This window comes from Saimiri boliviensis, chromosome 2 (assembly GCF_048565385.1).
Source record: "Saimiri boliviensis isolate mSaiBol1 chromosome 2, mSaiBol1.pri, whole genome shotgun sequence".
Taxonomy (NCBI): domain Eukaryota; kingdom Metazoa; phylum Chordata; class Mammalia; order Primates; family Cebidae; genus Saimiri; species Saimiri boliviensis.
In genome coordinates, this window is record NC_133450.1 from 80,668,790 (window position 1) to 80,812,968 (window position 144,179).

General features: G+C 41.5%; 2 protein-coding genes and 2 non-coding genes across 9 annotated transcripts; 3 read left to right on the forward strand and 1 right to left on the reverse strand.

Moving 5' to 3' along the window:
• Nucleotides 1–2,813: 2,813 nt before the first annotated feature.
• Nucleotides 2,814–80,176, reverse strand: BLOC1S6 (biogenesis of lysosomal organelles complex 1 subunit 6). 3 transcript variants are annotated; one of them, XM_010339505.3, is made up of 6 exons: nucleotides 79,572–80,176; nucleotides 71,396–71,455; nucleotides 17,716–17,857; nucleotides 9,213–9,300; nucleotides 6,913–6,999; nucleotides 2,814–6,041 (listed from the first exon to the last, which is right to left on the reverse strand). In XM_010339505.3, the coding sequence occupies exons 2-6, from the start codon at nucleotides 71,433–71,435 to the stop codon at nucleotides 5,922–5,924; spliced, it is 477 nt and encodes a 158-aa protein (XP_010337807.1). In that variant the 5' UTR covers nucleotides 71,436–71,455; nucleotides 79,572–80,176; the 3' UTR covers nucleotides 2,814–5,921. The 3 variants fall into 3 exon arrangements, with proteins under 3 accessions (XP_010337807.1, XP_074249766.1, XP_003928948.1); XM_074393665.1 differs by lacking the exon at nucleotides 79,572–80,176 and having other exon boundaries at nucleotides 71,396–71,473; XM_003928899.4 differs by lacking the exons at nucleotides 71,396–71,455; nucleotides 79,572–80,176 and adding an exon at nucleotides 22,272–22,946.
• A 73-nt stretch (nucleotides 80,177–80,249) lies between these two features.
• On the forward strand, nucleotides 80,250–117,823 carry SLC30A4 (solute carrier family 30 member 4). 4 transcript variants are annotated; one of them, XM_003928900.4, is made up of 8 exons: nucleotides 80,253–80,429; nucleotides 80,569–81,073; nucleotides 90,582–90,728; nucleotides 108,014–108,167; nucleotides 109,703–109,904; nucleotides 111,204–111,309; nucleotides 112,065–112,199; nucleotides 113,432–117,823. In XM_003928900.4, the coding sequence occupies exons 2-8, from the start codon at nucleotides 80,683–80,685 to the stop codon at nucleotides 113,584–113,586; spliced, it is 1,290 nt and encodes a 429-aa protein (XP_003928949.1). In that variant the 5' UTR covers nucleotides 80,253–80,429; nucleotides 80,569–80,682; the 3' UTR covers nucleotides 113,587–117,823. The 4 variants fall into 4 exon arrangements, with proteins under 4 accessions (XP_010337809.1, XP_039325389.1, XP_003928949.1 ...); XM_010339507.3 differs by lacking the exon at nucleotides 90,582–90,728 and having other exon boundaries at nucleotides 80,250–80,429; XM_039469454.2 differs by lacking the exon at nucleotides 80,253–80,429 and having other exon boundaries at nucleotides 80,474–81,073.
• On the forward strand, nucleotides 106,888–106,991 carry LOC120364192 (small nucleolar RNA U13). Its single transcript, XR_005579533.1, has one exon. It is a non-coding gene; the product is annotated as a small nucleolar RNA U13 (small nucleolar RNA).
• Nucleotides 117,824–128,135: 10,312 nt separating the features above from the next.
• On the forward strand, nucleotides 128,136–128,276 carry LOC120364237 (U4 spliceosomal RNA). The gene has a single exon (XR_005579557.1). It is a non-coding gene; the product is annotated as a U4 spliceosomal RNA (small nuclear RNA).
• The last annotated feature ends 15,903 nt before the right edge of the window (nucleotides 128,277–144,179 follow it).

The following is a 144,179-nucleotide window of genomic DNA, read 5'->3' on the forward strand; positions in this document are numbered from 1 at the left end:
ATTAAATACATAATTAGGCATGGAAGCAGTGGCTTGTATTATCCAAGGATTACAGGTTCCTTAGTCCTCTCTGAATTGCATAAATTCAATTTTTTAATTATAATATTCCTTATTTGGCATTTATAATTAAGAAATGTCTTTACTCTTGTGTTAGGAAAACTCCCTAATGGAACAATAATTGCCTCCATAAGCGGAGGGCAAGCTCAGACCAAAGAAAGAGACAGACCACTCCAGGTTGACAGGTAGCCAAAAACGTATTCAGGGGAAACTTACATGGTAGACAGTGTTGGGCAGTAGCAAGACAAGGTACATCTCAGGGTTTGCAAGATACACCTAACCTTTTATACCATAAAAAGGGAAAGCGGGCGCAAAGTCCCTGATGACATGTTAAGCCATCTGGTTGCTTTCTTAAGCTACTCTAGTTACCTTCTATTTACCTCCTACTTACAGGGGTTGTTTGGGTTACCTACAGTCAACATTCCTAAGCATGCTGGGCAGAGGGTGGGACTGCAGGGAATGGGGCAGGGGGAGATTCCAGGGAGCAGCAGTTCACTGCTTCCTACAACTCCCTTCAGTCACAAACCCAGAACACATTTGAAAAACACATGAACACACAGCTAATACTGTAAGTGCTGAGGCAATGTATTATGAAAGCACTGTGGGAACACAGAAAAATTAATTCTTTGGGTGGCAGTGAAAAAAACCATAAAGTGCCATTTGACTTGCAAAGAATGAACACCTATCCAACAGGTAAACATTAAAGGCAGTGGAAACCAGATGAGCAAAAATAGATGTGCAGAAGGTGGCAAAATAAGTAGTCCCCCAATGTACATATGTGACTTCAAGGTACTAAGATGTAATATTCAACATTTGAGCTCTATTTTGTTAATAAGGGCTTTTATATAGCTATCATGAAACTTTACATTCTTATGAAGCTACAAGCTCTCAGTATCCTAACTTCACGGTTTTAGAAGCTTAGGGATACAGAATTTAAGTAATTCTTCTAAGGCCCCAAATCAAGCAGGAACATGAACTAAAGCAGTCTGACTTTATTGACTTATTTAGAGACAGGATCATGCTCTACCACCCAGGCTGGAGTGCAGTGATGGGATCATGGTGCACTCCCTTGACCTCCTGGATTCAAGCGATCCTCCCACCTCAGCCTCCCAAGTAGCTGGGACTACAGGCATGTGCCACCGCACCTGTCTAATTCCTTTTCTTTTTTTGGTAGAAATGGGGTTTTACTATGTTGCCCAGGCTGGTCTCAAAACTCCTGAGCTCAAGTGCTCCTCCTGCTTCAGCTTCCCAAAGTGATGGTTTTACAGGTGTGAGTCATCACACCTGGCTCCAATCTGACTTGAGTCCATAATCCTAGCCACTATATTACTAAGGCCCTACATGCTTTAAAATTTTAAATTTCATAATCAAAGTGGAGGCTAGGAATCTTCAGGTTTATGAACATGTTATTCTTAGTTATTCCCTTGTACTTTTTAACTGTCTCTTCTAATGGACTAATAGAAGCCAGGCCTAAAAATAAGAGTGGCAATCATTCTGAGTGATTTTCAGCCCATCCTTAACAGGATTTGACCATCACACGCTTCCTAGAGCTCACTAGGAATATATTTATGGTCTAATCCAGAATGAACAGCTACAAACTTGTCCTCCGTTTACAATGAAGTGACAGTAGGGGGCAACTTTTTGTTACTAAAAATAGGTGGATTTTATTTATTGTTCTTTACATGCCTGTAAGCCTCCCTTATTCAGGGTATGTATATGAAGGCCTGAATGGACTAATTCTGTTCCCAGAGCCCACATTTTTTTTTTTTTAAGTAAAAGAGCCTTTTTAAAAAATGTTAAAAATCTGACCTAATATATTCTATTAGTTGGAAATTTTCATTTTTTATAAGTTATACACGCGGGGATCTTTTTGAAGCACTCTCTACCAAACTACTACAGTAGTAGCTATTATTTTTGTTCTCAAAGACTAGTGAAAAACATCTCAAAGATAGTGAAAAACTTTTTTTTTTTTAGATGGAGTCTTGCTCTGTCGTCCAGGCTGGAGTGCAGTGGCACAATCTCAGCTCACTGCAACCTCCACCTCCTGGGTTCAAGTGATTCTCCTGCCTCAGCCTCCCAAGTAGCTATGATTACAAGCACACCACCATGCCCAGCTAATTTTTGTATTTTCAGTAGAGACACGGTTCCACCATGTTGGCCAGGCTGGTCTCTAGCTCCTGACCTCAAGTGATCCACCCGCCTCAGCCGCCCAAAGTGTTGGAATTATAGGTGTGAGCCACTGTGCCCAGCCTCTATCACTTGTTTTTTTTTTTTTTTAAACAGGGTCTCACTCTGTCACCCAGGCTGGAGTGTAGTGGCGCAAACTCTGACTCCTGGTTCAAGCGATTCTCATGCCTCAGCCTTCTGAGTAGTGGCTGGGATACTGTAATCCCAGAATTACAGAATCTGTAATTCTGTGCACCACCACACTCGGCTAATTTTTGTATTTTTTGTAGAGAAAGGGTTTTGCCATGTTGGCCGAACTGGTCTCGAACTCCCGGCCTCAAGTGATCCGCTCACCTTGGCCTCCCAAAGTGCTGGGATTACAGGCATGAGCCACCATGCCTGGACTTTATATTATCTTTCTAAAAGAGATTTCATGAATGGACCCCTAATTTTGTAACACAACAGATGGAGAACATTAAGAGAAATGACAGGTGAGAAAAGCAAAAGAGTAGAATGTTTGAAACAGTGTACATGAAGACGAGTATACAGTGCTATGCACAGAAGGATGCTTGATAAATGACATCAGGTAATTCAGAGACCTTTTTTTATTAAATGTGTAAAAAGTAGTTATTTTACAAGCTCAAAATCAGACAAATGTATGAAGGTATAATTGGCATAATTATAAACTGTATCACCCAAAAACTCAATGAGGACACAATCTATATTACATTCAATATTTGCATATTTACATGATACTGCAAAGTAAATACAAAATGAGCTCTCATCATTTTAGTTCAGAACACAGGTGATATAATTTCAAAACAAAGGCAGTTTTTTCAACAAAAAACAGAAGTCTCCTAAGTACCAATTCACTGTGTTGTGGAAAAATACAGCAAGACTAATTATAAGAGTTCCATTCCAGTTTAGTCAGTAAGATATGTTGTTTGTTTTGTGTTTAGAAACAGGGTCTCATTCTGTCATCTGGGCTGGAGTGCAGTGGTGCAATCAGAGCTCACTGCAGCCTTGAACTCCTGGCCTCAAAGAATCCTCCCACCTCAGCCTCCCAAAGCACTGGGATTACAGGTTTGCGCCATCACAGTCTAGTAAGATACGTTTTTGTTACTGAAATACAGCTAAAGTTTTGGATTTTAATCACCAAAATAACAGTAATTCTGGTTTAGTAATATATATTCATTTTGTCATTTCTTTAACTCTCCAAAACTTAAATAATTCTGAAAGTATTTGTGCCTTGTCATTTGTTCAGTAAGTATGATTTCTTTTTGTACAAGTCACAAAAGTTCAAGTAACTAACCAGAATTCTTTATGAATTGCCTGTCTGCTGGGGTTCAATCTTAAGTCTGACTACCAAAAGCAGCAGCTCAGAATTTATTTCACAAAATTAATCCCCAGAGTTACTGGGTAGCTTTCTAAGTATTTCATTGCTTATACTGTAATACAACTCACTAGAGAGTCTATACTAGTGACTCCTGACATCAAAATTATCTGAGGAGCTTTTTAAAAAATACATGGGGTCCACAATCATAACTACACTAAGAATAAAGAACATCTGTATTTTTTTTTAACGTTCCCAGGTGATAATGCTATGCAGCCTAGTGTGGGATACCCCAACCTACCATGAAGCCTATAGTTCTCAACTTTTCAGGTGCAGTGGAATCACTTTTTGTATTGTCTAAAAACAAAAAGCAAAGCAAAACAAAGAAAACAGATGTGCTTCAGTAGATTGAGAGTAGTGTGCAGGAACCAGCATTTTAAATAACCACTGCAGCTGGTCCAAAACAACCCAGAAATACTGTAACACCTTTGTCAGATATCGTATCGTAACGAGTACATTCAGCAATTTAGGTGACATTGTCTGCAAGCCCTAATGAATCCTGCCCTAGGCAGTTTTAGCAAGTGTTTGAGGGCAACACTCAGCCTTTTCAAATAAAACATATTTATATTCCCAAATATTAAGTCAAAGTCAACTGAATTGTGAGACCATCATTCATTAAAGAAGGCAAACACTCTTTCCAACAATTTATACCTTTAAACAAACCAGATCTTAGCCCTCAACTTAAACCTAATGCTTTCTCTATCATTAGCCTGATATGTGATCAGAGGTAGTGATTCCAGCTTACCAAAACTGTATTGTGGATTATAAAACACGAACATTCATACATCTTTACAGGCTCTCTACAGTCCCTATGTAGTAGAGATTAGAGACCAGGTGGATATTAAATAATACTGTAAAACAGTAAATCATACACTCTTGATTTTAAACAATGAAACCTCCTAAGATTTCCCTCACATAATAGGTTTCTACATATAATATACGGAAAAACTTCTAGAAAACACTAAAGGTATCATGCTGCCTCTTTTGTGAAGCTATTTTCTAAGTTTTCATCATCCCTGTAATATCTATAAAGTGGGTGGTTGGTGTACAACATTCCACTTCAAAAAATTTTTTTTTTGAGACAGAGTCTCACTCTGTTGTCAGGCTGGAGCGCAGTGGCTTGATCTTGGCTCACTGCAACCTCCACCTCCCAGGTTCAAGTGATTCTCTGGCTTCAGCCTCCCAAGTAGCTGGGATTACAGGCGTGCACCACAACGCCCAGCTAATTTTTGTATTTTTAGTAGAGACGGGGTTCCCCGTGTTGGCCAGGATGGTCTCAATCTCCTGACCTCGTGATCTGCCTGCCTCGGCCTCCCAAAGTGCTAGGATTACAGCCATGAGTCATAGCGCCTACCCTCACTTCAAGAATTTTTTACAAGCACAGAAACTATCCAGTGTATGGTAACTGTTACTATAATACTACACTATTATAAATATACAAGCTCTTTTGAGTGCTACAGCTCCACCACCTCCACCAAACTTTAGGAATAGATGCAATCTACTTTGAACCCAAAAGCTACAGAAGCAGTGAAAACAATGCTAAGAAGCAGAGAGAGTACATGGTTAGTAGAATCTATCTGACATCTTGCTCACCTGAACTATACTTAAAGTGCTGTCATTTCCTGTGCATGTACTTTGCCATTATGTTCTTCACAAAGGCTTACTTACCTCTTTCCCATAAGCCACCATGCCCGGTCCACAAACCAAACTATTTTAATGTTCAACAGAAAGAAAGGTAGCAACAAGTTCCTTATTTTTGTTAATTCCTTGTTTTTTATAATAAAGAGTATCACTTCCTCTCACCAAAAAGCTATCGAGCTTCTGATGACATTCCAACTGTTCAAAAGGCTCACCTCTTTTCCAGAGGTAGGTGTGATTAAACAGTTGGCATTTCTTCTTAACTAAGCAATGAAAAGGCAATTACTAAAAATCAGCATTGTATTGCCATAAAGACAAGTCACTTCATAAAGTAAGAACCGGAGAGTTTTAAATCTATATTCATTAAGAAGCTAAAAAACTCATACTAATTTTTAATCACTTAAGAATTTGACTCAAAATAATCAAACTATTTTGCAGTTTATAAGTGATTCTAGATAGAAATAATACATTTTAAATTAAACACAATTTGAAAAACTTAAATAAAAATATCGAAAACCAAAAGGCATGGAGACACAGTAATGCTGGAAGAAGAATTTCAACATATGGCATAATAGCATAAGGCACTACCTCAGCTTCAGTCTACACTTAAGTCATCTTAACCCAAATATGGGATAGGAGAATTACACACACACACACACACAACTTTTCACGTCCTTTTGGCTGGTCTGGCAGTTAACTGCTTTTCTCTTTCAAACTCCTTTTCTCGTTGCTGCTCCCTTTCCAACTCTTCTTTTTGCCTCTTCTGCTGCAGTTTAAGTGCTCTTTTCTGTGTTAAAAAAATTTTTTTAAACCAAGAGAGCAATCAGCGGTTACAGGTATGGCCTAATTTGAAAATAATAGTGCTCTGCTTTGAGGTAATTCATTCACACTAATAAATTTCATCTTGGACACTTAAATTTGGGATAATTTAAGGTCCCTTTGATTGAAAAATATTTTTTGCTCTAAGCTCCTATTAAATGAAAACTGCAGTACACATCCAGAGAATCTAAGCCTATCAGCCCAGCTATTAGCAATGAAGCTGAAAGAGCAGTTCAAAAAAAATGACATATTTTAGGCTGCACGCAGTGGCTCATGTTTATAATCCCAGCACTTAGGGAGGGTGAGGCCAGAGGGCTGCTTGAGCTCGGGAGTTTAAGACCAAGCTCAGCAACATAGTAAGATCCTGTCTCTAACATTTCTTCAAAAACGACATTTTTAAAAAGAAAATAATGTACCATGAATTAATTATGCTATTGCATGTGAGGGTATGAAAGTCAAAAAATGAATACTAGCCGGGCATGGTGGCTCACACCTGAGATCCCAGCACTTTGAGAGGCCGAGGCGGGCGGATCACAAGATCAGGAGTTTGAGACCAACCTGGCCAACATGGTGAAACTCTGTTTCTACTAAAAATACTAAAATTAGCTGGGAGTGATGGCGAGCACCTGTAATCCCAGCTATTTGGGAGGCTGAGGTAGGAGAATCACTTCAACCCAAGAAGCAGAGGTTGCGGTGAGTCGAGATTGCCTAACTACACTCACTCCAGCCGAGGCAGCAAGAGCAAAACTCGGTCTCAAAAAAAAAAAAAAAAAGAATGCTGAAAAAAAAACAATTAAACCTCTACTTTTGTAAAGAATGTGAAAGAATTTTCAACTCACTTTTAACTTTGATGTTTTTTCATGAAGCATCAGCATCTCTTTTCTTATATTCACCAACTTGGCATGATAGTGTTTAGCCTCAGCAAACTGAACATGGAAAAATAAATGAAAAGTCAAGTTAAAATAGACTAAAATATCAAAATGAATAAATAAGACAATATATAAATGACAGTTCATCCTTTCTAAATTGGTCAGAATTTTTAGACCCTTATCTCCACATTTTAATTCCAAAATAAAGATTTTCTTATATCATTAGCAGGATTTTAAAGATATTTGATTTAGTTCAGATTGACAAAGTGTTACTAACCATAAAATAGATATTTATATTAAGATGGGTATAGACAATATTTTGCTTTAAAAACATATAATTCTAAAATTTCAGGTAAGACTATCTAATAATGCTATCAGTTTCATTTAAGAAAAGTAAAACATTCTCTCTGCCTTTACAAGGGAGAGACTGAGCCAGAGTCTCATGAAACATGAAACAGTTTAAGAGTCTGCTCATAAGGAAAATTCAAGCAGTAGCCACAGAGCCCTGGACAGAGAGGACGGTGGCCAAGTTTAATCCTATGCCCTGGGACCTTTAGTCAGTAAGCAGAATAATCTCTGTGAGGACACTTTCCTTCTTGAGGAGTCATAAGTACAGATTTTACAACTCAGCCAACCAGCATAATCTACAATTAAGTCTTATGTCAGAAGATGGGAAGATGATGCAAGCCTAGAGATGTCAGAGAGAAGGAGAAAAGCACACTATTTTCAGACAAGGTTACAGAAGGAGAAGAAAAGAATGAAAAGTCATTAGAGAGATTCACAGCCTTAATGTAGCTGCTAGTCATTGTCTTATTAGCTCAGAAGTTACAGTCCCTTTTTATATACCCTGGGCCTTCCAGTTTTCAGTTCCTGGGACTTCCAGTTTTCAGTTCATAGATGATAATCAAAACTACTCTTGACTCGGAAAAAAAAAAGGAAGACTCCATCTTGCCCCTTCAGACTAAAGCAACAATATTACATCTGCTTGGCTAATTCATTCAACATTCATTCAATCAACAAATATTCCTTCTGTTGCAACAGGATCTCAGTAGGGAACATAAAATAGGTGAGTGTAGCTAGCCTTGTCCACCTCCCTCACAAGAAACCAGAACTACCGGGCAAACAACTCCGTATTTATTTCCATGGGCCTCTGTCTAATGCCAGAGAATATGAACTTTGTTTTTGACTATTATAAATGGAAAACATTAGTAAGCCACCTTTGTCAAAGCAAAGTCCACTTTTTTTAGGTATGCACAAATGGCTACAGTCATGCAAACCCAGTTTTGTTTTTTTTTTTAATACAGATGGGGTCTTGCTGTGTTGGCCAGGTTCATCTTAAACTCCTGGCCTCCCAAAGTGCTGGGATTACAGGCCTAAGTCACCATGCCCAGCCCACAAACCAAACTATTTTTAATGTTCAATAGAAAAGAAAGGTAGCAACAAGTTCCTTATTTTTGTTAATTCCTTGTTTCCTACAATAAAGAATATCACTTCCTCTCATCAAAAAGCTATAGAGCTTCTGATGAAATTCAACTGTTTAGCTATTTATATTGAAAGATATAACTGATCATTCTCAAAGTATCTACCTCAGCCTATGGCATAAATTTATTATAGCATTATGAATATGGCATAATTAAATAAAATGGTAATTTAAGAAACCATGTAATTGGTCAAGAGAAATACACTTTCCTTAAACAAAACAAAACAAAAAAAGGTACCTCAAAGGTTCTTTACTTTCGGTTCCTTTTTTTTGTTTGTTTTTCTTGAGACAGGGTTCTCCCTCTATCACCCAGGCTGGAATACAGTGGCACAATCACAGCTCAATGTGGCCTCAACTTCCTCGGCTCAAGTGATCCTTCCACCTAAGATCCCAGAATAGCTGCGACTACAGGCATGTGCCACCACGCCCAGCTATTTTTTTAAATTATTTTTTGTAGAGATGGGGGTCTCACTATGTTGCCCAGGCTGGTCTTGAACTACTGGGCTCAAGCAATCGTCCTGCCTCAGCTTCCCAAAGCACTGGGATTACAGGCATGAGCCACTGTGCTGGATCTCAGTTCTCTCATTCTAAGTCTTCAATTCTGAGCAGATCTATTCCCAATGCACAAGTAAGTTCAATTTCCTACTACAAATTCAACATTTGAAAGATAACAATTCAACAAAATAGACATTCAATCAAGGTTTCTTGTTAAAAAGACAAATTCTAAACTTAAAATCTAGCTATTGCTAAGACAAAGGTCATCAAATTACATCAACTAAATCATACTTACCAGAGCATTAATATCCAACATAGAATGACATTCTTTAAATTTGGAAATCTCTTGTTCCAGTGTGTCTAACAACACAACTTGGTTCTGTCTGAAATAAAAACACACAGCCAAGATAAACTCTACATATTTAAAACTGGTCCATTAAAAGGAATCACATTCATCTTGGTTAATGTAACACAAATTAAGTAGGAAATCTATTAACTCTCCAAGGTTTATTTAATTTAGAATAATATTTTTCAAAATAATATTCTAAAGCCACATTCTGATAACTAAATGTGTCTTTTATTCTTCCTTCAATTTCTAATAACTCAAAATAATCCAATCATTTAAAAGTATTTTAATAGTTATTAATAACTCTCTATATTATTTCAAAAAAGAATTTTTTAATAGTATTTTGCCCAAGAAATCCAATGTTTTACATATCTTAAAATTGCAACATTCCCCTAAAGGAAATGAGGAACAATGGCTTCTCAGATTACAGTAGAGAAAAATGCAGTAACAAAGGATAGTAAGTCAAAATGGAAAATTAAGAAGCAAGATGAAAAAAGCATAGGACTAGAAATCATAGCTTTCCCTGGCCAGCAGCCAGTTATATGATCTTAGAAATTCAGTTTATTTCTCTGGCCTACATCTCCTCATTTACAAAGTGAGAAGGTTAGACCGGATAATTTCTCATGTTTCTCATTATAATTCTGATTCAAAACCCACTAAGGAATAGAAGTCAACTTCCTTGGATATTTCTTTCCACACCAATCAGTGTTAGGATCATATGTATAAGTGACATTAAAAGGGTCACTGAATATTTTAAAGAATATTACAAAGAAAAATATATTATTCTCTAGATAGCACAGTTTTATAAGCAAATCACATTTGCAGGCAAATGTGATTTGCTTATAAAACTGTGATTTGTTTATAAAATTGTGGTATCTAGAGAATAATGATAAGAAAAGAAATAGCAATGAAGAGATTGAGGGCAATTACAACAAGTCTACCATCTAGCACTGAGTCTGGCATACCCTACAGCTCATAAATTTGTCTCCTGGTCAGGCATGGTGGTTCATGCCTATAATCTCAGCACTTTGGGAGACCAAGGAAGGAAGATTGCTTGAAGCCAGGAATTCCAAGACTAGCATGGACAACAAAGCGAGACCCCATCTCTACGAAAAAAAAAAAAAAAATTAGCTGGGTATGGTGGCACACACCAGTGGTCCAAATTACTTGGGAGCCTGAGGCAGAAGGATTGCTTGAGTTAGAGGTTGCAATGAATTATAATGACACCACCACACTACAGCCTATGTGACAGAGTGAGACCCCATCTCTACAAATAAAAATCAACAAATAAATTTGTCCCTTTAGCTTGGACTAGAAATCACAGAAAGTGAAATACAGAATGGTTGAGAGGAAAACCCACCAAGTCAACCATCCGAGATAAGCAGGACAGCAAAAATAGGCGTTAGAACTAGAAAACAATAGAAAGGGGGGGGGGGGGAAATCAATGAAACAAAAAGGTCTCAGTATATTGCCCAGGCTATTCTTGAACTGCTGGGGTCAAGCAATCCTCCTGCCTCAGCTTCCCAAAGTACTGGGATTACAGGCATGAGCCTCTATGCGAGGTCTCAGTTCCCTTTTCTAAGTCTTCAATTATGAGCAGATCTATTCCAAATGCTCAAATAAGTTCAAATTCCTCCTACAAATTCAACATTTGAAAGATAACAATTCAACACAACTGAAGTTCAATCAAGGCTTCTCGTTAAAAAGACACATTCAAAAGATCAATAAAGTTGATAAACCTCTAGTCAGACCAACCAAGAAAAAAGTACCCCAAGTACCAATATTATTCATGAAAGAGCAATAATCACCACTGATCCCATGAAATTAAAAGGGTAATAAATGAATACTTTCAACAACTCGGTGCTCACAAATTTGATAACATAGATGGAATGGACTAATTCTTTGAAAGATACAAACTACCAAAACTTATACAAGGAGAAACACAAAGTCTATGTGGGCCTATATTAATTAGACAAATTGGATCAGTAAGTAATAACCTTCCAAAAAAGACAGTACCAAGACCAAATGGCCTCAATGGTATTTTTTTTTTTTTTTTTTTTTTTTGAGACAGAGTCTCACTTAGTCACCAGGCACCAGGCTGGAGTACAGTGGCGCGACCTCGGCTCACTGCAACCTCCACCTCCCGGGCTCAAGTAATTCTCCTGCCTCAGCCTCCCGAGCAGCTAGGACTACAGGTGAATGCCACCACGCCCAGCTAATTTTTGTATTTTTAGTAGAGACGGGGCTTCACCCCGTTGGCCAGGATGGTCTCAATCTCTTGACCTTGTGATCTGCCCACCTCGGCCTCCCAAAGTGCTGGGATTACAGGCGTGAGTCACCATGCCCAGCCTTCAATGTTAATTTTTACCAAACATTTAAGGAAAAAACAATACCGACTCCCCAAAGTCTCTTCCAGAAAATACATCAGTCCCACTTTATCTGCAGTTTTGCTTTCTTCAGTTTGAGGTATCTCCAGTCAACTGCAGCTGTACTGTAACATCTCACATCATCACAAGAAGAAGGGTGAGTACAGCACAGTAAGATATTTTGAGAGACCACATTCGCTTAACTTTCATTACAGTACTTTGTAACTGTTCTATTTTATTAGTAGTTATTGTTGTTAATCTCTTACTATGTCTAACTTATAAATTAAACTTTACCATAGTATGCAAGTATAGGAAGAAACAGCATATACAGGTTAACATCCATAATCTGAAAATCCAAAATGTTTCAAAACCCGACACATTTGGACAATGAATTAATCACTTGACCTTATGTGATGAGTCACAGTCAAAACTTTGTTTCATGTATAAAATTATTTAAAATACTGTATTTAAAAATTACCTTCAGGTTGCATGTATAAGATATATACGAAACAAATAAATTTCATGTTTAAATTTGGGTCCCAGACTCAAGATACTTAATTATGTATATGCAAATATTCCAAAATCTGAAAAAATCCAAAATCAGAAACACTCTGGCACCAAGCATTTTGAATAAGGGATATTCAACCGGTATAGGCTTCGGTACTATTTGCTGTCTCAGGTATCTACTAGGGGTCTTGGAACTTATATTCCTTTAGATAAACAGCAACTACTGCAGAAGCAAAAGGTGCACTTCCCAACTCATTCTATGAGGCTGGCATTACCCTAAAACCAAACCAGATAGAGACATTACAATAAAGAAAATCTACAGACCAGTATCTCTCATGAACATCAATAAAAAATTCCTCAACAAAGTATTAACAAATTGAATCCAACAATGCGCAATAAGAGTTACACACTGCAACCAAGTGGGATTTCTTCCAAATATGCAAAGCTGGTTCAATATTCAAAAATTCAATCAATGCAATCTATCATCAACAGGCTAAAGAATAAAAATTATATGGTAGGCCGGGCGCGGCGGCTCACGCCTGTAATCCAAGCACTTTGGAGGCCAAGGCAGACGGATTACCTGAGGTCGGGAGTTCAAGACCAGCCTGACCAACTTAGTGAAACCCCATCTTTAAAAAAAAAAAATTATATGGTCATATAAATTGATGCAGAAAAAGTATCTGACAAAATTCAGCATCTATTCATGACTAAAAACCATCAACAAACTAAGAAAAGAGAGAATCTTCCTCAACTTAATAAGGATTACCTTAAAAAACCTATAGCTAACATTTAGGGTGAGAAATGACATAATTTTCTCCTAAGATTAGGACAAGGCATGTCCCCTCACACAACTCCTATTCAACATCATACTTTAAGTTCCAGCTAATACAGTAAGACAAGAAAAAGCAATAAAAGGTATACAAATTGAGAAGAAAAAAATAATACTGCCTTTGTTCCCAGGTGATTTTCTATGTGGAAATTCCCAAAGATTCAATAAGAAACCTCCTAAAACTAATATGCAAGTACAGTAAGATTTCATAAACAAGGTTAATATACAGATTTCAGTTGCTTTCCTATGCACCAGCAATAAATTTGAAATTTAAAAAACAATGCCATTTATAGTAGCTCACCACGAAATACTATGGTACAAATATAACAAAGTATGTACAGGATCTATATACAAAAATTATAGAACTCTAATGAAAAATATCAAAGAAAATCTAAATAATAGGGAGACATTCCAAGTACACAGATTAAAAGACTCAACTGTTGTTGCTGTTGTTCAGTTAGGGTCTCAGTCTGTCACCCAGGCTGGACTGCAGTGGTGTGATCACAGTTCACTGCAGCCTTGAACTCCTGGTTCAAGGGATCCTCTGCCTCAGCCTCCCAAGTAGCTATGACCAGGTGTACACCATGCCAGGCTGATATTTTTAATTTTTTTGTAGAGACAGGGTCTCATTACATTCCCCAGGCTGGTCTCCAACTCCTGGCCTCAAAGATCCTTCTGCCCCAGGCTCCCAAAGTGCTTGGATTACCAGTGTCAACCACCGTGCCCAGCCCTTGAATATTTTTTAAGATGTAAATTCTTCCCAACTCAATCTAAAGACTGAATGAAATCCCAATCAAAATTCCAGCAAGTTATTGTATAGATAACAACAAACTGTTTTAAAGTTTATACAAAAAGGCAAAGACATAGAAGAGCCAACACAATACTGACGAACAAAATTGGAAGACTCACAGTACCCAATTTCAAGACTTATGATAAAGCTACAGAAATCTGGCCAGGCACAGTGCCTCAATCCTATAATCCCAGCACTTTGGAAGCCTGAGACAGGTGATCACCTGAGGCAGGTGTTCAAGATCAGCCTGGCCAACAGGATGAAACCCCATCTCTACTAAAAACACAAAAATTAGCTGGGCATGGTGGCACGCACCTGTAATCCCAGCTACTTGGGAGGCTGGGGTGCAAGAATCACTTGAACCCAGGAGGTGGAGGCTGCAGTGAGCTGAGGTCATGCCACTGCATTCCAGCCTGGGCAACAGAGTGAGACCTTGTCTCAGAACAACAACCACCAAAATAAGCTACAGAAATCAAGACAGCATGGTACTGGCAAAAGAACAGATATACAGATCAATGGAACAGAACAGAAAACCCTTAAATAAACCTACACAAAAACAATCAACTTCTGTTTGACAAAGGTACAAAGGCAATGCAGTGGAGAAAGGACAGTCTTTTCAACAAATGATGGCTGGGTACAGTGGCTCATACCTATAATCCCAGCACTTTAGGAAGGCAGGAGGATCACTAGAGCCCAGGAATTCAAGACAAGCCAGGGCAACATGGTGAAACTCCATTCCTACGAAAAATATAAAAATTGACCAGTCATGGTTCCAGCTACTTGGGAGGCTGAGGTGGGAGCATCACTTGAGCCCAAGAAATCAAGGCTGCAGTGAGCTCAGACTGCCACTGCACTCCAGCCTAGGCAACAGAGTGAGACCCTGTCTCAAATTAACAGCAACAAATGGCACTGACGCAACTGGATATCCATGTGCAAAGAAATGAATCTATTAATAGACACAGACCTTACAGCCTCCATAAAAATTAATTCAAAATAGGCCGGGCCAGTGGCTCAATTCTATAATCCCAGCACTTTGGGAGGCCAAGGTGGGTGGATCACGAGGTCAAGAGATCGAGACCATCCTGGTCAACATGGTGAAACCCCGCCTCTATTAAAAAATATATATATATTAACTCAAAATAAACCATAGGTCTAAATGTAAAATGCAAAACTAGAACTTCTAGAAGAAAACACAGGAGAAAATCTAAGTGACCTTGGTTTGGTGATGAGTTTTTAGATACAATATCAAAAGCAGAATTCATGAAAGAAAAAACTTATTTATTTATTAAAACCAAAAACTCCTGCTCTGCAAAAGACACTGTAAAGAGAGTAGTAAGACAACCCACAGTCCTGGAGAAAATATTTGCAAAGAATATAAAGGACTCATATCAAAAATATACAAAGAACTCTTAAAACTCAACAACAAGAAAAACAATCCAATTTTAAAATGAGCAAAAGATCTGAACAGACACCTGTTATCTAACAAAGAATTTGTCTGATCTTTGTCCCAGGTTTCTGGCACAAAGCTTCTAAAATCCTTGGAATTTTCCAAGTGACAGAACTGTCTTTGTTATCCGTGAGCTCCTTGGACCACACCTGAGTCTACACTAATAAAGTGACTCATGGTGGGCCCCTAGAGCTTCAAGATGGGAGGCTAGTAGAGACATTCCAAGCACACAGATTAAAAGACTGAATTTTTGTTGTTGAGATAGGGTCTCACTCTGTCACCTAGGCTAGCGCACAGCAGCATGACCACAGTTCACTGCGGCTACGAACGCCACACTGCTGAACACACTGATGTGCTGGCAGCAGGGGTTGGAGGTGGAAGGTGACACATCCTAATCTTACTGGGAGAAGAAACAGAACTTTTGTGTTCAGGAACCTCCCAGGCATTACCCTGTGTGACTCTTCATTTGGCTAGTCCTGATGTGTACTCTTTATAATAAAACCGTAATTTTAATTACAGTTTTTCCTGACCCATAAGTCTGGCCACTCTCAAAGATGGTTCCAGAGAATGTGGCCAGGCGCAGTGGTGCATGCCTGTAATCCCAGCACTTTGGGAGCCCAAGGTGGGTGGATCACCTGAGGTCAGGATGGCCAACGTGGTGAAATCCCGTCTCTATTAAAAATGCAAAAATGAGCTGGGCGTAGTGGTGGGCAACTGTAATCCCAGCTACTTGGGAGGCTGAGGCAAGAGAATTACTTAAACTCAGGAGACGGAGGTTGCAGTGTGCTGAGACCACGCCATTGTACTCCAGCCTGGATGACAAGAGTGAAACTCCATCTCAAAAACAAAAAAGCATAATAACTACTAATTTATCATATTCAGTTGTTAATTCTACTACTACCTGTGTAATCGTTTTCAAACTACTTAACCTCTCTGAGTCTCAGTGTACTCAACTGTAAATGAGGATAATACTAGATACTTCATAAAGCTGGTGTCAGGAGTAACTGAAATATGTTTAAGGGTTGAGCATATAGTACATATAATAACAAACAGTAGCTGATTTTACTATCATCATCAGAATAATCGTTGTTGTCTGAGTGCCTAGGAAGATAATCAGGGGCAACACTAAATTTTAGATGATATCATCAATTAAACTCTGCAATTAAACCTTGGTTCCCAGCCTCCTGAAAGTAAAGGTATTTTTCAGATATGTTTGCTTGCAGTTTCTAACCTTCCATCAATCTATCATACCTCAAACAACAACAAGGATTGATTGGCATCAAAATATAAACTTTATCAAACACTAAGGCTAAAAAAAAAATCTTGGTTGGGATTAGCACAAAACTGAGAAGGCTGCCAATTCCGAAACTATAGTATACATGTAGTCTCAGAATAACGCAGTTATCTTTTTTTTTTTTTTTTTTTTTTTGAGACAGTCTCACTCTGTCACCTAGGCTGGAGTGCAGTGGGGTAGATCTCAGCTCACTGCAAATGGCCTCCTGAGTTCAAGCGATTCTCCTGCCTCAGCCTCCCAAGTAGCTGGGGCTACAGGTACACACCACCACCCCCAGCTAATTCTTCATATTTTTAGTAGAGACAGGGTTTCGCCAGGGTGGTCTCGAACTCCCGACCTCGAATGATCTGCCCCCTCAGCCTCCTAAAGTGCTGGGATTACACCACACCCTGCCTCAGTACCACTTTATATGCATTTAACACCTTAACACCAAGGATTATAACATTACTTATAATTATAAAATAAGCATAGTTGTTATTCTTCTCCTTTTGCTCTAACAAAGGTCTCTTAAGTAAGTTTTGAAAGGGTAGATCTCAGAGCAGTACCAGTTCATTGCCAGTGTAAAGCTGACCACTACAGAAAGAAATGACAGACAGGCCAACCTGGGCTATCCAGAGAGGGCCTGACCCAGGAGGAGGCAGAAGCCCAGTCTGTTGTCTGTGGATGGAAGCTGATAAAGCCAGAGTATATGTTTTGTGTACTGATCCCGTTCTATGAGTTCTGTTCTATCTCATCCTGTTTTCTTAACATATCCTCCAATCTTTACTTAACTAGGAAGGTTATCTACTAGAAATGAAACAGATCATCTCAAAAAAGATACTTACAGATCTCTGGCAACTCATCTGAAGCAGCAACTGAAAACAAGTGTCACTTATGGAGGCAATTTTTCAGTTCTACTCAGAAACAGGTGTATACCCATCTGAACAATCCCCAAAAGGCAATACTTTCATAAAATAATAAAACACCAAACCTAATCAGAAAGTCTAGGTAAAATTTAGGAGTATTGCTTAGAAGAAACCAAACAACTAGAAGTATTCATTTCACTTTTTACACTTAGAATATTATGAACTTCTCTATTCCAACCTGCTGTCAATAAAGATATAGACATACTCAACTATAACTGAATGTTTAAAAATATCATGTCTTAACACAATATACAAATAAATTATGACTATGCCACAGCAGAAATGCGTGTATATCTGGTTTTTTATTAGCTTACGTGAGTTCCTGGAGGGCTTGTTTTGATCTCTGCAGATCTGGCAAATAATGAGAAAGCAATCCTTCTGCCAGTTGCTCCACAGCTTTGTCTTCCACAGTCAAGTCCTCTATTAACCCTTCATCTGGAGAAGTGTCACTTAAACCTGTCCCCAACAAAAATCAAATTTAGGAACCTTTTATTTATTTTTTTTTTAGGCTAGTCAAGATTTATTTTATTTTATTTTATTTTATTTTTAGGCTAGTCAAGTGAAGCAGTGGGAGTAGAGAAAGAACCAAGAAATTTGTAACTGGTTGTGATGAACTGGTTGTAAACACCACTGCACTGCGACCAGCCAGAACCATTTAAATTGACATAGCTAATAAACGAAGGTTTGGGAGTAGGAAGTAGAAAGGAAGCCCACAAAGGGGGTCGAGATCACATACACACTCCACCAACCACAGGTATCCTTCTTTTCTTTTTAAACTTTTACTTCTGAGCTTCCTCTAAAAAATCAGTTATAAATGCTCAAAAACGGTTTTTAAGTTACTATTACAAGGTAAAGTCTATAATAAATTGAACATTAACATACACAAAATTCTGTGTCTTTATATATTTTTCAGGGCAGAGGATTTATAGTTTTCACTGGATTCTCAAAGGAATCTGAGGGGCAGGGGCAGTGGCTTCACACCTGTAATCCTAGTACTTTAGGAGGTCAAGGCAGGAGAATCACTTGAGCCCAGAATGGCTGGGCATGGTGGCACACACCTGTAGCCCCAGCTATTCAGGAGGCTGAGGTGGGAGGATCGCTTGAGCCCGGAAGTTCCTGGCTGCAGCAAACTATGATCACACCACTGCACTCCAGCTTGGGCAGCAGAGCGAGACACTGTCTCAAAATAATACATAAATATAAAAATAAAATAAAGGAGCCTGAGGCCAAAACGTAATCGTCACTGAACTAAGGCATTCTTGCTTTCAAAAGTATGAAGAAATCATATAAAAAAAATGCAATGCCTAGAAAAATGTATGTTTTTGATTTTATAGAAACAAAAATACAGGTCAACATTCATTTTACATATAGTCTGACATGTTACTTACATGTAAAAGTGGGATTATTGGGTTATTTATTAGGAAGGAGAAGAGGGATTTTCTAAGAATCTCTCCTCTCTTAAGATTCAGCACCTTAATTTACCACAGAAAGTAGGGTATCATCACTGTCTTGTGTATAAACCTAGATCTGATGCTGGGATCAAAGTCATCACTTTCCTTTGAATAGTAACAGTGTAAACATTGTGCTAGGTATTCGAAACATCTAAGATGAGTAACTATCAATCACCATTCCTACCAAGAAAAATACAATTTCTAAATAGGGTTTAATGGTTTGTAAGATGGAATCACTGATTTATAGTCAGAGAAAAAAGGCTGGGCTCAGTGGCTCATGCTGGTAAACCCAACACTTTGGTAGGCCAAGGCGGGTGGATCACAAGGTCAAGAGATCAAGACCATCCTGGCCAATGGTGAAAATACAAAATTTAAAAATACTGAAAATACAAAAATTAGCTGGGCATGGTGACACGCACCTGTAGTCCCAGCTACTCGAAAGACTGAGGCAGGAGAACGGCTTGAACCCTGAGCCGAGATCGTACCACTGCACTCCAGCCTGGTGACAAAGCGAGACGCTGTCTCCAAAAAAAAAAAAAAAAAAAAAAGATTGAGGAAAACAACATGCTATTATATTATATTCGAAATAAGCTTTTTTGAGACTCAAATAAAATTACATAATTTTTATTTTAACCCTAAGAAATATATGAACAAACTTTGGACTTTTCAGAGTTGCAAGACAACATTTGAACAGGCAAGAGCTAACTAGAAACTGAAGCACTCGACATATAAAATAAAATACAAAATGAAAAATATATATGTAGAGAGAGAGAGAAAAGTGAAGCACTTAGGGATATTAATGTACCAACTGAACAGGAAGTGAACAAATTACATCCATCAATTACGCCATTGCTTAAGGCTTAATTACAATAACAATGCAATTGGCAACTTTAAGTATTAATAAATATGGAAAACAATTTTCTCTATGTTTTATGACAGGAACACCCCAAAAAAAGGGCATTTCAACTTTAAGACATAACAACTAATTCACTTCACTTACAATACATACATACATTTTAACTCACAAACCCTCCTCCTGCCCCAGTGGTCTGGTTAATTACTGGATAAGTCTCAGTTACTCATGTTTTTGTTTTCGTTTTTTTTTTTTTTTTTCCCTCTCTCTCTCTTTTAGCCTCTGCTTCCAATAGTTAAGAAGTTACTCATGTTTTTATAAATATGTAATTACTAAGTTCAAGGAGCTTTATTGTGGGCGAGTAAAGAAGAAAGGGAGGGTCCTCTATTCATACAAGAAAGGTTTGCTGAACATCTGTATTATGTACCAGGTTCTGAGGTTACAACAAAAAATAAGGCAAGTCCCCTTCCCTGGAAGGACACAACAAGAGGAATCACAGAATATAATATGAATGTTATTTCCACAACATTTTCTGTTTCTGCCATGAGAGAAACAGAAAATGTTATTGAAATTCAGGGGAGAAATACTTTCACTAGGGAAGTCTAGGAAAAATTCCTCAAGAAGTGTGGACATTGAGCTAAAGCTCAAAGAATGGATGGAGTTTTCATTTCTTTTTGTCTATTTGAGTGTTACTCACTGTAAAAGCTTAAAACACTACAGAAGGAGACACAAATTGTAAAGTAAAAATACTCCTTCTCACGCCCTAACTCCAGTAGGAGTTACTCTGGAGTTTTTCACAGAGCCTTCCAGAAATTGTCTTTGCATACCTATGCATATACTGTTTTTATCACAAATGAACTATTACTCATATTATTCTGCAACTTTTAAAATACGTATCTTAGGTATTTTTTCATACCAACATATAGGAATCTACTACATTCTTTTTAACAAAGTAGAATTCTACCATAGTTTGTTTAACCAGTCCCCCACGGATGGGTTATTTAGGTTTTTTTCACTTTTTGCTATTTCAAACAATGCTGCAGTGAGCTTCCTTGCTTATCGGTTTATTTGTGTCACTTTCTGTAGAAAAATTTCTTAGAAGTAGATTGTTGGGACAAACAGTTTACACATTTTTTTAAACAGACACTGCCAAACTGCCCTCCTAAGAAATTGGCACCAATTTGTACTCCCACCAACAATCTGTGAGGACTATTTCCAAATGGGGAAGAAATCTACAGCAGGAGCAGAATGGATGCAATATGGATAACGAAAGCAGCATGAGGAAAGGCTGAAAGACAGTGTAGGACTCTTCTGGAGAGGCATGGGGCATATGCAGCATAGCAACAGTGAGCTGTAAGACCATGTGGAAGGCTAGTAAGGGCCTCTGAATGCCAAGTGAATGGTTTGGACGTTTGCTAATAAGTAGTGAGGAGCTATTTAAGGTTTGTGAGCACAGGAATGACATGACTGAAGCTTTAACTTGGGACAATGATGTGACAGCAGTGAGGCAAATGCCTTGAAAGAGTAAGAGTATGGAGGTGGAGTAGCCTTTCAACGGCTGAATGAAATTACAAGAAGATGGAAATTTTATAGGAGAATCCCATAGAGGTGGAAGGAAAGAGAAAGGAAAAAGTCCAGAGAAATTTCAGTTTTAAGTCAGAGTGACCTACCACCATTAACAGGATGAGACATGTTTTCATTTATGTACATGCCTTATGTGAGATTAGTGCAAAACAATCATGTCAAAGTATCCAGCTAGCAGATGGATAAGCAAACAAGAATTAAGAGAGGGGCCCAAGTTGGAAATACATACAAGAAAGTCATATTTATAGAAGCAACTTATGAAAGTGTGAAGAGATCGTTGAGGAAAAGCAAGAACAGGAAAGTGCTGAGAACACTACTTGGCGGTAACTCCTGTACTTCTGAAACAGGAAGTAAAACAAAAAGCACATCCAAAGCCCTGCAGCCTTTCTCATCTAGTGCCTCATCTGAACCACAGAACACAGAAAATGCTCTAAGTGACCATTTTCTCAGTTCTCTCAAGGATGGTACATCAATAGTACCATTTTGGGTGCAGAACAAGTTAATTCCATTCAGCTGATGCCTTAGGGCATTAGAGCTTAAATCTTTCCAGGAACTCTATTGAAAAAGACTGTTGCAGGAATAGGGATGAGGTAATACCACCAAGCTGATTAGAATTTCATGAGTGAGTGATCAGTATTATAGGATATGTCACCTCTCTGAATTCTAAACTGATCATCTTTCCGGTAAATCCATCCCCCACCACTACCGTATTGGAGTCAACACACAAACTCAGAATGGCTTCACCATCAACTGCCTCCAATCGCACCCCAATACACCGCTTCCCCGAGGGACTTCAGTTCCGCCCATTCCGCTGGGCAGAGGGGCCAGCGCGGTTCCCCACTTCTGCACTAGGAGCAGAGCCCGGGGACCGCAGCTGCCAAAAGGCGCTTACTTCCCCCGGTGTTTCTCCGGAGTCCTACCCACTCAGGTCCCGGCCCCTCACACCCAGCCCAGGCCGCGAGTCCCGCCCTACAGTACGTACCCGGCGTCGGCTCCCCCGCCTCCAGGCTGTCGGGTGGCCGTGTCAGGGCCCCGACCGGGGACGCCGGCCCAGGGACACTCATGTCCCTCCAGCTGGGAACAGAGGGAAAGGGAAGAAGATGTGCGGCCCGTCAGAAGCAAGGAGGAGGCACATAAGGACGCCAGCGTCTCAGCGGACGGAAGCTGCTGTCGCGCCGGAAGTGACGGAGGCTACGGTCACGTGCTCGAGAGTTGCCGCTACTCCAAGGCGTTGTGAGGACCCCACGCTGACATCGTCGTCTGGTCCCGGACGCAGTGTCAGCGGACTCAGCAGTGCGGGGCTCCCTGCGACCCGATTGGTGGGAGCTGGGAGAGGATGGTGGCGGGTTTGGGCTGCTCCCCAGGGTCACGAAGACCGGAAGAGCGTTGTCCTTGTTGGACGCGGCGAGCTGTCAGGCTTTGTTCACTGGGGCTAGGGAGAAAACAGGACTTCCAGCCCTAACGCGGCACAGCTTTTTGGTATTGTCTCCGTGTTTAAGGAAAACCTTAAGAATAGGGTATGCGCGCTTTCCCTGCGATTTGCCGCCAGGCGCAGTGGCTCAGTTCTGTAATCCCAGCACTCTGGGAGCCCGAGGCGGGCGGATTTCGAGTTCAAAAGTTCGAAACCAACCTGACCAACATGGTGAAACCCCTGTCTTTACTAAAAATGCCAAAAATTAGCTGGGCGTGGTGGCACACATCTGTAATCCCAGCTACTTAGGAGGCTGAGACAGGAGAATCGCTCAAATCCGGGAGGTAGAGGTTGTGGTGAGCCAAGCTCTCACCACTGCACTCCAACTTGGGAGACAGAGGGAGACTGTCTCAAAAAAAAAAAAAAAAAAGCACACAAACATTCGGTGCCTAGGTCTCTGCAAGCCTCAGCCTTGTTAACTGGGGTTTTGCCACTATTCTGGTCTTCCCCTGTTACGTTTGGGTGAGTGATTTAAGCCCTTCGTTGCAGCACCTACTAAACAAATTCGGCCAAATTAACAGAAACTGCGCTTGCTGAGATCCTGTGGAATAGTCTCATGAATTTTGTTGGAAAACACTTACAAAAGAGCATAGGCAGCTTTGGACCAAAACTATTTAGGTCTGCCCTCTCTAGCTTAGACCTACTTATCTCAACTCTTAATTGTGGCCTCCTAATGTTGCTCCCCAATTATGCCTGTTCAGTTTTCTCAGCTGTAACCAAAGCTTACTTAAAAAAAAAAAAATAAGAATTTGCAAGCCTCTGAAACCTGCCCTGGCTCCCCATGGCCCTTATCACTGCATTCACAGCCTTTCCTCTTTGAGCCTCTTTTCCTCTTAATATTAGTTCTTCCTTATTATTACCTATTGCAGGCAGAATAATGGCCCCTCAAAGATGTCCACAGCCTAAACACCAGAAGCTGTGAATATGTTAGCTTGCATAGCAAAGGGGAATTAAGGTTGTTAATTACCTGGTGTTGAAATAGATTATCCTGGAATCACTTTAACCAGGAAGGCTTAGGTTGTAGTGAGCTGGGTATCTCCACTGCACTCTACCCTGGGTGACAGGGCAAGACTCCGTCTCAAAAAAAAAAAAAAATTATTATCCTGGATTGTTCCAGTAGGCCGACTGTAATCACAATGGCCTTCAAAACTGCAAAAGAGAGTCAAGAATGACAAGTGAATATGAAGAATGATTAGAGAGATACAACATTGTTGGCTTTGCATATAGAGGAAGGGAGCCTGCAGCATTGTGGGTGACCTCCAGAAGCTGGAACCTAAGGAAACATACCCCCGAAGCCTTTCTAATGGAACTCAGCTCTGATGACACCTTGATTTTATCCTCATGCTATCAGTGTTGGACTTCAACAGAACTGTAAAATAATCTATCTTAAGTTTGTGATAACTTGTTACAACACCAATAATAATGTGCTACCCTTCAAGACATCCTTTACTCCATCTGAGCATTCTCCTAAAACTAAGCCCTTTCATGTCTGCCTGAGCATTCTCCTAAAACTAAGCCCTTTCATATCTGCAGTGCTCTTTCTTATGCTTCAGACTGAAATATTCTGTTCTTTTTGTAAACCAAAAATAAAATTCTAAACCCCACAATTGACTGATGGACACCCCCTCCCCACCTTGGCCAAGGGCATTCCAAAGTAAACCTGAAAATCTAGTTTTCCAATCATCTAGATGGAAGTGGGGGTGGGGGGCTAGTTAGGGGGTGGGACAGACATGCCTCATTATACCCTCCTCCCTTTGGAATTCAGGCTCGGCTGAACAGCTTTCACATGAAAACAAGAGATCTTAAGACTGCCAGAACAGACTTTTTCTAGCTTTTGTAGACTTTTATTTTTGACATCAAATGCCAGCCTGACTCTAGTATAGCGTCACATGACAGATAGCAGGCCCTAAAAGAAATTGAATTATTTAATCCCAAAATACATTTCTTTGACATATTTTTAAATGGCCCTGCAAAGCTGTATCTTGTGTAGGAAAACCTACAGTCTGTAGAAAAGCCCTGTTCCTTTCCAGGTGTTTTCCCTGCCCCACAAGGGAATTAACCAAGTCTGGCACCTTTTTAGGTCTGATAAGAGCTCTGAAGCCTGCTATCTAGAGGCTGCATCTACATGATAAAACCTTGGTTTCTGGATGGGTGTGATAGCTCACACCTGTAATCCCAGCACTTTGGGAGTCCAAGGCGGTTGGATCAGCTGAGGTCAGGAGTTTGAGACCAGCCTGGCCAACATGGTGAAACCCCATCTCTACTGAAAATACAAAAAAAAAAAAAAGTATATAAAACCACACTGCAGCCTTGTCAGAGGCATATGAACCAGAGCAACTCCATTTTGAATAGGGGCTGGGTAAAATGAGGCTGAGACCTACTGGCTGCATCTCCAGGAGGTTAGGCATTCTTAGTCACAGAATGAGAGAGGAGATCGACACAAGACAACAGGTCACAAAGACCTTGCTGATAAAACTGGTAGCAGTAAAAAAGCCAGCCAAATCCCACCAAAACCAAGATGGTGCTGAAGGTGACCTCTGGTCATCCTCACTGCTCATTATTTGCTAATTATTTTGTATTAGCATGCTAAAAGACAAACCCACCAGCACCACTGACAGTTTACAAATGCCATGGCAATATCAGGAAGTGACCCTATATGGTCTAAAAAGGGGAGGAACCCTCAGTTCCAGGAATTGCCCGCTCCTTTCCCAGAAAACTCATAAATAATCCACCCCTTATTTAGCATATAATCAGGAAATAAGTATAAGTATAGTCAGTGAGCAGCCTACGCTCCTGCTCTGCCTATGAGTAGCCATTATTTATTATTTTACTTTCTTAATAAACTTGCTTTCACTTTACTCTGTGGACTCACCCAAATTCTTTCTTGTGGGAGATCCAAGAACCCTCTCCTGGCGTGTGGATCGGGACCCTTTTCTGGTAACAGCCTGACCACCTGAGACATATGTTCTCAGGATCTGGCGCTGTGTCACAGGCCATTGGTCGTTCACATTTGGCTCAAAATAAATCTCTTCAAATATTTTACAGAGTTTGACTTAATCAACATTTTCAAAGTCCTACTTTCAGGGCACAGTGGCTCATGCCTGTTATCCTGCCACTTTGGGAAGCCGAGGTGGGCTGCTCAGCTGAGGTCAGGAGTTTGAGATCAGCTGGGCCAACATGGTGAAACCCCATCTCTACTAAAAGCACAAAAATTAGCTGGGTGTGGTGGCACTTGCTTGTAATCCCAGATATTCGGGAGGCTGAGGCAGAGAATCACTTGAACCTGGGAGTTGGAGGTTGCAGTAAGCCAAGATCACACACACTCCGGCCTGGGTGATAGAGCAAGACTCTGTGGTTTTTTTTTAATTTTTTTTTTTTTCTTTTTGAGACTCTGTCTCAAAAAAAAAAAAGAGTCCTACTTCTCTTTCAAGGTTCAGCCTAAATAATACCTTTACTTTAAAATCATTCACAATCCCACTTCTCCTTTCATTCAGAAGTTACAATAATAACCTTTTATCAACTACAAATCATCCTAGTTTAGCACTTAATCCATTCTTCCCTACCCTCCCTTTGGTAGAGACGGGTTTTGCTATGTTGCCCAGACTGGTCTCAAACTCCTAAGCTCAAGCAATCTGCCAGCCTCAACCTCCCAAAGTGCTGGGATTACTGGCATGAGCCACTGTGCCCATCTGTTTAATCCATTCTTGTATTAATTTCCCTTGTCTCCCTTTATTAGATTGTAAACTCCAAACATACACTCTTATTCACAGAGAATCATAATAGGTTCTCAATAAATATTCGGTGAATGAAGTATTGATTCTCTAGCCCCATTTCCAGATATCTATAACCTGTATAAGTCTGAGTCACACAACACAGTACATGATAAACTGCCTGGTAACCTTAGTTGTTGTTAGCATTATCTCCTAACAAGATAGTAAGGCCATTTAGAATAAAGCCATGTCCTATGGGTTATCTGTACCTCTTTATCTCTTAGCACAATATTAAGCATAATACATGGATTTTAAAATATGGGTTATTTTTTATTATTATTTAAAATAAAAACAAGTTCTCACTATGTTGCCCAGGCTCATCTTGAACTCCTGAGCATGAGTGATCCTCCTGCCTCAGCCTTCCAAAGTGTTGGGATTACAGGTGGAACCACCATACCTGGACAAAATACTGGTTATTTAAATTCAGTGATAAAATTAAACTGTTTATATCCTGCCTGTTTTTAATTATCTTTCATTTTGCTTTAAGGAAAAATTCATGTTGGAAATTTGATGACCTTTTTCAGCATTTTAACTTAATGTGACAAAAACTAATCAGTTAAATAGACAAGGAGGACTTTGTACCAAACCCATCTTGCTTTTTTCTCCTTTTCCCTCTACCCCCACAGATTTCAGCTCAATGCTTCTGTTAAAGGCATTCCAACCAGAGTGACTTCATCATGAACAGGGGCTGCGTAAAATAAGGCTGAGACCTGCTGGGCTGCATTCCCAGGAGGATAGGCATTCTTCCTAACAGGATGAGACACAAGGTTGGCCCAAGATACTGGTCACAAAGACCCCACTGATAAAACAGGATGCAGTAAAGAAGCTGGCCAAAACCAAGAATTTGACAAAAGTGACCTCTAGTCATTCTCACTGCTCATTATACATTAATTACAATGCATTAACACACTAAAAGACCCTCCCACCAGCGCTATCGTGGTTTACAAATGCCATAGCAACATCCTCCAGAAGTTACTCTATATGGTCCAATAAAGGGAGGAACCCTGAGTTCCAGGAACTCCTTTTCCCCGGAGAACTCACTGAATATCCACCCTTTGTTTAGCATAGGATCAGGAAACAACCCTAAGTAATACTCAGCCAATCGGCCCACACCACTCCTCTGCCTACGGAATGGCTATTCTTTTGTTTGTTTACTTCTCTAATAAACTTGTTTTCACTGTACTTTGTGGACTCACTCCAAATTCTTTCTTGCATGAGATCCAGAACCCTCTCTTGGGGTTACCAACACATGAGGTGTTGAATACCCTCTGTGTTCCAGTCTCCCTGAAATGGCTGCTATATGCTTAACATAACACTGCATGTGGCACAGAGCTCAAAAGCAAAATATCAGAATCTGATTGCAAGGAAGTAAATACAGTTTGTTGATTTATATGTCTTTTTAAATGCCTTTTATTTCTCCCATTCCCTTTCATGCACCAAAGCTATAATTCACTCCAAACACCTTAATACCTAGAACTGGACTAGGCATTGTAGAGGGTAAAAGTAAAAATCCTGGTTCCTGTGCACCAGGAATTTATATTCTACCATTTAAACATAGCAGAATTAATGAGCATGACAATAGGTGTTAAATTATGTGGAATAGACCTAGAGGAATGTAAAGGACATGATATCATCTTAGCTTCCTATGGCTAGTGTAATAATTACAAACTTGGTAGCCTAAAACAACACAGTTTTATTTTCTTACAGGTCTGGAGCTTCTAAGTCTGAAATCAGACTCAGTGGGCTAAACTGAAGGTATCAACACAGCTACTTACTTCTGGAGGCTCTATGGAAGAATCTGCTCCCTAGAATTGTGCCTTTTCTAGTTTATAGAGGCTACAACTTTTTTGGCTCATGGCCCCATGTCACATGGCCTTTCCCCCCCTGCTTTCATTGTCACACACTGTCCCCTTGATTCCCTTGTCACATCACCTTCTCTGCCACTCCAATTCTCCTGCCTCTTTTATATAAGGACTGGGGCCATTATTCATCCTATCACAGACTTGCAGTTGTATAGTGCACAAGTGGAAAGTAACTAGGGAAAGTTTTAAAATGTAATAGAGGAAATGGGATTTAAGCCATACCTTGAAGGACAGGTAAAATGTACTGTGCAGAGAAAAATCAATGAAGTCTTTCAGGCAAGAGAAAACATCACGAGTCGCAAAACTATGCTTCAGAGTCAAGGGCCTCAAGGCAGTAACTGTCCTCTGGGGAACACAAGATTGACACAGATTAAATAGTTAGTAGGAGGACCTAATAGAGAAAGGTACTGCACAGTCCATTAGGCCAAAATAATTTAAGAAGACAAGAGAAAACATAAAATGTAGCTCTGAATAAGTTAGTTCAAAGAAACTATATCTAGAAAGTGTTAAACACTGTGTTTGTGTGTGTGTGTGTGTGTGTGTGTGTGTGTGTGTGTGTTTATTCATAGCAAAAATAAGGCCATCGGATTTCAAGGACTATGAAATGCAAAACAGGAAGAAAAATATAATACAATAAATACATCAAAACTTTATTCACCTTTCAGTTTGGCTATTTCAAATTTTTCTATATCCTTTATTTTTTGCTGACCTAAAGGGAGAAGGTAGGTAAGAAGTTCAAGTAAAGAGAGAAACATTAGTCCATGAATATTTTCTATTCCTTTTATGGATCAGATGTCCTATATTTAGCATGTACTAAGATTTGATAAAATCTATTCTGTTTGACCTACTTCTCTCACAGGCATTTATTTCTACCCTCCTCTTTATCTCTCTCTTGATCTTTTTCCAAAAACAGAAGAAAGTTCTGGGGGAAGACAAAGCAGGGGGTGGCGCAAAAGATTTCAGTGAAAAAGATGTCAGGACTGGCCAGGTACAGTGGCTCACGCCTGTAACCCCAGTACTTTGGGAGGTAGAGGTGGACTGATCACTTGAAGCCAGGAGTTTAAGACCACCCTGGCCAACATAGGGAAAGCCCATCTCTACTAAAAATACAAAAAATTACCAGGCATGGTGGCTCACGTCTGTAATCCCAGCTACTTGGGAGGCTGAGGCATGAGAATCGCTTGAACCCAGGAGGTGGAGGTTGCAGTAAGCAGAGATTGAACCACTGCACTCCAGCCTGGGTGACACAGCAAGACTCTGTCTCAAAAAAAAAAAAAAAAAAAGGATCAGGACTGCAGAGAAAAAGGGAGGGGAAAGGGGAAGATACGCAAGAGAAAGATATTACAGCCCATGACCTTATGCTTCTATTGGATAGATGTTTAAAATATGATCACATTCATACAGTCTGATGCTCTTGCAAAATAACTGAAAGGAAGGAGAGGAATTATAAGTAGAAAATCAAAGAAATTAGGTACTAAAGAAAAGCAGTTTACCATTTTGCCTATAGTTAGCCACTTTTTTAAAACTACTTTTCGCTTGTATTTACATAAGAAATATTCTTTCACATTAACGAAGTGCTGAAATACTTCCACCCACTATAACTCTGCTATACTTTCCACATTCATTCCTTGCATTATATAAGAAACATATTTTTACATGGATTATTTCACCAACACCTCTTCCTAACTCTGGCACCAAAAAGTTTTGCAAAATATATGCAGAAGTCAAAAGCAATGGCTTTGAAATTTTTAGAAAATGAACACAATTACTAGAAACATTTTATTTTTGTGATCATGGCTCACTGAACCCTCAACTTTCCGGGCTTAAGCAACCCTCCCACCTCAGCCTCTCAAGTAGCTGGGACCACAGGCGAGCACCACCATGCTCCAGTAATTTTTATTTTTTGTAGAGAGGGGGTCTCCCTGTGTTGCCCAGGCCAGTCTTGAACTCCTGGCTTAAGCAATCTTCCCATTTCAGCCTCCAAAAGTGTTAGAATTATGGAAGTGAGCCACCATGCCCAGCTGCAATACTTTACATAACCAAATACAAGCCAAGCTTTGTTCAGACTTACAATTTCTTTCCTTTTTTTTTTTCTTTTGAGATAGGATCTCACTCTGTTGCCCAGGCTGGAGTGCAAGTGCACAATCACAGCTCACTGTAGCCTCAACCTCCTGGGTTCAAGCGATCCTCCCACCTCAGCTCACCAAGTAGCTGGGACTACAGGAGCACACCACCACACCTGGCTAATTTTTGTATTTTTTGAAGAGACGAGGTCTCCCTATATTACCCAGGCTGGTATTGAACCCCTGGCCTCAAGTGATCCACCTGCCTCAACTTCCCAAAGTGCTAGCATTACAAGTGTGAGCCACTGCACCCAGCCCAAACTTCTATTTTCATATAAACATTATTATTATTATTTTTTTTTTTTTGAGACAGTCTTGCTCTGTCATTCAGGCTGGAGTGCAGTGGCTCAATCTCGGCTCACTGCTGCCTCTGCCTCCCAGGTTCAAGCAATTCTCCTGCTTCGGCCTCCTGAGTAGGTGGGATTACAGGCACATGCCACCACACCCAGCTCTTTTTTTTTTTTTTTAATCTATTTTAGTAGAGACGAGGTTTCACCATGTTGGCCAGACTGGTCTCGAACTCCCAACCTCAGTTGATCCACCAGCCTCAGCCTCCCAAAGTGCTAGGATTACCATCATCGCACCCAGCCTAAAGTAATGTATTAAAATAAGAGATTGAAATTCAACTTCCCTTATCTCTTTTATGTCCTTTGAGTGTCACTAGAGGTACCATCTCAGGTACTGTACAGTCAGGGCAGGCTAGGCTATGCTCCTGTAACAACCTTTACATCTCAGGGCTTAACACACACACATCTGTTTTATGAAGGGCTCTGCTTCACAAAGTCTTCACTCAGAGACCCCGGCTGACAGCCTCCATCATAACAAGGAACACCCCTAGTCATCACCATAGGAAGAAGAAACATGGCAAACTGCATACTAACTCTTGAAGACTTTCACCCTCAAGGTGACAGGGGTTCCATTTCATTGCCCACAGCCAGCCACATGGCTATACCCAACATTAAAGGGGTAGGGAAGCATTTTCCTAGCAGGTGCTTGGGAAAGGAAAAAAACAGAATGTGAATAATATCCGTGATTATCACAGGTGCCAGCAACTAGAGTCTTTCTTCTATTAGAGTCTTTCTTCTTGAGGCAATCTGGGAAAAGGCAGGTTTTTTCAGAAAAGGATTTTTTCTTTTTCTTTTTTTTTTTAAGAGACAGGGTCTCACTATGTTGCCCAGGCTGGAGTGCAGTGGCTATTCACAGGCACGATCCCACTACTGATCACCACGGGAGTTTTGACCTGCTCTGTTTCCGACCTGGGCCGGTTCACCCCCCCTTAGGCAACCTGGTGGTCCCCCACTCCCAGGTGGTCCCCCACTCCCAGGTGGTCCCCCACTCCCAGAACTTAGTGCAGACACCCGATCAGCAGAGCGCACTACAGCCCAGAACTCCTGTGCTCAAGCGATCCTCCCACCTCAGCCTCCCGAGTAGCTGGGACTACAGGCATGCGCCACCGTGCCCAGCCAGAATAGGATTTTTTTAAATAGACTTTATTTTTTGTAACAGTTTTGGGTTTACAACAAAGTTGAGCAAAAAGTACAAAGGTCCCCTATGTCCTCTGCCCAAACACACTCACACTCATCACTACCAACATCTCCCACCAAAATGATTCATGTATTACAATCAATGAACCTACATTAATACATCGTTATCACCCCAAGTCCCTAGTTTGCATTAGGATTCACTCTTGATATTCCCCATTCTGTGGGTTTTGACAAATGTATAATGGCATATATTCACCATTGGAATGTCATACAAAGTGGTTCCAATGCCCCCAAAATCATCTGTTCACCCACTCTCCCTGCAACTCTTGGCAACCACTGATCTTCTGACTGCATAGTTTTGCCCTTCCCAGACTGTCACATAATTGGAATCCTACAGTATGTAGTCTTTTCAGACTGGCTTCTTTCACTTAGTAATATGCATTCAAGTTTCCTCCATATCTTTTCATGGCTTAAGAGCTCATTTCTTTTTAGCACTGAATAATATTCCACTGTATGGATATACCACAGCTTATACATTCACCTACTGAAAGACATCTTGGTTGTTCCCAAGTTTCGGCAATTATGAATAAAACTGCTATAAACCCATGTGCAGATTTTTGTGTAGACATAAGTTTTCAGATCACTTGGGTAAATACCAAGCAGTGAGATTTCTGGATCATAGGGAAAGAGTACGTTTAGTTTTGTAAGAAACTCCCAAACACTCTTCCAAAGTGGCTGTACCATTCTGCATACCAATGAGCAACGAATGAGGGTTCCTGTTGTTCTACATCCACACCAGCATTTGGTGATGTCAGTATTTTGAATTTCACCCATTGTAACGGGTGTGTAGTGGTATTTGATTGTTTTAATTTGCAATTTCCTAAAGGCATATGAAGTTAAGCATATTTTCATATGCTTCTTTGCTATCTATATATTTTCTTCAGTGAAATGTTGAGATATTTTGCCCATTTTTGAAGCAGGTTGTTTGTTTTCTTATCACTGAGTTTTAAGGGTTCTTTGCATATTTTGCATAACAGTCCTTTATCAGACTTTTTTTTTTTTTAGATGGAGTCTCACTCTGCTGCTCAGGTTGGAGAGCAGTTGAACCTCCACCTCCCGGGTTCAAGGGATTCTCATGCCTCAACCTCCCAAGCAGCTGGGATTACAGGCACGTGCCACCACACCTGGCTAATTTTTATATTTTTATCAGAGATGGGGTTTCACCAAGTTGACGAGGATGGTCTCGAACTCATGACCTCACGTGATCTGCCTGCCTCAGCTTCCCATAGTGCTGGGATACAGGTGTGAGCCAACACACCTGGACTGTCAGACATGTCTTTTGAAAATGTTTTTCTCCCAGTTTGTGGCTGGTTTTCCATTCTCTTAATTTTTTTTATTTTATAAAGATGGAGTTTCACCATGTTGCTTAGGCTGGTCTTGAACCCTCGACCTCTGGTGATCCACCCACCTTGGCCTCCAAAGTGTTTGGATTACAGGCGTGAGCCACCTTGCCCGGCCGATTTAATTTTTAAAATTGAAAATTAGAAAGGAACTTAGGACAGTAAGTGTCTATAGAAAGAGGGAAGATTTTCAAATTACCCACAAAAGCATGACCAGTTTTGACATTTATAATCGGGGACATCTTTCTGAAGTATACTTCAGTAGAAATGATGGCAGCAGTGGCTCATCTAAAGTAGCCATTGCCAAGACACTGGCTACAGCAGAGGGTGCTGGGTAGTTCCTTAAAGGAAAAAACACTTCATGGAGCAGGCAGGATCCCTGCCCTTCCCAGGAGCCACTGCAGCTGTCCTGCAGTGCTGCAGACCCAGGTGTCTCTGTGCTCTTGGGAGCCTGGGAGGGTCCCCCTTCTCCCCACCAGAACCTGCTTCCTGCCTGGCTTCTCCCCACTGTCAGTGCCTGCTCCAATTGTGGAGCAAGGTTGGAGCTGAGCCCCAGTACTACCGCAGCCCAGCCAGGTGGGCACATGCTCAGGGCAGGGCCAACACACTAGCCCCTTTCCACATCAGTTCCCTGCAGACTTTGGGTGCTAAGGATTGTGGCAGGGAAGCAGAGCGGGGCTGCAGGCAGCTCAGCACTGGACTGCAGACATCCCTTAGCATGAACAGCCTGGGTGCCCATGAATGACAGTGAGAGGCAGACAGGCTCCTGGGAGGAAGAGGGTGGATCCCCAATGAAGCTCCACCTTCAGGCCAGGGAATGTCCTACCAGTTCTGCCCACCAGAGGGGAAATTCATGGTGCTCTTTCCTAGGCCGACCCATCACTGCCCATGGACCAATCAGCATACACTTACCCCCTCTGAAGACCATAAAAACCCGCAGACTCAGCCAGAGCAGAGCAGACATCCAGATGGCCAGCTGCAGAGAGGAGTACCATCTCCAGGGCCTCCTCTCTGCTGAGAGCTGCAGACGTTAGGAGAGCCAGCTGCATAGAGGAACTACCTTCTCTGCTGAGAGCTGAACACTTGTGGGAGGACCTGCCTGAGAGAAGCCACCCACTTCAGGCTTCCTATCCTCTCTGCTGAGAGCTGCACAGATGATGGAAGGACCAGCCTGCAGAGAGGAGCCACCCACTCCAAGACCTTCTCTCTGCTGAAAGCTGAACACTCGATGGGACAACCTACTTACAGAGAGGAGCTACTCACTGCGAGTCTCCTCTGAGCTGTTCTAACACTCAATAAAGTTCTTCATCTCAAGTCACCCTCCACTTGTCTGCATACATCATTCTTCCTGGACACAAGACAAGAACTCAGGCAAAGGCACCACCAGCCACAGAGGTTTCTGGCCAGAAAAGCAATGCCTCAAAGATACCAAAAAACAAATAGCAAAGGATTAAAGTCAAAAGATATGTTTCGCCGGGCACGGTGGCTCAAGCCTGTAATCCCAGCACTTTGGGAGGCCGAGGCAGGTGGATCACGAGGTCAAGAGATCGAGACCATCCTGGTCAACATGGTGAAACCCCGTCTCTACTAAAAAAATACAAAAAAATTAGCTGGGCATGGTGGCACGTGCCTGTAATCCTAGCTAGTCAGGAGGCTGAGGCAGGAGAATTGCCTGAACCCAGGAGGCGGAGGTTGCGGTGAGCCGAAATCGCGCCATTGCACTCCAGCCTGGGTAACAAGAGCGAAAACTCCGCCTCAAAAAAAAAAAAAAAAAAAAAAAAAGATATGTTTCAAGCCCAGCTAAGATAATCATTAGCTGTGTTAGATTTTTTTCTAACTAACTAGCAAGTAGAGAAGTCCAGACCTTCCTAAGCAAACCAAGGAAGTTTTGATCCACTGAACTCAAAAGTCCAGGGGTTGCTCTGGCTTCAAGGATTTCTATGTCTTCTCCTCAGCTGAAATAGGAATCTCTCCCTCTCTCTCCCTTCTATTCTCCACTCCACTTTCTCCCACATAGCATTCACTCTAGCAGCTCTCTCAATATGATAGGAAAATAGCTCCATAATTTCATGATCCTTACATCTCCCAGGTGAAGCCAGCTCACTTCTAGCATTCACTGATTTCAATCCCTTAAAAAAAAACAAAAACAACAACAAAAACTCAAAGCCAGGCACAGTGGCTCATACCTGTAATCCCAGCACTTTGGGAGGCTGAGGCAGGTGGATCACTTGAGGTCAGGAGTCCAAGACCAGCCTGGCCAACATGGTGAAACCGTGTCTCTATTAAAAATACAAAAATTAGCTGGCTGTGGTGGCACATGCCTGTAATCCTAGCTACTCAGGAGGCTGAGGCAGGAGAGTCACTTGAACTCAGGAGATGGAGGTTGTAGTGAGCCAAGATTGCACCACTGCACTCCAGTGTGGGCAACAGAGCAAGACTCCATCTCAAAAAGAAATAAAAAGCAACACTTAAATGACTTGGATTACATACCCATCCATACACCCCTCTGCATCCACACGAATATAGTGGACCCTGATGGGTCAGTGTGGGTCACACATAACAGAGAAAGGCAGAGCCCCTTGACTGACAGACCTGACAGGGATTATAGAAAGGCAATGGGTAGTACCTTAAAGGAAAATCAGAGTCCTATTACCAAAAAGAGGAAGGAAATTGGCCCAACCAAAACAACAGATGTCAACTATATCAGTTATGATATTTTAGTCAAGTCACTTAATCTCTAAACCTCTGTTTTTTTCATCAGTAAAGGAGGTCTGGTAATGATAATACCAGACCCATTACTTGATATAGTTTTGTAAGAATCAAGCACACATTATATGAACAAGATCTATAAACTGTTGCAAGACACTATTGTAAATAATAGTACTTATTATGTACTATAAGAAATAGTATTATTTCTGTTATTAGTGCCTTGGATACATATATTCACTAACCTTCATGTGATCTTTTTTTTTGAGACAGAGTCTTGTTCTGTCGACGGGTGCCAGGCTGGAGTGCAGTGGCACAGTCTTGGCTCACTGCAACCTCTGTCTCCCGGATTCAGAGGATTCCCCTGCCTCAGCCTCCTGAGTAGCTTGAACTACAGGCGCACACCACCACGCCCGGCTAATTTTTTTTTTTTTTGTATTTGAGTAGAGATGGGGTTCCACCATGGCCAGGATGGTCTCGATCTCCTGACCTCATGATCAGGGAGGCCTGCCTCGGCTTCCCAAAATGCTGGGATTACAGGCGTGAGCCACCGCGCCTGGCCCCATGTGATCTCTTTAATAGACTTTAGGTTTCCTAAATAACCATTCAACCTTAATTTGTCTTCTTATGTAGACTTCTCTGTTGAGACAAGAGGGACTAAATGACTTAAATTAATATCGGAGGGCTTGAGAATTCTATGTTTTATTACAAATTCACTTTTTTTATACAAATCAATTTCCTATAATAAGGAGTTTTTTAGAGGTTAATGTCAACTGGCTAAGCTGGAAACTGAAGTTCCCAACCTGGAAAGTTAGAAGATCAAGTTGTGGGCTGGGTGTGGTGGCTCACACCTGTAATCCCAGCACTTTGGGAGGCCGAGGCAGGTGAATCAACTGAGGTCAGGAGTTGGAGACCAGCCTGATCAACATGGAGAAACCCTGTCTCTAGTAAAAATACAAAAATTAGCCAGGCATGGTGGTGGGCACCTGTAATCCCAGCTACTCAGGAGGCTGAGACAGGAGAATCGCTTGAACCCAGGAGGCATAGGTTGGCGCCACTGCTCTCCAGCCTGGGTGACAAGAGCAAGACTCCATCAAACTGTGAGGGATAGAGAACATCACCAATACCAGTGTTCTGCTTCTATTGGCAGTTGGGGTACGTTTTTAATTTTTTATTTAGTATTATCATATCCAACAGTAAATGAATATTCATAATACTGAATGTTAATCATTTCAAATAGTATCAGTGTTTTTGAACTATTAGTAAAACTAGTTACAAATGGTAATTCATTCAAAGAAATTTAAATATTATTCAAAACACAGTGATCCCTCTTCCACTTTGGGGTTTTCACAAAACTCATTTGTTAATCTGATATGTAGATATCAAAGTAGCCATCAGTCATTATTACTTTATTTTGATTCTATGTTATGCGAAAAGTGTGATTTTAATAACCATAGGCATCATATATTATTCCAGGACTCAGCTTTCCTTTTAGAATAGATTTATTTAAATTAGCTAGGAGATAGATCATGCGTCATTTAAAATTGCTAAAGTAAGTACTTGCATTACCTTCGCAAAATAGTCCCTTTTTTACTTAAAATGTTCTCTTCAAAGTGTTTCAGTTGCTAAATGTGAATTATTTCCAAAGATTCTTTAGACCAAAAGGTGAGATGACATTTTAAAAATTCAATTTCCTTATAATGTGATGAGGTCAATAATACAAAGAATTCAGAGTCTCCAATTCCTTTTTCAATTTAAAAATGTCAGTGGATCAAGTAATTTCTAAATTATTGCCCTAGTCTTTGGCCTTCCTGTAAATTTTTTGTCAACATGTTTTGAATTTATTTGCTGTCTTTAAAATTAATTATTCACTTACCTTCATTTTAAAGTATTTTTCTCTAAACTGCTTATTTGATGTGGTAGATAAAAGAGTATATTTAAAGGCATTAATTTTTGTTAACAGCTGACAATTTCAAGATGTCATTTTTCCAAGTTCTCAGAAAATATGCTATTAGGTGTTCCCAGAGGAGAAAAAATAGACTTTAATTTACTTAATAAAGAGATAAACATAGTCTATCTGTATCTCACCATAAGCGTAACAGGACTAATCCCTGAATGCTAATGACTACTGCAGTATTTTATCACTCCTGGTTTCCCTCAGGCCCATCCTCACCTTTCCTACTCTGCCCCATACCACAGGGGCTGGTCTTTCCTGGTCCCTGTGCCAGCTTGCTTCCAGCTGAGTTTGGCCAAAGGGAGGTTACAGGCTGGGAGTGTAGTGCAGGTGTCTGCACTAACCTCTACTAAGTAGAGGTTACAGGCTGGGAGATTGGAAGCGGGGAAAGAAGAAATCAAGGTATTTCTCCTCCTTCCTTTTTGCCTCAGAAGGCAACTGGAACGATGACTGACTCTCCCATCTGGCCCCAGCTCCTAACTAGAGAGTCCTACTATGAGTCGACCTTTGTCAGATATATTAGTCAGGGTCCAATCAGGAAAAAGAATGCACATAGTAATTTAACAGGGAAATTTTAATGGAGAAATTTAGGCCAGGCACAGTGGCTCACGCCTGTAATCCCAGCACTTTGGGAGACTAAGGAGGGAGGATTGCTTGAACCCAGGAGTTCGAGATGAGCCTGGGCAACATAGCAAGGTCCCAACTCAAAAAATAAAATTTAATTAATTTAAATTAAATTTTAAAATATATAAAATTATTCACTATTAGAGATATATTAGAGTAATGCAGTAAGAAAGAGAATTCTAAAGAATACAAGAATAGCAGATTTAAGAAGCAGTCACAACCCTGAGACTGAGATAAAGCACCTAAGTAAGATCTCTACAACCTCACTAAAATGAAAATCCCGATCTTGTTGGAGAAAGAATAGCCTTGGTTCACTGGATAGTGAAGCTGAGGTACCATGCCAGAAGCACTTGCTGAGGTACTAAGAGAAGCTATTTACAGAAAGATGACAAACCTTGCCACCTTAGGGGCACCAAAGCTACCTTAGGGGATGCTGGGGAAACTCCCCATGGGGAGGTACTGTGTGCTGCCAGCTAGGAAATACTGCAGATGCTGCATGCATTGCAGGAGCTGGGCACTACAGAAGCTGTGTGTGTTACAGGAGCCAAGTATTGCAGATGCTGTACATACTGCAGGATCACTGGTGAGAGGAGCACATGGGAGTCAGGAAGAGAGAAAAAAGCCTTCCTCCTGCAGTGTCTCTCCAACAGCGTCTACCAACAAAGCTTAATATCATGCCAAAAGAGAACTACTTACAGGGCCTATATTAGTTTGCTATTGGTGCATCACATGTTACCACAAACTTAGTGGCTTAAACAACACAGAGTTATTATTGCACAGCTCCTGTGGCTTAGGAGTCTGGCACATTTTGTCTAGGTCCTCTGCTCAAGGTCTCACACGGCTGAAATCAAGGTGTTAGCTGGCTACACTTTCACATGGAGGATCAACTAGGAAGTGATTCACTTCTAAGCTCATTTAGGCCACTGGCAGAATTTAGTTCCTTGCAGTTGTAGAACTGAAGACCTTGTTTTCTTGCTGGCTGTCAACCAGGAACCACTCTCAACAACTGAGGCTACCCTGGCCGTGTTGCCCCCTCCATGGGCCCTCTTAACTTTGAATCTCCTCTCCCAAGGAATGTCCCCTTTCCCTTTCAAGAAAGCTCCTGAGTAGGTCAGACCCACTAAGGAAAATAACCCTTTGATTAACTCAAAGTCAACTGATTTGAGATCTCAATTACATATTCACCTTTGTCGTCTGATGTAACCTAACCATAGGATTAAAATCCATTATGTTCACAGTCCCATCTATACTCAAGGAAAAGGGATTATACAGGACCTGTACACCAGGAAGGTGAGAATCTTGGGGGCCGTCTTAGAATTACGACTATAGGCAATGAAGAATGGATTTGGAGTGAAGAGACAATAAATTGGCCATTGGCATACCAGGTAACCCCAACCCCTGGGTTGCAGGAACACCACCTCTTCTCCAACCAAGGAGACAGTGGCTGCCTATCATTGCTAATCTCTGGATTGCTTCACCATCCCCTGTTGATAACAATTCTCTATCAATAGTAACAATTCTCCATCATAAACTCTATTTCTTTTTTTTTTTTTCTTTTTTTTTTTTGAGATGGAGTTTCACCCTTGTTGTCTAGGCTGGAGTGTAATGGCTTGATCTCAGCTCACCGCAACCTCTGCCTTCCAGGTTCAAGTGATTCTCTTGCCTCAACCTCCCAAGTAGCTGGGATTACAGGCATGCACCACCATGCTCAGCTAATTTTGTATTTTTAGTGGAGATGGGGTTTCTCCATGTTGGTCAGGTGATCTGCCTGCCTCAGTCTGCCAAAGTGCTGGAATTACAGACATAAGTCACCATGCCCGGCCATAAACTCTTGTTTTCAAATACTCAGAATAATTTCTGTCTTCCTAGTTAGAACCTTACTAAGACAAAGTTTTGCGAATATCTTTTCACCCAGATAATGTTAGCTAAAACCACAAATGTGGCAATGTCTGTAAATGTAACTGGGGTTTGTATTATCTATGTGATAGCTGTACCCTCTGTCTTACCCTGCTTGTACACAGTCCAGATGTACCACTTCCCAATTACAATGGGTTGCTCTTAGTTAACGCTATTTCCCAAGGTGTTAAATCCTGTGTTATGAAAGAGTGGTCCCTTATCCATAAATTCTTCTTTATCTCCACTGATCCAGACTCCTTAGAATCCAGTTCCGTATATTCACTCCCAGCTCCTGCCAATACATATTAGCTATCTCCTGCAGCTCTTTCAGCATGTGATTCATGTTTCCCTCAGCCGCTAAGTGAGGTGCTAGGGTACAGTGTTCTCTGATCCTAGCATTAGTCTGGTGGCTGGTGGGTGATAAAAGTTGATTACGCGGATGGATGGATGTGATCTTATGCATTATGGGGATGATGCAAGGCAAAGGCCTCTATGTCATTTTCTAAAACTATTTAAAATGTATTTAAAACTATTTAAAACTTTATTCTTGAATTAGCAATGTTCAAAAAAGATATTCACAACTAGAGTAAGAGCAAGGGACCAATCGGGGCAATTTCAAACTCTTTCAGGACTTGCACTGTCAAGTCATTTCACTCATCTTTAGATGTTTATTGCCTAGTCTAGTCTCTTGCCCTTGGTAGGATTTCTATTAGAGTATACACTCAGCTGCTGTAACAAAGATCAAGGTAAAAGCAGCTCAAACAAGGCAGAAGTCTACCTGTTCACACAGGGACTTGGGGTCCTGGTAGCTTGTAGCTCTGTCACCCTTTGGATGCTGGCCTCATCTGTATGGTCCCAGAGGGCCCCAGCACATCCCCATGTCAGGAAGCAGGATAGAGGAGAAGGGTTAGAAAGAGAAGGCACATTTTCTTCATGCCATGACCTGGAACTGCGTGTATCACCCCCACTCAAATCCCAAAGACCAGAACTTAGTCACAGGCTAGTCTTTGCTGCAAGAAAGGCTAGGAGATGCAGTCTTTCACTGAACAGTCATGAACACAGGTAAAACACTGGAAAGATGGGGAGCATGGATGGCTGGAAAGCAACTAGCAGTCTTGCTACAGAATCAGTGGGTATTTGCTTTTAAAAGTTGTTACATTAAAAAACATGAACATTAATTTCACTGACAGAAGTATGCTGGAAGATTGGGAAAGGAAAAAGGTAGGACAGAAAAAAGACACAGTTGGAACAAGACAGCAAGAAAGCTGCTGAGTGGCAAAGAGAAGAGAGAGATGAGATGAGAGAAGCAAGAAACAGAATCAGCATGCCCTGTCCCATTGGCATTAGCACAAGAGGCCTCTGGCTGGTTGGAGCCCAGTTCTCTCCCAACAAGATGGCTTTATCTGCCTCAGCTAGGACTACTTCAAAGTCACTTGGCCTACAATAGGATTCACATTTCTGATGTGTCAGAAATAAGAAACAACTCAGGACTGTCACCACCAACAGTTATTTCAAATAACTAGGTATCTCAGCTGTTTCGAGTTTTCTTTCTTTCTTTAAAAAAAAAAAAGGTAGAAAAAAAAAAAAAAAAAACAGGGGTCTCACCTTGTTGCCTAGGCTGGTCTTGGACTCCTGGCTTCAAGTGATCCTTCCATCTTAGCCTCCCAAAGTGCTAGGATTACAGGCGTGAGCCCCTGCACCCAACTGAGTTTTCTCTCTTTCAAGTACTATTTGCCCAAAACCTAGAGTTTTGGGAGTTGTGGGTCCATCTTCCATTTCCTTGCTCTTTCCCTTCCTCCCTTCCATTTAAGGGGAGGAAGATGGCAAGGAATGGGAAGATGAACCCACAGGAAAAAATTTAAGGAGAAATTGCTATTCCTCCCTGCTTATACCATATTCTCTATATTAACCAAATTTTAAGTCTAGATTTGTTAGTGGGACTATGAGTTCTCCAATGTCCCTTTCATAATGTAGTCCTTCTCTCTCTATCCCTCCCTCCACCTTTCCTGTGCTATAAATAAATTAATATTCCTAGTCATTATATTGGGTTTTTGTTTTGTTTTGTTTTGTTTGAGATGGAGTTTTACTCTTGATGCCCAGGCTGGAGTGCAACAGCATGATCTAGGCTCAGTGCAATCTCCACCTCCCGGGTTCAAGTGATTCTCCTGCCTCAGCCTCCTGAGTAGCTGGGATTACAGGTGCCCGCCAACCACTCCCAGCTAATTTTTTGTATTTTTTAGTACAGATGGGGTTTCACCATGTTGGCCAGGATGGTCTTGAACTCCTGACCTCAGGTGATCCACCCGCCTCGGCCTCCCAAAGTGCTGGGATTATAGTCATTATATTGTTATAAAAGTTGAACTAATTTCTTTCTTTCCCATCCTTCCTTCTTTCCTTCCTTCCTTCCTTCCTTCCTCTCCCTCTCTCTCTTCCTTTCATTTGTTTTTTCTGTTTTCTGGGTCTCACTCTGTCATCCAGGTTGGAGTGACTCATGGCTCATTGCCCTGCTGACCTCCCAGGCTTAAGTGATCCTCCCACCTTAGCCTCCTGGAGTTGGGAATACAGGTACATGCCACCTGCCTGATGAATTTTTTGTGTGTGTAAAGGCTGGGTCTCACTATGTCACCTAGGCTGGTCTCGAACTCCTGGGCTCACATGATCCTCCCACCTTGGCATCTTAAAGTGCTGGGATTACAGGCATGAGCCACCATACCAAGTCCTTTTGTGACTGTCTTGTTTCACTTGACATAATATCTTCAAGTTTCATCCACGCTGGAATATGTGTTAGAATCTTCTTCCTTTTTAAGGCTGAATGATACTCCACTGTGTGTATACACATTTTGTTTATTCATTCATCCATCTATGGGCACTTGGGTTGTTTCCTTCTTTTGATTATTGTGAATAATGCTGCTATGAATATGGATGTACAAGTATCTGTTAGAGTTTCTGCTTGGATGTACAAGTATCTGTTCAAGTTTCTGCTTTCATTTTTTGGGATCTATAATCAGAAGCAGAAGGGCTGGATCATATGGTAATTTTATGTTTAATATTTGGAGGAAATACCACACCATTTTCCACAGCAGTTGCATGGCTTTTGTTGTTGTTGCTATTGTTTTGGTTTTGGTTTTTTTGAGATGGAGTCTTGACCTGTTGCCCAGGCTGGAGTGTAGTGGTGCAGTCTTGGCTCACTGCAACCTTCACCTCCAGTTTCAAGTGATTCTCCTGCTCCAGCCTCCCAAGTAACTGGGACTACAGGCTTGCGCTACCACACTGAGCTAATTTTTGTATTTTTAGTACAGACAAGGTTTTACCATGTTGGCCAAGCTGGTCATGAACTCCTAACCTCAAATGATCAGCCCACCTCCTAATCCCAAAGTGCTGGGATTATAGGCATGAGCCACCATGCCCAGCCTAGTTGCATGTCTATATATTCCCACCAATACACAAAGGTTCCGATTTTTCCACATCTTGCCATCACCTATGGGTGTGTGTGTATAATAGCCATTCTAATCAATGGAAAGTGGAAAGTGGTAACTCCTTGTATGCAGATTTTTTAAATAGATGGGATCTTGCTATGTTGTCCAGGCTGGAATATAGCGGCTATTCATATGTGCAATTATCACATACTACTGCCTCAAACTCCTGAGCTCAAGGGATCCTCCTGCCTCAGCCTCCCTAGCAGCCCGGACTCTACAGGCACAAGCCACCCGGCCTGGCATCCTTGTGGTTTTGATTTGCATTTCCGTAATAAGTTATGTTAAACATCTGTTCATATGCTTATTGGCCATTTGTATATCTTCTTGGAAGAAATGCCTATTCAAGTCCTTTGCCCAACTTTAAAAATTGGGTTTTTTTTTGTTGTTGTTGAACTATATTTCTTCTTTATATATTCTATATATCAATGACTTATCAGAGCTATGATTAGCTAACACATATTTTTTCCCATTCCCTGGGTTGCCTTTATAATCTGTTAATAATGTCCTTTGATATACAGGTTTTTAATTTTCATAGAACCTAATTTACCTTTTTTCTTTTTTGCCTATCCTTTTGGAGTTATAGCTAATACATCATTGCTAAAATAATGCCACAAATCTTTTCCCCTATGTTTTCATTTGAGTTTTTTAGTTTTAATTCTTACGTGTACGTCTGTAATCCATTTTTATTTGATTTTTGTATATGGTGTAAGGTAAGGGTCCAACTTCTTTTTTTTCTTTTTTGCAGGTGAATATCCAGTTTCCCCAATGCCATTTGTTGAAAAAGACTATCCTTTCATTACTGAAAGGTCTTGACACTCCTGTCAAAAATCATTTGACCATATATGCAAGGGTTTATTTCTGAATCCACTGATCTATATGTTCTTCTTTCTGCCAGAACCACACTATTTTGATTACTATAGCCTTGTAGTAAGTTTTGAAACTGAAAAGTGTAAGAAGTCCAACTTCGTTCTTCTTTTTCAAGATTGTTTTAGCAATTTGGGGTCCCTGAAGATTCCTTACGAATCTTAGGATGTATTTTCTTAGTTCTGCAAGAAATGTTGTTGGATTTTTTTTTTTTTTTTTTTTTTTTTTGGTAAAGCTTGGGGGCGTCTCACTCTGTAGCCCAGGCTGGTCTTGAACTCCTGGCTTCAAGCAATCTTCCCTCCTCGGCCTCCCAAAGTGTTGGGATCATAGGTGTGAGCCACCACATCCAGCTATTGTTAGGATTTTGATAGGAATCACACTGAATCTGTATTTCACTGTGGGTAGTATTAACATCTTAAATAAGAAAACTTTTTGGCCAGGCATGGTGGCTCATGCTTGTAATCCCAGAACTTTGGGAGACTAAGGCAGGTGGATCATTTGAGGTCAGGAGATCCAGACCAGCCTGGCCAACATGGTGAGACTCTGTTTCTAATAAAAAATACCAAAAATTAGCTGGGCATGATAGCATTTGCCTGTAACACCAGCTACTCAAGAGGCTGAAGCAGCAGAATCACTTGAATCCAGGAGGCAGAAGTTGCAGTGAGCCAAGATTGCACCATTGTACTCCAGCCTGGGGGACAGAGTGAGACTCTGTCTCAAAAAAAGAAAACTTTTGATGATGAAAAAGTTCTATATCTTATGATGATAGTTACATAATTGCATGTATTTATCAAAGTTCAAGGCTGGCCATGCTAGCTCACACCTATAATCCCAGAGGGGAGGCCTAGGAAGAAGGATCACTTGCAACCAGGAATTCAAGAGCAGCCTGAGCAATGCAGTGAGACCCTGATACTTACCAAAAAAAAAAAAATAGCTGAGCATAGTGGCACATGCCTGTAGTCCTAAATACTCAGGTGGCTAAAGTGGGAGGATCACTTGAGCTCAGGAGTTCAAGGCTTCAGTGAATTATGATCATGCCCTCTCAATCCAGCCTGAATGACAGAGTGAGACTCTGACTCTTAAAAAAAAATTAATAGGAGTGTACACTTGAAACGAGTACGTTTTATTGCAGGTAAAGGATACCTCAAAAAAACTGATTGAAAACTTTAAAGACCAGGTACAGTGGTTCACACCTGTAATTTGAGCACTTTGGGAGGCAGAAGGCAGGAGGATCTACTTGAGCCCAGGAGTTCAAAACCAGCCTGGGCAACATAGCAAATCTTTGTCTCTTATTTAAGAAAAAAAAAAAAACAAAAGGGAGCTGGGCATGGTGGCACGCACCTGTAGTCCCTGCTACTCAGGAGGCTGAGGTGGGAAGATCACTTGAGCTCAGGAGGCCAAGGCTGCAGTGAGCTGTGGTCCCACCACTGCATTACAACCTGGGTGACAGAGTTACCATGCTCATAACAAGACTCATATCTTTACCAAAAGTTTAAAAATTGGCCAAGCATAGTGGCATACACCTATGCCAGCTGCTTGGGAGGCTGAGGCAGGAGAATAGCTTGAATCCAGGAGTTCATGGCTGCAGTGAGCTATGATTGTAACACTGCATTCTAGCATGGGCAACAGTGCAAAACCCTGTCTCAAAAAATAAGTAAGTCAAAACTAAAATGAAAAATAAAGATTTCGTAGACTATGTGCTAGAGAAGCCGGTGTCACCAGGTACAGGAGGTAAAAAACACCAAGAAAAGCCTACTCTCTTTAGCCAAAGGACTCAAACAGGGGTAGCCCAACAAGATAGAGAGCTGAGCACTGAGTCACAAGACATTAGATCTCCCTCGATGGCACCAACATAATTTACAACATCCTCCCTTGACTTTCATGACTTTGGGATATTGTATTCTCTGACATTCTATCTTTTCAACCACTTCTAAATCTGTCCTAAGCCTTAGTCTCTTCTAATTATCAGCAGGCTTCGGTGTCACTTAAGTGAAGTGAGGCTGGTGATATAACCGGATGCTCCAAGTATGACTCTCCAACTAGCTACCTCCTGCATCCAAACCCAGGAGCAGGCTCTAAATTATGCCTTCATCTTCAGGACTCCTTGCATTTCTTCATGTAGTCCACTTAATCTGAAAGGCTCTTTTCCACCCATCAAAATCCTTGTTAACCTTCAAGTCCCTGCTGACAGACTCTATTCAGCTTTCTGAAATCCCTCCATCAGAACACACTGCTTCTTCCTCTGTGCCCTGGGCTTCTAGCACAGAGGGACAGACTGAAACAACTCCAGGACACAGAGGGAGTGAATCTGTTTATTTTATGTGCACCACCTGCCAATGCCCTAGACATATATTTGATGGATGAATAAATAAATAATTTGATTTTCATAAAGACTTTTACAAGAGACAAATTAAACATGAGAGAAAAGTGTGGTCCCTAAATATATGCACAGGTCTGAGAAGGTGGGAAAGCCCAAATGTAGATGTCAGGTGTAGATCTCAAGGCGTTTTCATGGGAGGAAACCCAGAGGTGCTGGTGAAGAGGTGTTGGGTGGGTACATTGATGGGGGTGGTAGAGGACTATGTCGAGATAAAATATTCAGAATGGCTGATATTTCAGGAGATTGAGGGGACAATGAGAAAGGGTGACCATGCCTGTGAGCATTTCTTGCCTTTTGAATAGGCACTCCACCCCAGACATACCTTCACTATTTTTATTTCATATTGTTTCTTGAAGATTTCTTCATAAAACAAAAATGCTCCTGGGCATTCAGCTTCTATCAGCTAAATTTTAGTTGCCAGTTGAGCCAGTATGTGAAAGCCAATGCCTATAGGAAATAGATTGTGATGGTCAGCTTTATGTGTCAATTCAGTATAGTCCCCTGTTATTCAATCAAACACTAATTTAGGTGTTTCAATGAAGGTAATTTGTAGCTGTGAATTAAATTCATAATCAGTTGACTTTATATAAAAGAGATTATTCTAAATAATCTGAGTGGGCCTAATTCAATCAGTTGAAAAGTTTTAATAGCAAAGCTAAGGCTTCTCTGTAGAAGAAGAAACTTCTCTGTAGTTAACAGCTTCAGCTGGTATCTAAGAGATCAGGCCTGCTCTTCTAGGGTGCCTTGCCAGCTGTCCACCATCACATAAGCCAATTCTGTGCCATAACTCTCTGAATGTATATTTCCTGTTGGTTTTGTTTGTCTGGTTGAACCCTGAGGGTTGGTGGTTCAGCATAAAAAGGCTTGCACACAAGAGTAAAGGAAGAGAATCAGGCAGCAAAGGGAGTGATGGCAGGGGAGTTGATGTGATAATTTTGCCCAAGGTAGGTCTTATTTGGGGGAAAAAAAAAGGGACAAAAAAGACAGGAGCCAGAGGAGACTGACAGTTCAAGAGTGGAGGTGGAAAATGTAGGGAGACTGACTATCCCACAAACTCACTCTCCTTCAGCAACTTCAGTTGTGGGCAGTCCAGGAATGAGGGAGAAGAGAATTGACTTTTAAATTGTATCTATCTATCTGCAGATTGCATGGAAGTTATTCTTCAGAACAGCACAAGCTCATTTTGCCTTCTTTGTGCATTTCTTTTTTTTCCCCAAGCCAAACTGTATCCAGCTTTATTAAAGATACTTTCCATCTCAATTGCAGCAGCAAAAGTGACTTTTGGAAAAAAAAGAAAAAAAAAAAAAATATATATATATATATATATATATACACACACACACACATACTTTCCATAAACAATCAAGGTATTTTGGGCAGGACATGGGCAGACAATCATTAGCAGTATACAACAACCTTCAAACTCCCTTCTTCAATGGGCTATGAAAAATCAGAAAGCCACTGTAAAACCCAGCAAAGTCTTCATGTGATGCTCTGAACAGGGAAGGTTTAGTGTGAGGGTAGACATTTCACATTTAGCATATTGTTTAACAACTTCTCATGAGCCAACCCTGACTTTCAGGAAGTGAAATAAAAATGGCAGAATTTATCTGAAGATCCGCAATCTAGAAATGGGAACCACTGCTCTTTCGAGGGGAATGTCCAGATTGCCTGACACACTGGTAACCAATTATTGAGGGTCAGGTCCCAAAAGATGTTTCTGTTAAGTCTATTCTGAAAGGTGGAAAGGGAGAAGACATAAAAAACGAATTTGTTTTGCCATACCACAAGGCTTTTGTGCCAAGGTGGCCATGTGTGTCAAAGTCAGGAAATCCCTCCTCCTGGGAACCCAGAGGAAGTCTCTCAAAACTAGAAGGGAAAGGTATTTTCTCCACATCAGTCCAGCTTCAGAGAATTTCTACTAGTGACATATGCCTCTTCCCCCAAAAACAACAATGAAGTGTTCTGTGTACTAACAACATAGCTTAAACAAAATAGCAAAACAAAATTCTGCCTTTCAATAAAACTTGATTAAAAATACTATTAAAAATAGTATTTTTTATTTTATTAAAAATAGTATTTTTAATCAAGTTTTATTGAAAGGCAGAACTTTTATAAAATGCAGAAGTTTTATTAAAATGCAGAAGTTCACAGTTATAGAAAATGTACACACTTGACTTGGCATCTCCAGCACTTTCAGTTTTCTGTGCCTAATCCGTTTTGGAATCTCCATTTTCTGCAGGGTTATTCCCCTCTTTGCCAGCATCAGCTTTTCCCTCTTTCTCTTTAGGTCTAGAACAGGTTAAAACTCATCTACAGTGGAACTAATCAAAACAGTGCCTAGCTCTGAGGGAATGGGGCTGAGGAAAGGGATTGACTGCCATGGGTAAGAAGAAACTTTCGTGGTGGTGAGACCCTGTCTTTAAATTAAATATATATATATAAAGGAAAAAAAGAAGAAGAAACTTTCTTTTTTTTTTTTTTTCAAGACAGGGTTTCACTATGTTGGTCAGGCTGGTCTCAAACTCCTGACCTCAAGTGATCCACCCACCTCGGCCTCCCAAAGTGCTGGGATTACAGGCGTGAGCCACCGCCGAAAAAGAAGAAATTTTCTAAGGCAATTATTAGTCATCAGGAAAATACAATTGTTAAAACACGCTCTTTGAATGAGGAGACTCCCCCAAACAGGCTTTGTGTGAGCGACATGGCTGTTTATTCACCAGGGTGCAGGTTGGCTAAGGCCAAAAAGGGCATTAGCAAAGGGCGGTGGGATAGGAGTTGGTTTTACAGGTTAGGGGAAATCTTTTAGGGAGGGAGCAGGGGTGCTAACAGAGTAAGATCAGTTACAGTGGTGGGGTAGGAGTTAAGGAGTATGCATTACCATAAATTCAGTTACAATGGCGGGTAGGGTAAGGCCTAAGAGTAGTTAAAACAGCAGGGTGGGGTGAGGAGTATTTACATTATCATAATAATAGTTAAACCGGTGCAGTGGCTCACCCCTGTAATCCCAGAATTTTGGGACGCCAAGGTGGGCGAATCGCAAGGTCAGAAGTTCAAGACCAAACTGGCCAACATGGTGAAACCCCATCTCTACTAAAAAAAACAAAAATTAGCTGGGCATGGTGGCTCCTGCCTGTAATCCCGGCTACTTGGGCGGGTGAGGTAGGAGAACTGCTTGAACTGGGACCCGGGAGGCACAGTTTGCAGTGAGCCAAGATCACACCACTGCACTCCAGTCTGGGCTACAGAGTGAGACTCCTCTCAAAAACAAAATAAAATAAAATAAAAGTAACAGTTAAGATGGCAGGGTGGGAATGAGGGGAAGCTTATGCTTGGGGGAAAGCTCTACTGGGCGATCAGGGATAATGGCAAACGCAGGCAGGGGATGGAGGGTGGGGGGTGAGGGGGATGGGGGAGTTGGGGAGTGGGGAGGATTGGGAGGGTAGGGGGTTGTTGGGGGTGACCAGCTGAGGCAGCCAGGACTTCGGACTTTTTGGGTCCGGGCTTGCACATGGAGGCCTGACAATAATTAAATGCAAATTAAGACTACAATGAATTGCCACAATTAAGACTACAATGGGCCAGGCGCGGTGGCTCAAGCCTGTAATCCCAGCACTTTGGGAGGCCCAGGCGAGTGGATCACGAGGTCAAGAGATCAGACCATCCCGGTCAACATAGTGAAACCCCGTCTCTACTAAAAAAAAAAAAAATTAGCTGGGCATGGTGGCGCGTGCCCGTAATCCCAGCTACTTAGGAGGCTGAGGCAGGAGAATTGCCTGAACCCAGGAGGCGGAGGTTGCGGTGAGCCGAGATCGCGCCATTGCACTCCAGCCTGGGTAACAAGAGCGAAACTCTGTCTCAAAAAAAAAAAAAAAAGACTACAATGAATTACCACAATTAAAACTATGCATAAGGATAGGTATATACATCAGTAGAATTGAGAGTCCAGAAATAAATTCATACATTTATGATCAATTGATTTTCTACAAAGGGATAAAGGCAACTCAGTGAGGAAAGAACAGTCTTTACAACAAATGGTGCTGGGACGTCTGGATATCCACATGCAAAAGATTCAGTTTGGACCATTTCTTCACACTGTATACAAAAGTTAATTCAAAGGGGATCATGCACCTAAATGTAAGAGCTAAAGCTATAAAATGCTTTGGAGAAAACACAGGTGTAAATCTTTGTGACTGTGGATTAGTCAACAGTTTCTAAGATACAATACCAAAAACAACAGCAACAAAAGAAAAACAGATAAATTCAAATTCATCAAAATTAAATGAAAAAAAAAAAAAAAAAACACCTGACCATACAAACTGTTAGTGAGATGAGGAATGATCACTCATACTTTCCTAATGGAGGTGTAAAATGATATAAACATTTTGAAAAATTAGCAATTTCCTACCAAGTTAAACACATAACCCAGGAATTCCACTCTTAGCCTTTTACCTAAGAGAAACGGTGAGTACCTATGAATATTCTTAAAAAATTCTTTTTTTCTTTTTTTTTTTTTTCCCCAAGAAAGAGTCTTGCTCTGTCACCCAGGCTAGAATGCAATAGCACAATCTCTGCTCACTATAATCTCTGCCTCCCAGGTTAAATCCATTCTCCTGTCTCAGCCTCCTGAATAGCTGGAATGAATCACAGGCATGCATCACCACGACTGGCTAGTTGTTGTATTTTTTATATAGACGGAGTTTCATCATGTTGGCCAGGCTGGTCTCAAACTCCTGACCTCAAGTGATCCACTGGCCTTGGCCTCTCAAAGGAAAATTCTTTTTATGAAGAATGTTGTTGACTCAGTAGCCCCAATGCAAGGAAGTTTCTCAGGCAAGATGACAGCAAAGAAGTTCTGGTTCTCCCTATTTGGGGTAAGAGTTCAAGCTTAGGATTTCATCTAAGTCTTTTCTAACTACCAAGCTACAAAGAATAGTCCGTAACCTCTTTCTCTTCTCTCTCTCTCTCTCTATATATATATGAGGAATTTATGTGATCTCAGAAACCAGGCATGGTTGTGCCTGGTTCGTGTTTGCACGGGAGACCTCTTGCAATATTGAGTGCCGCAGGAAGGCCAGGCGCTGTCTCATGCCTATAATCCCAGCACTTTGGGAGGCCATAATGGGACAATCACTTGAGCCCAGGAGCTTAAGACTAGCCTGGGCAACAGAGTGAGATGCCATCTCTACAAAAAATAAACCAAAAATTAGCCAAGCACAGTGGCACATAACTGTAGTCCCAGCTACTTGGGAGGCTGAGGTGGGAGGACTGCTTGAGCCCAAGAAGTTGAGGCTGCAGTGAGCCAAGAGGACACCATTGCACTCCAGTCTCGTCGACAAAGGTGGGCAAATCTCAAAGTCAGGAGACTGAGACTATCCTGGCCAACATGGTGAAACCCCATTTCTACTAAAAATACAAAAATTAGCTGGGCTTGGTAGCGTATGCCTGTAATCTCAGCTACTTGGAAGGATGAGGCAAGAGAATGGCTTGAAGCTGGGAAGCAGAGGTTACAGTGAGGCAGGAGAATCGCTTGAACCAGGGTGTCGGAGGCTGCAGTGAGCCAAGATTGCGCCACTGCACTCCAGGCTGGCTACAGAGCAAGACTCCATCTCAAAAAAAAAAAAAAAAAAAAAAGTTCACTGCAAAGAAAGATAAATTGACCCCCATAATTACGTTTAATCTGCCCAAAAGTTTAACTGAAATGGGGTTAGGGTTTCTGTTCTGATTACCAACTGTTATGCAACAAGCTACCCCAAAACAATTTTGCAGGTCATGAATTTAAGCAAGGCTCAGCTGAATAATGCTGTTGCATGAGGCACTAGTGGAGGACACTTGGCATTCATCTGGCAGGTAGAGTGGTATGGTGGGTCCCAGTTGGTTTCCCTCACATGTCTGATAGCTTGGCTAGAAGACTAGGCTAAAGAATTTGCGATCATCTTTTAAAAACCATTATAATCCTACTAGAAGATCCTTTAATAAAACACTGTACAGGCCATGGGCCCTGGCTCTCACAGGAGCCAAGTACAAAAGGAAGACGAGGTATTGCTTTGGACAAATCTGGGCTCAGGACAGAAAAAGGAAATATTTTGCTACAAGTTTCTTGTCTTGCCTATGATTCCTAGTACACCACTAAGAAAACACTAAACAATCAAAATTTTACTGCCAAGAAAATCTTTTTTTATGGGGTGGGTTTGGGGTGAACATTTTGAATGGGATGGAAAAAAGAAGTATTTTTATATATATTGCTTATAATTTTCAAAGGCTTTCATATAGGTTTTCCCATTTGATCTTGGCAATAATACTGTGGGATTAATATTATTAACATCTTCATGATACAGATGAAGATCCCAAGGCTCAAAGTCAATAACTTAATTGCCAAGGTCTCAAAAAGATTCTAATAAGTATCACGCTAAATCAAGACCCAAAGTCCAGAATTCCAAAGTGTGGGACAGATACCTTGTTACAGTCATTAAATATTAATACTAGACTTGGAAATTTAAATCCCATGCATTCTGGTGACATGCTCAAAACCAAGCAGAGAAAGGAAATCTAACAATATAAAAAGAAACATGAGTCAGACTTTTGGTCAGCTCTGTGGTGACATTAAGGTACAAGAGGAGAGTCATTCGATTCATAAACTTCCCTTCTGCAACAATACCATGGAGCCAAGAACCAGTGAATTTCCTCACTACAAATCAGCGTAACATCCTGACTATTATACATAACACAATACAACCACACCTGGGCTCTTTCATGGCAAAAAAAGGAAAGGAAAACACTCAGAATCACTTTAGTTTTGAACCTGCAGAATCACCCATATACATTCATATCCAATGCACATGCTCCTTGAAAAAAATTAAACAATATACAGAAGTATAGAAAGTAAATAGTCTTTCTCTCCTCCCTACTCGTTATTCCTACACTTTGGAATGTATCCTTCCAGTTTGGTGTGCAAGTTTACACACATACACACACACACAATTTGAAATAAATAGTATTCTAGTATTATTCTATAAAGTTTTTCTTACTTAAAATTGTATAGAGATACCTCATTTTTTTGTATTGGCTGCATTGTATTACCTATGACTAAGCACTCATTGATAGGATGTTTTTTACTTCATTTTATTTTTCTATTTTAAAAATATTTTTTAGGCCAGGCGCAGTGGCTCATGCCTGTAATCCCAGCACTTTGGGAGGCTGAGAATTTCTTGAACCCAGAAGGTGGAGGTTGCAGTGAGCCAACATTGCGCCACTGTACTCCAGCCTGGGTGACAGAGCAAGACTCTTGTCTCAAAAAATAAATTTTTTTTTTTTTTTTTTGAGACGGAGTTTCGCTCTTGTTACCCAGGCTGGAATGCGATGGCGTGATCTCGGCTCACCGCAACCTCTGCCTCCTGGGTTCAAGCAATTCTCCTGCCTCAGCCTCCTGAGTAGCTGGGATTACAGGCATGTGCCACCATGCCCAGCTAATTTTTTGTATTTTTAGTAGAGACAGGGTTTCACCATGTTGATCAGGATGGTCTCGATCTCTCGACCTCGTGATCCACCCGCCTCGGCCTCCCAAAGTGCTGGGATTACAGGCTTGAGCCATCGCGCCCGGCTAAAAAATAAATTTTTAAAAAAATCTATAGAAGTAAAATTTGCATGTTTGAAAAATTTAGAGTGTACCAAGTTGTCTAAAATGAAAAACAAAAGTCTCTTGCCACCCATCTCCACAATACCCATACTCCACACCCATTACCCAGATTTATTAACAGTTTGTTTTTAAGCTCTATCATTCATTACCACTGAGTCAGTATATGTAATATATTTGTTTTCCTTGATTTATGAACTGTAAATTAGGGATATCTGGTTTAAATTAATGAGTTCAACACAGAATGAAATGGCATTTGGCTATGAACAGTCTCAGCCTGCAGCCAATAATGAGTCATTTTTTTGTGGTAACATAACTTGGTGGCTATAATCCATATTTTTCTTACAAAAATATCACAGGCTGGGCGCAGTGGCTCACGCCTATAATCCCAGCCCTTTGGGAGGCCAAGGCGGGCTGATCCCTTGAGCCCAAGAATTTGAGACCAGCCTGTGCAACATGACAAAATCCCATCTCTACAAAAAGTACAAAAATTAGCGGGGCATCGTGGCATATGCCTATGGTTCCAGCTACTCCGGAGGTTCAGCTGAGCCTAGGGAGGTCAAGGCCACAGTGAACAGAGATCACACCACTGCACTCCAGCCTGGGCAACAGAGTAAGACTGTCTCAAAAAAAAAAAGTAAGAAATATCATAGCTCAAAGCTTAGTAGTAACTTGGATTTAGATACAGATGAACTCCTCCAGGAGATGGAATATCTCAGTTCACATCGTGGCTCTGCTATCAATTAACTTTGCGACTGTGAACAAACTACTTAACTTCTCTGTGCCCTAGTGTCTTTTCTCTTCAAATAGAAGTAATAGCTATCTCACAGATTTGAAGGAGGATGGGATTAAACCATGTATTTGAAAGCAATTTGTAAACCACAGAAGAGGTTTTGCTTTAGCCATTTCTGCTATGCCAGGAGGCTGGTGCTGGGCCAACAGGGCAGAGAGGATGGGCCACAAGGTCAAGAATCCTCATAGGGCCCTGCTGTTTCTTAGGTTTTGAAGTGGCTGTGTTGTCTGGGGTATAAACCCAGGGTTCATTGTCATGTGTCAGGAAAATTTAGGACACAGATACACACCAGAAGTTCAGGAGCCGAGGTTTAAAAGGCAGAAGACAAGAGAAAGAGAAACAACTTCCTCTACAGAGGGAGGGGTCTCCTAGCAAAAAGGACCAGATGTTGGTGAATGCAAGTTTATAGTCCAGTTTGAAAAGGCAGTGTCTGATTTATGTAGGATCCAACAGATTGGTTGGATCAGGTTGACATTTACATAGTGCGATGGGAAGACTGGTTGCCCCACCATAAACTTTTTTATGCAAATAGGTTTCGCAGTTAATCTGACGCCATCTTGTCTGCTCCTTACAATACATGTGGCTGGCAGAGAAGGGAACATAGAGCCACTATTTTGAAAATGCCTAGTCCTTAGTTCAGCATGCACCCATGCAAGCTCCCAGCTTGCAGGCTGCTCTTTGTTTGAAAATGATTTGGGGCTGGGTGCTGTAGCTCATGCCTGTAATCCCAGCACTTTGGGAGGCTGAGGCGGGCGGGTCACTAGGTCAAGAGATCGAGACCATCCTGGCCAACTTGGTGAAACCCCGTCTCTACTAAAAAATACAAAAATTAGCTGGGCGTGGTGGAGCGCACCTGTAGTCCCAGCTACTCAGGAAGCTGAGGCAGGAAAATTACTTGAACCCAGGAGGCGGAGGTTGCAGTAAGCCAAGATCACACCACTGCACTCCAGCCAGGCACCTGGCGACAGAGCAAAAAAAAAAAGAAGAAGAAGAAGAAAAAGAAAATTATTTGGGGCTGCTTTTTTTTCTTTTTTTCTTTTTTTAAATATATATTATTCACCTGGGTGCAGGTGGGCTCATGCCAAAAAGGGCGTTAGTGGGGCTGCTTTTCATTAAAAAGAAAAGCCTGATTGAGGACTCCCATGCCCTTGCTATCTGTCTAAGTAATTCCTTCTTAACTCCTATATCAGTTTCAGCCCCTAAAAGATCTGAAGGAATGGAAATGCCAGGAGGGGTGGAAGAAGAACCAGCAGTTAGGTTAGCAGTATCTGTCTCTCATGTAACCCAAGAATGACAGTTTCTAAAGCAAAAGCAGAAGCTGGAAGCAGCAAAAATAGATGCTTGTTGCCCTTGGTCTTAGCAGCAGAGGCACCACTCCCTTGGCCTGGAGCAGGACTGACGTACCTGATACAGGGACAGGGCTTGTGATGGGAGAAGCCTATGACTGTAGGCATCAGATGTCTAGGTCTTTGAAGATTGGTTCTTTCTGTCCCTAGAACTAGATCCTGGGACAGAAGAGCAGATGGGGAGAGAGGACCTCCTGCCTAAACTTGAGCCTATGTCATTCTCTTTGTAAGTTCTTTTAGGCTGACTGACGGTACCATGGACGCTCTGTTAACCTCTGTGACCTGCACGGGACACTCCAGATGAGTTCCTGGGAAATCTAAAGTAACCGGAAGACCATGAAAAGAGGGAGAAATTATCAACCCCTTTGGGTGCCTACTTAACTTGGAGACATTCTCTATTGGTCCTTATTCCCACCCTAATTCATAAGGCCATTGGACTTCATAACCAACCTTGGTCAACCTGATTCCATACCCTATGACTCCCTCTCAGCTTGCAAAAAACCGCCCTAAACTGTAACTTTCCACTGCCCACCCCAAATCTATAAAACCAACTCCTATCCCACTGCCATTCGCTGATGCCCTTTTCTGCCTCAGCCTGCCTGCACGCAGGTGAATCAACAGCCATGTTGCTCACACAAAGCCTGTTTGGGGGGTCTCTTCATTCAGAGCACACATTTTAACACTCTTGGGTGACTACCACGGTCCTACAGTGTAAGAGTCACATGGAAGACCTCAGACCTCAGAAGTCTCTACCCTCTCTCTGCTCTCTTGAAGTTAGCTTTCATTTTCTAAAAATGATCTTTCACTCATTCATTTATAGACATACAAGGAAAGTTTGTCCTCAGGCTGGGTGCAGTGGCTCACACCTGTAATCCCAACTTTGGGAGGCTGATGTGGGCAGATCATTTGAGGTCAGGAGTTCAAAGATCAGTCTGGCCAGTATGGTGAAACCCTGACTCCATTAAAAATACAAAAAAAAAAAAAAATCAGCAGGGCACAGTGGCTTGAGCCTGTAATCCCAACTATTCAGGAGGCTGAGGCACAAGAATTGCTTGAACCTAGGAGGCAGAGGTTATAGTAAGCCAAGATTGCATCACTGTGCTCTAGCCTGGGCAACTGACTGAGACTCCATCTCAAAAAAAAAAAAAAAAGGAAGAAAGAAAAGAAAAGAAAGTCTGTCCTCTAATTAATCTAAACATTCTAAACATTTCCAGGAGAATGCAGTGCTAGGGCTCCCTTGTTGAGGGCAGCACTTCACAGTTCTGGCGTGCACTCCCTTGTCAGACCACAGGCTTGTTTGTGGTGGACTTCAGCAGATTACAGTTCTGCTTTGTTTTGTTTTTGAGGAGTTTCACTCTGACACCAGGCTAGAGTGCAGTGGCACAATCCCAGCTCACTGCAACCTCTGCCCCCCAGGTTCAGCCGATTCTCCTGCCTCAGCCTTTCAAATATCTGGAATTACAGGTATCTGCCACCACACCCGGCTAATTTTTTGTGTTTTTAATAGAGACGCAGTTTCACCTTGTTGATCAGGCTGGTCTTGAACTCTTGACCTCAGGTGATCCATCTGCCTTTCAGTACTCCCAAAGTACTGAGATCACAGCAGACTATGTTTTAATTGTGCTATGTGCTGGAAATGGGCAGCACTATCTGAGATATGGTTGGTATGAGGAGGGAGCAATTGTGAGGCACTCCTCAAGATTTGCAGATGGCAAAGAGAATTGCTTGAACCTGGGGTAGGCTGCAGTGAGCTGAGATCACACCACTATACTCCAGCCCAGGCAACAGAGCAAGACTGTCTAAAAGAAAAAGATTTGCAGATGAGAGAATAAGCCACTCTCTGAAGGTTATTCTAGCAAGAATTGAATGCAAAGGAGGGAATCAGTAATCTGTTGGAGTAAACTAGGAGGCTGTAATTGAGCAATCAAAGAGATTGGGGCACTCAAAGATGCTCTGTGACTGTATCAAAGTTGTAATTTAGTCAAAAGAGATCAAATCAGTTTTTTCTGGAGAAAGACATGAGAACAAAAACAGGTAGTTACGCCATTTTATGTGGTGAGTAGGTACTATCATTTGAATATGGCTCCTCCAAAATTCAGATGTTTTCTTTTTTTTTTTTTTTTATTGCATTTTAGGTTTTGGGGTACATGTGATGAACATGCAAGATTGTTGCATAGGTACACACATGGCAGTGTGCTTTGCTGCCTTCTGTCCCCTCACCTGTATCTGTCATTTCTCCCCATGCTATCTCTTCCCATCTCCCCACCCCCCGCCCCTCCCCCATTTCCCCCCAACGGACCCCAGTGTGTAGTGCTCCCCTCCCTGTGTCCATGTGTTCTCATTGTTCAACACCCGCCTATGAGCGAGAATATACGGTGTTTGATTTTCTGCTCTTGTGTCAGTTTGCTGAGAAGGATGGTTTCCAGGTTCATCCATGTCCCTACAAAGGACGTGAACTCATCGTTTTTGATGGCTGCATAATATTCCATGGTGTATATGTACCACATTTTTCCTATCCAGTCTATCATCGTTGGGCATTTGGGTTGGTTCCAGGTCTTTGCTATTGTAAACAGTGCTGCAATGAACATTCGTGTGCACGTGTCCTTGTAGTAGAATGATTTATAATCCTTTGGATATATACCCAGTAATGGGATTGCTGGGTCAAATGGGATTTCTATTTTTAGGTCCTTGAGGAATCACCACACTGTCTTCCACAATGGTTGAATTAATTTACATTCCCACCAACAGTGTAAAAGTGTTCCTATTTCTCCACATCCTCTCCAGCATCTGTTGTTTCCCGATTTTTTAATGATCGCCATTCTAACTGGTGTGAGATGGTATCTCAATGCGGTTTTGATTTGCATTTCTCTGATGACCAGTGATGATGAGCATTTTTTCATATGTTTGTTGGCCTCCTGTATGTCTTCTTTTGTAAAGTATCTGTTCATATCCTTCGCCCATTTTTGAATGGGCTTGTTTGTTTTTTTCTTGTAGATCTGCTTTAGTTCTTTGTAAATTCTGGATATCAGCCCCTTGTCAGATGGGTAGACTGCAAAAATTTTTTCCCATTCTGTTGGTTGCCGATTCACTCTACTGACTGTTTCTTTTGCCGTGCAGAAGCTGTGGAGTTTGAGTAGGTACTATCATTTGAATACGGCTCCTCCAAAATTCAGATGTTTTCAAAGTGATCAGATTTTTGTTTTGTTTTGTTTTTCGAGACAGTTTCACTCTCTCACTGAAACTGGAGTGCAATGGCGCAATTTCAGCTCACCACAACCTCCACCTCCAGGTTTAAGTGGAGATTCTCCTGCCTCAGCCTCCTGAGTAGTTGGGATTACAGGTGTGCACCACTACTGTCCGGTTAATTTATATATATATATATATATATATATATATATTTTTTTTTTTTTTTTTTTTGAGACTCACTCCATCACCAGGCACCAGGCTGGAGTGCAGTGGTGCAACCTTCGCTCACTGCAACCTCTACCTCCCCAGTTCAAGCAATTCTTCTGCCTCCCCAGTAGCTGAGACTATAGGCGTGCGCCACCGCACCCAGCTAATTTTTTTTTGTATCTTTAGTAGAGACAGGGTTTCACCATGTTGGCCAGGATGGTCTCGATCTGTTGACCTCATGATCCGCCCACCTTGGCCTCCCAAAGTGCTGGGATTACAGGCGTGAGCCACCGCGCCCAGCCAATTTTTATATTTTTAGTAGAAACAGGATTTTGCCATGTTAACTGCAAAGTGATAGTTTTAAGAGGTGGGGCCTTTAAGTGGCAATCAGGCCACAAGAGCTCCTCCCTCAGGTTTGGGATTAAGTGCCTTAAAAAAAGAAGCTTCAAGCAGTATTTGGTTAATTTACCCTTCCACCTCCCCTCCAGAGGATAAGGCTCTCAGCAGACGGCCAAACCTGCCAGCACCTTGATCATAGACTTCCTAGCCTCCTGAACTGTGAGAAATAAATTTCTGTTCTTTTTAAGATGCCCAGTCTGTGATATTCTGTTTTAGAACACATAGACTAAACCAGTAGGGCATTAATCTTTTGCGCTTGGATTCTACAGCTATCTGTCCTTGCTAGGATTGCAGGTGGACCCAGAAGTCTTAATCAAATTAGTTTTCTATGTTGTATTTCTGTTTGAGGTAACTTGAGTAATTAGGCCACCTGACTTTTATTTATTTCTGTAAATTATTGTCATTTTCTTTATATTTTCAAAATTTGTATTAAGAAAAATTTCAGGCTGGGTGCAGTGGCTCATGCCTGTAATCCCTGCACTTTGGGAGGCCGAAGCAGGAGAATCACCTGAGGTCAGGAGTTCAAGACCAGCCTGGCCAACATAGTGAAACCCTGTCTCTACTAAAAATACAAAAAATTAGTCAGGCATAGTAGTGCATGCCTGTATTTCCAGCTACTGGGGAGGCTGAGGCAGGAGAATCACTTAAATCTGGGAGGTGGAGGTTGCAGTAAGCTGAGATCAATCACTCCATTGCACTCCAGCCTGGGTGGGAAAGAGAAAAACTCTCTCAAAAAAAAAAAAAAAAAAAAAAGAAAGAAAGAAAAAGAAAAGAAACAAAGAAATTTCAAACACTCAAAGGGGAGAAAATAATATAATGAATATATATAATTATTACTGTGAAATACTCTATAACTAGATTTAATCATTATCAAGATTTTCCTACGTTTGCTTCACTTTCTCCCACTTTTACAAACTAAATTAAAGTATTTTAAAGAAACTTAAACAAATTTATAAGAAAAAACAACTCCATTAATAGGAACAGACGCTTTACAAAAGAAGACATACATGCATCCAACAAGCATATGAAAAACAGCTCAACGTCACTGATCATTAGAGAAATGCAAATCAAAACCACAAGGAGATACCATCTGACACCTGTCAGAATGGCTATGGTTAAAGTAAAAACATAACAGGTATTATCAAGGTTCTGAAGAAAAAGGAATGCTTATACACTGTTGGTGGGAATGAAAATTAGTTCAACCATATGGAAAACAGTGTGGCAATTTCTCAAAGACCTAAAAACAAACTACCATTTGACCCACCAATCCCATTACTGGGTATATACCCAAAGGAATATAAATCATTCTATTGTGAAGACACACCCACACAGATGTTTGTTGCAAGACTATTCATAATAGCAAAGACATGGAATCAACCTAAATGTATATCAATAGTAGACTGGATAAAGAAAATGTGGTATATATATACCATGAAATACTATGCAGCCATAAAAAAAGAGTGAGATCATGTCCTTTGCAGGGACACAGGTGGAGCTCAAGCCCATTATCCTTAGAAAACTAACCCAGGGTCAGAAAACCAAATACCACGTGTTCTTACTTATAAGTGGAAGCTAAATGATGAGAACACATGAACACAAAGAGGGAAACAATACACACTAGAGCCTACTGGAAGGTGGAAGGTGGGAGCAGGGAAAGGATCAAGAAAAATAACTACTGGGTACTAGGCTTAATACTTAGGTGACAAAATAATCTGTACAACAAACCCCTACAACAGGAGTTTACCTGTACAACAAACCTGCATGTGTGCCCCTCAACTTAAAACAAAAGTTAAAGAAAAATTTCAAACACACAAAAGTATTCTAGGTTTTTAAATAAATAAAAGGAAAAAAGTGAAGAAAATAGAATAATGAATATATGTATCAGGTATAACGAATAGTATGAAATACCCAATAACCATGTTCAATCATAATCAAGATTTTCCTACACTTGCTTCACTTTCTACCACTTTTAAAAACTAAACTTTTTTTTTTTTTTTTTTTTTTTTTTAAGACAGGGTTTCACCATGTTGGTCAGGCTGGTCTTGAACTCCCAACCTCAGGTGATCCGCCCGCCTTGGCCTCCAAAGTGCTTGGATTACAGGCGTGAGCCACCAAAAACTAAACTATTTTAAAGAAAATCCTAAACCTCGAAGTCATTTCCTCCCCACTGCCATAGTGTAAAATTCATACATTGAAATCCTACCCCACAAAGGTGATATTAGGAGGTGGAACATTTTTGAAGACGATTAGTTCATAGAGACAGAGGCCTTGTGAGATAAGTGCCCTCATAAAAGAGAACCCAAGAGGCCCCTAACCCCTTATACCATATGAGGACAAATGGAGAACACGCCATCTCTTAAGCAGGAAGCAGGCCTTCACCAGACATGGAATCTGCTGGCACCTGGATCTTGGACTTTTCAGCCTCCAGAAATGTGAGCAACAAACTCCTGTTGTTTCTGAGCCACCAAGTATATGGTATTTTCCTGAAGCAGCCCAGGCTGACCAAGATAACCATTTACTTTAGTATAGATCTCTAAAACATATGAACACTTTCTTGCATAACCACAATATTCTCTTTTGTATTTACTAGTTTTTGTAAGCTGTTAGTGAGAGATGAAGGCACTATCAGGCTGTTAATAAAATCAAGTTTCAGACTCTGATCCACAATGAACTTACCAAAATAATGGCCACTTTGTGAGGATTCTTCTAGTTACCAGGATTCCTCTGTCTGAACATGCTTTAATAACTGAACAACAATCCAGGCCCCCTTTACTTTTCACATGTAGAAGTCTATACAGACTGTGTGCACATGTATTTACCATGCACGCTGATATGGTTTGGCTCTGTGTTCCCATCCAAATCTCACCCCATAATCACCACATGTCAAGGACAGGATCAGGTGGAGGTAACTGGATCATGGGGATAGTTTCCCCCATGCTGTTCTCATGATAGTGAATGAATTCTCATAACATCTGATGGCTGCATAAGCATCTGGCATTTCCCCTGGTTGCACTCACTCCATCCGGCTGCCCTGTGAGGAAGGTGCATGCTTTTGCCTTCCACCATGACTGTAAGTTTCCTGAGGCCTCCCCAGTAATGTGAAACTGTGAGTCAATTAAACCTCTTTCTTTCACAAATTACCCAGTCTTGGGTATTTCTTCATAGCAGTGTAAGAACAGACTAATACACACACATGCAAAACAGAGAGAAAAAAATGAAATAAACCCCTTCTTAAGCCCAGTAAATCAGCTGGCTCTTTTAAAACGCTAACTTAAATCTACTGTCACCATTCTGGTAGGCTATTAAGATGAGTGGGGGTGCTACCAACACAGAGAACACAAAATGCAAAGGTTAACAATTTTTTTTTTTTTTTTGAGATAGGGTCTCGCTCTCAGGACCTGATTGGAGTCAGAAACTTGATATTTTTTTTTTTTTTGGCAGCCTGAGAGAGGCTTTGTCTCCCACTAACCTAGCTTGCAATGAGCCATAATCATGCCAGGCTGGAGTGCAGTGCCTCAATCATAGCTCACTGCAGCCTCAAGCTCCCAGGCTCAGGTGATCCTCCTGCCTCAGCCTCCCAAGTAGCTGGGACTACCACATCCATATGCTGCATCACCATATCCATATGCTGGCCAGTTTCTAAAAGTGGCTTGAAAAAGAGTACATGAGAACATCAGACATATAGGAAGGTATCAGCTTCTGGAGAAGTGAACTGAAAATTATAAGGTACCAGAAACAGGCAGTATTTCATGCCAGACAAAAATTCTATTGGTTTTGCCTTATCATTCCTATCTGGGTGTGTAAGAATCTCAATATCTTCCCCTGCCTTCCCTCATCATACTCATGTGCCCAGGGGAATGACTTCATAGGAAGTTCCTTCCTTTCCCTTTTTTCTCTTCTTTGTCCCTACCCTAACACCCCAACCCGCCAATGCCTCTTCCACTAACTCCGCAACGTCTTGATTTTAAAAACTAGGCACACATTTCTTTGGCCTAAGGCATAATCAGCATATAGCATAGCACCTGGTATACAGACTCTTAAGGAATATTGAATGGATGGGTGGATGGAGACATGGATGGATAATGACTGTTTTTAATATAAGAATAATACTTCAAGACCTACCCAGCTTGTCATGGAACTGCAACATGACATTGAGGGGCCATTGGCAAAACTGGGTAAGTTGTCATAACTGGCTGCACATTCAGGAGGTTGGAAAAGTAAAAATGTGACATATATACCCTCCCCACCACAATTATGAACCAGTAAGCATAAGAAGGGAGGAAAAATGTTAGAGTGAAAAGACAATGGGCACTTGGCTCATACATATCTGATGCAAATCTTGATTCCTAATTGTGCAACTTAGAACAAATTATTTGTGCTAGGGTTACCGGCCTGAGCCACCATGCCTGGCCCTTGTATACATGTTTTTGTAAGTGAATTTTTTTTAGCTAGTACTTCAGAATTTTTAAAGTACCATTTGAATGATCTTAATTTTTCTTTCGTAACAACACATTCCAAATTGAATCATGTTTATGTACTAAGAGGGAAAACATATATAAATGAAGGTGAGAGACTAAGTTACAGGTGACGTTAGAGACCTAAGATGAGAGACCTGAAACACAGAAAGCATAACATTAGGGTCTACCTCTACCTCAATTTAGTTAGCAATTTACTACAATTTCAGAGCTTTAACAAAAGATAAAAAGAAATCATCACCAATTGTTATTGCTTCTCATCTTTCATTTTTCAATGAACAAGTAAAGTATTTTCATTCTTATTTTTAGGATTTTAGTTTTTAGTGTATGGTACAATTGAACACAATTTATATTCTAATTCTTACTGCAGCTTATTTTAATTTTTAGGATGCAAGCACAATTTAGTATTCAAAGTGAGTAGCAACATACTCAACTTGATCTCATTGTCTTTAATTACTCTTGCCCATGAAAAATGTTCACAAATGAACAGGGTATTTAACCATATGATATTAGAGAATACAGCACAATACATTATAAGAAACTACCTACTGATACGGCCTTGAAATTTTGGATGAATCATTGAGCATTTCTATGCTGGAAGTAATTTCAAAATTGTTGGTTTTTATAAACAGGAAAAAGGGTGGGTAGTAGGACTTTTAAGCATCTCTGAAATAAAAAAATACTATTGTTTTTATAGACAAGCATTATAGCTTGAGTTACAGACAACAGTGTGTATATATGTGATATATATATCATAAAAGAAAATTTAAATGTGAAACCAAACTTTTAAAAATTAGAAATTACAAATGGTTATGCTTATTAGTGTCTAGCCTAGAGTGGTAACAGAGCTTTACTAATTAAGTTGTCAAATACATTATTTATAGTACTTTAGCTGTTGCTTTTTTGATGTTCAGGATAACTATGTTATCTCATTTCTGCATTTAATTAATAGCTTAGGTATTAAAAGCCCACCCCCTTCAGGAAAAGCTTTGGTTTTCCCCAGTCATGAAAGCTCTTATTTCAAATTCTTTAATCTCTGAACCCAGTATCATAAAAATTTTCCTCTTTTGATACCATCTGTACTTTCATATTCTGCTCACTATCAAATGTATTGTTAACTTTTAGTAAGTTTGAGAATGAAAGGGTTTTATCTGCACTTGACCAAGGGAAAAATTAAAGTGGAAGTTTCTTGGGATGTTGTTTAGAAAAAAAGTATAAATAAAAAATTGATGCTACAAAAAAAAAAGAACAAATTATTTATAAAATTTCATTTATTCCATGTACAAAATGGGAACAATAATTTCTACTGTGCAAGATTGCTATAAGGATTAAATTAAACAGTGGGCCAGGTGTGGTGGCTCACACCTGTAATCCCAACACTCTGGGAGGCTGGGTGGATCACCTGAGGTTAGGAGTTCAAGAACAGCCTGGTCAACGTGGCAAAACCCTGTCTCTACTAAAAATACAAAAAAATTAGGCAGGCATGGTGGCATATGCCTGTAATCCCAGACACTCAGGAGGCTGAAGCCCAAAAATCCCTTGGACCTGGAAGGCTGAGGTTGTAGAGGGCCTAGATTGTGCCACTGCACTCCAGCCTGGGTAACAGAGTGAGACTCTGTCTCAAATACTACTACTACTACTAATTAATTAATTAAATAGTGTATGTAAGGTTCTTAGCACAGTGGGCTCAAAATATCATAATATTTATTACATGATAATATTTATTATCATTTAGAAATTTATAAAGGGAACCTAGGAAATTATGGTTCATTTGTGAAACAGGCAAGCTAAATACTTAAATAAAATTAATTTCAGAGAAGACTGTCAAGATATCTTTTTTTTTTTTTTTTTGAGACGGAGTTTCGCTCTTGTTACCCAGGCTGGAGTGCAATGGCACGATCTCAGCTCACCGCAACCTCCGCCTCCTGGGTTCAAGCAATTCTCCTGCCTCAGCCTCCTGAGTAGCTGGGATTACAGGCATGCACCACCATGCCCAGCTAATGTTTTGTATTTTTAGTAGAGACGGGGTTTCACCATGTTGACCAGGATGGTCTCAATCTCTCGACCTCGTGATCCGCCCGCCTCAGCCTCCCAAAGTGTTGGGATTACAGGCTTGAGCCACCGCGCCCGGCTAAGATGATATCTTTAAAGAGAAAATTTGATAAATTAAATTTCTGTAAGGTTTTTACATTTTTAAGTGGTTGAAAAAAATGGAAAAGAAGATAAAGAAAAGCTTAATATTATTGACCTAGAAACCTTTTTTTTTTAATTTGATTTTTTTTTTAATGAGACGGGATTTCACCATGTTGGCCAGGATGATCTCCGTCTCCTGACCTCGTGATCTGCCCACCTCGGCCTCCCAAAGTGCTGGGATTACAGGCGTGAGCCACCGCACCCGGCCGACCTAGAAACCTTAATAAAACCTTGGACAGGTTTCCAAAGGACAGGCTAATAATAAAAGTTGCATGAAAGTGGAATGTATTATGAGACAATAAGGAACTAGCTCAGAAGCAAAAATAATGGGTGGGGCCTGCTGATTCAAGCTAGGGGAAGGAACTAGAGGCCCAAGTGACAGCTCCTGGGAAGGCAGCTGATATATGAAGGGTCTGGTAGTCACGTCTCTAATTCTGGCAGGTTCCAGGGCCCCAGCTATACCCCACCCTAATGAAGGTATTTGGGTGGTATAAATACCGCGGCCTTCACAGTATATTTGAGTACTGGGCGCAGTAACTCATGCCTATAATCCCAGCACTTTAATGTCTGCATGTGCTTCTGTTCATACAATGAAGATTCAATAGTTCCTGGAATCAGGAAAGTTTTTCAACATTTAGGGATAAGGAAGAACTACTAAAAGGAAGGCTGCCATAAATCCTATTGTAAGTGAACAGAATGTAAATTATTCAAATATAAATAACAAAGACAAGGGTAAAACTTCACTGGTCACTATAAAATAGCTGTAGTAACTACAGTAAGTTATATCTAATTGCCATGTGGCATAGAGATTATGGGACATTGCGTCATGCACATCATACACCAAGCTCCTTGTGATGAGGGCAGCAAATTCTGATGCACTGTGTGTGCTCTTGTAGTCAGCTTAAAATAACTAAGGGTAAAATTTGACTTAATCTTGAGTTTTTGCTTCGGGGAACACAGGCAGTTCAAGAGCAGGTGAATTTGTTACATTTAATTATGAGAGGACCAACATAAAGACACCCAAAAAAAATAATGTCATCCTTATTTATAAGGGAATTCTAGGAAAAGTTCAAAGCACTTTGCAGATTTTAATCGAATTAATCCTCACAATAACCCCTCAAAGGAGTTTATACAATGGCCTTCCTTGTTTAAAGCAACAAGTTATTAAAGGCCACAAAAGAGTCACTTTGTCTGCAGTTGCTTCTTTGTCCTGCCTTAATTCGTAAAGAATGTTTTTTGAAATAGATATAGTATAAATATGAACTATGATTTATACTATGTATTAATAATCACTGATCTTATAAGACACATTAATATAATCAGTTAAAAAATTCTTTAGATTAGAATATAAACATGAAAACAAAAGAAAAAAAATCCTTAGAAATGGCCTTATACTCCAGCTTAAAGAAGCAGAAGTGTTTATGTTACAGGAGAATTTAAGTTTATGGATAAACTCTCTATGATTAAAATATTTGCATATATTAGTCCATGAATATTTCCAGGATTTCTCCTGCAAGTATGAGGTCAGGTGCTATGGATGCAAGAATAGCTTAGGATAGAAATGAAGTAACAATGTGTGGTGGAGTTCTAAATAAGTCCTAAATAAGTCAGAATGTGTCACTAATAAACTAAGAACTGGGTTTAGAAATACTAAGAAGAAACAAACATAAGTGGAGAATTCTTTTCTTCCTTTCCTTTCTTTCTTTCCTTTCTCTCTCTCACTCTCTCTTTTTCTCTTTCTTTCTTTTCGAGACAGAGTCTTGTTCAATCGCCCAGGCTGGAGTACAGTGGCGCAATCTCGGCTCACTACAACCTCCACCTTCCAGGTTTAAGTGATTCTCATGCTTTAGCCTTCCAAGTAGCAAGAATTACAAGTATGTGCCACCAGGCCTGGCTGATTTTTTTTTTAGTAGAGATGGAGTTTTACCATGTTGGGGTTTTACCACATTAGCCAGGCTGGTCTTGAACTCCTGGCCTCAAGTGATCTGTCTGCCTCAGCCTTCCAAAGTACTGGGATTACAGGGGTGAGCCACCATGCCAGACTGAGAATTCTTGATGATTAGCATTTGTCCATACCCTCACTTTATAGTTTAGTTCAAATGGCATGGTCTTCAATGCGTCTTTCTGGTAAAGTGATAAAGGAAGATGCTTTCACATATAAAATCTCATTTGATTATTACAGTGTCCCTATGAAATAGGTAGGACAAACATTATTTTCCACTTTTTACAGACAAGAAAATAAGCTGAACAATTAATGCTTCACTGCTAGGGGTCACAGTGAACGGAGTACAAAATTAGATGCTGAATCAGGTTCTCCAAGTTATCTTGTGGTGCTCCTATCTATGATGACGCACTCTCAATGTACTTCCAAGGTCAGTCTTCCACCCTCAACGTTAAACTCCTCTAGCCTAGCTTTAACCACCTCAGACTCTGGGGCTGGTATGCTAACTCCCAAAACCCCTTCTCATCTTGGACCTTCTATTCCCTCTCATTTCAGCCCCATATGCTTAGAGAAATCCATAAGAACATTTACTTTAAAAGTAAGGGTCTCAGCTTGGCTGGGTGAGGTGGATCATGCCTGTATTCCTAGCGCTTTGGGAGGCGAAGGCGGGCAGACCACCTGGGGTCAGGAGTTCAAGACCAGCCCGGCCAACATGGTGAAATCCCACCTCTACTAAAAATACAGAAATTAGCTGGGCATGATGGCACAGGCCTGTAGTCCCAGCTACTTGGGAGGCTGAGGCAGGAGATTTGCTTGAACCCAGAGGTTGCAGTGAGCTGATATCGTGCCATTGTTGCACTCCAGTTGGGGTGACAAGAGCAAAATTTTGTCAAAAACAAAAACAAAAACCCTAAGGGGAAGCAAAAACAAAGCTATGAAAACAATGAACTGGACTAAATTTAGGTTTTAGCTGGCAGGTTGGTTTGCCTTACAGGGTAGATGGGCTCCTGACCTTCTCCTTTATCTCCTCCCTGTCCAAAAAAGGGCTTTTCCTGTCCTTGGGCAATTCTCTTATCTATCTTGGGTCCTTCTTCTTCTGTTTCTTCTCCCTTAGAGGAGATAGTAAATTGAAACTCCAGCCACTCTATCAGAGGCGTTTAAACTAGAGCAACTCCATCTTGAATAGGGGCTGGGTAAAATAAGGCTAAGACATACTGGGCTTCATTCCCAGACAGTTAAGGCATTCTATGTCACAGAATGAGACAGGAGGTTGGCACAAGATACAGGTCATAAACACCTTGCTGATAAAACAGGCTGTAGTAAAGAAGCTGGTCAAAACCCACCAAAACCAAGATGGCGACGAGAGTGACCTCTGGTCATCCGCACTGGTACCCTCCCACCAGCACCATGACAGTTTACAAATGCCACGGCAACGTCAGAAAATTACCCTATATGGTCTAAAAAGGGGTGGCATTGCCCAACGCAGTGGCTCATGCCTAATCCCAGCTCTACGGGAGGCAAAGGCAGAGGATCGCATGAGTCATGTGTTCGAGACCAACCTGGCCAACATGGTGAAATCCCATCTCTACTACAAATACAAAAATTAGCCAGCCTGGGTGACGGAATGAGACTCTGTCTAAAAAACAATAAATAAATAAATAAATAAATAGGCATGAATAATCCACCCCTTGTTTAGCATATAATCAAGAAATAACCATAAAAATGGGTGCCATCAGCTCTCAGGGCTGCTCTGCCTATAGAGTCGTCATTCTTTATTCCTTTATTAATAAACGTGCTTTCACTTTATGAACTTGCCTCAAATTCTTTCTTGTATGAGATCCAGGAACCCTTTCTTGGGGTCTGGATCGGAACTCATTTCTGGAAGAACTCATTGAAGGAATAAAAATAAACTGTATACTCACTGTAGGTGTGTATCACATTGCTAACTCTTGCTCTACGCATTCAACAGCTTTCATCCCCTCCTGAAGAAGATAAGAAGACACATTCTAAAACATCCCATGGGAATCTCCTACGGCCATATACTGCAATAGAGATGCATTCTCAGGATGGGGAATATACAGAATTTGAACCTCAACTAAGTAGCACCTTCTCCCATATTTCAATTTTAAAAAACTTTTCCACTTTCTTTTTGTTTGTTTTCAGTGGGGATTTCATAGGACGATGCTGAGGTCTCAAGGTCCTGGCAAATCATTGATATATGATACAAGGATCTCTCCTGATATGCTTCAGAGTCTAGCTGCTTTTCTGTAGCTCGTTCCATTTTTGGGCACAAAGAAACTGAGCAGATAGTGTGGGGTAATGGTTAAGAGATTGAGCTCAGAAACAAAGCTGATCGGAATTGAGTTCTTGCTCTGTTTGCTAGCCACATGACCCTGACCAAGACACTTAACCTCCCTGAGACTCTATGCCTTCCTCTACATAAAAAATAATAGCTTTGGACACATGTCCTCAGGACCTCCTGAGGCTGTGTCAAATGTTGAAAAAAAGAAAGAAAGAAAAATAACAATAATAATAGCTGGCATTGATTAAGCACTTACTGTGTGCTAGGAATTAGAAGTTTTACATGCTTTACCTGTATTATCTTATTTAATCCTTTCTACAACCCTTGTGAAGTGGGTACTATTATTATATCCACTGTATACGTAAGAATATTGAAGCATAAAGAGATTAAATAGTTTGCCAGAGACCATACAACTATAAATGGTGAGGCCAGGACTCAAACACAATCAGTCTGACTCTAAGACCCATGCTTTCAATCATTGCCTTCATCACAGTGATGTGGTAATGATTAAATGAGCTAATGTAAGTCAGGTGCCCTCATAGTGCCTGACACACAAGGCTTAAGTATTCTAGCTATCATATTATTTTCATTTTTTTAAAAAATAAGACAGAATCTTGCTCTGTTGCCTAGGCTGGAGTATAATTGTGTAGTCGCAGCTCACTGCAACCTCCACCTCCCGGGTTCAAGAGATTCTCCTGCCTCAGTCTCCTGAGTAACTGGGATTACAGGCACCTGCCACCACACCCGTCTAATTTTTGTATTTTTAGTAGAGATGGGGGTTTCACTATGTTGGCCAGGCTGGTCTCAAACTCCTGACCTCAGGTGATCCACCCACCTCAGCCTCTCAAAGTGCTGGGATTACAGGCATGAGCCACCACTCCTGGACATTTTTTTCAAGAGATATCTGGACCAGAAAACAGATTTTGACATAGGAAAGTTTCTGTCCATCCCTGTCAACTGCTCCAAGGTATGTGTCTTGCAATTCAGTTGACAGGCTTCTGCTATCGCCTCAATCTGCATATTATGAATTACCTGGTTGAGAGACTGACTAAACAGGTGGCAACCTTTTCCATCTGCCATGCAAAAAAGTTATTCACGCTGGGCTTGGTGGCTCACACCTGTAATCCCAGCAATTTGGGAGGCTGAGACAGGAGGATCACTTCAGCCAAGAAGTTTAAGACCAGCCTAGGCAACATAATGAGACCCCCCTCACCCCATCTCTACAAAAATAAAAAATAGATAAGTTCTTCAGACTAGAAAAACTTATGAAGTTTCTTACAAAAGAATGGCACATTGAGCAATAGCTAGCAAAAAGAATTGCAGGCAGTACAGAGATTTTAAGTGGGCACTGTTTCAAAAGTTCATTTGTCTATTGTTACAAACTCTGAGCGTGTAGAAATAAAGCTGCAAATTGTAGTTACATTCCAAGCCTATTTGTAGAAGTCTATGTATTTAGCCTATTCTGAAGCTCAATGATAGAAATCATGCCACTAGTCTGAGGGCAGGCCAAGGAACAAGAACCCATGTGATAAAGAAAGAAGAAAAGTGTCTTTCCTTGTATAGAGGAAAACTGGTATGTAGTATATTAGTTGTCCATTGCTGTGTAATGAAGTATCCCAAAACTCAACATCTCAAAACAAACATTTATTATCTCAGGGAGTCTCTGTGGGTCATCTGAGACTGGCTTAGCTGGGTGGTTACAGCTCCTGATCTCTCCAGGGTTTAGTCAGCATTGCCCAGTCTATAGTTAAATGAAGGCTTAGCTGGAACCAAATGGTTCCCAAAATGGTTCACTCAAATGGCTGCTGGCCTCAGTTCCTCATCACATAGGCCTTTTTCCACAGTGCCACTTGAGCTCCTCATGGCGCAGTAGCTGGTTCCTCCTAGTGCAAGTGATCCTAGTATGAGGATAAGGAGGCAGCTGCAATACCTTTTATGATCTAGTCTTGTAAGTCACACACAGTCACTTCTGCCATATTCATTATAGGCCACATGCAACTCATTTAGTGCAGTCCACACTCCATAGGAAGGAAATTAAGCTCCACCTCTTGATGGGTACAGTATCATAGAATTTGTGGATGTATTTTTAAATCACCATATAGAGGTGTTGTTGTTCTCCTATCACTTTCTCCAGGTACTCAGTGAGAAAAACAATAAAAACGAACTGGGATGCAGAACTGCAGCCCTATTCAACAAAGCTTGCCGTAACCACCCGAAACAATCCATGCTCTTGCCTTAATTTTTCTTAAAAACATCTATCCACTTTCCTTAAATGGAATCTTATTTGAAGGATTTATACTAAAGAGAAAATGATCACACTCCCAAAATATTTTCCTTATTCATTTGCATCTCTCATTAGTAAAATTTCAGACAGTATAACAAAGTGATATTCAAAACGCCTACAAAAAAAAAAAAAAAAAAAAAAACTTACTCCCAAACCCAGTGAATTAAAACGTTTGGGTTTAGGAAAGCATCCCCCAGTAAGATCTCTTCTTTCAGCTGATTATTACCAGAGTGTCCTGGTTATCTGGGAAATATTTTTCCCTTCCTGGTCTAGGGAACATGGAATCTCTGATCTAGGTTTCCTATATCGATTTTCATGGCTGCTGCTCTGTAGAAATATGGTGTGCATTTAAATCCAAGGAGTCATAGTTAAAGATTTCTTGCACCTGAGGCATACAAGATTCTAAAGTGCCATTTCAATCATCAGAGGAAAATGATGTTTTCTCATGTGACTTATTATATTTTTTGTAACTTGAAATTCAGTAATACGTGTGGACTATTATAAAAATATAACATTCATAAACACTGGATAACTAGGAGTTTGCACTACAATTCAACTCCAAGTAGAAGCCAGGGGCTCCTGACAACGTAGTTATTGTAACCTAATTTGACTCAATCTAATTTGAGAATATGATAAAAGCTAAAAGACTTATTCCAGAAAATATACATGCGCATAAAATCATGCACAAAAGTTTAAGGCCTCCCAGATGCTCTAAAACCCACTCAGAAAATCTGGATTAAGAATCTCTAAAACAGCCGGGTGTGGTTATGCCTGTAATCCCAGGATTTTGCAAGGCAGAGGTGGGTGGATCACTTTAGGCCAGGAGTTCCGATATCAGACTGGCCAACAGAGCGAAACCTCATCTCTACTAAAAATAGAAAAATTAGGCCCAGCACAGTGGCTCAAGCTGGTAATCCCAGCACTTTGGGAGGCCAAGGTGGGTGGATTACCCAAGGTCAGGAGTTCAAGACCAACCTGGCCAACATGATGAAACCCCGTTTCTACTAAAAATATAAAAAATTAGCTAGTGGTGGTGGTGGACTCCTCTAATCCCAGCTACCTGGGAGGCTGAGGCAGGAGAACTGCTTGAACCCAGGAGGTGGAGGTTGCAGTGAGCTGAGATTCTGCCACTGCACTCCAGGCTGGGCAATAAGAGCAAAATTCTGTCTCCAAAAAAAAATAAATAAATAAATATTAAAAATAGAAAAACTAGCCAGGCATGGCAGGGCTTGCCTGTAATCCCACTTACTTGGGTGGCTAAGTCATGAGAATCATTTGAACCCGGTAGGCAGGGCTTGCAGTGAGCTGAGATCACACCACGGCACTCCAGCCTGGGTGACAGAGCAAGACCTTGTCTCAAAAACAAACAAATAAACAAAACTAAGACTTTGCTCGGGGTGCATATTGCCATTCCATTGTGACATTATAATTTAGGTTTAAATCAGAAGCTACTACTCAGAATTTAAATATTGTCCAGGCATTGTGGCTCACACCTATAATCTCAGCACTTTGGGAGATTCAAGCAGGAGGATCACTTGGGTCGAGGAGTTCCAGATCAGCCTGGGGAACATGGCAAAACCTCGATTCCACAAGGGAAAAAATACAAAACTTAGCCAGGCATGGTAGCAAGCACTTGTGGTCCCAGCTATTCAGGAGGCTGAGGTAGGAGGACAGATTGAGTCCAGGAGGTCAAGGTTGCAGTGAGCCAAGATCACACCACTGCACTCCACCTTGGCAACAGAACCAGATCCTGTCTCTAAAAAACAAAACAACAACAAAAAAAACTACACACACAATTATTCCTTCTTCTTTTTTGTGGTTTTGTTTTGTTTTGTTTTGAGATGGAGTTTCGCTCTTGTTACCCAGGCTGGAGTTCTTTTGTTTTTAAAGATGGGGTCTCACTCTATTACCCAGGCTGGAGTCCAGTGGCATGAACATAGCTCACTGCAACCTCTAATTTCCTGGAGGCTTTTGAAAATTTTTTTCTGGAGAGACAGGGTCTCACTATGTTACCCATGCTGGTCTTGAACTTCCGACCTCATGAGATCCTCTTTCCTTGGCTTCCCAAAGTGTTGAGATGAGAGGTGTGAGCTACTGCATCTGGCTATTTTTGTGTTTTTTTGTTTGTTTGTTCGTTTGTTTGTTTGTTTTGTTAAACAGACCCAAAAGCCAAATGGACACCTCTATAGGCATACCTTGTTTTACTGTGCTTTGCTTTCTCACACTTCTCAGATACTGCAAGTTTTGTAAATTGAAGATTTATGGCAACAAGCAAGTCTATCACTGTCATTTTTCCAATAACCTGTGAGCTCTTTTCATGTCTCTGTATCCCATTTTGGTAATTCTCTTAATAGTACAAACCTTTTCATTATTATGATATCTGATATGGTGATCTGTGATCAGCGATCTTTGAAATTACTATTATAATTATTTGGGGGCATCATGAACCTTCTCCATATAAGATGACAAACTTAACTGATAAATGTATGTGTTCTGACTGCTCCATTGACCAGCGATTCCCCTTCATTCTCCCTTTCCTTGGGCTTCCCTATTTCCTGAGACACAATATTGAAATTAGGCCAATTAATAACCCTACAATCACCTCTAAGTCTTTCAAATGAAAGGAAGAGATGTATATCTCTCACTTTAAATCAAAAGCTAGGAATTATTAAGAGAAAGACATATGGAAAGCTGAGATAGGGATGGGCGTGGTGGCTCACGCGTATAATCCTAACACTTTTGGAGACTGGGGTGGGAGAATTGCCTGAGCCTGGGGAAGTAGAGCCATGATTGTGCCTCTGCACTCCAAAAAAAAGGAAGAAAGGGAGGGAGGGAAGGGAGGGGAGGGGAGGGGAGGAAGGGAGGAAGGGAGGAAGAGAGGAAAGGAGGAAGGGAGGGAGGAGGGAGGGGAAGGAGAGAGGGGAGGAGAAGAGAGGGAAAGGGAGAGAGGGAGGGAGGGGAAGAGAGGAGAAGGGAGGGAGGGAGGGGAGGAGAAAAGAGAGAAAGAGAGGGAAAGGGAGGGAAAGGAAGGGAAAAGGAAAGAAAGGGAGGGGAAGGGAGGGGAAAGGAAGGAAAAGGAAAGCTGAGATAGGCTGAAAGCTATGCCTTCTCTTTTCTCTTCTTGCCTCAGTGTCCTAGTAGCTGGGATTACAGGCACTTGCCACCTCATCCGGCTAATTTTTGTATTTTTAATAGAGACAGGGTTGCACCATGTTGGCCAGACTGGTCTCAAGCTCCTGACCTCAGGTGATCCACCTGCCTTGGCCTCCCAAAGTGCTGGGATTACAGGCATGAGCCACTGCGCCCAGTGCTATGCCTTTTTTTTAGCCAGGTTGTGAATGCAAACAAAAAGTTCTTTTTGTTTGTTTGGATTTTTTTGTTGGTTTGTTTTAAACCTTTATGGTTTGACTCTGGAAAATAGAAAAGTTCTTGAAGGAAATGAGAAATGCCCAGACCAGCCTGGGCAACAGAGTGAGACCCTGTCTCTATTTAAAAAATAAATAATTTTCTTTTAACAAAAAAAAGAAAAGTTTGAAGCTAACAGAGGTTGGTTCTTGAGGTTTAAGGAAAGAAGCGATCTCCATAACATAAAAATGCAAGGTGAAACAGCAAATGCTGTCAGAGAAACTGCAAGTTGTCCACAGTCTAGCTAAGATAATTAATAGTAACTACACTAAACAGCAGATTTTCAATACAGGGGAAACAGCCTTCTATTGGAAGAAGATGCCACCTAGGGCTTTCATAGAGAGAAGTTGATCCCTGGCTTCAAAGCTTCAAAGGACAATCTTACTCTCTTGTTAGAGGGTAACTGCAGCCAGTAGCTTTATATTAAAGCCAATGCTCATTTACCATTCTGAAATTTCTAGGGCCCTTAAGAATTATGCTAAATCTATTCTGCCTGTGCTCTATAAGTGGAACAAAACCTGGGTGACAGCATATCTGTTTACTACATCATGGTTTACTGAATATTTAAGCCTACTGAGACCTACTATCCAGAAAAAAAGATTCCTTTCAAGGTATTACTGCTCATTGACAATGTCCCTGGTCAACCAAGAGCTCTGCTGAAGATGTACCAGGAAATTAATGTTGTTTTCATGCTTGCTAACATAACATCCATTTTGCTGCCCATGGAACGAGAATCATTTTGACTTTCAAGTCTTTTTATTTAAGAAGTACATTTCGGCCAGGTGCAGTGGCTTACGCCTGTAAACCCAGCACTTTGGGAGGCCAAGGCAGGTGGATCACCTGAAGTCAGGAGCTCGAGACCAGCCTGGCCAACATGGCAAAACCCCATCTCTACTAAAATGCACAAAATTAACCGGGTGTGGTGGTGGGTGCCTGTAATCCCAGCTACTTGGGAGGCCGAGGCAGGAGAATCACTTGAACCCAGTAGGCAGAGGTTGCAGTGAGCCAAGATCACGCCACAGTACTCCAACCTGGCAATGAGGGCAAAACTCCATCTCAAAAAATAAAAATAAAAATAAAAACAAAAGAAGAAATACATGTTATAAGGTGATAGCTGCCATTTATTCCTCTGATGGACCCAGGCAAAGTAAATTGAAAAAGTTCTGGAAAGGATTCATTATTCCAGATGCCATTAAGAACATTCATGATTCATGGGGAGTCAAAATATCAACATGAACAAAACTTTGTTAGAAGTGGATTCTAACCCTAATAGATGACTTTGAGGGATTCAAGACTTCAATGGAGGAAGTAACTGCAGATATGGTGGAAATATCAAGAGAACTAAAGTGGAGCCTGAAGATGTGACTGAATTGCTGCAATCTCATAAAATTTGAACAGATGAGGAGTTGCTTCTCATAGATGACCAAAGAAAGTGGTTTCTTGAGATACAATCTACTCTTTGTGAAGATACTGTGAACACTGTTGAAATGACAACAAAGGATTTATTCCATAAACTTAGTTGATAAAGCAGAGGCAGAGTTTGAGAAATCTGGATTGACTCCAGTTTTGAAAGCTCCACTGTGGGTAAAATATTATCTACCAGCATCACACTCTGTCAATAACTCTTTCATGAAAACAAAAGTCAATCAATGTAGCAAATGCCATTGTTGTCTTATTTTAAGGAATTGCCACAGCCACCCCAACCTTCAGTAGCCACCACCCAGATCAGTCAGCAGCCATCAACATGGAGCAAAGACCCTCCACTAGCAAAGAATATGACTTGCTAAAGGCCTAGATGATTGTTAGCATGTTTTAGCAGTCATGTATTTTATTTACTTGTTTATTTTAGAGACAGGGTCTCACTCTGTCTCCAGGCTGGGGTGCTGAGGCACAATCATAGCTCACTGTCATCTCGACCTTCTGGGCTCAAGCGACCCTCCTGCCTCAGAGCAATAACAAATGTACATACTCTTTTTCCTCCCTCTCTCCCAATACTATCAATTAAGGTATGCACATTGTTTTAGACATAACGCCATTACGCACTTACTAGACTACATTATAAACGACTGTATGTGCACTGGGACATGAAATATTTGTAAGACCTCACTTTATTGCCATATTGCGGTGTTCTGGAACCAAATTCGCAATTATCGCTGACGTACGCCTGTAGCAGATTTTCTGTGCTTGGGTTTAGTCCACATCGTAAATATCTCGGAGGCAAAAGGAACACGGCAGAGATCACAGAGGACAATACATATTTGCTGAAGAACAGTACAACTGCTGACGACCACAGCCTTGCCTTCTCCAGTTGACTGTGCAGCAAATGTTGCCAATTTGCCAGAGGCAAGCAATTCGAGGAGAGAAAAGCTGCCTTTCCAGTTGGCAAGAAAAGTACTGGGTTTGTCTTCTGCGGAGCACCAGCAACCCAGATCCCGACCCGAGATTCCTGAGACCCACTTTTGGTGGACGAACTCCTAGCAGCAAACGCCCAGCCCCCGGTGTGACCCTCCGACCGCACTTGCCTCCCAGCTTGAAGAGGTGGAAGGGGCGGCCCGGACTCCCCTCAGCTCGCCAGTGAGTGCCCGCCGAGCGGAAGCGGCGCAGGAGCCCCTAAGCCAGTCTCGGGGCGAGGGGCGGGGCAGGGCGGGCCGTACGCCCCCTCCCCTCGCTGGCGCCCCAGCCCTGCGCGCCGGGCCTGCGTGTCCTCGCGCCGACCCCTCCCTCGCGCGCCTCGGCGGGCGCACGCGCGTGGCCTCGCGCAGGGCGGGGAGAGGCGGTGGCTCTGGGCGTCCCGCCCCGAACCTGTCAGACCCGGGGAGCCGGCCTCCAGCTGCGGGCGCGGCGGGCGCGACAGGCGCGAGCACGACCCCGCTCTCCCGCGGCCCCGGGTGGAGAAGCGCAAGCCGGCCTCGCCTAGCCGGCCGGGGGCGGGGAGATGAGCTGCGGCCTCGCGGCAGCGCCCCAGGTATTAAATAGATGCGCCGCCCCCTCGCGGAGCCCTGGCGAAGCCTCGGGGCCGACCTTGCGACCCGCAGCCCGCGGCTTCGGAACTTGGAGGACAGGGTTGGGCGCCTTTAATTTATAACGTGTTTCGTTTTCCACAGGATGGGGAGGGACGCGCGGCACTGCCCTCGAGAACTGGCACTCCGGTGAAGTAGGCGCCGCCGGCCGTCCGCCTCCCGCCAGCCGTTCCGCGCCGCGGCCGCTCAGCCTCTGCCATGGCCGGCTCCGGCGCGTGGAAGCGCCTCAAATCTCTGCTGAGGAAGGATGACGCGCCGCTGTTTTTAAATGACACCAGCGCCTTTGACTTCTCGGATGAGGCGGGGGACGAGGGGCTTTCTCGGTTCAACAAACTTCGAGTTGTGGTGGCCGATGATGGTTCCGAAGCCCCGGAAAGGCCTGTTAACGGGGCGCACCGAACCCTCCAGGCCGACGATGATTCCTTGCTGGACCAGGACCTACCTTTGACCAACAGTCAGCTGAGTTTGAAGGTGGACGCCTGTGACAACTGCAGCAGACAGAGAGAGAGACTGAAGCAGAGAAAGGTGAAAACCAGGTTGACCATTGCTGCCGTTCTTTACTTGCTTTTCATGATTGGAGAACTTGTAGGTGAGTTGTGTTGCCAACTCACTTTCCCTTTACCTTTCCTCGAGTCTTTGTCAAGCTGTAGTTACACAGGCTTTGAGGTTTAAACCATCTTTTCAGGAAGTTTGTATTTATGAAGACACTGATCTCATGTGAAAAGTCCACACGATTCCAAAGTGCAGCTCAATCTAAGTACAACATAAACACCCCGAGATAACTTTTTCTTTTTTTTTTTTATTACTACTCCAGAGATAACTTTGACTTTGTCTTCTAGTTCTTCAAACACTGTCATCTACCGTAAAGTTAAGGACGTTATCTTCATTATATCATGTAACTTCCTCTTTTTACAAAATTCTGATAAAATACCAGGTTAATTTTTGCAGCGTTTAAAATAGTAAATGATCGTAAATTACTTAGGATCATAGAATTTTACAGTATGAAAGGACCTTACTGAACACCTGCTCTCCACCTCCTTTTTTTTTTTTTTCTTTTTTTTTTTTTTTTTTCCTTTTACATGTAAGGATTTCCAGGGCACAAACAGGTGAAATAAGTTGTGAGGGCCACTTAGGGAGTTAATGGAAGAGCCACATCTACAGTCCCAGCATTTTTTCCTCTACATTTGACCTAAGTGGTTTCTTTTATACTATTACCTTTTGTGTTTATAGCCCAGAGTTCTGAAAAATTAACTACCAACTAACATGAAATTTTTTCATTATAAGGAGGGCCTGAAATGAACCAGGGGGCTCCACCAAAGTTCTATAAACCTGGTTTTCTTTTTCATTTTTTAATTATATAAACAATCCGTTTTCAATATAAGATACATTCTTAGTTTAGAGGTTATTTTCAGTTACATCAGTGTAACTACTAACTTCTCAATGACAGTTTACAAAGTGACATTAAAAGGAGATGATTCTCCCATGTTATCTCTTAATGATGAACCATGACAAAAACAAATGGCAGCCCAGATTTAAGATGCTTGACTAGACGGTGCTATGTAGGAAAAATTATATACATTTCCTACCCCATTTCATAACATTTCTCGCCAGGTTCACTTCAGCCATGCTCGCCTTTTTCCTCCTCCAACTCACAAAGCTCTTTTTGCCCCTAAGGCATTCAAAGTGGATGGTCTCTCTATCTCAGTGGCTTTCACACATTTTTTGACTTCACTATAGTAAGAAATACACCTCACATTGTGACTCATGTAGGCCTGCATGCATACATATATATGTGAATACACAGAGGTCACGTGTATAAATATACATAAAACTGAAACAAAATTTTTTCTTCATGTGATGTATCCTAATAGTTTTTCAATTGTGGTCCCAGCTTACTAAATGAATTTCATGGTTTACTGCAGTAAGTCAGGGCCTATAGTTTGAAAAACACTGCTTTACATAGCCTGCCTTTCCCAAATCTTTTCTTGGCCGATTTTTTGTCATTCGGTGTCTTATTTAAAAAGACACCCTGGCCGGGCGTGGTGGCTCACACCTGCAATCCCAGCACTTTGGGAGGCTGATGTGGGTGGATCACCTGAGGTCAGTAGTTTGAGACCAGCCTGGCCAACATGGTGAAACCTCGTCTGTACTAAAAAATTTTAAAAAATAAAAAATAAAAAAAAACTAGCTGGGGGTGGTGGCAGGTGCCTGTAATCCCAGCTACCCAGGAGGCTGAGGCAGGAGAATCCCTTGAACTGGGAGGTGGAGGTTGCACTGAGCCGAGATCGAGCCATTGCAGTCCAGCCTGCACAGCAGGAGTGAAGCTCCAACACACAAAAAAAGAAAACAGCCACAACTAAATATTTAGAATGTTACACGGAATTAAATTGTATACAATAGAGCATTTATTTAAGTGTGTTCAAAGTGCTTACAAATAAAGCATCTTCAACCTCACATGAGGTTAAGAGGAAAGCAGCCTGGCCAATGTGGTGAAACCCGGTCTCAACTAAAAATACAAAAATTAGCCAGTGCAGTGGCATGTGCCTGTAGTCCCAGCTTACTGGGGTGACTGAGACTGATAATTGCTTGAACCTGGGAGGTAGAGGTTGCAGTGAATGAAGATCGTTCCACTGCACTTCAGCCTGGGCGACAGAGTGTGACTCTGTCTCATAAAAAAGAAAGAAAGAAAAATAAATAAAGCATCTTATGTAGGAAGTATAGAATAATAAAAAATGAAGCAATTTGGCTGGGCACAGTGACTCACACCTGTAATCCTAGCACATTTGGGAGGCTGAGGTGGGCAGATCACTTGAGGTCAGGAGTTCAAGAGCAGCCTGGCCAACATGGTAAAACCCTATTTCTACTAAAAATACAAAAATTACCCTGAAATTGCTTGAACCCAGAAGACAGGTTGCAGTGAGCCGAGATCGGGCCACTGCACTCCAGCCTGGGCAACAGAGTGAGATTACATCTTAAAAAGAAAAGGAGCAATTTGGCCAGGTGTAGGAAGTATCTTATGTAGGAAGTATAGAGTAATAAAAAATGAAGCAGTGTGGCTGGGTGCAGTGGCTCATGCCTGTTAATACCAGCGCTTTGGGAGACTGAGGATTGCTTGAGCTCAGGAGTTCAAGACCAGCTTGGGGAACATGGTAAAACCCTCTCTTTACCAAAAATAGCAAAACTTAGCCTGGTGTGGTGGTATGTGTCTGTGGTCCTAGCTCCTCTGGAGGCTGAGGTGGCAGGATTGGTTGAGCCCAGGGGGCAGAGGTTGCAGTGAGCAGAGATCCAGCTACTGCACTCCCCCGTGGGTGAGTGTGAGACTCTGTCTCAAAAAGAAGGGGAAAAAAATGAAGTAATTTAACGATCTGAGATACATTGATTGGCTTTGCCACTTAACTTGCTCTGAGACCTTGGTCAAGATCCATTCTTTCCTTCTCTTTGGAAGTATATTTTGAATACTTACACTGTGTGCCACATGTTCTGAATATACAGTGGACAACAAAACTATTATGATCCCTACTATCTGGAGAATTTAATCCAATGGAAGAGACAGACATTAAACATGTAAGTAAACTTAAAATTTAGATGGTCCTAAGTGTTAGAAAAAAAACAAGGTAGTGTAAGACATAGTAACCAGTAGGACATAGTTTATGAACGAACCAGGTATATTTAAGCCAAAAAAAAAGAATAGGAGTTACCCAAACAGAGTGAGAGAGTTTTCTGAGAGAAGAAAACAGCATGTACCAACGTCCTAAAGCCTTCAATTCTTCAAAAGGAATTAGAAGGCCAGTTTGGCTTCAGTGTGTAACCATGAGGGAAGAGGCAGGAGGAAGAGATCAGGCAGGTCCTGGTAGGCCATGTTAAATGAATGTAGTTTCATTTTAAATGCAGTGGAAACCAGTTAAAGGTTTTAAGCAGGAGAGTGACAAAATGGGATTTACCTTTTTGAATGATTGCTCTGGCTGTTATATGAAGAATGGATTGGAGGGCATATTCTTGGAAGCAAGAATATGAGTCTGTGTTTAGAAGAGAGGTCAAGCTGGAGAGAGATATGTATGTAATGCCATAGGAATGGGTAAAATTACCTGGAGAACCCAAGTCCCAAGGAACTCCAATTTTAGAAGTCAGGCAGAGGGAAGAAGGTGTTCCAAAAAAATTTTTAAAGGGTATTTCAAAGTGGAAATAAACAGGTTGAAACTGTTGAGAGGTCTAATTAGAACTAAAACATCCTTTGGATTTGGTAGCAGAGTTATAACTGCATTTTTATTGAAAATGAAAATGCTTGATTGAGAGTGAATATAAACTTCCAGCTAAGGATGGCAAATGGAACTTATGCATTTAATTTTTCTCATTCCTGATGCTTCTCTTATACAATAAAGGTTTTTTTTGTTTTGTTTTTTTGTTTTTTTGTTTTTAATGGAGTTTCACTATGCAACCCAGGCTGGGGTGCAGTGGTGCTTTCTCAGCTCACTGCAGCCTCTGCCTCCTGGGTTCAAGCGATTCTTCTGCCTTAGCCTCCTGAGTAGCTGGGACTACAGATGTGCACCACCATGCCCAGTTAATTTTTTGTAGTTTTAGTAGAGATGGGTTTCACCCTGTTGGCCAGGCTGGTCTTCAACTCCTGACCTCAAGTGATCCGCTCACCTTGGCCTCCCAACATTCTGGGATTACAGGTGTGGGCCACCACAACTGGCCTCTTATACAACAGAATTTTTTTTAGGAACATATAAATTCATACACATGGGGAAATCTGAAGAGGAGAAGATAGCAACAAAAATTTCAGAAACTGGAAAGGAAACAAATACGACTTAGTAGATCCAAGAAAGCAAACATGTAAGCCAGCAGTGGGGAAGGCTGAAAACCATCCCAGTTTACACTACAGCAGTGATTCTCAAGCTTTACTGTCCATCAGAATCACAGAGAACTTCTTAAAACACAAGATCCCAGGGGATGCTGACACTGCTAATTCAGGAACTATATTTGAGAACTACTGTACTAGAAAATCCTAAGTAGGCTCCAGATTGGTTGTACCAGGTACCTCTGGAAGTGTGGGTGAAGAAGGCAGCTAAAACAAGGAAAGCTAGTTAAACCTGTTTAAGAGCCAGTCAGATATAATAGTAAAATTATATAATTAATATACTCAGAGATAAGAGAAGATCATGTATCCATGAAGCAAGAACAGACTGCTTTAAAATAGAAAGTCAGGGTGGCCACAGTAGCTCATCCCTATAGTCCTAGCACTTTGGGAGGCTGAGGCAGGAGGATCACTTTAGCCCAGAAGTTCAAGGCCAGCTGGAGCAACATGGCAAGACCCTGTCTCTACAAAAAAGAAAGAAAAATAGTAGGACAGGCCGGGCGCGGTGGCTCAAGCCTGTAATCCCAGCACTTTGGGAGGCCGAGGCGGGTGGATCACGAGGTCGAGAGATCGAGATCAACCATGGTCAACATGGTGAAACCCCGTCTCTACTAAAAATACAAAAAATTAGCTGGGCATGGTGGTGCGTGCCTATAATCCCAGCTACTCAGGAGGCTGAGGCAGGAGAATTGCCTGAACCCAGGAGGCGGAGGTTGCGGTGAGCCGAGATCGCGCCATTGCACTCCAGCCTGGGTAACAAGAGCGAAACTCCGTCTCAAAAAAAAAAAAAAAGAAAAAAAGAAAAATAGTAGGACATGGTGGTGCCTACCTGTGGTCCCACCTACTTAGGAGGCTAAGGTGGGAGGATCACTTGAGGCCAGGCAGCCGAGGTTGCAGTGAGCCAAGTGTTGGTGCAGTTGCACTCCAGCCTGGGGGACAGAGCAAGACCCTGTATCAGAAAAATAAAATGCAGAATAAAGAAAAGAACTTTTGCACATTAAAAACATACAGTTGAGGGCCAGGCACCATGGCTCATGCTTATAATCCCAGCATTTGGGGAGGCCAAAGTGGACAGATCACGAGGTCAAGAGTTCAAGACCAGCCTGGCCAACATGGTGAAACCCCATCTCTACTAAGAATACAAAAATTAGCCGGGCATGGTGTCCTGTAATCCCAGCTACTTGGAAGTCTGAGGCAGGAGAATCGCTTGAACCCAGAAGGCAGGAGGGTGTAATGAGCTGAGATCGAGCCACTGCACTCCAGTCTGGACAACAGAGCAAGACCCTGAATTAAGGTACTCTGTCACAGAGTTTAGCAAAAAGATGTGTAATTGTAGAGAAAGGGCAAAAACAATTTTGAGGCCAGGTGCGGTGGTTCTCTCCTGTAATCCTGGCACTTTGGGAGGCCAAGGCAGGCAGATCACTTGAGGTCAGGGGTTCAAGATCAGCCTGGCCAACATGGCAAAAACCCATCTCTACTAAAAATACAAAAATTAGCTGGGCATGGTGGCACATGCCTGCAGTCTCAGCTACATTGGAGGCTGAGGCAGGAGAATTGCTTCACCCCAGGAGGCGGAGGTTGCAGTGAGCCAAGATCGTCCCACTCCACTCCAACCTGGATGACAGAAAAAAAAAAAAATATTTAGAATGTCAGTCTAAACTCCAAATAATAGGAAGGAGTTTGAGAAAGAGAGAAAGCAAAGGTGATGAAATAACACTATAGTTTATAGTTTAGGAAGTTTTCCCATAACCGGAGGATACACATTTCTAAATTGAAAGAGCAAATTAGGGGAAAAGAGATCCACACCAAGGTAGTCATTGTGAAACTTCAGAACACAGGGAATACATCATTATCTACCTCAGGTAGTTGCAGTATTAAATATTGTCTCTGATTTTTGAAAAGCATGGGAAGACAGGGGCTGTTCATACAGAGCAAGTTCCAAGTGTCCAGTCAAATAAAAACATCCTTGCACGTCCTTCAGGGAACTACCAGACAGGTCAAATAATGACAGTTCTCTGGGAATGGGGCATTGCAAGAGCACCAAACTCATTTTGCGTCCTCCAGTGGCTGCCAACCTGAGGCTTTCATTATGATTGTGGCCTGTTGGTTTTCAAGGCTACCATAGAGCTGGGGAACAACAGATGGGTACAGTGCAAATTAAAACACCACAGAGATAACTGTTAGCTTACTGAGAATCAGCTATTTTTCTTGAATAAGTGCTATGCTATGTATAAGCTTTTGTCTAATTTCCAAAGTTCTGAAAAAGACAATTTTGACAATTTTCCTCCATGTTGTAATTCTTTTTGTGAAGATGATGTTCAGAGGTCCTTACTTTTTTTGTTGTTGTTGTTGTTGTTGATGTCACTGACATGTAGCTTTTTAAATTTAGGTTAACTAAAATTAAATAATTAAGCCTGGGCAACATAGCAAGACCTTGTCTCTTAAAAACAATGATAAAAAGATTAGCTGAGCATGGTGATTCATGCCTATAGTCCCAGCTACTCAGGAAGCTGAGGTGAGGATTACATGAACACGGGAGGTTGAGGTTACAGTAAGCTATGATCATATCACTGCACTCCTGCCTAGGTGGCAGAGCAAGACCCTGACTCTTTAAAAAAAAAAAAAAAAAAAAAAAACTTTAATTAATTAATTAAATTCCTTAGTTTTACTATCCATTTTTCTTTTTCTTTATCATTTATTATTTTGGAAGGGATGGAGTTTCACCATGTTATCCAGGCTGGTCTCAGAACTCCTGAGCTCAGGTGATCTGCCTGCCCTCAGCCTCCCAAAGTGTTGGGATTACAGGTGTGAGCCACCATATCTGGCCCCATTTTTCTTTTTTTTTTTCTTTTTTTTTTAGTCAAGGTCTCACTCTGTCACCCAGGCTGGAGTGCATTGGTGCCATTATAGCTTACTGCAGCCTCAGTCTCCTGGGCTTAAGCAATCCTCCCACCTCAGCCTCCCAAACAGCTGGGATTATAGGCATAAGCCACAGTGCCGCAGCCTTGCTAGCCATTTTTCAAATGCTGAAAAGCCACATGTGACTAGTGGCTACAGCTTTGGACAGCATAGATACAGAACATTTCTTTTTTTTCTTTTTTTTTGAGACAGAGTCTTGCTGTGTCACCCAGGCTGGAGTGCAGTGGAGCAATCTCCGCTCACTGCAACCTCTGCCTCCCATGCTCAAGGGATTCTCCTGCCTCAGCTTCTGATTACAGGCACATGCCACCATGCCCAGCTAATTTTTGTATTTTTAGTAGAGACAGGGTTTTTCCATGTTGTTTAGGCTGGTCTTGAACTCTTGACCTTGAGACCCACCCACCTCAGCCTCCCAAAGTGCTGGGATTACAGGCATGAGCCACTGCACCCAGCAATACAGAACATTTCTATCATCTGAAAGTTCTATTGGACAGAGGTGCTTTAAGGAATTATCCTATTATAAAATGATGAGTATACTAAAGCTCAAAAAAATTAACTCATTCAGACTTTTTGAGATTGCAAAACTCCATATTGTTTACAACCAGCCTTCTCTCAGTGCTTTGGAGCTTTTTCATGTCAGGGAGTACAAAGAAAATGCTATTTGTGTAGAGCACATTGGGGTAAATGGATGTCACTAACAGATCATCAGCCCCTAGTCTCCTGCTCTCCTGCTGCTGTTGTCTTTACACACTCAGCACATGAATGAGGAGGATCAACAGCTCAGCACACTTACCTGATCATGCAGTTCTGCTGTACGTTATAACAGTGGTTCTTAAAGTGTGATTCCAGGCCGGGCGCAGTGGCTCAAGCCTATAATCCCAGCAGTCTGGGAGGCCGAGGCGGGTGGATCACGAGGTCAAGAGATCGAGACCATCCTGGTCAACATGGTGAAACCCCGTCTCTACTAAAAAAATACAAAAAATTAGCTGGGCATGGTGGCGCGTGCCTGTAATCCCAGCTACTCAGGAGGCTCAGGCAGGAGAATTGCCTGAACCCAGGAGGCGGAGGTTGCGGTGAGCCAGGATCACGCCATTGCACTCCAGCCTGGGTAACAAAAGTGCAACTCCGTCTCAAAAAAAAAAAAAAAAAAAAAGTGTGGTTCCAAGACCTGAAGCATCAAAGTTACCTGGGAGCATGTTAGCAATGTAATTTCTTAGCTCACATCCCCATCCCAGAGCTACCAAATCAGAAATTCTGGGAATGGGGTTAAGCAGTTTGTAGTTTAACAAGCCCTCCAGGTGATTCCAATACAAATAAAAGCTTGAGTCCTACTGTATTATAATATAAAAAGCTTATTCAATGAATACTGCTATGAAAATTGGTTGTCCTTTATGGACAATACAGATGCACAACCAAAAAAATGTGTTATATATATATATATTAAATGCCTGGAAAATCAATAACAAAAGTTGTATCCTAAGTACCACATTTTGTCCCCCTCTTCAGAGATATTGCTGTCTATATCCAAGTTAATCTGTTAATTTTTATATTGAATACATTTATACATTTATATTGAAAACATACATTTTGTAGGTTTCCTCAGTTTAATTTTATGTTCAAAAGCTCCTCAACAAGTGAACATCCTCTTCAGCTTTGTTTTAATATTTAGATATTATGGTTATTAATTCAGTGTCAAATAGTAGAATTAGTAAGTTGAGCAAAAGCTTCAGTGCCAAGACAGAGAATCTGTCTTTATATGTTCGCCTTGTGGTTCTTAAATTTTTAAAAATCATTGACTCCTCACAGAATGTGACTAGAAATGGATATTATGGCTGGGCACAGTGGCTCACACCTATAATCCCAGCACTTTGGAAGGCCAAGGCAGACGGATCATTTGAAGTCAGGGCTTCAAGACCAGGCTGGCCAACATGGTGAAACCCCGTCTCTACAAAAAATACAAAAATTAGCCAGATATGGTGCGCAGCTACTCAGGAGGCTGAGGCAGAAGAATCACTTGAACCCAGAGTGCAGAGGTTGCAGTAAGCCGAGATCACACCACTGCACCCTGCCTGAGCAATGGAGTGAGACTCTGTCTCAAAAAAAAAAAAAAAAAGGAAAAAAGAAATGGATATTCTCATGAGAAAAATATACCTATATCTAATGTTTTGAATAAAATTTCAAAATATGTTGATTTAATTGTAATGGGATAAAGATTTAGTTAGAAGTTCATGTTTTGTAGGATATTGCATATCCTACAATCTAGTTTGTTTATTTTTTTAAAAAATTAACTTGTTCCTTTTTTCCTCCTACTTGTAATTCTAAGGTGGATACATTGCAAATAGCCTAGCAATCATGACAGATGCACTTCATATGTTAACTGACCTAAGCGCCATCATACTCACCCTGCTTGCTTTGTGGCTATCATCAAAATCACCAACTAAAAGATTCACCTTTGGATTTCATCGCTTAGGTAGGTAATTGGGGTTTCTTTTGCTTTATAATATTTTATAGTAAAACCACAATGAACTATAACTTGATTAACTGAACTCGTTCCAGTGATACCTTGTTTGGACAAAGCAGATGAAAATAGATAAACAAGATTTATTTAAAAAACATCTCTTTCAGGGTACATTCAGCCCAGTCAGCCAAACAGTTTATACATATAAAATTATATGATAATCATTAATCTTCAAACATTGCTCCCTGTGTCCTGAAGATACCATCAGAAGAAAGTTTACTTTCAGTTTATTGATCAAAGCAAAACGACATGGGTTTAACCCATTAGTGAGCATTAGCTTTTCCCTTTTACTACAGGCATTTTAGCCAACGCTACCATAGCTTAGATTTTAAGAGCTATCATTTGTATTGTTAAAACGCATGCGCTAAATGAAGAGACCTCCCCCGAAACAGGCTTTGTGTGAGCAACATGGCTGTTTATTCACCTGCGTGCAGGCGGGCTGAGGCTGAAAAGGGAATCAGCGAAGGGTGATGGGATAGGAGTTGGGGTTTTTTTTTTTTGAGAGTCTTGGTTTGTCGCCAGGCGCCAGGCTGGAGTGCAGTGGTGCTATCTTAGCTCACTGCAACCTCTGCCTCCTGCGTTCAAACAATTCTCCAGCCTCAGCCTCTCGAGTAGCTAGGACCGCAGGCACGTGCTACCACACCCACCTAATTTTTGTGTTTTTTAATAGAGACAGGATTTCACCATGGTCTCGATCTGTTAACCTCATGATCCACCCACCTCGGCCTCCCAAAGTGTTGGGATTACAGGCGTGAGCCACTGTGCCCAGCCAGGAGTTAGCTTTATAGGTTTGGAGTGGGCAGTGGAAAGTTACAGTTTAGGGCAGTTTTTTGCAAGCTGGAAGGGGATCATAGGGTGTGGAGTCAGGCGGTTAACCAAGGTCAGTTAAAAACTTCAGTAGCCTCATCAATTAAGATGGGAATAAGGAAGAATAGAGAATGTCTCAAAATTGAGTAGGCACTGAAGGGGTTGATGGTTTCTTCCTCTTTTCATGGTCTTTCAGTTACTTTAGCTTTTCCAGGAACTCATCTGGAGTGTCCCTGCAGCTCACAGAGGTTAACATGGCGTCCATGGCACAGTCAGTCAGCCTAAAAGACCTTACATGTATACTGTATACCAGGGGTCCCCAAACTACCGCCCGCGGGCCACATGCAGCCCCCTGAGGCCATTTATCCGGCCCCCGTCGCACTTCAGGAAGGGACACCTCTTTCATTGGTGGTCAGTGAGCACAGCATCCACATCCTGTGCTCCTCCAGTACTGTATGTGGCCGTGTCGCAAAGCGCGGCGTCGCTCACATAGAGTACTACTTCCGGTGACGTGGGACGCACGCGTCACGGGCTCCAGAAGAAGCGCGTCATATGACGCACATCCGGTCTGCAGCTGCGGCATCCCACATCACCGGAAGCAGTGTGAAATAACAGCAGAAGTAGGAAGAAAGGCAAAGCACTATAACCATTACTACACAGTACAATGGTCCCCATAATCCCCCAAATGTACAACAACATAATGGCCCCTATAACCTCCCTTTGCCCAAAAGTCTCCCCCCATATTACTACACACCATGTTTCCTCTATTATAAGACCCTGTCTTATATTAATTTTACCCCCAAAAGATGGGGCCTGTCTTATTTTTAGGAGGCATCTTATAATAGGGGAAACATGCAGCAGTGGGCTTCCCACAGAAGAGGCCCACCGCTGCTGCAGATGTCCAGGGCGCTGTATACACAGTGTCACAGGCTGATCACCGCCATCCCTGTATACAGCGCTGGAGGCGGTGCTGGGCCTGTGACACGGTATACCGCTGTCTGGGATAGTGGAGGCAGCAGCACGGGCTGTGAAGGGTGTCACACCTTGCATAGTCCGGCCCTCCAATGGTCTGAGGGACAGTGAACTGGCCCCCTGTGTAAAAAGTTTGGGGACCCCTGCTGTATACTATGTGGCTGAACTTGACTGCAGCCATTGCATCAATGTAATACTGCAAATGCACACATTTGTCTTTGCCTGTTTTGAACAAATATTAATGTTTAATTATGAAGAGTTGAAATCATACATTGCTGTATACACAGCTGTTCTTACTGTATTACTGTTTTTAAACTTTTTGCTTATTTTGAAAATATGTATAAAATAATTACCTGAACTATTATATGAAGTGCCATTCACCCAGGTGTCAGACCCAAACGTAGAACCAAAAAGTTGACATTTAAGTAGTTTCAGCAAAACTTGCCTCAAAGAACTAGAGTTAACATCTGATAATTTCATTTTGTAGGGACACTAATGTTCCTGGCTAAAATATCAATCAATTCCTCATCTTCTTTGTTATTTTTTAGCTTAAAAAATTTTTAACTCAGCCTGTCGGACTTCTTTTTGTTTGTTTCTTTACCTATATTTTCTTTGTATTTGTTTTAGTTTCTGTTTTTAAGATAGAGTCTTGCTCTGTTGCCCAAGTGCAGTGGTATGATCTCACCTCACTGCAACCTCTGCTTGCTAAGCTCAAGAGATCTTCCCACCTCAGCCTTCCAAGTAGCTGGGACCATAGGCCTGTACCAGCATGCCCAGCTAATTTTTGTATTTTTTTGTAGAGACAGGGTCTACCTACAAGGGGGTCATCCCTTGTCCAGACTGATGTCAAACTCCTGCGCTCAAGCCATCTTTCTGCCTTGGCCTCCCAAAATGCTGGGATTTCAGGTGTGAGCCACAATGACTGACCCACAGCATCTAGGAGTTCTTATTTGTGACTGGGTCTTCTGGTGCAAAACTTGGCAATATACCTAAATGGTGATATTCCAAGTAGCTATCCAGGTCATCAGGTTGGAAATTATCTAGCATCCCTACCCCTCAGCACTCTACGCTACTGTACGAAAGAACTAAAACCCCAAGTGAAGTTTTTCTTTTGTTAAGCTACTGCACAATGCATGTGAATGTGTTCCTGCTCGGACTCAGTCACTCACACCTGTAATCCCAGCACTTTGGGAGGCCAAGGTGGGTGGATCACCTGAGGTCAGGACTTCAAGACCAGCCTGGCCAACATGGTGAAACCCCATCTCTACTAAAAATACAAAAATTAGCTGGGCATGGTGGCACGCACCTGTAATTCCAGTTACTTGGGAGGCTGAAGCAGGAGAATTGCTTGAACCTGGGAGGTAGAGGTTGCGGTGAGCCATGATTGTACCACTGCATTCCAGCCTGGGCTGCAGAGTGAAACTCTGTCTCCAAAATAAAAAAGCATTCCTAAAAGAAACCCCACTGCTTCTCAATATATTTTATAGTTGTTTGTTTACTGGTTGCCTTGGGATTTTTAAACAGCTTCAAAGTTATTTTTAAACATTAATTATTTTTGTGATTTAAACACCTGGAGTTAAGATCTAAAATGTAAACATCATCATGGAATGGGAATTTTTTTTTTTTTTTTTTTGAGACGGAGTTTCACTCTTATTACCCAGGCTGGAGTGCAATGGCGCGATCTCGGCTCACCACAACCTCCGCCTCCTGGGTTCAGGCAATTCTCCTGCCTCAGCCTCCTGAGTAGCTGGGATTACAGGCACGTGCCACCATGCCCAGCTAATTTTTTGTATTTTTAGTAGAGACGGGGTTTCACCATGTTGACCAGGATGGTCTCGATCTCTCGACCTCGTGATCCACCCGCCTCAGCCTCCCAAAGTGCTGGGATTACAGGCTTGAGCCACCGCGCCCGGCTGGGAATTTTTTTTAACACTGTTTGAGAGACTACATTCATATAGTCCTGTGGTTCTTAACCTCTCTTAGGTTATAAACCCCTTGGAATTCTGATGAAAGCAGTGAAACTCTCCCTCAGAAATATGCAATAACAGAACATAGAAGGTGCTACACATTTAAGTTAAGAACCCATAAAAATGAAAATTCTATTACATATTAAAGAAGTAGTTAGTGTTTGCTCTACATAGTTACTTTTCTTCTTCATAAATAAGTACTATGTAAAAATGAGAGAAAATAGAACTGACTGGTCCTATGTGTCTCTGGAATTTTCTTTCTTTCTTTCTCTCTTTCTTTCTTTTTTTTTTTTTTTTTTTTTTTTTTTGAGATGGAGTCTTACTCTGTCACCCAGGCTGGAGTGCAGTGGCACAATCTTGGCTCACTGCAACCTCCTCCTCTTGGGTTCAAGTGATTCTATTGCCTCAGCCTCCCGAGTAGCTAGGATTACAGGCACATGCCACCACACTATTTTTTCTGTATTTTTAGTAGAGATGGTGTTTAACCATGTTGGCCAGGTTGTTCTCAAACTCCTGACTTCAGGTGATCTGCCCACCTCAACCTCCCAAAATGTTGGAATTACGGATGTGAGCCACTGTGCCCAGCTGTCTCTGGAATTTTCTATAGAAAATTAAATCTTTCCCTTTCCTTAAAAGTACTATGTTCTAAGAAGGTAGACTAGACAGCAGCATTTGATTCCTGTCTCTCTGACAGTTCATTAAAATAAAAACATAGAGGTACCAAAACACCAAAGAGAATTACATGATTGGGTTACCAATATATGAATTTCCAGAATTTTTTAGAAGCTGGAAAGTAGATAGAAGTGTGTTGAAGGAGAGAATAAGCCAAAAGGCAACGTGTAGAACATTCTCTGAACTAGGAACTAGATCAGCCCAATAGATCTTAAGGCTTAGGGACAGAGATGAGCAGAAATTAGAATTGGGGCTGAAAAGAGGGAAGATTAATTGAATGACTATCAGTGGGAAGCCATTCCTAGTGGTCACCATGCCCCTACCTCCCTTCTTACTCCTACCTCTACTCAGGCAGCTTGCATTTTCCCTGAAGTAAAACGCCAGATAGTTCGTCTAGAAAGAAATGGAACAAAATGTTTGGGGCAAACTAAGAATTAGTTTAGATATTGATGTTCCAAAATAAGTCTTATTTTTATTAGAATTCAGAGTTCTGCCACCTTATATCCTGATTCTCCACTTGCTCACCCTAAAGGAATACAGTTGTCCTACTTTACCCTGCCCTACACCTCATATTAATTACCATTTTAGGCTGGGCATGGTGGCTTATGCCTGCAATCCCAGCATTGTGGGAGACTGAGGCAGGAGAATCCCTTGAGTCCAGAAGTTCAGGACCAGCCTGGGCAACATAGGAAGACTATGTCACTACCAAAAAATATTATTTCAATTCATTTCTGGTTTATCATTACAGGATTTCCTTTTCACAAAAGATAGTTTCCTTATCCTTCTACCCTAAGTATGAATAGACAACCAAGAATTCCAGCATATGTGAAAAAACAGCAGCATGAACTAAAATAACCAAAACTAAAGTAACAGAAAAATTAACCCTAAAGAAAAGAGAGATAACTTAAAGAACCAGGAGAGGCTGGGCACAGTGTATAAATAATCCTTGCATTTTTGGGGAGGCCAAGGATCACTTGAAGCCAGGAGTTTGAGACCAGCCTGGCCAACATGGCAGGGCCCAGGAGTTCAAGACTAACTCCTGGGCCCTATTTCTACTAAAAATACAAAACTTAGCTAGACGTGGTGGTGCCTACCTACCTGTAATACCAGCTACTCTGAAGGCTGAAACACGAGAATCACTTGAGCTCAGGAGGCAAAGGTTGCAGTGAGCCAAGATGGAGCCACTGCACTTCAGGCTGGGCAAAAGAGTGAGACAATGACCCCCTACCAAAAAAGAAAAAAGAACCAGGAGAAAAGTTTTTAACTATATTATATGCTCAGCATAATGAAACAATAAAACATTTTGGAAAAATAAATATAAGAGATAGCTCTTTCAAATTAAAATAATTCCTGAAATTGATTATTTATTTATTTATGTAAACCACTTCTTTTTTGTTTGTTTGTTTGTTTTTTTTTTTTTTTTTTTTTTGAGACGGAGTTTCGCTCTTGTTACCCAGGCTGGAATGCAATGGCGCGATCTCGGCTCACCGCAACCTCCGCCTCCTGGGTTCAGGCAATTCTCCTGCCTCAGCCTCCTAAGTAGCTGGGATTACAGGCACGTGCCACCATGCCCAGCTAATTTTTTATATTTTTAGTAGAGACGGGGTTTCACCATGTTGACCAGGATGGTCTCGATCTCTCGACCTCGTGATCCACCCGCCTCGGCCTCCCAAAGTGCTGGGATTACAGGCTTGAGCCACCGCGCCCGGCTGTTTGTTTGTTTTTGAGACAGTCTCTCTCTTTTGCCCAGGCTAGAGTGCACTGTCAGGATCTCGACTCACTGCAACCTCTTCCTCCTGGGTTCAAATAATTTTTGTGGCTCAGCCTCTCGAGTACCTGGGACCACAGGCATGTGCCACCACACTGGGCTAATATGTGTGTGTGTGTGTGTGTGTGTGTGTGTGTGTGTGTGTGTATATATATGTATATATATATATATGTATGTATGTAATATATGTATGCATATATATATTACATATATATATGTTTACTTTAGTAGAGATGGGGTTTCACCATGTTGGCCAGGCTGGTCTTGAACTCCTGGCCTCAAGTGATCCACCCGCCTCAGCCTGCCAAAGTGCTGGGATTACAGGCATCAGCCACTGCACCCAACCATTCCTGAAATTTAGAAATGTTTTATTTTTTTGAGACAGGGTCTCACTCTGTTGCCCAGGCTGGAGCTGGAGTGCAGTGGCACTATCATAGCTTACTGCAACCTCAAACTCCTGGGCTCAAGGGATCCTCCCACCTCAACTTCTTAAGTAGTTGGGACTACAGGCACAAGCCACTGGGCCCTGCTAATTTTTTTTTTTTTTTTTTTTTTTTGAGTAGAGATGGAGTCTCACTTTTTTGCCCAGGTTGGTCTCGAACTCCTGGGCCCAGGTGTTTTTTTCTGCCGTAGCCTTCCAGAGTGCTGAGATAAGAGGCATGAGCCACTGTGCCAGGCCAAAATTTTTATTTTTAACAGAAGGCCTAGGCTGGGTGCAGTGGCTCATGCCTGTAATCCTAGCACCTTTGGAAGGCTGAAGTGGGAGGATTGCATGAAGCCAGGAGTCCAAGACCAGGCTGGGCAACCAAGTGAGAGCTCGTCTTCTACAAAAATTTAAAAATTAGCTAGATGTGGTGTTATGTTTCTGTAGTCCCAGCAGCTCAGGAAAGCCGAAGCAAGAGGATTGCTTGAATCCAGTAGTGTAAAGCTGCAGACCTATGATTGCGCCACTGCACTCCAGCCTCAGCAACAAAGCAAGGTCCATCTCTTTAAAAAAAATAAAAATTTTTAAAAACCTCACCCCTGTAATCCTAGCACTTTGGGAAGGCAAAGCAGAAGGATCGCTTGAGGCCAGGAGTTGAAGACCAGCCTGGGCAATATGGCAAAACCCGTCTCTATCAAAAAATACAAAAATTAGCTGAGCGAAGTAGCACATGCTATAGCCCCAGGTACTCAGGAGGCTGAGGCTGATGGTTTGAGCCCGGGTAGTGGAGGTTGCAGTGAGCTGAGATCACATTATTGCAACCCAGCTTCAGTGACAGACCAGGCCCCAATCTAGGAAGTCCAAAGCCTTACTATTAAGAACCTCAGAAAAATAGAACTTAAAAAATAAAAAGAAGTAACTACTTAATATGTGTGGTATTTCTTTTTGAGGTATGGAACATGTTCTGGAATTAGTAGCGATAATGGCTATACAACTTTGTACATGTACACTTTAAAATGGTAAATTTTGTTACATGAATTTTATCTTAATTTTTTAAAGTCATCTAAAAAAAATGAAAGGGAGTGAATTGTTAAAGGTATAGATAGATGGGTGTTTCCAGAGCTAAGGAGATACTCAAGCTTCACACTGAAACTTTTGGGATCTTCTTTCTATTTTGTATTCTAAAATATTATGAGGACATATCTAGATATAGACCTTATTTTAGTTACTCTACTCTTTGAAGTAATGGTGGAGATTTAGAAGAAAAAAACTTAAATTTGCTTGAGGAAGATTCAAAAGACAACAAACATACCTATAATTTGATGGATAAAGCTGTAAGCCAAAGCAGTTGGTGTCCTAAGTTCCACAGTACCATTGCTTCATGAGTAATCTCTTGAAGTTCTATGGGGAGAGATATGTTTGCATTTGAACACATTTAAGCAGGATAGCTCTTGTGACCTCTAATTCCAGACTTGGAGACTCAGGTCCTGAAGAACTTTATAGAGGGAATCCCACAAGAAACTTGGTTTGTTACCATTGTTGTTGAATTTTGTTTTGTTCTGATGGCGTTTGGGGGTGGGACAGGGATGAGTTTTTTCTCTGTTTTGTAAATATGCAAAACGTGGCAAAAGTCAAATTTTATTTTATTTATTTTTTTATTTGAAAATGGGTCTTACTCTGTTGCCCAGGCTGGAGTGTAGTGGCGTGATCTCAGCCTCCTGCAGCCTTGACCTCCCAGGCTCAAACTATCCTCCCACCTCAGCCTCTCTAGTAGCTGGGACCACGGGCATGCACCACCATGCCTGGCCATCTTTTGTATTTTTTGTATAGACTAGATTTTGCCATGTTTCCCAGGCTATTTTTGAACTCCTGGGCTCAAGCAATCCACCCGCCTCAGCCTCCTAAAGTGCTGGTATTACAGGCATAAGCCACCATGCCTGGCCAAAAATTATTTTAAAGAAAAGGTTTACTCAGAAAAGTCTTGTTTCATTCCCTTCCATTCCATCCCCTCCATCCCATTTGGTAAAAGTAGACCCTTTTCATTGGCTTCTGGCCTATTCCTTCTAACACTTCCTTTTGAAAACATAAGCAGATACATATATATGTTCATATCCTGCTTCTCACCACCGTTTTTTATGCAATAGGCATATACTATATACTCAATTCTAGCCTGGAAGCAGTGATTGTATATAGAGTTCCACGTCCAGGAGATCACTTTATAATAGTACATAGAAGCTTCTGGTTTGAAAATGCCAGAGCTCAAAGGAGGAGAACAATCACTTAACTATTCACATAAAAGTAATATTCCCTTGCTACTTTTGAATAAAAATTGAGCACAGGATATTGTCTTGGGATTCTGTATAAGGAAGCATAAAATTATATTTCCTGGAAATTTCTTCTACACTGAGGAAGGAAATTTTACACTCTATCTGACAGTAGTAAATATCAAACCATGGTTTAGCTGTAATTGCTATTTTAGTTGTTACATGGATGTGTTTTCTACTTTAAAAGATCACATTCTCTGTTGGCTTTAAATTGGTTTATATTTATCTATGGACTATTGATTGCAGACTATTCTTTTTTTTTTTAATTTTAAACTTTTTACAATTTTTTAAAAAAGATGAGGTTTCACCTTGTTGGTCAGGCTGGTCTTGAACTCCTGACCTCAGGCAATCCACCCACTTTGGCCTCCAAAGTGCTTAGATTACAGGTGTGAGCATTGATTGTAGACTTTTTTTTTTTGGAAATGGAGTTTTACTCTTGTCGCCCAGGCTGGAATGCAATGGCGCAATCTAGGCTCACCACAACCTCTGCCTCCCAAGTTCAAGTGGTTTCCTGCCTCAGCCTCCCGAGTAGCTGGGATTACAGACATGCACCACCATCCTCAGCTAATTTTGTATTTTTAGTAGACACGGGGTTTCTCCATGTTGGTCAGGCTGGTCTCGAACTGCCAACCTCAGGTAATCCGCCCACCTCAGCCTCCCAAAGTGCTGGGATTACAGAGGATGACAGAGAGGGGCTCCAGTGTTTTTCATGTGAGCCTTGAAAACTCCTAGTTTGGGCAGTTTATTGATGTTTTAAAATATGCAATAAACCTTTTTCATATTTTATAGTACTATCAAAACTTGATAATCATCTATGTTTTCTCCCATTTAATTTTTTCTTTTAGCATTTATTAGCCATTCAAACTGTTTATTCTCTATATATGAAATTCAGGATGTATTTTAGTTTTTATTAGATCATCGACCATAAACATTTATTTGTATTTCAGCTAAATGAAAAGACCTGGCCGGGCGCAGTGGCTCACGCCTATAATCCCAGCACTTTGGGAGGCCGAGGCGGGTGGATCACAAGGTCAGGAGATCGAGACCGTCCTGGTCAACAAGGTGAAACCCCGTCTCTACTAAAAATACAAAAGTTAGCTGGGCATGGTGGTGCGCGCCTGTAGTCCCTGCTACTCGGGAGGCTGAGGCAGGGGAATTGCTTGAACCCAGGAGGCGGAGGTTGCGGTGAGCCGAGATCGCGCCATTGCACTCCAGCCTAGGTAACAAGAGCGAAACTCCGTCTCAAAAAAACAAACAAAAGAAAAGACTTGTGATCTTGTGTCAAATACACATATTCAAAATCATCTTACTCCCTCCTTTCATGCTACAGTTCAGTCAGGTGGAGTGATTTAATTATGTATGTGTGTAGTTAGCTGGCAAAATATATTTTTAAAACTATATTAGGCTTGTTGCAGTGGTTCATGCCTCTAATCCCAGCACTTTGAGAGGCCATGGTGGGCGGATCACCTGAGGTCAGGAGTTTGAAACTACCCTGGCCAACATAGTAAAACACCGTCTCTACTAAAAATACAAAAAAAATTAGCTAGGCCTGGTGGCATGAGCCTGTAATTTCAGCTACTCAGGAGGCTGAGGCAGGAGAATCGCTTGAACCCAGGAGACAGAGATTGCAGTGCGCCAAGTTCTCGCCACTGCACTCCAGCTGGGGCGACAGAGAGAGGCTCTGTCTCAAAACAAACAAACAAACAAACAAAAAAAACTATTAATGAGTTTTGTAGTATTTTCATAAAAAGCTTTTTTTTTTTTTTTTTTTTTTTTTTTTTCTGAGACAGGATCTTGCTCTGTTGCCCAGGCTGAGGTGCAGTGGCATGAATTAAGGCTCACTACAGCCTTGACCTCCTGGGCTCAAGCAGTCCTCCTACTTCAGCCTCCTGAGTAGCTGGAACTATCGGTATGTGCTACCAGGCCTAGTTTGTATTTATTTATTTATTTATTAGAGCTGGGATTTCACCGTGTTTCCCAGGCTGGTCTCAAACTTCTGAGCTCAAGCAATCTGCCCTCCTTAGCCTCCCAAAGTGCTGGGATTACAGGCATGAGCTACCACACCCCACCACTCTTAAAGACTTATTTTTTTATTTTTATTTTTTGATTTTTTTCCAACAATATATTTCTTCATGAAGGCCTATTTTCAAGACTTTTAAATGCTAAATTTCCATTTAGATTGAAATAGAACCATTCAAGTTCCCATAAAGTGGCTGAGGTAGGAGGATTGCTTGAGACAAGGGTTTTAAGACCAACCTAGCCAACATAGTCATACCCTGTCTCTATTATTAAAAAAAAAAAAAAAAATTACCTAAAGCTAATGGAGTGGTAACTTTCACAGAAATCAAGGATTTTAATTGTGAAAGTTTCTGAGTTTCCTTTAAGAAAATGAAATAGTCATCTAATATGTACTTCTTTTGTCTTGGAAAACTTTATTGTAAGTTATGTGATGGAAGACCAACCCAGAACAAGAATGAGAAAATTGGAGCAGGTCATAATTTGGTTGTTGATTGAAAACTTCTCTCTCTCGATCTCCTGACCTTGTGACCTGCCTGTCTCGGCCTCCCAAAGTGCTGGGATTATGATCCACCAAACGCGCCTGACCAGAGCTTCCCTCTCTCTTAAATGGGGTAGAGGGAGGGAGCTGAATCTTGCCTATTTTTATCTGCATTCCATCATGTTCAGAATATTATGAAGGAAAAATTTTTGAACCCTAAGTTAGTCCTATTTATGGTATTTCACTAAAGCATAATGTATTCAAACAAAAGAGCTTTTTATCAGAATAAATTATTATATTTCTACTCTTAGAATTTTTAGTTAGATAGTATTCTTTGTGCTTTATACTTCCACTTATAAATCTCAGCCCTAAAAATCTACTTTGAAGTTTACTTTCTTTTTTTTCTTTTGCATTTGTTACTAATCTATCCTAGAAGACATTTTGGCAGGTGACTAGAATAAAAGACAACAGATCAATATCTTTGCTTTTCACCAAGCGGACCTCATTCTTTATTAATGAGGCACACTCCTTATGAATGACTGGAAAAGGGATATCATTGATAGCAGTATCTGAATATGACATTTCGGGAATTTATAGGAATCAGCTGAATTCCATTACAGTTCACTTCAGGCAGGCATTAGAATCTGTTGTCTGCTCATGTGGGTGAAAACTGTGGCATAGAGAACTGACTTTTCAGTTGTAGGCTGCCAGAGTAGAGTGGGCCTTGTAAGGGTGGGAGTGCTTCTGCCAAGGAGCTCTGTTCATGCCTTTTGTTTGACTTTCATTTCACTTAATCTTGAATGTAAGTTTGCCTTATCTGAGAGTGGACAAAAAGGTGATTTTTAAGTGGTTTAGTAAAATCACGGGAGTGTGGGGTTTATCAGATTTAGCATACTCACGGGATGCCTAATATGTCTGAAATATTGCATAGGACATACTTAAACTATTTGTTGTCTGAAATAAAAATTTAACTGGGCATCCAATATTATATCTGATAGACCTACTAGGGTAATTATAATTTATCATCCAAACCAGAACAGTTTTGGGAGCGAAATGAGGCCCTATTCATAATCATGCCAGGACAGCAAACATAAACTAGTGCTATCCTGGAAAAATTGGAAACTATAGACAACCTAATTGTATAAAGGGTTTTGAAGTAAATTTTAATTATGGGTTTTAAATTTTCGTTACCAAGCACAACTCTATGCCATTAACTTGTGTGGTTATGAATCTTTATAAATGTAAAATGTATTGCTTTGTAAAAATTTTTTTGAGTGACAGGGGGCTTGCTTTATCCCTTTGGCTGGAGTGTAGTAGTGCACTGTCATAGCTCACTGCAGCCCTAAACTCAAAGTGATCCTCCTGCCTCAACCTCCCAAGTAGCTGGGATGACAGGTATAAACTACCACAGTTAGTCAATTTTGGGAGGAGAAACAGGGTCACACTATGTTGCTCAGGCTTGTCTTGAAATGCTGACCTCAAGTGATCCTCCCCCACTTAGCTTCCGTAGTAGCAGGGATTACAGGTGTGAGCCACTACTTGCTTTATAATTTTTATTTTAAAATTTTGGTTAGGACACCTTAAAAATTATGGTGACCTAACTGCTAGCTTCAGTCTTAATACTGGTTAAAGTTCTCCTGGTGGTAGGAGGCTACCACAAATACATAAGATTCTACAGTTTCAAATTTTTTAAATTATTTCTTCTCTACTGTATTTATTTATTTATTACTATTTATTTATTTATTTTGAGACAGTCTCGCTCTGTCACCCAGGCTGAAGTGCAGTGATAAAATTTCAGCTCACAGCAACCTCCACCTCCCAGGTATAGGCAATTCCTGTGCCTCAGCCTCCTGAGTAGCTGGGATTACAGGCAGCTGCCAACACACCCAGCTAATTTTTGTACTTTCAGTCCATATGGAGTTTTGCCATGTTGGGCAGGCTGATCCTGAACTTCTGACCTCAGATGATCTGCCCAACTCGGCCTCCCAAAGTGCTGGGACTACAGGCATGAGCCATCGCACCCAGCCTCTTTACAGTATTTTCGTATGTTTACTTTACCATCAGCAGTTACAACTTTGACAAGAAATTCCATGTGTTTTCTTTTATTTGGCTTATGCCTTCTCTTTTAACCTATTTACTTTCTGTTTTTTTGGGATTAAGTAATAATCTGTTATTCATATTTAGCTTTATTTTCTTGTGTAGCCTTTTATTTTCCCTTGCTTAACCCTTGACTAATTTATTTCTACAAAATCATCCATAAATATTTCAATACCTGCTGTAAGTGAACTACTCTGCTAAGTACCACAGTAAATATGACATGGACTACAACTTGGACCATATCCTAAAGAATGTATAGTCTGTACTTAATCCAGAGGTCACACCATAGCTTTGTATATTTCGTTAGGAGTTTTCTCTTTTTCATCTTATATCTCTTTTTAAAATATATTAATATAACTCTTTCAAAGTATGATTATCTGTATGTTAGGAATAGGTATTTCATGGTTTTTTAATAGAAATGGTATGTTTTTGTTCTCATATCTGTTCTGTTGATGCACAGGTTTTTATAGTTTTGACTACATTAATTAGGTGTCTTCAGGAAAGAGCCTGTAATTGCTAGATAAGTTTTTTTGTTATAATTTATACATTGGAATGAAAATGTGTCAAAGTTCAATATACTTAAACAACTTTTGAGCAGTGAGTTATTCCACATAACAGTTTTCCAGATTATCTTACCTTTTAACACTTACAGAGAATTAATGTCAGGTTTCTCTAAAGGAAAATTTTTCTTTAAATTATTTTCTTGCTTTTATTGTTTGAGGGTCAATGCTTGTTTCATGTAATAACGTTAATTGTTTTTAAATATACTTCACATTGCTCTTTCTGTTATTTTGAAAAGATATAAAATTATTTTGCTTTATATTTACATGGTAGAAAATTCAGATGATAAAAAAGCATATATAGGGCAAGGTCATCCCTGTCTCCCAGCCACCAGTTGTCCTCACCCAAGATAACCAGATTGTTTTTTTGTTGTTGTTGTTGTTGCTGTTGTTTTTGAGGAGTCTCACTCTGTCACCTAGGCTGCAGTGCAGTGGCACAGTCTCGGCTCACTGCAACCTTTGCCTCCCAGGTTCAAGCAATTCTCCTGCCTCAGCCTCCTGAGTAGCCGAGACTACAGTTGCATGCCACCACGCCCAGCTAATTTTGTATTTTCAGTAGAGACAGGGTTTCACCACGTTGGCCAGGATAGTCTCGATCTCCTGACCTCGTGATCTACCCACCTCAGCCTCCCAAAGTGCTGGAATTATAGGCGTGAGCCACTGCGTCCAGCTGATAACCAGTTTTTTATGAGTATTTTGTATAATGCTTCTAGAGATTGCATTTACAGATGATTATTTTTATATTCCTTTTTTTTTTTTTAACACAAATGGTAGCGTCATACACAGTCTCGATCTCCTGACCTCGTGATCTACCCACCTCGGCCTCCCAAAGTGCTGGGATTATAGGCGTGAGCCACTGCGCCCAGCTGATAACCAGTTTTTTATGAGTATTTTGTATAATGCTTCTAGAGATTGTGTTTACAGGTGATTATTTTTATATTCTTTTTTTTTTTAACACAAATGGTAACGTCATACACAGTTGTGTACTTTGCTTTTTCCAGATAATGCTATGTGTGGAGCATTATTCCTTACCAGAATAAGCTTTTTTATTCTTCTTTTTACATGCATGGTATTACATGTTACAAGGTCCCTACTAATCACTTTTTTTTGTCGTTTCCAATAATTTGCTATTATATACAACATTTAATGAATAGCCTTCATGAAGGCATGAATATTTACATGCCTTAAAAAAGTTTTTTTAGTCCAAAAGTAATATGCATTTATGGTAAAAACTTAAAACACTTCAAATATTACCTAAAAGAATACAGGGAAAAGTAAATCCCCTAAACTTCTAGTACCACTTTCCAAACGTAATACTTCCTTGTGATTATCAATTTATTTGATTTTTGTTTTTCTTTTTTTGAAAGTAAATGTCTGTGTGGTATCCCCACTATATGTGTATAAATCATGTCTTATGAAGTTCCTCTTCAGTGGACATTTAGGATGTCTCCAGATATTTTTTTGGATACTATAGGCAATACTACAGTGAAAACATTGTACATATCTTTGCACACATGGAGGTGTTTCTATCAAGTAGAGTCCTAGAGGTAGAACTATTAGATGAAGGAATGTGTATGTTTTAAGTTTTGATTAGTTTTACCAGTTGGCTCTCCAAAAAGGTAATACCATTTGATGCTTCCACCAGTAGATCCTTGCTATCTCTGGCTATTATCAAACTTTTGATTTTCAAAAAAAATTTGCCAATTTAGTAGGAGGAAATAAATCTTATTCCTGTTTGAATTTCATTTATTATGATATATTAAGGATTTGGCCATTTCTGTTTACTATGAATTACTATTGATGTCCTTTAGCCATTTTTTTTATTATTGATTTCTTTCTTTTTTTTGAGACAGGGTCTCACTCTGGAGACCAGGCTGGAGTCTAGTAGCACACAGTTCACTGCAGCCTCGACCTCCTGGGATTAAACAATCCTCCCACCTCAGCACCCCAAGTAGCTGGGACTACACACACTCACCACCATGTCCAGCTAATTTTTGATATTTTTTTAGAGATAAGAGTCTTAATCCTCTTATGGTTCATAAGTGTGATAATTGGGTGTTCACATACATGTGTGAGATGTGCCACCCTGGAAACTTGTTCCAATGTTGGCACATTATCCATTTGACATGAAGGGAAGGAAAAAACAAAGAGAGATGGAGTTTCACCATGTTGCCCAGGCTGATCTCAAACTCATGGGCTCAAGTGATCCTTCCATCTCAGCCTCCCAAAGTGTTGGGGGATTACAGGCATGAGCCACTGAACCTGGCCTATTACTGACATTTGAGTGTACTTTTTAATATCAAGAAATGAGTCTGTGGTCACATATGTTACAAGTCTTTTCTCTCATTTTGTCATTTTTTACCTTGCGTGGTAAAAATATACATAATGATCTGTAAATATACATAATTTGACTCTGGAGAGAGATGAGTAGAGGATGGGGAGAGGTAAGGGTAAATTAGTGGAGGATCCATATCCGTCAAGCTGCTAAACACTTGTTTTTTCTATACATGCTAAACACTTTTTAAATAAGAAAAACGATTAGCCAGGTGTGATGGCATGTGCCTGTAGTACCAGCTACTTGGAGGCTGAGATGGGAGGATCACTTGAGCCTGGGAGATCAAGGCTGCAGTGAACCATGATCATGATCAGGCCACTGCACTCCAGCCTGGGTGAGAGAGTGAGGCCCTGTCTCAAAAAATAAGAAAAATGACGACGTGACAAGGCTGGGCACAGTGACTCACGCCTATAATCCCAGCACTTTGGGAGGCTGAGTTGGGTGGATCACTAGGTCAGGAGTTCAAGACCAGCCTGGCCAAGATGGTGAAACCCCATCTCTACTAAAAATACAAAAAATTAGCAAGGCATGGTGGTGCATGCCTGTAATCCCAGCTACTTGGAAGACTGAAGCGGAGAATTGCTTAAACCTGGAAGGCGGAGGTTGCAATAAGCGGAGATCGTGCCACTACACTCCAGCCTAGGTGACAGAGGGAGACTCTGTCTTAAAAAAAAAAGAAAGAAAAATGGCGTGACAAAAATTATATAAGAATTTTATCTCCTTAGAGGAAAGAATATTAAAAAGACTTATTTCATTGGACGAAGTATAATAACCATACTGAAAATGTATTTGTTACATATATTTTTTCCTCTAGAGGTTTTGTCAGCTATGATTAGTGTGCTGTTGGTGTATATACTTATGGGATTCCTCTTATATGAAGCTGTGCAAAGAACTATCCATATGAACTATGAAATAAATGGAGATATAATGCTCATCACCGCAGCTGTTGGAGTTGCAGTTAATATAATGTAAGCTCTGTTTTTTTCACATTAATGTTTTCAAGTACTGTGAACTCAGAGACAATTGCATATGCATTTAGTAATGTGCAGTGATATTTTGATATTTTAAAAATTATATAGACCATTAATTTTTCTTATAAATGAAACACTTTGGACATTATAAATTCCTAATTAATTTTCTCAGGTATATTGGAGATTGAGTCAAAATTATGAATTTAAGTAGGACAAAGTTGTTTGTTGTTTAACTTTTAGAATACTTTTATGTTAACTAGATTTTTTTTCTTAAACTATCAATTTTTTTCCCTCAAAACTTCCCTAAAGGGAAGAAACTTTTGAAAGTTTAACTTAGGCCAGGTACAGTGGTTTACACCTATAACCCCAGCACTTTGGAAAGCCAGGGTGGGAGGATCACTTAAGCTCAGGAGTTCAAGACAGCATGGCCTAACATAGTGAGGCCTCATGTCTACTAAAAATAAAAATTAACTGGGCATGGTGGCTCATGCCTGTGGTCCCAGCTACTTGGGAGGCAGAAGTGGGAAAGTCACTTAAGCACAGGAGATCAAAACTGCATTGAGCTATAATTGGGCCTGGGAAACAGAGAAAGATCATGTCTCAAAAACAAAAAGAAGAAGTTATAATCATTTAGAATTAGGGTTAGCATTTTTTTTTCTGTAAAAGGCTAGATAGTCAACATTTTAAGCTTTGAGATCTATATATTCTCTTTTTTTGTTTGTTTTTCTTATTTCCTTCCCCCACCCCCTGCCCATATATTCTCTTTCAAAACTACTCAACACTGTTGTTATAAAACAAAAGCAGTCACACTTAGAATGTAAACAAATGAACATGGCTATGTTCCAAATGAACATGACTGGTTTTTTGTGGTTTTTTTTTTTTAATGTAAAAAAAAAATCAGTGAGCCAAATATTACCTGCCAGCCACAGTTTACCAGTCTGCCCTAGTGGCTTCTATTTGTACTTAGATTGAAATCAATTTTTTTGCTGTAGCATTGTTAATAAGACTGCATACCTCTACAGCTCATTTCTTGACACTTTTGCTCAGTTTATTCTGACCACAGTGGCTGTCTTTTCTTTTTCAAGTACAAGGAGCACATTTTCACGTTAGGGCCTTTGCTTTGCTTTGCTTCTGCCTAGAACCCTCTTCCACGACTTGCTTTCTGACCTCCTTCAGGTATCTGCTCAAGAGAAAATCTGAGAATCCTTCCCCTAACACTCTGCCCATCATCTCCATCCCCTTAAAATGCTTTATGTTTCTCCAAAGCATTTCACATTGCCTGGCTATACATTATGTATTTATTTGTTGGCTTCTCTGCTTTCTCTATTAGAACATAAGCTCTGCGGGGGTAGGGATATGTCTATCTTATTACCGTTTTGACCCCAGCACCTAGAACAGTACCTGATAAATAATAGGCACTCCAAATTTATTTAACAGGTGAGTTCCATGTACCTCATTAGTGTCTGACTAGTAACAAATGTTTTTGTCAATATTAGGAAAAATAATATTGTTTTCTTTTTTTTTTTTAACAGAATGGGGTTTCTGTTAAACCAGTCTGGTCACCATCACTCCCATTCCCACTCCCGGCCTTCAAATCCTCCTGCCATAGGTTCTGGGTATGAACGCAACCATGGGCAGGATAGCCTGGCAGTGAGAGCTGCATTTGTACATGCTTTGGGGGATTTGGTACAGAGTGTTGGTGTACTAATAGCTGCATACATCATACGATTCAAGGTAATATGATTGCTAATTTTTCTATTTGAAAATGTATTTAATTTCAACATGACAACTAAGGCTGATTGTCTTTTGTTAGTATACTGGACACCAGTGCCAGTTCTATTCATTTTACATCGATGTAAGTTTACTTGACCATCATTAAAGTTCTTTTGCTAGCAGTAAACAAAATTATATCACCTCACAGTGTAACTTATCTGTATTTGGCTTTTGTAGTGCCTTCACTGAATAACAAATTTTCTTTTTTTTTTTTTCCTTTGAGACAGAGTCTCAGTCTGTCACCCAGGCCAGAGTGCAGTGGCGCAGTCTTGGGTCACTGCAGCCTCTGCCTTTCAGGCTCAAGTGATTTTCATGCCCCAGCCTCCCAAGTAGCTGAGATTAGAAGCCCACGCCACCATGCCCAGCTAATTTTTGTATTTTTAGTAGAGACAAGGTTTCGCCATGTTGGCCAGGCTGGTCTCGAACTCCTGAGCTCAAGAGATCCACCCACCTCAGCCTCCCAGAGTGCTGAGATTACGACATGAGCCACCATACTTGCGCAGATAACTCAATTTTAAGTCTCATGATTGAATTGCTAGGTAGTGAAATGTGCTCTGGACTAAAAATCCAGAGATCTGGGTTGGTTCTAGTTTTGGCTCTGCTGTTAGTGCTTTGACCTTGAGAGCAAGTACCTCAACTCGAAACTTGAGTTTCTTCTTCATTACAAGGGGCTTAGACTAGTGGCTGCTAAAACTCTTTCCAGAGCTGGGTACAGAGCTGTACCTATGATCCCAGCTGAGGCTGGAGGATTACTTGAGCCCAGGAGTTCAAGACCAGCGTAGGCAACATAGCAAGAAATACACACACACACACACACACACACACACACACACACAATTCTTTTCAGCTCTGATATTCTAGTAGGCAACATAACAAGAAATACACACACACACACACACACACACACACACACACAATTCTTTTCAGCTCTGATATTCTAGTAGGCAACATAGCAAGAAATACACACACACACACACACACACACACACACACACACACACAAAATTCTTTCCAGCTCTGATATTCTAGATTTAGAGACAGCACAGGGAACAGTAGAACAAGTGATTACATTTCTGGAAATAGGTCCCACGAGGCAAGTAATGTAAATGTCTAGGACAAAGATGCTTCTCAATTATAATATCCAACTTTTAAAGTTATTCTATAGTCCTGCTAAAGAAAATCAATATTCCTTGCTTTGCTTTGTAGTCTGTTTTATGTCTGTCTATATTTAATCATAAATTTTTATCTGTTACTCTTTAGCCAGAATACAAGATTGCTGATCCCATCTGTACATACGTATTTTCATTACTTGTGGCTTTTACAACATTTCGAATCATATGGGATACAGTAGTTATAATACTGGAAGGTAAGATCTCATGATATCTTTATTATGAGTTTATTACTTCCCTAAAGCAGATTAGGAGTCGGGATATTCTGAATAGGAATTACATCTTTTGCTTTCTGCTAATACCTATTAGGCCATATAACAGTACCTTACATGTATATAACATGTAAGGATCAATGCACTTTCCCATCTCTTACCCATTTGACACTTAAAATAGTTAAGCAAAGTAGGTAAGGCAGATAATGTGGCAAATTATCTCCATTTACAGATAAGAAAATTGAGGTTCAGAGGGATAACATACTTTGGTTAAGGTCATGTTGCTAATAAACCATAGCACTAGGACAAAAATGCAACTCTAGGTAGGATTTCCTTAATTCCCACTTAACTTGTGACTTTGTTGTATTTACTGCATCCTTCCCTTAGTGATATGTGTAAACATGAAAATAAAAGTTCTCAACAATAGGTTTATCATCACTATATGTTTTTCTCTTTCCTTTTTTTTTTTGTCCTAGCTTGTCTGCTAATGAAGTATTCTGGTTTGATTGGCATTTCTTCTTAGTGAGAATGAATATGTTTTTAAAATATGTATTATATATATATTTTACATTTTTAATAAAAATATATGTGTACATGGTTTTCTTGAAGTATTAACATTTTAAAATATTTGTTTAAACTGAATTTAGCAAAGCCATTTGTTTTCTTTGAGAAATATCGGTAATGTAAAAGTTCTCTTTTTCCTAAATAAATTTTACTTATAAATTATATATTCCTAATAGGTGTGCCAAGCCATTTGAATGTAGACTATATCAAAGAAGCCTTGATGAAAATAGAAGATGTATATTCAGTGGAAGATTTAAATATCTGGTCTCTCACTTCAGGAAAATCTACTGCCATAGTTCACATACAGCTAAGTATGTTGCTGATGGTAAATGTGGGCCTGGGGTTTGGTGGAGTTCTGTCTTTGAAACTAAACATCCATGCGTATAATTATGTAGGAAGACTTATCTACTGATAAGATTTGTTTTAAGGGAGGGGTGAGGCTCTTTAAAGGGTAAGTTGCAGGTCAGTCTTGATACCAGAACAGTAATTTTTTTCGAGACTGAGTCTTGCTCTGACGCCCAGGATGGAGTGCAATGGTATGATCTCAGTTCACTGCAACCTATGCCTCCCATGTTCAAGCAATTCTTCTGCCTCAGCCTCCTGAGTAGCTGGGATTACAGGCTCCCCACCACCATGCCCAGCTAATTTTTATATTTTTAGTAGAGACAGGGTTTCACCATGTTGGCCAGGCTGGTCTTGATCTCTTGACCTTGTGATCTGCCCACCTCCCAAAGTGCTGGGATTACAGGTGGGAGCCACCGCACCCGACCCAGAACAATAATTTTCTATCTCTTTAGGATAAGATATTACAAATTGATTTTAACCTTCAGATTAAAGGTATTAAGAGTTTTTCTCAGCCAGGTACAGTGGCTCATGCCTGTAATCCCAGCACTTTCAGAGGCCAAGGTAAGTGGATCATCTGAGGTCAGGAGTTCAAGACCATCCTGGCCAACATGATGAAACTCTGTCTTTCCTAAAAATAAAAAAATTTAGCCAGGTATGATGATATGCGCCTGTAATCCCAGCTACTTGGTAGGCTGAGGCAGGAGAATCACTTGAACCCAGGATGCAGAGGCTGCGGTGAGCTAAGATGGGCCATTGCACTCCAGCCTGGGCAACAAGAGTGAAACTCCATCTCAAGGAAAAAAAAAAAAAAAGAACACTTCCCATGCTCTTTTCTACATAGGAAAAGCCAGATTTTTACCTTGTTATTTCTTATCTCACAGATTGATGCTATTGATGTTTTTTAATCAAAATAATACATGCATGAGGTTTACTTTTAATGTGCATAAGATCTTTTAATGACAGGTTATTGATGTCTGGTATTCTTTCTCTACCTGAGAGTAGACTGGAGAGGTTAGAATAATGAGAAGCAATTAAGGATGTATAAATTGACATACTTCTCTAACAGAATAGCTTAGAGAGGATAGAAATCAGACTGATCAAAATACATTCCCAATATATTTAGGGTTTTTTTTTTTCTGTATCTTATTAGAGGTGTAATTGTACAATGAATAGTAATGATATTTTCTTGACATTGCAGTTCCTGGAAGTTCATCTAAATGGGAAGAAGTACAATCCAAAGCAAACCATTTATTATTGAACACATTTGGCATGTATAGATGTACTATTCAGCTTCAGAGTTACAGGCAAGAAGTGGACAGAACTTGTGCAAATTGTCAGAGTTCTAGTCCCTAATTTTATATATTTTTGGGACTCCTGCCTTATTTATCCTGCAGTCACAGACTTGAGAGCAATAAATGCAAACCTAAATGAGAACACGGAATCCCTGACAGCTCTGTCCATATCAAGCAACAGTCTCTCAATTACAGTCACCCCAGCCTGACAGTGCTAGTCTCTGTTTCATGGTAAAATGAGACTTGGCCATAATTTTCAGATGAAGATGTTTCCCAAACACTATTTACAGAATGAGATGTGACTACACATACCTCATAGAAGACAATCCAAGATTATACTTCATTAATTTGACAGAGTATATGTCTTAAAGGAAGCATCAAGAATTCATTATTTCCATTTAAAAATACTTCTTAAGGGCTGGGTGCTGTGGCTCACGCTTGTAATCCCAGCAGTGTGGGAGGCCAAGGCAGATGGGTCATGAGGTCAGGAGTTCAAGACCAGCCTGGCCAACACAGTGAAACCCTGTCTCTACTAAAAATACAAAAAAATTAGCTGGGTTTGGTGGCAGGTGCCTGTAATCCCAGCTACTTGGGAGGCTGGGGCAGGAGAATCACTTGAACCCAGGAGGTAGAGGTTGCAGTGAGCCAAGATCGAACCACTGCACTCTAGTCTGGGCGACAGAGCCAGACTCCGTCTCAAAAAAAAGAAAAAAAAAAAAAAAAAATTAAGGCTATTTTATATTAAGCCAGTACTGGAAAACTGATTTTTTTTAATTATATATAATAATCTTGACACCCAGCTTCTGGAATTGCTGCTTTCTTTTTACAGAAATTACTACCCAACAGATTTCAGAAATTACTAGTAGTTATCCTGAAAGTGGAATAAGCATGTATTCCTAAGTGTTTCAGAAATTTTTTTATAAGTAAGTTTTAATGATATTGTTATGGTTATACTTTATAAACAGCCTTTTACAGATGCTACAGGGTTTTGAATCTCAAAGTTAACATTTTTGATTATTTGTAATCTTAGAACCAAATCTTTACATATTGTGGTCACTGTCATTAAATGATTTAGGAAATACTTTCAGTATTATTCTGAATGGCTAACATTAGTCTTAAACTCAAATTACTATTTGCTGATTTAAAATGAGATAAAGGAACAAGGATGGGGGTTGGAGTTTCAGGTTTATGTCTTCCCAACATCACTTTCATCATTCATGGAATTGTCTTAAAAAAGCAAGAGATTGCAAAATGTAAACAATGATCTCTGTCCCTTTAAGAACTGCCAACAGTTGGTACAAAAAGCGTCGTACATTGGTTCCTGCCTCCACACCAAGTCGACTGTGTAGAGGGCTCAGTTTATAATTCCCACCTTTCACATATAGTTTAACAACATTACTGCAGAGAGAATTTTATGTTTTATGATATGGGTTATGTTTTTTTTCTCATCCCTAAGAGGGGAAAAGGGTTATGTTTTATGATACATTTGATGTTTTATGATATGGGTTAGGGATTCTCTGTGCACTCCAGAAATCCTAAAATTCAATTTTGAGGGTTTCCAATAATATCATAGCAGAAATGCCCAAGGGGTTGGGGGAGGATATTACTTTGAAACAGAAATGTAAAGGATTTTTGACCTTATGTATGTGTGTGGTTTTGTTTTTGTTTTTGAGACAGTCTCACTCTGTCACCCAAGCTGGAGTGCAGTGGCGTGACCTCTGCTCACTGCAACCTCTGCCTCCTGGGTTCAAGTGATTCTTCTGCCTGAGCCTCCCAAGTAGCTGGGACTACAGGTACACGCCACCACCCCAGCTCATTTTTTTGTATTTTTAGTAGAGATGGGGTTTCACCATGTTGTTCCTGTCTGGTCTCGAACTTCTGTCTTCAGGTGATCTGCCCACGTCCCAAAGTGCTGGGATTACAACATGAGCCACCATGCCTGGCCTGTATGTGTGTGTTTTAAAGCAAAGCACTAGATAGGGATGGACATTAAATCTGTGTTGCAGGGAAACTAAACATAGAGGTTTCCAAACTGAAGGCAACCTAATTTGTAAATGCCTGTGTTAAAGATGCAGCTTGACTGGTCATGTTTCATTTCACAGCCATTGGTTTTCACATTACCTTTTATGCACATTTAGAGTACCTTTTCTACAGTGACAGTTTCTTACACCAAGAATGGATATGGTTCTTAGGCTCCTCTAACAATCAGAGTAGAGTAACAATGTACCAGGCAATTGTGAGTTGAAATTCTAGATAGGCATGCCAATGACTTAATATAAATGAAGAATAGGAAACATTTCATCTTCTTACCAAGTACCTTACTGTAAGTAAACCTAACGTAAGAAAACTCAGATTTACCTGTAAGATTGTTGGGAGTTAATGCTGTCAACAAAAGGATTGATGGTCCCGCTAATGGAACCCAGTAGGCATTTGTTGAATTGAACTGAAAATTTTTGTGGCCAGACACAGTGGCTAATGTCTGTAATCCCAGCATTTGGAGAGGCCAAGCTGGGAGTATCCCTTGAGGCCAAGAGTTCAAGACCAGTCTGGCAACATGGGGAGACCCTGTCTCTACAAAAATATAAAAATTAATCAGGCCTGGTGGTGCACACCTGTAGTATCAGCTACTTGTAAAGGCTGTGGCAGGAGAAGTGCTTAAGCCCAGGAGGTTGAGGCTGCAGTGAGCTGTGTCCACACCATTGTACTCCAGCTTGAGCAACAAAATGAGACCCTGTCTCAAACAAAGAGAAGGAAAAGAAAATTTACACGATGGGATTTCTATTGTGAAGTCATTTAAAATAATGACTTGAATTTCTCAGAAATTTCAGGAACATATGAACTATTTAAATCAAAATGTTGTTACATATAGAAAGCAAGTCGGAATAAATGAGAGCTATTTCAGTGGACATCTGGACATATGTATGGACTTTGAGTATCTGGCAAGTAAAAAGGAAAAAAAAATTCATCATACCCTAATCATTTTTTCATATCTATTGAGCTTGTTTCTTATAAACGTTTCTTTATCTTAGGGAGAGGTATCTGGCTTTTCATACCGACCTGTTCCTTAAAAGTGTATTTGATAAGCCAAGCGTGGTAGTTCACACTTGTAATCCCAGCACTTTGGGAGGCTGAGGCGATTGCCTGAGGTCAGGAGTTCCAGACTAGCCTAACCAACATCGTGAAACGTCTCCACTAAAAATACAAAAAATTAGCTGGGCGTGGTGACAGGCGCCTGTAATCCCAGCTACTGGGGAGGCTGAGGCAGGAGAATCACTTGAACCTGGGAGGCGGAGTTTGCAGTGAGTGGAGATCGAGTCATTGCACCTCAAGCCTGGGCAACAAGAGTGAGACTCAGTCTTAAGAAAGAAAAAAATATATATTTGATAAAACAAGCTAAAATTAATTTGCAGATTGAATTTTTTTTTCTTTTAAGATGGTGTCTCACTGTCACCCAGGCTGGAATGCAGTGGCACAATTTCGGCTCACTGCAGCCTCTGCCTTCCAGGCTCAAGTGTTCCTCCCATCTCAGCCTCCCAAGTAGCTGAGGCCACAGACGCACCAGCACACACCCGGCTAATTTTTTGTATTTTTGGTAGACACAGGGTTTCTCTATGTTGCCCAGGCTGGTCTTGAACTCCTGAGCTCAAGTGATCTGCCTGCCTCAGCCTCCCAAAATTCTGGGATTATAGGCATGAACCACTGCACCCAGCCAAAAAGAATCCTTTTGTAAAATACAGAAACACTGAGAACTTTTGTAAATCTTTTCTTCTTCTTTTTTTTTTTTTTAATGAGATTGGGTTTTCCTATGTTGCCCAGGCTGGTCTTGAACTCCTGGGCTCAAGAAATCCTCCCACCTAGGCCTCCCAAAGTGCTGGGATTATAGGTGTGAGCCACCCCACCTGGCCATGAAAACTTTTGTTAATCGTAACTGTTGTGTTCTGCTTAAAGTGAGGTACACATAAAGTTTCCTGTGCTTTTTTTATTTTGTAGCAAGAACTACATATTTTGTATCTGTACCTTACTGAGTCTATGAGATTTGAGAATTGATAGATTTCAGTTTTTGTAATGTAACAAAACCAAGAGAAAAGGACGTTAACTTAGCAGATAGGAGATAGGACCAAGGGCTAAACGACTTCTGACAGAATGTTTGGTCTATCCTTAACTCGTTGAGCTACAACCATGCATTACACTTCGCAGCTGAGCTATCGAAGAACTCTATGCCCTGTGAAAAGCAGTGGCTGTCTCACAACAAAGTGGAGACAATCTAGTAAAAAAAAAAAAAAAAAAAAAAAAAAAAACTGAAAGAAAGAAAAGCAGTGGCTGAGTTGGATGAACACAGCATTGTTAATTTTGCCCTGGGAAAACCGATTATGACAGGACCACAGACCACAACATAAAAACTTGGCCGGGCGCGGTGGCTCAAGCCTGTAATCCCAGCACTTTGGGAGGCCGAGGCAGGTGGATCACGAGGTCAAGAGATCGAGACCATGGTCAACAGGGTGAAACCCCGTCTCTACTAAAAATACAAAAAATTAGCTGGGCATGGTGGCACGTGCCTGTAATCCCAGCTACTCAGGAGGCTGAGGCAGGAGAATTGCCCGAACCCAGGAGGCAGAGGTTGCGGTGAGCTGAGATCGCGCCATTGCACTCCAGCCTGGGTAACAAGAGCGAAACTCCGTCTCAAAAAAAAAAAACAAAAAACTTGTCAGTATTTTGGTGTGATATATTTTAATTAATATTTGCAAATAACGTACATAAACCTGTGTTTCACAACTGTGGCTGGATGCAGCCTTTTGACCTGTTTCAGGAAAAGACCTATTATTCCATTTACAGTTATGCTGCCTTAGAAACATAATGGGAGTGTAATTGAAGAAAGCTTATTTCAGAAGGTTTTGATATGCAGAACTGGAAGCTATTGTAATTCCTGCATACATTTCCATTGGCTATGCCTTATGTAATGTGAGTGCAGAGTTTTCACAACTTACAGTTCCTATCAGTGTTTTTTGCCACTGACATCACTGGGTTTCTCATTTTACTGTTTTCTTCTCAACTTTGGATGCTTTATTTCCATTCTCTAAAACTGAGTTTCTTGCTCTTATGAGACTCTTGAACCCAGGTGTTCCACCTGACAGTGTTTGTCTTTGGTAGATTTTCAGAATAGACACAGTCAAGATCAGACACGTGAGCTTCTCTCTCATTTTAATGTGAGGAAAACCATCTTTCAGAGACAAGGCACCACTTAGAAATGTATTTCCAGGTAGGAAAGAACCTTTTTAAAATGGCTGGTTGTTCCTGATCCAGATTCCTCTGCACACTGGACTGCATAGAGTAAGTGTGGTAGACAAAGAGATGACACTACACAACCACCGGTAAACATCATTGCTAAGAACACTCTGGGTCGTGTTTCTCAGATAGCCACTCTCACAGCTTTTGTAGACTTAATCATTTGATTCTGAAGCATAATTAGCTAAATTTATTTTCCTTTTATGCATTTATGTTAATTAGTTCAACATAATGTGTTCTTACAAAACATGAGCCCCTTTGAAATAAGTTTTTTAGGAAAATTTTGCTGTTGGCTCTGAATTGTATACAGCAAATTTAAAGTTAGAGTGTTTCCTAGATACAAGATTAGTTCATTTGGTTCAGTTTGTCTTTGAACCAGGCCAAGCTCATGAGCCAGTTGGGTATTAGTCACAAATGAACAGTCACACATCACTATATGCTATGTTGAGGTGGGAGGCAAGTCTGATCTCCAAATAATTGATGAAGCTTAATAGCTCTGTAGCCAAAATACCTTTGCAAACCCTAACTCCAGCTGTGTCATGTGAATCTTGACAGCCAGGGCTTGAGATGTGTTCTACTGATTGCCAATCAGGTATATTATTTGTGATGTTCATGGGAGCATGCAAATTAGAAACAGTGTTGTGGGAGTTCCTCAGTATTGAACTGTATGTTTGCACTCGGGCCAGCCAGTGATTCAGTTCTCACTTATAAAGGGTTTAACCTGCTCTTCCAATCACTGAGGACCAATTTGATTTTTTATAAAATTGGAAAACATTATGGAGACTTCCCCAGTTAAATCTATGACAGTGTCCATTTAAATAGTGCAATTTAGTATATTCTGAAATAACTGCAACACAAAACTGAAACGTGCCAGTATGTCATCTTTCTGCCTGGAAGATACTGTATATTTGGAAAGTTTATGCTTCTCTAAATAAATACATGTTATTAAATACGCCATATCACAGCTTAAGAAATTGTATATACTTTATCATATGCCCTTTCAGAAACCAAGTATTTTGCATATGGTTGATTTTAGAAAGATTTTGAAGCTGGGGTGTGTCCATGTTAATTAAGATCAAAGTATAAATATATATATATGTACTGTATTTGCAACTTTCAAATTGTAATTTCCTATACATTTATTAAAATGTTGTTTTGTCATGTGGTTTATTAAATAAAAATGTACAGTCCCTTAAATGTCTGCTCTTTTTATTAAGTAATGTTAGTAGGCCTAAAAACATTGTTCTTAAAAAACAAAAGAAAATCTATTATAACCTATCTAGTTTTATAATGTCATTTTATAATCTCCTCTTAGATGTTTAAGAAATAAAACTGAAAAAAATCTTCTAGATAGTATGGAAAGATTTGTTAAAAGAATCTTTCTCTTTTGATATGAGTCACATGCAATGTCTCTCCAGTCCCATCAACAGTGGCAGAAAGGAAGGAAAGCAGCCACTGTGAAATAGACTGGTGAGGCCCACAGGGAAGTCTGAGAGTAAGAGCCTGGACCAGTCCACACTATACCTCCCAGGCCAAATCTGGCCTGCAAGCCTGTTTTCTTTGGCCAAGAGCTAAGCATGATTTTTACATTTATTAAAAATAAATCACTGGGTGCAGTGGCTCACGCCTGTAATCCTAACACTTTGGGAGGCCAAGGCAGGTGGATTGCTTAAACCTAGGAGTTCAAGACCAGCCTTGGCAACATGGTGAAACCTCATCTCTACAAAAAATACAAAAATTAACTGGGCATGGTGGCACATGCCTATAGTCCCAGATACTCGGGAGGCTGAGAGATGGGAGGATAGCTTGAGCTCAGGAGGTCTAGGCTGCAGTGGGCCATGATGGTGCCACTGCTCTCTAGCCTGGGTGACAGACCCTGTCCTCCCCTCCCCCCAAAAAAAACCAGAATAATATTTCATGGCATGTGAAAATTATACGGACTTTAAGTGAATTTCTGTATCCATAAAGTATTACTGGAACACAACACACTCATTCAGTTACATATCGTCTATGGCTGCTTCCATGCTATTGTGGAGAGTTGCATAGTACCATAAAATATTTACTGTCTGGTGCTTTATAGGAAACATTTACCAACCCCTGGTGTAGACTGTTTAAGACTGTAACATAAGGATGCAGTGAGGTCTTCTAGAGCCTGCTTGCAAGTTTTCGTGACTGGTATATCTGAAGCCACCTGAGTCACCAAAGGTTCTTTCTTACTTTTACCTTTTTTTTCTTTTTAATCTTCCTTTGGGTTCGGGGCAGAATGTAAGAAAAGAGTAGCAAGTTTCAAATATTCATGTGCCGTATGCTAGCAAAGCACTTTTCTTACTAGAACACCGTGATCACCAGGATCGTTTAAGTATACTTTTCAACATAAAAGCTTGTTCAACTGATTTTCAGGTTTTTCACTTGTTATAACAAAAAGTTAAGAAAATAAAAATATGTGTAGAGCACCTTATGTAATTTTTGCCAACTAGAAGCTCACAAATGATGTTCTTTTTTTTTTTTTTTCAGACGGAGTTTCACTCTTGTTACCCAGGCTGGAGTGCAATGGTGCTATCTCAGCTCACTGCAACCTCCGCCTCCTGGGTTCAGGCAATTCTCCTGCCTCAACCTCCTGAGTAGCTGGGATTACAGGCATGCGCCACCATGCCCAGCTAATGTTTTGTAATTTTTAATAGAGACGGGGTTTCACCATATTGACCAGGATGGTCTCGATCTCTTGACCTTGTGATCCACCCGCCTCGGCCTCCCAAAGTGCTGGGATTACAGGCTTGAGCCACCGCACCCGGCACAAAGGATGTTCTTTAAGGTTTTCAGTTTCCTAGCAAAAGACAGCAATATTTAGAAACAAGTAATAAAATATAGTTGGCCAGGCACGGTGGCTCACACCTGTAATCCCAGCACTTTGGGAGATCGATCATGAGGTCAGGAGACCGAGACCATTCTGGCTAACATGGTGAAACCCCAACTTAAAAAATATATATATATATATATATATATATATATGTATATATATAGTTGTAAATAGGATATACTAGTAAAGAGATTGAGCTTGTAATCCCAGCACTTTGGGAGACTGAGGCAGATGGATCACTTCGAGCTCAGGAGTTGAGCTCAGTCTGGGCAACAGTGGTGAAACTGTTTCTACAAAAAAAAAAACCCATTTCTACAAAAAATACAAAAATTAGCCAGGCATGGTGGCATGTCTGTAGTTCCAGCTACTCAGGAGGCTGAGGCTGGAGAATCACTTGAGCCTGGAAGGCAGAGGTTGCAGTATGCTGAGACTGCACCACTGCACTCCAGCCTCGGTGACAGAGTGAGACCCTGTTTGTTAAAAAAAAAAAAAAAAAAATTATACACATACATATACTAATAAAGATGGATGTTACATATTATTTGATTATCTACCTAGCTATATTTCTGTTTTGATGTGTCATTTTTTTGGTCCATGTCAGATGTTAAAATAAATACTAATTTGGGGTAACAAGAGTCTTACAAGCTATTTTTTATGCTAAACTTTAATATATTCATAGAATAATACTTTTTGGTTACATTTCAACTCCAACTATGGTCCCATAATAATTGCTATAAGCTATTGTGGAGAGTTATAAGCACAAATAGGAAGTAGGAAGTCTTATGACAAAATACAATCTCTATGTGAGTCATGTGTTTAAGATAGGAGGTTTAAAAATCCAGCATCAGTGACATATCACCAAAGATAACATTTTCAAGCAGCATTTTGGTTTAACAGGCTACTGTGTAATTTTTACAGAGCACTACCAAAATTAAAGTTTGGTCCATGGGTCTTACCCTATAAACATGAGGAGGATACTCTGAGTTATCAAATTGCTTGCATGTCTCCTGGACTTAAAAAAGGTTTTTTGTTTTTCTGGTTTGATTTTCAAATTCCTATTGTCTGTGTTTCGCTTGCCAGTTTCTGCACATTGGTTTGTGGTTAGTTGGTATTTAAAAAAAAAAAAACAACACTTTGTCACTTCAACAAAATGCCAATGCAATGGAAAAATGTGTCGGGGGTAGTTTTTCTCCAAAATATATGGAGCTAATTCTTGGTAAGAGAGTAGGATTTTTTATAACTGGAAAATTTTAGAGACCTCATGAAAGCAAGGCTAGCCCTGAGGCAAGACAGATCATCTCTGCTCCCTTGACTCTCCTAGCATTTGAAGATCTGACCCCACTTCCTTTCCAGAGGAAACTGCTAACAGCTTAAATGGTTACAGCTGTTAAATGGTTACACTTTGAACAGTGATCACAGCGACTGTTTCACTTCAGTCAGGGCATGAAGGACTGAGGTGAAGGTAAGAAATGTTTCCAGGACTTCCATTCATTAATCCATCTTACTCACCTTCGAAGACTATGGGGCAATTCCTAGTTCCAACACATTCTTTCTCAGTTTACAACTTGACTGGAGTTTCAGTGTTATCAGAGCCGAAGTCTGTTCCATCCTCTTTTTACTTTATGTATTTTCCAAAGTCCAGGATATTTTTTATACCCTAAAATAAAGTGTTATATAATGTAGTATATTAGTCAATGATATGTATTTGGTTTTAGAAGTGTTTCTCAGCTGGGCATGATGGCTCACACCCATAATCCCAGCACTTTAGGAGGCTCAGGAGGGAGGATCACTTGAACTCAGATGTTCAAGATCAGCCTGGGCAACATGATAAAACCGCATCTCTACAACAAATTAGCTGAGTACAGTGATACGCACCTGTAGTCCCAGGTACTTGGGTGGCTGACGTGGGAAGATCACTTGAGCCCAGCAGGTCGAGGTTGCAGTGGGCTGAAATTGTGTTGCTGCACTCCAGCCTTAGTGACAGAGTGAGACCCTAACTCAAAAAATGAAAAGTGTTTCTCATATTTAAGATATCATGACACTGAAATTTAAACATCTCAAAAAGTTGGTTCAGGCCAGGTGCAGTAGCTCACACCTGCAATCCCAGTACTTTGGGAGGCTGAGGTGGGTGGATCACCTGAGGTCAGGAGTTTGAGACCAGCCTGGCCAATATAGCAAAACCCTGTCTCTACTTAAGAAACCAACATATAAGCTGGGCATGGTGGCAGGTACCTGTAGTCCCAGCTACTCAGGAGGCTGAGGCAGGAGAATCGCTTGAACCCAGGGGATGAAGGTTACAGTGAACCAAGATGGTGCCACTGTACAGCATTCCACCCTGGGCAACAGTGAGACTGTAAAAAAAAAAAAAAAAAAGTTGGCGTGTTTGGAAATGGTTTTTCCTTTTTTTTTTTTTTTCTTTTCATAGGCAAGGTCTCACTCTGTCCCCAGGCCATAGTGGTGTGATCTTGGCTCAATACAGCATCAACCTTCCTGGTTCAAGAGATTCTTGTGCCTTAGCCTCCTGAGTAGCTGGGATTATAGGCATGCACCATCACACCCAACTAATTTTTATATTTTTAGTAGAGATAGGGTTTCACCATGTTGCCCAAGCTGTTCTTGAACCCCTGGGCTCAAGCAATCCAATCATCTTGGCCTCCCAAAGTGCTTAGGATTGCAAGACCGCACCCAGCAGAAATGTTTTTTTCTGATGTGAATTGAGACTTTGTAAATGCCATCCATTTTATAATTATTTAACCAAAGATTGACCTATGAAGACCATCTCCTTGCCACTGAACATGCTATGAAATAGAACACACAATTGCTGTGGAAAAGTTTGTTTTTGTTTTTTTTTTTAAGTTAAACAGGAAATAAAACAATATTTTTGGAGGGCATTTTGGGCCATAGCCTCACTCTTATAGATAGAAGATCACACTTGTCTCCCATTAGGAAGAGCTTCAGAAACTATGACACAGAGGATGAAGTCTATCCTCTCGGTAATGACATACAAAGTCCTGATCTGGTCACTGCTTACCTCGCCACTCTCCACTCCCAGGCTTTCCCACCACCACCAGCCTCCCTCCCATGTGTCGGCCATACCAAACCATAAGCAGCTTTTGGTTAACCAGGGAAATCATTGCTAACACTTACTGAGGCCTGACTGCATCCAGATACTGTGCTGTGCACTTTGTTTTATTTCATGCTCATGATGGTAATGTGAGGAACACTGTCATTCTCACCAGGAGGGTTTAAGTGACTTGCCCAAAGTCGTCTAGGTAGAGTTGTAATGCAGGAATAGAAAGCTACAGACAATGCTTAAGTTATAACTAGTAATATGTAATATAAAAGGGATTCACTGTAGATTAACGTAGGTCAAATCACAGGTTTTAGATAACAGACATATAAACATAGTGGAAGTATAATACTTTAGGTGTAGGAGATTTCACTTCCATTTCATACCTGATCTTTTTTGTGAGAGGGTGGGGCAGTTCCATGTTACAGTCAACAGGTACCCACTGGTCATAGCAGTCCCCCAAATCTTCAGCCAGTGAACACATGGTTTTGGGAAAGGGAAAAGAGGCTAAATCAGGGAGAGGATGCTGTGCCTACAACTGGGCCATCATCAGGACAGGATGGAGACAGAAGAAAATAGCTCAGAAATGCTACATAGAGTGTGTGAAATGAAATGAAACAAACACATAAGCCTCTGGTAATTCACAGAAACACCCAGGAAGGCACTAGTTTTCACAAGTCACAGAATTAGAGGTTAAAATTGATCTCATCTTGTTTGAGGAGTGCGTAAGATCCAGCTGATAATCTGGGTTAGTTACTAGGTAGCTCCAAACCAAACTACCTAGTTGCTAGGTAGATGTTTTCATTGTGAGCTCACACAGAGTCAGGCACTCAGCAGGCTGCCTGGGTTTCCATCCTGGCTCTCCCTGGCAGTGAGATTTGGGAACAGTTACTGAAAGTTACTGTACTTCAATTTCTCTATCTGAAAATGGGGATAAGAATTGTCTCTACCTAATGTGACTTTTACAAGAATTAACTGAGATACCACAAATATACTGAAAACACACAAAACTGAAATGTTAGCTATTATTACAGCAAGTTGATTTTTCTTTCTTTTATTTGTTGTTGTTGTTTTTGAGATAGAATCTCACTCTGTCATCCAGGCTGGAGTGCAGTGGTGCAATCTTGACTCACTGCAGCCTCCGCCTCTGGGTTCAAGCAATTCTTCTGCCTCAGCCTCCCAAATAGCCTCCTGAATAGTGCACACCACCATGCCCGGCCAATTTTTGTATTTTCCGTAGAGACTGGGTTTTGCCATGTTGGCCAAGCTGGTCTCCAACTCCGACCCCAAGTGATCCACACACCTCGCCCTCCCAAAGTGCTGGGATTACAGGTGGGCGCCATCATGCTTAGCCACAAGTTAATTTTCACAAATACACTACCTACTATTATTTTTACTTGACTAAGTGAGCATTGTGCATCTTGCAGCTCGTCTTTGCCCCCTTCTTTACCTGGAAGATTTTATTCTCCAACTTCTGTACCTCAGAAAAACCAATAGTTCCTTAATGACTCCACTCCAGAAGCATCATCTCCAAAAAGGCTTTCCTGCTCCCGGATGCGAATGAGGCCTCCATGGTTTGGTGCCTCCATCATTTGGTCACAATGGAGAGCCATAGTGTCAATTACCCACAGCCCTGGGGTAGGGCCTAAGTCTTTGAATCTCCACTGTGGGAGACACAGTGAACATTCATAGGCTGCATGAATGTCCCACAGTTGGGGATTCATTAAATATCTATCTCTGCACAGAAAATTTTTCAAGAGCCCTAAGAACCCTCACTGCCAACGCTTTAACCTCTTTCCTATAATGTAACTGAAACCCTATCATAAAACTGCTCTTCTATAAAAATATTCTAGATTGGCCATCTCCCAATTACAAAGAATTGGGTTTTTATACTTAGAGTATGTGTAGTTATATACCATAGCTACACAAATCTTTGTGGTTGGTTTATCTCTTTAAGTTTACAACCAAAATTAGATACATTTCTGAAACATTCCAGACAATTATATAATTACAACTAAAAGTGATAATGGCCCGCAGTTATTATCACTTACAGAACTTGATAATCTCTCTCTCAGCCCCATAGTAGCACTGAGCTGCTTCAAAACAACTCTAGCCTTGCTAATGACAGCTTGTTTTTCTAATAACAGTTTTTTTTAAATGAATTAATAAGGTGACAATTTTGAGCTTGAAACTGTGGGAGAACTCACTACTTTTTTTTTTTAAGAGACAGGGTCTCACTGTCACCCAAGCTGGAGCGTAATGGTGGGATCATGGCTCACTGCAGCTGTGACCTTCCAGTCTCAAGCAAGCCTCCCACCTCAGCCTCCCAAGTAGCTGGGACTGTGGACATGCGCCACCATGCCCACCTAATTTTTTTTTTTTTTTTTTTTTTTTTTTTTTTTTTTTTTTTTTTGGTAGGGATGAGGTCTCCGTATGTTTCCCAGGCTGGTCTTGAATTTCTGGGCTCAAGTGATCCTCCTGCCTCAGTTTCCCAAAGTGCTGGGATTACAGGTATGAGCCAATATGAAAGTGGCTGACATTACTTTCAAAGTATGAATGGAGGCCGGCCACGGTGGCTCAAGCCTGTAATCCCAGCACTTTGGGAGGCCCAGGCGGGTGGATCACAAGGTCAAGAGATCGAGACCATCCTGGTCAACATGGTGAAACCCCGTCTCTACTAAAAATACAAAAAAGTTAGCTGGGCATGGTGGCGCGTGCCTGTAATCCCAGCTACTCAGGAGGCTGAGGCAGGAGAATCGCCTGAACCCAGGAGGCAGAGGTTGCGGTGAGCCGAGATCGCACCTTTGCACTCCAGCCTGGGTAACAAGAGTGAAACTCCGTCTCAAAAAAAAAAAAAAAAAAACCAAAATATGAATGGACTTAAAAATCAGTAATCTTTATCTTCACTGTTAAAATATTTAACCAAGTATATGTACATATATTGGATTAAGAGGCAGCCAGGCTTGGGAGGCCGAGGCGGGTGGATCACGAGGTCAATAGATCGAGACCATCCTGGTCAACACGGAGAAACCCCGTCTCTACTAAAAATACAAAAAACTAGCTGGGCGTGGTGGCGCGTGCCTGTAATCCCAGCTACTTAGGAGGCTGAGGCAGGAGAATTGCCTGAGCCCAGGAGGCGGAGGTTGCGGTGAGCCGAGATCGCACCATTGCACTCCAGCCTGGGTAACAATAGCGAAACTCCGTCTCAAAAAAAAAAAAAAAAAAAAAAAAAAAAAAAAAAAAAAAAAAAGAGGCAGCCAGGCACAGTGGTTCACACATGTAATCCCAGCATTTGGGAGGCCCAGGCAGGAGGATCACATGAGCCCAGAAGTTTGAGACTAGCCTGAACAATATAGTGAGACCCTGTATGTAAAAATGAAATGAAATAAGAGAAGAACTCAGCTTTGCGCAGTGGCAGTATTGTAGCCAATGAGGTTTATCGGAGGCATGATTATTGCTAATTGAAAACTCTTTCCAATACCCCGCCATGACGGCTTGAAATATAGTCAGCACTGGCAATTTTTGACAATCTCTATGGAGACTGAATTTTAAAAAAAAGAAGAAGAAAGAAACAGAAGAACTGGTTCTGGTCCCAGCTTTGCTAAATGTGTCTCTCTTGATAAGTTACACTGTTTTGCTAGGCCTCAGTCTCGCTGTCTGTATAATGATAATAATAAATGTTGACTGAATGTTCTACACTGCGCTTGCCAAGCACTGTTCTAAAAGCTTTCTCAGTGTTAACTCAGTAAATCCTACCATACAGTCCTATGAATTATTATTACCCCTGTTGTACAGATGAGGAAACTGAAGCAGAGAAAGGTTAGGTAACTTCCCAAGGTTAGCTAATTGGTAGCAGATCTGGGATTCTAATACAAATTGGTCTGGCTCCAGCAATCCCACTATTTTAGCCTTTATGGTGAGATTCTCCAGCTGGGACCAACACTGTCAATTATCTAGTGCAGAATTGCATGACACTCTCATAAGCCTCCTAAGGATGGCTAGGTGGCTGCCCCAGGCCACAGAGAGAGCCTGCCTGCAGGGGAAGCTGTGTGGGTGGGGCAGATGAGTGAGGAGGGCCGGGTGGGAAGGCACCTGCTCTATCAATAATGGCCCAATTGTACGTACACTCACTTTCACTCTGTCCCCATCTCTCCTAGAATTACCAGAGGCTTTCTGACTTTTTCTGAATAAAGACCTTGAGGTGGCTATACTCTTACTGTCTCTTCTCTTGTCCACTTAGTTAGCCAGCATGGTAGGATGTTGAGAGGGTTTGGGTATAGCCTGCATTGGGTTCAGTTTCAGCTGTATGAACTGTGTGATGTTGCTAAGGGTTGAAACCTCTCTAAGCCTTTTTTCTTCAGCTGTGCAACAGAGCCTCACAAAGTTGCTTTAGGGATCAACTAAAATAAAGCGCATAAAACATCTAGCATAGTTCTTGATATTCAATACATTGTTATCTTTTTCCCCCCACTCCTCACTCTGTGATTGAGAAATTAAGAGCATCCCTACTGGACACACCTAGTTAATTTAGTCTAATTCAGTTATCTTCTCTCCTCAGGGATTAATTAAGAATGGTGTGAACCAAAAATAAAATTCTAAGCCCCACAAACCCAACCATCTGAATGTGCTGTAGGACCTTTCCTTAGTTCAGCTACAGGTGGGGTCCTTGTCATATGGCCATGAAATATTAGGCTCACAGACAATTTGAAAAGTGAGAAAAATGGGATTTATTGGGGAAAAAGAGAAACAGGGACTCTGCAAAGCCAGAGTCCTGCTAGTCTAGTATGCTCCCCACCTCACAGATTGAATCCTGGGTACCATGCCCCAGAAGAGGAGAGAGAGGCCAGGCTCCTTCCCTGCAAAGGGCACTAACTTCCTACAGCTCCACCCCAGTGCGTCTTCCTCCTAGTGTGCACTGTTCTGCCAGGGAGCCCTTCCCACCCAGCTGTCTCAAAGGGACTTCTGTCTTGGCCAAGGGACTCATAAAAAAAAAAATTTTTTTTTGACACGGGGTCTCTGCTGCCCAGGCTGGAGTGCAGTGGCACAATCTTGGCTCACTGCACCCTCCACCTCCCAGGTTCAAGTGACTCTCCTACCTCAGCCTCCCAAGTAGCTGGGATCACAGGCATATATCACCACACTTGACGGATTTTTGTATTTTTAATAGAGACAGGATTTCACCATGTTGGCCAGGGTGGTCTCAAACTCCCGGCCTCAAATGATCTGCCCACCTTGGCCTCCCAAAGTGCTGGGATTACAGGCATGAGCCACTGCGCCCAGCCAGGACCGATAAAATTTAACCTGAGAGGCTGGTTCAGGCCATGACTGGACGTGGGGGTCATATACCCCTCATTATACCTGTCAGCATTTAACATTAACACATACATTAACTCTGATTAGAATCATTTACAACTTGTTCTCTCTATGATAAAACTTTGGTATCCACAACCTCTTACTGCAATTCAGTCATTGTCTTTTCTATTGCTTCCAGGTTTTTTGTTTGTTTGTTTGTTTTTGTTTTCTAAAAGCAGAGTCTTATTCTGTAGCCAGGCTCCATGCTGGAGTGCAGGGGCGCGATCTCGCCTCACAGAAACCTCCCCCTCCCGGGTTCAAGCAATTCTTCTGCCTCAATCTCCTGAGTAGCTGGGACTACAGGTGTGCACCACCATGCCCAGCTAATTTTTGTATTTTTAGTAGAGGTGGGGTTTCACCACGTTGGCCAGGATGGTCTCAATCTCTTGACCTCATGATCAGCCCACCTGGCCTCCCAAAGTGCTGGTATTACAGGTGTAAGCCACTGCGCCCAGCAACTTTTTTTTTTCTTTTCTTTTTTCTTTTTCTTTTTTTGAGATAGAGTCTCACTCTGTAGCCCAGACTGGAGTGTAGTGGCATGATCTTGGCTCACTGCAATCTCTACCTCCCAGGTCCTGATTCAAGCAATTCTCCTGCCTCAGCCTCCCGAGTAGCTGGGATTACAGGCATGTGCCACCATGCCCAGCTAATTTTTTTATTTTTAGTAGAGACAGGGTTTCACCATGTTGGCCAGGCTGGTCTTGAACTCCTGACATTGTGATTCACCTGCCTTGGCCTCCCAGAGTGCTAGGATTACAGGCATGAGCCACTGTGCCCGGCCTGCTCCCAGGTCTTGAGAAAAACTCAACCAATATTCAACCAGACAATTTTTTAATCTACCTATAAACTGGAACCCCTACCCACCACTTCAAGTTCACCTGCCTTTCTGGACTAACCCAGTGTAATTCTTTCTTTCTTTTTTTTTTTTTTTTGAAACGGAGTCTCACACTGTTGCCCAGGCTGGAGTGCAGTGGTGTGATCTCGGCTCACTGCTCTCAAGGAGATCAAGCCCAGGAGATGAAGGTTGCAGTGAACTCTGATTGCAGTATTGCATTCCAGCCTGGACAACGGAGTGAGACTCTATCCCCACCCCCTCACAAAAACCAATTCTGTGATAAACCATTGTTTTGTGTGTTGTATTATTCTGTCTTTTCATGTAACATAAAAACATGATGTGGTAAAATACGGTCATTTCCTTCCATTTTTACTCTTAGAGATTAACGATGTACTTCTAATATCATTGACTGCTTCCTAATAACCAGTGAAGGGTATATGTTTCATGATTTGTTTCATATAATTTATTTATATTTCACCTGTTACACAATAAATTTGAGGCATATACTTATGAAAAAGAAAATCTCTTCGGGCTCAGCTTTTTCCATTGGTAAGGTGGGTGTAAATGAAATGCAGGTTGGTTGTTCAACACATGTGCAGTCCAACAAGAGCAAGTCCTGATATTAAAAAAGTGAATTTACTGCCGGACGCGGTGGCTCACACCCATAATCCCAGCACTTTGGGAGGCCGAGGCGGGTGGATCACGAGGTAAAGAGATCAAGACCATCCTGGTCAACATGGTGAAACCCCGTCTCTACTAAAAATACAAAAAATTAGCTGGGCATGGTGGCGTGTGCCTGTAATCCCAGCTACTCAGGAGGCTGAGGCAGGAGAATTGCTTGAACCCAGGAGGCGGAGGTTGCGGTGAGCCGAGATTTCGCCATTGCACTTCAGCTTGGATAACAAGGGTGAAACTCCATCTCAAAAAGAAAAAAAAAAAGTGAATTTATTGCAAAGGTTCTCTGCCACCCGGGTTCAAGTGATTCTCCTGCCTCAGCCTCTCAAGTAACTAGGATTACAGGTGCCCACCACCATGCCTGGCTAATTTTTATATTTTTAGTAGAGATGGGGTTTCGCCATGTTGGCCAGGCTGGTCTCAAACTCCTGACCTCAGGTCATCCACCCGCCTTGGCCTCCCCAAGTGCTAGGGTTACAGGCATGAGCCACTACACCCAACTTGAACCAATGTATTTCTTAAATGGTTTTGAAGTCTCATGTCTCCCTAAAATGTATAAAACCAAGCTTTCCTGCGACCACCTTGGGCACATGGTCTCAGAATCTCCTGAGGGCTGTGTCACAGGCCATGGTCACTCATATTTGGCTCAGAATAAATCTCTTTAAATATTTTACAGAGTTTGCCTCTTTTTGTCGACAGTGGAAAGAAACTAACTGTTAGGGGTTTTATGCCGGGTCATTTCATACATATAACCTTCTCCTACTGGGAAGAACTGACCCTGAGTTTGAATCTAGATTCGGTCGTCGGTATGACCTTAGATAAATTATTTGATCTCTTTAGGTTTAGTTTTTTCACAGGTGAAGTGGGTGTAAACGAAATGCAGGCTGGTTGCCTGTCACATGTACCGTCCAACAGGAGCAAGGCCTGATATTTAAAAAGTGAATTTACTGCAAAGCTAGTGTGAACCCCAAAAATCTGAGACAGGTCCCAGTTAATTTAGAAAGTTTATTTTGCCAGAGTTGAGGATGTGTACCCATGACACAGCCTCAGGAAGTCCTGGCGACGTGTGCCCAGGGTGATCAGAGCACAGTTCGGTTTTATACATGCTAGGGAGACATAAGACCTCAATCAACATATGCAGATGAACTCCGGTTCGGTCTGGAAACGGGGGAAGACTCAAAGCGGGGAGAGGGCCTACAGGTCATAGGTAGGAAAGAGACAAATGGCATTCTTTGGAGTTTCTGATTATCCTCTCCAAAAGAGGCAATCAGATAGGCATTTATCTCAGGGAGCAAAAGGGCCTAAGCAGTTCCCGGCTTGACTTTTCCCTTTACCCTAATGATCTGGGGGTCGTGTAATTTATTTTCCTTTCACACTAGCTTGGGGAGGGGCATACAGTGTCCTGCCTTCAAATGTGCTGCTTCCCCTCTGGAGCAGAAAGGAGACAGTTTGACAAAGTAAGAAGGGCAAGGGTAGGGGGTCCTACTGCTAGTTTGGTGCCTTATTTACCAGCCAGTCGAGCTGGCACCTTCCTGGGCAGAAGTTGCAAAAGTGGCCAAGTAGGAAAAGGGCGTGCTTTTGCTGTGTCCTCCTGGTGGATGAGTGTCCCAAGGCAACCCTCTGGAGGTGAACGTTCCATGGTGGGCATGCCTTGGTCTGCAAATCTGTCAACCCTCAAGGAGAGATGTGTCATGGAGCACACAGAAGAACTTGTCTGCAGGGAGTGTCTGGTGAGGAGGAGGTGAAGGTTGGATTTGCATTTCTGAAGGGCTAAGCAGAAAATAGACAACAGGGGGAAAAGGGGAGAGAAGATGAGTCATTTGGGGGTCCTCAGTTACATGCAGACTCATAATATCAGCTGACCTCATAGGACTGCTGTGAGAATTAAATGAGATAATGCATGCAAAATGCCTGGCATATGTTAGAATTCAATAAATGGTGCTACAGTTGTCATTATTCCTCTTCAGGGTTCCTGAGCATCCCTAGCCTCGGTAGAAGCTTCCTGGCCTCATCAGCTTTCCAGGCACCCTACTAACAGGTTCAAAATCACAGACTTAAATATACCAGTGGGATGCAGGATCTGCTTCACAAGCAATCACTTATAAGCATCCCAGCTCAGAACATGTCATCACCTCAGGAGTGACATCCTAACACAGCCCCTTCCCTCGTCCTTCCACCAAAAACCTATGTTTGGAGCTGCTTCTGCAGAATTAGGAGCAGAACCTGATCAGTCATGAGCAGAAGGACCTAAAAATTCTTACAAAGCCTCTTGGTTCAGTGCATCCACGCCCACTCAGTCATGACCTAAAAATAGTTTTTCTCTAGGGAGAGACCTAGCGAGAGATGTGTGTATGTCATGTCGCAGTGACAGAATGAGAGCTCGGATTGCTAGGGGGTTCTCAGGATCTGAATTCCTCCCCCACTACTCTCCCACCAGGTCCCGAGGGCAGGCACAGCTGTATTAGCACAGCACGGCCTCCTCCTCCCCCTCCTTCATAAAAAGCACCCCCACACACCTGAAACACCAGGTTCACCAACAACTACACCCCATCCTCCAAATGCACCACCCTCATCCCTGTACCTGATCCTCATTTGACAGGTTATCTCAGTGGAGAGGTACAGCCTCCATCCCTGGCCAAATCCCGCACCTCTTGGGGACATCTCAATGCCTAAACAGACTTAAACCATTCAACTTTACAAACTGCATTGGATTCATCCTTCCATTTCTCAGCAGACTTCAATGTTGAACACACCCATAGCCCAACCCAACTGGGTCCACTAGACTATAAGCACCCTGAGGACAGAGCCCATGTCCATCTTGCCACACCCACTCCTTAGTGACCACCATAATGCAGGGCACAAAGTGAGCCTCAATAAATATTTGCTCAATGAATGATAAGCAAATAAATTCTGATTTTAGAGGAGGGGAAGTCTTTCCCTGTTACAGAATCACCGGATTAATGCATATACTCCAGAACTATGCTGTTCAATATGGTTATCACTAGCCACATTTGGCCATTTAGATGTTAAAAGAAATCAAAATTAAAATCTACTATATGATCTAGCCATTCTATTTTTAGGTATTTGCCCAAGAAAAGTTAAAGCATGTGTCCCAAGATTCGTATAATGATGTTCATAGCAACTTTATTCACAATGGCTACAAACTGGGAAAAGTATTTATCCACAGACGAATGGATAAACAAATCATAGCATATCCATACAATGGAATACTTCTGGGTAATAAGAAGGAATGAATTACTGATAAATACAATAACAGATGAATCTGAAAATAATTACACTGAGCAAAAGGGACAGACAAAAAAGAGTAAATACCGTAGGATTCCACTTACATAAAATTCCTAAAGACACTCAGCATCATAAGACGGGGTAAGAGCAAAATTCTAAAAATTGCAAACTATCATGACTGAAAGCAGGTCAGTAGTTGTCTGGGGATGGGTGGGGGCAGGGAAGGGCAGGAGGGAAGGATTGCAAAGATGCAGGAAGAAATTTCTGTTCACTGTCCTGATTGTGGTGACAGTTTCACAGGTGTGTATTCACATACCAAAACTTACCAAACTGTACCTGTTAAATATGTGCAGAGCATGATACGTCAATTACATCTCAATTTAAAACAAGAGTTAAAAACATTCAGTAAGTTTAGAAATTCAGTTCCTACGTCACGCAGCCACATTTCAAGCACCCAGTAGTCACATGTGATTAGCAGCCACCATATTGCAACCGCACAGGTACAGCACGTTAACATTATTGTAGAAAGTTCTGTTGAACAGCACTGCTCTAGAATCATAGAAAAACAGAGGGGTAAGGGCCTCGGAAGCTATGTGCACAATCCTCCACAAAGCATAAATCTGCAAAAGTACAAGAATCCTGGGCTGTCCCTGGGACCCCACACCCACACAGGCCTCGGGCCACACTATGCTCAGCTCCAGTGGGGCTCACCCGGCTGCTTGGGCTCTCAGTTCCACCTGCTCTGTGCTCCATCGTCCTCCGTTTTCCACCTTCCCTCTTCTGACCTCTCCCATGCTGGAGGAACAACAAACTAGGCCACCCTGACCCTGAGTCTATGGCACTGCCCTGCTCCCGCCCCTCCTCTCACAGGCAAAATCCCTTTCACCCATTGCATTAGTTTGTTCTCACATTGCTATAAAGAAATACCTAACACTGGGTAATTTATAAAGAAAAGAGGTTTTTTGTTTGTTTGTTTTGAGATGGAGTCTCACTCTTGGCGCTCAGGCTGGCATGCAGCGGCGTGATCTCAGCCCACTGCAACCTCCACTTCCTGGGTTCAAGCGATTCTCCTGCCTCAGCCTTCCAAGTAGCTGGGATTACAGGTACCTGCCACCATACTTGGCAAATTTTTTTTTTTTTTTTCAGTAGAGGTGGGGTTTCCCTATGTTGGCCAGGCTAGTCTCGAACTCCTGACTTCAAATGATCTGCCTGCCTCAGCCTCCCAAAGTGCTGGGATTACAGGTGTGAGCCACCTTGCCTGGCCAAGAAAAAAGGGTTAATTAGCTCACAGTCTGCAGGTTGTACAGGAAGCATGGCAGCATCTGCTTCTGGAGAGGCCCCAGGGAGCTTCCAATCCTAGTGGAAGTGGAAGTGGAAGCAGGTGCATCACATGGCCAGAGCGGGAGGAAGAGAGAAGCCAGTAGTGGCTCAGTCCTAGTCCACTAAAAGCTCAAAAGCAGAGAAGTTATCAGTGCAGCCCTCAGTCTGTGGTCAAAGGCCTGGGAGCCCCAGGTAGGCCACTGGTCCCCGAGTCCAAGGCCAAAGAACCTGGAGTCTGATGTCCAAGGGCAGGAGGAGCCACAGGAGAAAGATGGAAGGCAGACGACTCAGCAAGCCAGCCCATCCCGCCTTCCTCTGCCTGCTTTGTTATGGCAGCACTGGCAGCTGATTGGATGGTGCTCAACCCCATTGAGGGTGAGTCTGCCTCTCCCAGTCCAGTGACTCAAATGTCAGTCTCCTCTGGCAACACCCTCACAGACACACCCAGAAATCATACGTTACCAGCCATCTAGGCATCCCTCAATCCAGTCGAGACACCTGATGTTAACCATCACATTCATTGATTTATTACACTTTGGATTTCATTGTCTCCACTTGACCAGCAAATTCCTGCCTGAGGTCATCAGTGCTATTCCCAGTGACATAGCCACTGGACATGTTTCAGCCCTTTAAGTTACTAGATTTATTTATTTTTTTTAATTTTCAATATGTAAACCTTCATACAGTCCAAAAATCAAAGCAATCTAAAAAGGTAATGAATATCTCATCCTCCTGTGCCTCGCTGTCTGTCCCCCAGTAAGTAACCACTTGTAGTAGCTTCTTGGATGACTTCTTCCAGAGTTTGCATTCCCAAGCCTCTTCTCCGCCCATACTCACACAAAGGAAAGTGCAACACACACACCTCCTGCCAGCAGCTTTGCCCTGTTCAGTCCAGAACCTATCTCAGCCTTTCCCAGGGCAGGACTGGCAGAGCTGCCCGCGGCTCCTGTACAGCTGAGTTGTCACCATCCCTGACTGTTCTGAGCCTGTGACCAAGGCATTCTAGAGACCCCTCCTTGCTTCAGTGTGCATGCTCTCCTGGCTCTCCTCTCGCCTCTCTGACCACCTCATCTAGCTCCCCCTCCTCCTCCTGCTCCCTAAATGTTGGAGCCCTCCAGAGCCCCATCTTTTCTTCGCATGCCCATGCTCATCTGGGGAGGCTCAGACCTTCCTGGTGAGGGCCCCTAGGGAAGGCAGTAGCAGAAGGAGTGAGACTGTTTTCATCAAGTCCAAGCTATGTGAGTTGCCAGGGAGCCATCTGACTCCACTGTTGCCACCATGGGCATTTTCACAGCTGCCAGAAGGAGAACCCGAGATGGAAGAACTGCAGAACAAGGCCACAGTTTGTTCTTTTATGGGCATCCTTACAGATTCCTGTATTCCCAGATTTGGAAAAGCAGGACCTTTGCTTTCCTGCTAATCAGAACAGCAAAAGTAACTAAGTAAAAAAAAGAATCACAGAAAGGGGTCAGCATGGTGGCTCAAGCCTGAAATCCCAAAGCTTTGGGGGGCCGAGGTGAGTGGACTACCGGAGGTCAGGAGTTCGGTGGTGGTGGTGATGCCACTGGTGGTAATGGTGGCGGCAGTGGTGGTGGTGGTGATGGTAGCAGTGGTGATGATAGTGATGGTGGCGGTGATGGTGTAGTGGTCATGGGAATGATGGTGGGAAAGGTTTTGGCGATGGTGGTGGTTGTGCTGGTGGTGATGGTGGTGGTGATGATGGTGGTGGCAGTGGTGTTGGTGATGATGGCGGTGGTGGTGGTGGTGATGGTGGTGATAGTTGTAGATGTCAACTGGGAATACAAGGCAAGAGCAGCAGCTGTGACTGGGCTTGATGTGGATCAGCCTCTGGGCTGCCTTAGACAAGCTCCCTCAGTCCTACATTTACACAGTGGGCTGCTGAGTAATACACTAATTCAATGTGACCAGCACATGACAAGTACTCAGTAACTACCTGTTTTGCCTCTGCTCCTAACCCTCCCCATTTCCCAAGTATTCCTCCCCCAGCGAGGGCTAGCCGTGCTGGTGGCCAGGTGGGCCTGTGGAAGCTGAGCGTTGCCAGTGACTTTGTACCCTCTGCTGTCGTGCTTGCATCTCTAGCTGGGGAAGCTGAAGCCCTAGGGTACCACTTAATCTTAGCAACAATTAAGGGTGAGTGTTCTTCACTTTGGATGCAGTTATTCTTCATAAACCAATGAAAAAATAAATATTCCAGAAATTCCCAAATTATAGAAAAAATTCTATACAATAAACAGAAGACAGCAAAACCAAAAAGGATATATCTAATATCTAATCTAATCTATCATATCTAATAAATTCTAAAAATGTGGAAGAATTGATGAGGAAAAATGAAAGTTGATTCATATCTTTCACTTCATGCCACCACAAATTCTAGAGTCCGATATCCTGTGGAACAGTGTAAAAGACTAAGTAAGGGAGGCATCAGAGAGCATTTTGGAGCAGCCAGGTACAGTGGCTCTCAACTCTAATCCAAGCACTTAGGGAGACTGAGGAGGGAGGACTACTTGAGGCCAGGAGTTGGAGTCCTGCCTAGGCAACATAGTGAGATCTACAAAAAAATTTTTTTGAAATTAAGTCTTGCTCTTGTCCCCCAGGCTGTAGAGCAATGGCACAATCTCTGCTCACTGCAACCTCCACCTCCTGGGTTCAAGCCATTCTCCTGCCTCCGCCTTCCGAGGAGCTGGGATTACAGGTGCCTGCCTCCATACCCAGCTAATTTTTGCATTTGTAGTAAAGACGGGTTTTACCATGTTGGCCAGGCTGTTCTCGAACTCTGCCTGCCTTTGCCTCCCAAAGTGCTGGGATTACAGGCATGAGCCACCACGCTCGTCTGAGATCTACAAAATTTTTAAACTTAGCTTGCCATGCCTGTAGTCCTAGCTACTCAGGAGACTGAGGCAGGAGGATCACTTGAGTCCAGGAGGTTGAGGCTGCAGTGAACTATATATGGAGTACTGCTGAACTCCAGCCTGGTTGACAGAGTGAGTCTCTATCTCAAAAAATATATAAATAAAAATTTGAAGCCAGGTGCGGTGGCTCAAGCCTGTAATCCCAGCACTTTGGGAGGCCGAGGCGGGTGGATCACAAGGTCAAGAGATCGAGACCATCCTGGTCAACGTGGTGAAACCCCGTCTCTACTAAAAATACAAAAATTAGCTGGGCATGGTGGCTCGTGCCTGTAATCCCAGCTACTCAGGAGGCTGAGACAGGAGAATTGCCTGAGCCCAGGAGGCGGAGGTTGCGGTGAGCCGAGATCGTGCCATTGCACTCCAGCCTGGGTAACAAGAGTGAAACTCTGTCTCAAAAAAAAAAAAAAAAAAAAAAGGAAAGTTTTGCTCAAATACATAGGAAAAAAAATCTGCATATGATGTCCTTGTTTTGGAAATACACAGCATGCATTTGTCTCTGTTGTTTACAGCTGTATGGGTCCTGAGAGCACCTCACAGTAGGTGTTCAATAAATATTTTCTTCAATGAATAAATTACCATCATTAACGTTTGATAATTACTGTAATAAAGGAAGGGATTTATTTTTGTCTAATTATATTCCAAATTTATTTGACCATGGAACGCCTTCAGAAAAGTTTTAACATCCAAAAAAGTAAGAGAAAATCAGTTTGGAAAAGACTCTTTAGAAGAAAACAAATTTATCAATCACAACTTGGGAAAAAATACGTGTAATACTATGGGTAATAGAAAAAAATTTAGAGTTAAAAATGGAAAACCGTAACAACAAGAACATTCAAGTATATTTCAAAATAAAATAATAAAAATTAAGATTAAAAAATAGGCTGGGCCTGATGGCTCACGCCTGTAATTTCAGCACATTGGGAGGCTGAGGTGGGTCGATTATTTGAGGTCAAAAGTTCGAGACCAACATGGCCAACATGGTGAAACCCCGTTTCTACTAAAAATAGAAAAATTAGCCAGGCATCATGGCTGGGCGCCTGTAGTCCCGACCACTCTTTAGACTGAGGCACGAGAATCACTGGAACCCAGGAGCCGCAGGTTGCTGTGACCCGAGATTAAAAAATATAGAGATCAAATCAACAAGCTCTTTCAAACATCCCGTTTTAAAAGTCTACCACTGAATGATTTAGGAACGCACTTTGACGCGTTCTTGGGTGGCTGTCAATTTGTGCAGTCTTTCTGGAGAACAATCTAGCAACATTCATAAAACAGGGCATTAAAATAGTTGTATCCTTTGGTCAAATTATGCCTCTTATGAAAATTTTCCCCAGGGAAGTATTAAAAGTTAATTGCAAAAACCGCAATTACTTTTGCAGCAACCTAATAATTCAAGGTCGGAAAAAAACAAGTTTGCTTAGGGCAAGAACGCTCGGGGAGAGTAGAGGGAGGGACGCCCTCTAGTGGGGAGAATCTGAATTACCTGAAGGTGTTTGGGGTGTGTTTTGTTTTTGTTTTTTGCAGCCTAAGCCTAGTTTCCTTCTTTCCCAAGATTCCAATTTCTTCCCTTACTCTTGCCTAATTCTACTGGTTAGAAATCCCACTCTACCCTTCCATCTGTAGCTTTTTAAAACTTTATAACTGAAGTGTTAAATGTATTTTTAAAATTTATTTTAAATATATTCCCAATCTCTGGCTTCATTCTCCAAGCCTAAATGTACCATTATCCTAACATCTAGCATTATAAAACGTTTTGCCTGTTTTGGCCTTTATATATTATTATGATTATTTTATACCTGGCTTCGTTTGTCCAACATTATGTTAATAAAATCCATCCATCCATATTGTTGCCGTATGTAGCTGAAGGTTCTGTCGGATTGTTTGTTTTTCCGTGAGATATTTCACTGCATCAATATACTACCATTTATTTTTCTAGCCTATTCTTCGTGGCCATTTGAATTGTTTCCAGTTCTTGCTGTTACCCGCCAATAATGGTGTTATAAGCAATCTTGTATGCTACTTAGCGTCCATGTACTCACATTTTTGTTGGACATACACCAAGGAGTGAAGTTGCTTTGACATAGAATATACCTATGCTTTAACTTTTTTCTAGGTAATGCCAAACAATTTTTCAAAGTTGTACCCATCTGCACTTTCTCCAGCAGTGCATGAAAGTACCCAATGCCCCCTATTTTTGCCAGCTTGGCAGGCTGCAGTGCTGGGCATCTCTTTGTAGTTTTATTTTACATATTTCCCTAAGGCAAATTGAAAAGAACGAAGTTGGGGGTTCGCTCTCTAGTGGGTAAAATCTGAATTACCTGAAAGATTCTTTCAAGCGTATACGGGCTTCCTGGGCTTTCCTCCACCTTCTCCTCCACCAGGAGTCACGAGAATAAAAAGTTGAACATCTTTCATTCATTTATTGTCCATTTGATATTCTCTTTTAGAAACTGCCCCTTTAAGGTCAGGCGCGGTGGCTCACATCTGTAATCCAGCACTTTGGGAGGTCGAGGCAGGTGAATCACGAGGTCCGGAGTTCGACACAAGCCTAGCCAACATGGTGAAACCCCGTCTCTACTAAAAATACAAAAATTAGCCAGGCACGATGGTAGGCGCCGGTAATCCTAGCTACTCGGGAGGCTGAGGCAGGAGAATTGCTTGAAGCCTGGCAGCAGAAGTTGCAAGAGCCAAGATGGCGCTACTGCATTATAAAAAATAAAGAAAAGAAACTGCCCCTTGAAGCCTCTTGCTTATTTTTCTACTGTTTTTCTTTTTTCCTTTTCTTGGGGAAGGGGGGGACAAAGTTTCACTCTTATTGCCCAGGCTGGAGTGCAATGGCGCCTTCTCGGCTCACTACAACTTAATCTCCTGGGTTCAAGCAAATTCTGTCTCAGGATCCGAGTAGCTGGGATAGCAAGCATCTGCCGCCACGCCGGGCTAATTTTTGCATGTTTAGTAGAGACAGGGTTTCACCACATTGGCCAGGCTGGTGTCCAATTCCCGACCTCGTGATCCGCCCTACTCCGCCTCCCAAAGTGCTGGGATTACAGGTGTGAGCCACCGCACCCGGCATTTCTACTGCTTTTTAACAGCTCAATCGCTAAGATTTTTTACATTACATTGTAAGAGTTCTTGATAGATTCTGACAAGAGCGCTTTATCAGTTACACGTGTTTCTGCACCACCTGTGTAACTGATAAGCCTTTCGCCCTGTAACTCTTAAATCACCTTTAATTCAAACTGATTTTCACCTGTGTAAACTCGAGGCTCAATCCAACTTCAATTTAGTCATATTCAAATCCACCAGGAGATGGCGCCCTAGGCTTGTGTGTGAGCCTTTCAGGCTCTGCCTGAATTTAAACCTCCCAAAGTATTTTGCAAGGGATGCTAAAGCGATATTAAACTTTCAACCACTATGGCCGGGCTCCGTGGCTCAAGCCTGTAATCCCAGCACTTTGGGAGGCCGAGGCGGGTGGATCACGAGGTCAAGATATCGAGACAGTCCTGGTCAACATGGTGAAACCCCGTCTCTACTGGTGGCGCGTGCCTGTAATCCCAGCTACTCAGGAGGCTGAGGCAGGAGAATTGCTTGAACCCAGGAGGCGGAGGTTGCGGTGAGCCGAGATCGCGCCATTGCACTCCAGCCTGGGTAACAAGAGCGAAACTCCGTCTAAAAAAAAAAAAAAAAACTTTCAACCACTATAAACAGAGAGTGTACAGCTAGAGCTGGACTGCTTGGCGAGAACATCATATTAACTTTTTTTTTTTTTTAACGGAGTTTTTCTCTGTAGCTAGGCTAGAGTACAGTGGCACAATCTCTGCTCCCTGCAACCTCCACTTCCTGGGTTCAAGCGATTCTCTTGCCTCAGCTCCCGAGTAGCTGGGATTACAGGCGTCTGCCGCCGTGCCTGGCTAATTTTTGCATTTTTAGTAGAGAAGAGGTTTCACCACGTTGGCCAGGCTGGTTTCGAATTCCTGACCTCGTGATCCGCCCTACTCGGCCTCCCAAAGTGCTGGGATTACAGGTGTGAGCCACCCGGCATTTCTACTGATTTTTTTAACAGCTCAATCGCTAAGATTTCTTATATTAAATTGTAAGAGTTCTTTATAGACTCTGACAAAAGCGCTTCACCAGTTTCACGTGTTTCTGCACATACCTTTCCATCTATAACTCTTAAATCACCTTTAACTCTTTTTTTTGAGACGGAGTTTCGCTCTTGTTACCCAGGCTGGAGTGCAATGGCGCGATCTCGGCTCACCGCAACCTCCGCCTCCTGGGTTCAAGCAATTCTCCTGCCTCAGCCTCCTGAGTAGCTGGGATTACAGGCACGTGCCACCATGCCCAGCTAATTTTTTTGTATTTTTAGTAGAGACGGGGTTTCACCATGTTGACCAGGATGGTCTCGATCTCCTGACCTCGTGATCCACCCTCCTCGGCTTCCCAAAGTGCTGGGATTACAGGCTTGAGCCACCGCGCCCGGCCCACCTTTAACTCTTTAAGCTGATTTTCACCTGTGTAAACACGAGGCTCAATCCAACTTCAATTTTGTCATATTCAAAATTGACCAGGAGATGGCGCTCTAGCGTTGCGTGTGTGCCTTACAGGCTGTGCCGGAATCTATACTTCCCAAAGCATTTTGCAAGGGATGCTAAAAAGATATTAAACTTTCAACCGCTATAAACAGATAGTATACAGCTTCAGATGGGCCTCCTGGTGAGAACAACATATTAATTTCTTCTTTTTTTTTTTTTTTTTTTTTTTTTTTGAGATGGCGTTTTGCTCTGTGGCTCAGGCTAGAAAGCAGTGGCACAATCTCTGCTCCCTGCAACCTCCACCTTCTGGGTTCAAGTGATTCTCCTGCCTCAGCTCCCGAGTAGCTGGGATTACAAGCATCTGCCACCACGCCGGGCTAATTTTTGTATGTTTAGTAGAGACAGGGTTTCACTACATTAGCCAGGCTGGTGTCCAATTCCCGACCTCGTGATCTGCCTTATTCTGCCTCCCAAAGTGCTGGGATTACAGGTGTGAGCCACCGCACCCAGCATTTCTACTGCTTTTTAACAGCTCAATCGCTAAGATTTTTTACATT

What these genes read in the sequence shown, in the direction of transcription:
- BLOC1S6 (XM_003928899.4), bottom strand. Translation starts at nt 22,353, where the DNA reads ATGAGTGTCCCTGGGCCGGCGTCCCCGGTCGGGGCCCTGACACGGCCA. An exon ending in GGCGGGGGAGCCGACGCCGG is followed by an intron (nt 17,858 to 22,271) that starts GTACGTACTGTA and finishes TGTTGGGGACAG; the next exon opens with GTTTAAGTGACACTTCTCCA. An exon ending in AAAAAACATCAAAGTTAAAA is followed by an intron (nt 6,042 to 6,912) that starts GTGAGTTGAAAA and finishes TTTTTAACACAG; the next exon opens with AAAAGAGCACTTAAACTGCA.
- SLC30A4 (XM_003928900.4), top strand. Translation starts at nt 80,683, where the DNA reads ATGGCCGGCTCCGGCGCGTGGAAGCGCCTCAAATCTCTGCTGAGGAAG. An exon ending in CTTTGGATTTCATCGCTTAG is followed by an intron (nt 90,729 to 108,013) that starts GTAGGTAATTGG and finishes TTTTTCCTCTAG; the next exon opens with AGGTTTTGTCAGCTATGATT. An exon ending in CATAGTTCACATACAGCTAA is followed by an intron (nt 112,200 to 113,431) that starts GTATGTTGCTGA and finishes TTGACATTGCAG; the next exon opens with TTCCTGGAAGTTCATCTAAA.